At 40.5% G+C, this 144,179-nt stretch overlaps 1 protein-coding gene across 1 annotated transcript; it reads left to right on the top strand.

Moving 5' to 3' along the window:
• Window positions 1–40,446: 40,446 nt before the first annotated feature.
• Window positions 40,447–137,734, top strand: LOC309805976 (putative ATP-dependent RNA helicase DDX5; the record flags this gene model as incomplete). Its single annotated transcript, XM_082624340.1, is given in 3 exon segments — window positions 40,447–40,602; window positions 135,692–137,023; window positions 137,027–137,734. Coding segments are annotated over 3 exon segments (2,049 nt in total). The 3' UTR covers window positions 137,588–137,734.
• Between the last annotated feature and the right edge of the window lie 6,445 nt (window positions 137,735–144,179).

Here is a 144,179-nt window from a genome sequence, read left to right as displayed (position 1 = left end):
ATAGTTCTCGGGAAAATCCACCCCGATGCAACAAGATGGTCACGCCTCCCTCTGATCTCAGTTACTTCAGGACGAGGGACCAAGACATGCACCTCCTCAGGACATCCTCCTGGGCCTCCTGAGACTTGCACACACCTACTGGTCCCGCTGACATCCGTCCACAGGTACCAGCTGACAACCGTCCTTAGTGGGTGCAGAAAATCACACACACAGATCACACAAACACCCCCTCACACACACACACACACACACACACACACACACACACCAGCCATATTTTAACGAATTGCTGGTGTAATTACTCTGATTCCCAACTGTTTCTAAATAAGCTCTCTGTCCTCATGTTAATCCACATGGTGGCAAAAGAACCTTGTTGGCAAAGGAACACATTAAAGATGGTTCTGTGTTTCTGTGTGGGGTTTTTTGGTTGGTTTGTTTGTAACTCTTCTATTCTGTGCAGCACAAATGCACCAAAAATGTTGGGATGGCTGTCCTTGGAAGGCAAAGCTTTCCTTTCAAACCCAGCTGTGTCATCATCCATCATCTAACTAGCTTCATATCCCTCTCCTTCCCCTTCCCCTTCCACATCCCCTTCCCTTTCACCTTCCCATTCTCCTTCTTCTTGGCACACATGCCAGTTGACCAGTGAATGCGAAACTGACTTTGTCTTCTGGACGCCAAGGACAAGCACTGAAAATAACTTCCTTTTCTTGTGAAACCTATACGTGTGGCGTGCCCCTTTCTCTGGTCTCTCCATGGCATATGAGCAAGGGGGTGGGTTTCAGGGTACCTGAAATAGTCCCAAACTGTTGAGGACCATGGGTAGACCCTCGATAAGCACTCAAGCTTAGTATGTGAATTATCGGGAACTCTAAACGCAGCCAAGGAAATACTTCAGGAGTGGGAGGCAATGACGTCCTGGGGGTGATGAGCAAAGTGGGAATCGTACTCGAGGCAAGCTAGGCTCTAGGTTCTCTCTGCATTTGGGAAAGTACAGTGACACACCTATGCATGAGGGACTCAGAGTTGGGGAATTCCACAGAGAGCAAAAGTATGTGTGGGATGTGGAAAGGTGTGAAAACGAGAGAGCACCGGACCCCAAGCTTTCTGTGAAAGGACGACGAGGCCGGCAGCTTCAAAGGGACCTGGGAGTTTCCCAACACACCTTCCATTCCAACACCCACTTGCCTCATGGGATTCCTTCCAGGTTCTCAATTTGCAAGGAAGGGTTCCCCACCATCTGAGGCTATTTACATAAATAGGGGCGGGGCATCCTCCTCCATTATAAATTCTGAGCTTCTGAGTACTGAACAGTTGGCCAGCAGTTTCCGTGCCATCCGTTTGGGTCTCCCACTATGGATTCGTCCAGCTCGTCCGTCACATACAGCACCTCCAGAGGTACGTTGCCCTCAGCATCTGGGCTCTGGGGTTGGATCATCCAAATACACTCATGCACCTCCCCACCCCAACGGTTGGTCACCACGAAGATTGAAGTTTCCCAATGACCACCAATTGGCACAGACAGATATGCTGGGACATGTTTCTGGAATCAGTTGGGCAAAAGGATGCACCTTGGTTTGGGCATTTCACGTACATATTTCTGGTTTGCTGGTTCGTTTGTTTTCCTTCTTGAAATCGACATGGAAGTTGGTAGCCCTGTTGCCTGACAATGGCTTCTCTACCAAAAATCCCAGCCTGTGGTTGCAGTGAACGGAACACGAGTGTTTGAAAAGGTTCCCAACTAAACTGACACTCGTTTCCAGTTGACCGTGTTTGGGATTTTGAGTTGGTTTTGCATGTTCTATTCTTGCTGTTGTTACGGATTTGCTCCCTTTGGTTTCATGTTCCATTTGAAGTGGTTAACTTCTATGGTGTCCATGGAAAGAATCCACATCCAGTATGTATTGGGAATAGAAGAAAACGAGAGTTTTCCTTTGAGCACAACTGAAAGCTAGAGCCTGGGAAAGAGATTCCAGGAGCACTCGAACTGTCTCTAATTGGACTCTAAGGTAGGCACTGCAGGAGTCTCTGGAAAGCCAAAATCCGCAGTGTGACACATCCGTTCCTTGAGTGCTTTCCAAAGATTTTCCTTGGAGCTGGCAGGAAGGAAGGGCGCTTTTAAAGGAAGTCCCCTATAGGGGTCCGAAACCAATGCCTTGCTTTGCCTCCTTCCATGGGGAGGCTTGCTGATGACACTACGTCACCAGCTGCCAGCTGCTAGAGCAGGTAGCCCTTGCAGAAGGGTTGGTGTTGTCCTAGAGTTGGAGAGAGTTCAGGAAACTCAAGATGTCAGGGGTGTGCTGGACGTGCCTGAAACCACACCCACCCTGGCCATCACAGCTGGCTCCCGCCTTAGAAGGCAGGAAAGGAGCACCCATCTATTCCCTTACCACCAGGAAGACGCAACCTCAAATAGGACAGGGGTGGGGGAAGCCCTTCAAGGCTGCCCAACTGAATGAATAGCAGGAGCACACGGCGAGTCAGCAGGACCTCGGTGCCTAGCAAGGGAAACCCATCTTCCGAGGAGTACCGGGCTGTTGTGGGTGAGTGGGTGGGTGGGCACCATCACACGGGTCACCACGCTGGTCCTTATCTCAAAAAGCTAGGTCTTCTAAACAATCTTCTTGTGCGTTCTGTGTCGGGGGTTGGCTTGTGTGTTTGTCTGGCTTCGTTTGGCTTTCGTCTCGTTTCCTTTCAAATAGTGAAAACGCAGGTACTCTGTGCAAATGACAGGCCAGAAGCCTCACTCCTCTCATTAGCATAGAGGTCGAGGTAAATCTGGTAGAAGCCATCAAGCCTTTCCCAGGCCTCCACAAGTGGAAAATCCTTCCACCCATTTTGGTATTGTTAGCCTGTTTTTCTAGGGCTCTCTCCTTCTGTTTGCATGGCGTCCTGTGGATCCTTGGCGAGTAGTGAGGGGATCCCCATAGCCTTGACCCTCAGCTTAGCTTGAGCCCCCATGGTCCCACTCAGCATGGCTTTCGGGGTGTACCCACGGTTGTTCCAAATGCAGAGTCTTCCCCTGGCTTAGAGATTTTTCAAGTGGCACAAGGACCAGCACTGGACTGGTACCATAGGTTGGAACCTCCATGGATTCGCCCCTGACACATTCCCCCTTTTCTCTCCCACAGGCCGACTCTCAAGACCATTGCAAAGGAGGAGGCTTGTTCTGAGGCTGAATCAGAAGGACACCCTGCAAGCACCTTTCAACAGAACCCCTACCACGGGATAACGACCAGAGAACGGCTGTCACGAGAACTGGGCATTGCAGAAAGCAGAATTCAGGTACGTCCGAGTCTCTCGATCCATTCTCCGTCTCGGGGTCCATGTCCAGACGCAAGTCACCCTACGCCCGTTGGAGTCCTTGCTCTTGGGGCTTCCTCTTCGGGGTGTTCCAGACAGAAGGGGCTCGAATCTTGGCAAGGAACGTGGCTCCCTTTGGGAAACGCAGCCAGACTGAGCTGTGTGGCGAGCGGTCCATTCAAATGGGTGGTCAAGAAAAAGGGCGAGGGGCCAAGGAAGCAGGAGGGCCTGGTGGTGCCAAGGAGGTGTTCCCTGAATGGTTGGCCTCCTAGGAACTAGCTGTGCTGAAGACTTCCCTCTCTGGGGAGGTTGGAGAGGAGTCACCAAAGGTAGGAACACCCCTCCTGTGACCATACGAAGCGTCGCCAAAGACTGATTGACATTCCCTATGAACACTTTTGCTCAGGCTGTCAAATTTTCCACACACCACCATCAGAAACGTCTAAAAGCATGCACACACACACGCACACAAGCACAGGCCCTTACTGCAGGTTGGCCTCGGGGAATGAGGTAGCATGCACACTGCTTCACTGCTGAAGACAAGGACACATATTCTGAAGATGGGGAGCAGGTTCATAAGAGCCTCCTGACCTCACAGTGATGGAGGCATGTAGTCCCTGAGAAGTAACTGTCAATGAGTAGTTCCCAGGCAACATGGGAAGACTGGTTTTCGTGAGGGCACTTGCTAATGGATATGATTGTGTGTCATGAGACAGCACTGCCTCTGGGGACATAAGAGAGGCAGGGAAACATGAATCGGGCATGGACCAGACCGAAGGGGAGGCAAAGAGACCAAATGAGGGAAAGCAGATGGAGCCTGAGAGCCTGGGACAGAGACAGAGAGAGGGGAAGGCAGGCAGGCAGTCAGGTGGGCAGGCAGGCGGGTGGCAACAGAGACAGATGTCAACAGGTACATGCAGGGAATCTTAGACAGAGACCAAAAGAGCCACAGAGAAAATGGTAGTTATGATGAGAACGGGTGGGGCGTGGGAGAGCGAGAGAGAGAGAGAGAGGTACCTATCCATCCCATTCTGACTGTGGAAAAGCAAGCATTGTCTCCTCCTGTGTCACAAGTCATTACTCTGGACACCAGTAAGGTGACTCGAAGAGGAAGGATTGTTTTCATGGACACAGATTGTGTATAATGGAATCTGGTGCACTTCTTCACAGGTGAAAGCCGGAGTCTACATTCTACGTGCTAGTGAGAGTTCAGTCCCTGTGCACTGTAAATATTTCCACTGGGGGCAGACGGGCCATACTGGGTCTCCATTAGTCGGCTTGATGCTGGCTGGCTGGCTGGCTGGTGCGTTTGTGCGTTTGTTTTATGGTGCATCCCTGCAATAGATCGTGGAAGTACGTGCATAAGCATTGAAAGACAAGGCTTCCTTTCTTTGTACCCAGGTTTGGTTTCAAAACCAGCGAAGAAGATGCCTAAAGCAGAGCCGATTGCTGTCGGAGAATGGCTTCAAAGGAGGGCAGTCACAGTCGCTGCGGCCGCCACCACCTGAGGCTTTGACTCGAGGTAAGTTCCCAGCATTCGTAAGTCATTTCCCCAGAGCATCTCTATGAGACAGAATCATCTCTGGACGTGGATGACCATGGGAGGCCAAGAACGCTTCAGAGAGGATACCATGATATCTTGGGTTCTTGCCCCATTCCTGTTCCACACAGGATCATCATGCCCCTGTTGGAGGGTGGGGAGATGCATGGCCAGGAAGGCTTGGAATCTTTGGGTCCGGAACCTGCCTGGATGTGCAGAAATCCCTTCTTCCATCACATGGGGCATTTTCACATAGCACTGAATAAGATGTATCGATGTATCGATCTTAATCTATGACATGCCACTTCCTACATACCACACACTGGATCTGCTGTGAACGTGCTGAAATCGGCCTGAATGTCCTCTCTTCTCTGTGTGTCCTTCTTTAGAAAACTTGGGAAGAGAGGCCAGGCGAAAGAGGACTTTCATCTCTCCTTCTCAAACAAGGGTCCTTGTGCAAGCCTTTGAGAGGGATCGATTTCCATCTATTGCTGCCAGGGAAGAATTGGCTCACCAGACAGGAATACCTGAACCTCGAATCCAGGTAAGTTCTCCACCAGTGGGTGGAACTTGGCTTCTCCCAAGAGAAAGGAGTGTTTACCCTTGCGACGGGTTGCTGCTGGCTGTAGGTAGGCTTGGAGAGGGGGGATTGGGAGGACGTTCCCTTCATCCTATGAATACGCCAAGGGGGCTGACCTGAAGGCACCCATTTCCAGAAGAGGAGAGGGCAATGGAAGTCCTGGGCAGCCAGGGAGGGGCCTGAGGTTGTAGCTGGGCAATGACGGCTCTCCTCAAAGCCAGGGGTGGGGAGGGGTGGGGAGGGGTGGGGTGGGTCCTGGGTTGCCCTGACGTCCTCCCGCATTTTCAAGAGCCAAGGCGAAAGCTTTAAGGAAAATGGCCCTTAGATGAGGCCCACCAGTACTTGCCATGGGCCTGACAGACTGGAGGGCGTGGAAGGGCAGGGCGGGGTGGACTGGGGCGGGCCAGGAATGGGGCGGCTGCAAGTTGATCTGGACTGTCACGCTGCTAATGTTCCTGTCGCCCCATATGGTTCCCTAGATATGGTTCCAGAACCGAAGAGCTCGGCACCCAAAGCAGAGCGCTTGTGGGCCTGTGAATGCCCTGGCCAAAGGCCCAGATGCCACATCAGCCGTGACTGCCCCGTCGGACCAAAGTCCCTGGCCCACTGTCCATAGCACCTCTCATCATTATCCTCCCTCTCATGCACCTGAGAGCATGCAATCCTTTGCTGCGGCCACTCCTGTTTTCTCCCCCTCCTTTCCTGTGCCAGGGGCTGCCTTTGGGTGCTGTGTGGGCCAGCCGTTGATGTTCATCGTGGTCCAGTCCAGCCTGGCAGCACTTCAGGGATGCCAGAACCCACAGCCTCTTCCGGCCACAGTTCCGTGGGGTGAAGGGACACATGCTCTCATCGCCAGTGGGCAGCCTGCCCAGGGGGGCATCGGGCTGCCTGCACCGCCAGAGACAGACTTCTGGCAGCAGCAGGCAACCTCAGGTGAAGAGACACCTCCCTAGCTGGAGCAACACTCAGCCCTTCCAGGCTCCTCAAGCCTCCTGGACGAACTCTTGTCAGACGAGGATATTCTGGACAAGGCACGCCCTTTTCTGAATGCGGACTCTGAGGAAGAGGAACTTGCGGCAACCCTCGAAGTCCCCCTCAGCGAGGAAGAATTCCAGGCCCTGCTCGACATGCTGCCAGGCTCCCCAGTGCCACAGGTTTAGGGGGAGTAAGGAAGGCCTTCCCCCGAGCCCCTTTCAAGCCTCCTTTCCTGGGAGGCAGAGCCATGGGGGAGAGAAAGAAGAAGGAATATGCAACGCTCATGATAGTGTCTGGCAGGGAGACCATGGCAAGAAGACTGTCGACAGCAATTGCAGTGTGCCCACGAGCGATGCCATGCTCCACACAGACTGTCACGAAGCATGGGCACCAGAAGGGACACCCTCTCTGAAGCCTCAAGGAATTCCAGCCGTTCAATGATAACGAGGAGGACCCAACGCTGAACTAGATATCCCCGTTGTATGTGACATTCCATTGATCCAATCAATAAATCTTGGCACTCACTTCAAGTTCTCGGTTGTGCTTTGGTCGCTTTGTATTCTCCTGCGTTTCCTTGGGGACGTGAAATCCCTCCCTTGGCCTGGGACAGCATGGGAGGATGGTCCAGATGCCCGTGTCTAGTCCCGTAGCTTGTAGCCACAAACACACCTTAGTGGAATCACGAAAACACTCTCACAGTGACAACCTTCACTTGCTTTCTGGGTGCATGGTGTGGAAGGGTTCCTTGAGGGCATCGCCTTTGCACACAAGGACAGAAGTCTGCAAAAACTTTCATTGCCAGGCTTCATAGTAACCACTGTGCCCGGTATATTATGCAGGCAAATAATCTCTCTCCGTCCCTCTCTCTCTCCTATTGTGTGTCCACAGCCACACACTACACGCACACACCTCTCAAAAGATAAGCCTAGTTACAACTAAAGCGATGCACAAATGAACTGAAAAGCCAAATCCATGTGGCATCGTAACGTCATCGCAGATCATCCCTTCCACTGCTTCTTTCAAAACTATTTCCCAACACATGTGCCTCCTACACTCTGTGTTGAGTGATTCTCGACTGGCTCAATCCATGCGCCCCATGTTCCGCATGGGTGTGTCAGTGGCACGAAACATTAAAATACTCTAAGAGTTGCCACTTGAATGTCTATACAACAATGAATCTGATTCTCTAGCTAAACCTGCATCCCGGTCTCTAGCTCTAATATGTGCATATCTCGGCAGATCCATCTAGTCCTCAACTCCCTCCCAGTCACACCCCAGTCTTAGGCTCCCCTTTCTCCAGAGCTCTAGAGCAATATTACAGCCCTCTCTCTTTCTCTCTCTCTCCCTCTCCGTCTCTCTGTCTCTCTCTCTGTCACTGTCTCTCTCTGTCTCTCTGTCTCTCTCTCTCTCTCTGTCTCTCGGTCTCTCTCTCTCTCCTTCCTTTCATTTTGGAGAAAGGAAACATCAGTTTCAAGAGCGACACGGGGGGCATAGGGCTTCTGGGGAAAGAATCTGGCCACGGTAGCCTCAGGACAAGTAGGACTGAAGATGGGGAAAGAGACAGCTTATGGAAAAGTTGGTGCTTTCAAGAGGGCGGGAGGAACACTGGGTCACAGTGTGCCGGGAAACACTGAGATGCTTGTGGGTGGCAGGACTTGCACAGACTCTAGCTAGAGCTAGGAGCTGGGGCTGTACCATATTGGTTGTCCAATGCTGTCTGCTCCAGAGAAACGTCGGAGCCCAGGAACGGGCAGTGTTACCTCCACAGGGAGGCCACCTGTGTATAAACACACCTGGGGCCACTCAGGATTCCCTGGCTGCCATGCAGATCACAGTTTCTGCTCTCCCAAGCAACCTTTCCCCACCTGGATTGTCCAGGAGGGAGCCGGTCCAGGTCTGGCAGGCAGTGCCTTCTGGGAGGAGCCAGCAAATCCCATGTTTCAGTGATTATCTCACCCAAAACTTCATAGTTTTTGGGAAAAACCACCCTGATCCAACAATATGGTCACGTCTCCCTCTGATCTCAGACACTTCAGGAAGAGGGACCAAGACATGCACCTCCTCAGGACATCCTCCTGGGCCTCCTGAGACTTGCACACACCTACTGGTCCCGCTGACATCCGTCCTTAGTGGGTGCAGAAAATCAAACACAGAGATAACACAAACACCCCCTCACACACACACAAACACACACACACACACACACACACACCAGCCATATTTTAACGAATTGCTGGTGTAATTACACTGATTCCCAACTGTTTCTAAATAAGCTCTCTGTCCTCATGTTAATCCACATGGTGGCAAAAGAACCTTGTTGGCAAAGGAACACATTAAAGATGGTTCTGTGTTTCTGTGTGGGGTTTTTTGGTTGGTTTGTTTGTAACTCTTCTATTCTGTGCAGCACAAATGCACCAAAAATCTTGGGACGGCTGTCCTTGGAAGGCAAAGCTTTCCTTTCAAACCCAGCTGTGTCATCATCCATCACCTACCTAGCTTCATATCCCTCTCCTTCCCCTTCCCCTTCCACATCCCCTTCCCTTTCACCTTCCCATTCTCCTTCTTCTTGGCACACATGCCAGTTGACCAGTGAATGCAAAACTGACTTTGTCTTCGGGACGCCAAGGACAAGCACTGAAAATAACTTCCTTTTCTTGTGAAAACTATACGTGTGGCGTGCCCCTTTCTCTGGTCTCTCCATGGCATATGAGCAAGTGGTTGGGTTTCAGGGTACCTCCGAAATAGTCCCGAACTTTTGAGGACCATGGGTAGACCCTCGATAAGGACTCAAGCTTGGTATGTGAATTATCAGGAACTCAAAACCCAGCCAGGGAAATACTTTAGGAGTGGTAGGCAATGATGTCCTGGTGGTGATGAGCGAGGTGGGAAATGTACTCGAGGCAAGCTAGGCTCTAGGTTCTCTCTTCATTTGGTAAAGTCCAGTGACACACCTACGCATGAGGGACTCAGAGTTGGGGAATTCCACAGAGAGCAAAAGTATGTGTGCAATGTGGAAAGGTGTGAAAACGAGAGAGCACTGGACCCCAAGCTTTCTGTGAAAGGATGACTAGGCCGGCAGCTTCAAAGGGACCTGGGAGTTTCCCAACACGCCTTCCATTCCAACACCCACTTGCCTCATGGGATTCCTTCCAGGTTCTCAATTTGCAAGGAAGGGTTCCCCACCATCTGAGGCTATTTACATAAATAGGGGCGGGGCATCCTCCTCCATTATAAATTCTGAGCTTCTGAGTACTAAACAGTTGGCCAGCAGTTTCCGTGCCATCCGTTTGGGTCTCCCACTATGGATTCGTCCAGCTCGTCCGTCACATACAGCACCTCCAGAGGTACGTTGCCCTCAGCATCTGGGCTCTGGGGTTAGATCATCCAAATACACTCATGCACCTCCCCACCCCAACGGTTGGTCACCACGAAGATTGAAGTTTCCCAATGACCACCAATTGGCACAGACAGATATGCTGGGACATGTTTCTGGAATCAGTTGGGCAAAAGGATGCACCTTGGTTTGGGCATTTCACGTACATATTTCTGGTTTGCTGGTTCGTTTGTTTTCCTTCTTCAGATCGAGATCGAAGTTGGTAGCCCTGTTGCCTGACAATGGCTTCTCTACCAAAAATCCCAGCCTGTGGTTGCAGTGAATGGAACACGAGTGTTTGAAAACGTTCCCAACTAAACTGACACTCGTTTCCAGTTGACCGTGTTTGGGATTTTGAGTTGGTTTTGCATGTTCTATTCTTGCTGTTGTTACGGATTTGCTCCCTTTGGTTTCATGTTCCATTTGAAGTGGTTAACTTCTATGGTGTCCATGGGAAGAATCCACGTCCAGTATGTATTGGGAATAGAAAAAGAAAGAGAGTTTTTCTTTGAGCACAACTGAAAGCTAGAGCCTGGGAAACAGATTCCAGGAGCACTTGAACTGTCTCTAATTGGACTCCAAGGTAGGCACTGCAGGAGTCTTGGGAAAGCCAAAGTCTGCATTGTGACACATCTGTTCCTTGAGTGCTTTCAGAAGATTTTCCTTGGACCTGGCAGTAAGGAAGGGCACCTGTAAAGGAAGTCCCCTATATTGGTCTGAGTCCATTGCCTTGCCTTGCCTCCTTCCACGGGGAGACGTGGAGATGATGCTACATCACAAGCTGCCACCTGCTATAGCGGGTATATATTCAGGAAAAAACGCATATGCCTTTTTTGGCCCACCAAGCATGCGGGCAATGCAAATCCGCACCACAAAGAAGCTTCACTTCCCATCGGTCAAAAGGGATGTCCAAAAAACTTGTAAAAACCACAAAGGTAGGACAGGCCAAGCAGAACAGGGAGAGTTGTAATGCTAATGGGAGGAATGTAAATCCCAACAACCACTCTGGAGAAGTGTGAGGTGTTTCCAAAAACATCTAAAAAACAGAGCTACAGAGGCTAGGGCACTTCCACTCATGGATGTATATTTTGTGAAAATATAAAAGCAACAAACACAGCCAGCCCAAAGTTTAGTGCTTTTCTGTTTACAAGACCCTCAACTTCGGTCCACCTTACATATCCCAGGAAAGAGAAAAGTGGATAAAGAAGTTGTGGTACTTACGTACGATGTAATATCTCTCAGCCATGAAATCAATGTCGTAAGGCCAGAAGCAGCATAATTAGTTTACTTAGGTATGATGATCTTATGTGAAATAAGTCACACAGAAAAAGAAACTTATCCTAAGATATCTCTTATAAAGGAAATGTAAACATGGCTACACATGAACTGAGTTACAAAAGAGAACACAGTCTCACATTTAGAAAACACACTTATGCCTGCTTAAGGGGAAAGTTGAGGTGGGGTGATGCATAAAACCAGAGTCTGAAATTAGTACAGGTACCATTCCATAAAGCAAATATGTAAGAGAAAAGACCTACTCCTTGCTCAGTTAATTGGACTCAACACCCCCTATTCAACACAGAGGAATATATGTGATTAGTAAGAAACTTAAAACCTATGTATTGATATGTCTACATAAGGGAATCAAGTGTGTGTAGAGCGGCATAAGCATGGCAGTGAAAATGAGCTGAACCCCATTAAAAAATAAATTTCAAAAACACAACACAAAAACAGCGAAATTCTTACAAATTTCGTTCAGGGGCTATGATGAAACATGGGTTGATGACATCTACACACACAGTTTGATCACACATAAGGCTTGATCCTTGGGGTGGTAGGACTGGTGAGGTTGGGTGAGCAAATGCCGACCATTTAAAGCAATACTACGTGCAACCCATTCCATGGGTCCACACTCTCCATGTTTAAGGGAATCTTACTACAGCTAAAACATGCGTGAGAAACCCAGAGAATGGTATACCGTGTGATCGGGAATGGTTTCTATAAAGCACCTCATTTTTCCTCTCCTGGGGCTCGGGTTCGCCATTCCAGCCACTTTACTATCAATCTCCCCACTTGGAGAGTTAACATCTTTAACCTCCTGTTTCCCACAGTTTGCAATTTGTGCAGAGGATTAACTGGAAGAGGGGTAACTGCTGACAGACAAGCTGTAGGCATTTGGACGGGCACATGTCACTCAAATTTCCCATCAGGAAGAAAAATTAACCAAAGGCTCAGCCTGCCGCCCCAGAACTGGAGTAGGGCCTTAAGCAATCCAGCGGTTTTGCGGACAGCTCACAAAAAAGCGAGTTGAAAAATGGAGCTCAGGGGCACTGCAATTCACAACCCTGCAGAGTTATAAAGGACAACTACCGTCCAAAAATATATTGAGGTAAGGCAATGAGAAGGACTTGAATGCGAGGCAGAATTTCAGGAAACACATTTCAAGAGGTAGATTGGAGTCACATTTAAAGCACAGGAAAAGTGGCAGAACTTCGACAATGATGCACTAGGCCAAAAAGCGTGTGTGTGTTTTTTCCTGAATATATTCAGGGAAAAATGCATATGCCCTTTTTGGCCAATGAAGTAAGTGAGCAATGCAAATCCCCACTACAAAGAAGTCTCACTTCCTACCGGTCAAAAGGGACATCCAAAAAAAAATGTAAAAACCAGAAAGGCAGGAGAGGCCGTGGAGAGCAGGGAGCATTTTTACGCTGATGAGCGGGATGTAAATTGCGAACAGCCACTCTGGAGAAGTGCATGGTGTTTCCTAAAACTTCTAAAAAACAGAGCTAAAGACCCGAGGGCACTTCCACTCATGGGCGTATACCTTGGGAAAACTGAAAATCAACAAGACAGAGGCACCCCAAAATTTCAGGCTGCTCCACTTACAAGAATGTCGACTTCAGTACACATTAAATGTCCCAGGAAAGAGAAAAATGGATAAAGAAGTTGTGGAGCTTACGTACGATGGAATATCACTCAGCCATGAAATCAATATCTTAAGGCCAGTGGCAATATAATGAGTGGATTTAGGTACAATGATCCTAAGTGAAATAAGTCACAGAGAAAAAGAAACATCATAAGATATCACTTATAGAGGGAATGCATACATGAACTGAATTACAATACAAAACAGAGTCTCACATATAAAAGACACACTTATGCCTCTTTAAGGGGAAAGGTGAGGTTGGGTGAGGAATAACACCAGAGTTTGAAATTAGCACAAGTACCGTTCCATAAACCAAATATGGAATAGACAAGACCTTCTCCTTGCTCAATGAACTGGACCCAACTCACCCTATTCACTGCAGAGGAATATATCTGACTAGAAAGAATCTTAAAACCTATGTATTGATATTTCTCCATAAGGGAATCAAGTGTGAGTAGAGAGGCATAAACACAGCAGTGAAAATCAGCTAAACCCCATTATAAAAATAAATTTCAATAACAAAACACAAAACCAAATATGTAATAGAAAAGACCTACACCTTCCTCAATCACCTGGACTCAACACCCCCTATTCACCACAGAGGAATATATGTGACTAGTAAGAACCTTAAAACCTATGGATTGATATGTCTCCGTAAGGGAATCAAGTGTGTGTAGAGCAGCATAAACACGGCAGTGAAAATCAGCTAAACCCCATTATAAAAATATATTTCAATAACAAAACACAAAACCAGTGAAATTCTTACAAAATTCATTCAGGGGCTCTGAGGCAACCTGGATTGAACACATCTACACCCACAGCTGGATGAAACATAAGGCTGGATACTTGGGGCTGAGAGGATTGGTGAGTTTGGGTGAACAAATACAGACCCTTTAAAGCAATACTGCATGCAACCCATTCCATGGCTCCCAACTCTCCAGGATTAAGGGAATCTTACTACAGCAAAAACATGCATGGGAAACCCAGAGGATGGTACACCATGTGATTGGGAAAGGTTTCTAATAGGCACCTCAGTTTTCTTCTCCTGGTGCTCGTGTATGCCATTCCAGCTGCTTTACTAATGATCTCCCCACTTGGAGAGTCAGAGCCTTTAACCTCCTGTTTTTCAGAGTTTGCAATTTGTGTGGAGGATGCACGGGAAGAGGGGGAACCAATGAGAGATTAGCTGTACGGATTTGGACGGGCACATGTCACGGTAATTTCCCATCAGGAAGAATAATTAACCAAAGACTCAGCCTGCCATCCCAGAACCAGAATAGGGCCTGAAGCAATCCTGTGGTTTTGCGGCCAGCTCACAAAAAAGCAAGTTGAAAAATGGAGCTCAGGGGCACTGCAATTCACAACCCTGCAGAGATATAAAGGACAACTATCGTCCAAATATATATTGAGGTAAGGCAACGAGGAGGACTTGAAGGCTTGGCAGAATTGTAAGAAACACATTTCAAGAGGTAGATTGGAGTCGCCTTTAAAGCACATGAAAAGCGGCAGAACTTCGACAATGATGCACTTGTCCAAACATGGCATATGCGTTTTTTCCTGAATATATTCAGGAAAAAATGCATATGCCATTTTTGGCCCAGCAAGTAAGCGGGCAATGCAAATCCACACTACATGAAGTCTCACTTCCCACCAGTCAAAAGGGACATCCGAAAAAGTGTAAAAATCAGGAAGGCAGGACAGGCCATGGAGAACAGGGAGCCTTGTTACTCTGATGGGCGGGATGTAAATTGCCCACAGCCACCCTAGAGAAGTGCATGGTGTTTCCTAAAACATCTAAAAAACAGAGCTAAAGAGCTTAGGGCACTTCCACTCATGGACATATACTTTGGGAAAACTGAAAATCAACAATACAGAGCCACCCCAAAATTTTGGACTGCTCTGTTTACAAGAACCTTGATTTCGGTACACCTTAAATATCCCAGGAAAGAGAAAAATGGATAAAGAAGCTGTGGTACTTATGTACGATGAAATATCCCTCAGCCATGAAATCAATGTCATAAGGCCAGTAGCAGCATAATGAGTTGATTTAGGCATGATGTTTCTAAGTGCAATAAGTCACATAGAAAAAGAAACTTATCACAAGATATCACTTATAAAGGGAGTGTAAGCATGGATACACATGAACTGAATTACAACACAGCACAGACACTCATATTTAGAAAAAACACTTATGCCTACTTAAGGGGAAAGTTGAGGTGGGGAGATGCATAAAACCAGAGTTTGAAATTAGCACAGGTACCATTCCAGAAACCAAATATGTAATAGACAAGACCTACACCTTGCTCAATGACCTGGATTCAACACCCTCTATTCACCACAGAGGAATATATGTGACTAGTAAGAACCTTAAAACCTATGGATTGATGTCTACGTAAGAGAATCATGTGTATGTAGAGCGGCATAAACACGGCAGTGAAAATCAGCTAAACCCCATTATAAAAATAAATTTCAATAACAAAACACAAAAACAGTGAAATTGTTAAAAAATTCATTCAGGGGCTCTGAGGCAACCTGGATTGAACACATCTACACCCACAGCTGGATGAGACATAAGGCTGGATACTTGGGGCTGAGAGGATTGGTGAGTTTGGGTGAGCAAATGCAGACCCTTTAAAGCAATACTGCGTGCAACCCATTCCATGGCTCCCAACTCTCCAGGGTTAAGGGAATCTTAGTACAGCTAAAACATGCATGGGAAACCCAGAGGATGGTACACCGTGTGATCAGGAAAGGTTTCTAATAGACACCTCAGTTTTCCTCTCCTGGTGCTCATGTACGCCATTCCAGCCACTTTACTATTGATCTCCCCACTTGGAGAGTCAGCGCCTTTAACTTCCTGTTTTGCAGAGTTTGCAATTTGTGCGGAGGATGCACGGGAACAGGGGGAACCAGTTAGAGACTAGCTGTAGGCATTTGGACAGGCACATGTCACGCTACTTTCCCATCAGGAAGAATAATTAACCAAAGACTCAGCCTGCTGCCCCATAACCAGAATAGGGCCTGTAGCAATCCTGCGGTTCTGCGGCCAGCTCACAAACAAGTGAGTTGAAAAATGGAGCTCAGGAGCACTGAAATTCACAACCCTGCAGAGTTAAAAAGGACAACTATCTTCCAAAAATATATTGAGGTAAGGCAATGAGGAGGACTTGAAAGTGAGGCAGAGTTGCAGAAAACACTTTTCAAGAGGTAGGTTGGAGTCACCTTTAAAGCACATGAAAAGCGGCAGAACTTCGACAATCATGCACTTGTCCAAACACGGCATATGCGTTTTTTCCTGAATATATTCAGGAAAAAACGTATACGCACTTTTTTCCTGAATATATTCAGGAAAAACGCATACGCCCTTTGGCCCACCAAGAAAGCAGGCAATGCAAATCCACACTAAAAAGAAGTCTCACTTCCCACCAGTCAAAAGGGACATCCAAAAAAAGTGTAAAAACCAGAAAGGCAGGACAGGCCGTGGAGAACAGGGAGCCTCGTTACGCTGATGGGCAGAAGTAAATTACCCCACAGCCACCCTGGAGAAGTTCATGGTGTTTCCAAAAACATCTAAAAAACAGAGCTAAAGGGACTAGGGCACTTCCACTCATGGGCGTATACCTTGGGAAACTGAAAATCAACAAGACACAGCCACCACAAAATATAAGGCTGCTCAGTTTACAAGCACCTCTACTTCGTTACACCTTAAATATCCCAGGGAAGAGAAAAACGGATAAAGAAGTTGTGGTGCTTATATACGATGAAATATTCCTCAGCCATGAAATCAATGTCATAACGCCAGTAGCAGCATAATGAGTGGATTTAGGTACGATGATTCTAAGTGAAATAAGTCACACAGAAAAAGGTACTTATCATAAGATATCACTTATAAAGGGAATGTAAGCATGGCTTCACGTGAATTGAATTACAACACAGAACAGAGACTCATGTTTAGAAAACACACTTATGCCTGCTTAAGGGGAAAGGTGAGGTAGGGTGATGCATAAAACCAGAGTTTGAAATTAGCACAGGTACCGTTACAGAAACCAAATATGTAATAGAAAAGACCTACACCTTCCTCAATCACCTGGACTCAACACCCCCTATTCACCGCAGAGGAATATATGTGACTAGTAAGAACCTTAAAACCTATGGATTGATATGTCTCCGTAAGGGAATCAAGTGTGTGTAGAGCGGCATAAACACGGCAGTGAAAATCAGCGAAACCCCATTATAAAAATATATTTCAATAACAAAACACAAAACCAGTGAAATTCTTACAAAATTCATTCAGGGGCTCTGAGGCAACCTGGATTGAACACATCTACACCCACAGCTGGATGAAACATAAGGCTGGATACTTGGGGCTGAGAGGATTGGTGAGTTTGGGTGAACAAATACAGACCCTTTAAAGCAATACTGCATGCAACCCATTCCATGGCTCCCAACTCTCCAGGATTAAGGGAATCTTACTACAGCAAAAACATGCATGGGAAACCCAGAGGATGGTACACCATGTGATTGGGAAAGGTTTCTAATAGGCACCTCAGTTTTCCTCTCCTGGTGCTCGTGTATGCCATTCCAGCTGCTTTACTAATGATCTCCCCACTTGGAGAGTCAGAGCCTTTAACCTCCTGTTTTTCAGAGTTTGCAATTTGTGTGGAGGATGCACGGGAAGAGGGGGAACCAATGAGAGACTAGCTGTACGGATTTGGACGGGCACATGTCACGGTAATTTCCCATCAGGAAGAATAATTAACCAAAGACTCAGCCTGCCATTCCAGAACCAGAATAGGGCCTGAAGCAATCCTATGGTTTTGCGGCCAGCTCACAAAAAAGCAAGTTGAAAAATGGAGCTCAGGGGCACTGCAATTCACAACCCTGCAGAGATATAAAGGACAACTATCGTCCAAATATATATTGAGGTAAGGCAACGAGGAGGACTTGAAGGCGTGGCAGAATTGTAGGAAACACATTTCAAGAGGTAGATTGGAGTCGCCTTTAAAACACATGAAAAGAGGCAGAACTTCAACAATGATGCATTTGGCCAAAAACGGCATATGCGTGTTTACCTGAATATACTCAGGAAAAAATGCATACGTGCTTTTTGGACAACCAAGCAAGCGGGCAATTCAAATCTGCACTACAAAGAAGTCTCACTTCCCACCAGTCAAAAGGGACATCTGAAAAATGTGTAAAAACCAGAAAGGCAGGACAGGCCGTGGAGAACAGGGAGCCTTGTTACACCTGATGGCCGGGATGTAAATTGCCAGCAGCCACTCTAGAGAAGTGCATGGTGCTTCCTAAAACATCTTAAAAAAACAGAGATACATAGACTAGGCCACTTCCACTCATGGACGTATACCTTGGGAAAACTGAAAATCAACAAGACACAGCCACCCCAAAGTTTAGGGCTGCTCTGTTTACAAGAACCTCAACTTCAGTACATGATAAATATGCCGTGGAGAACAGGGAGCCTCGTTACGCTGATGGGCAGAAGTAAATTACCCCACAGCCACCCTGGAGAAGTTCATGGTGTTTCCAAAAACATCTAAAAAACAGAGCTAAAGGGACTAGGGCACTTCCACTCATGGGCGTATACCTTGGGAAACTGAAAATCAACAAGACACAGCCACCACAAAATATAAGGCTGCTCAGTTTACAAGCACCTCTACTTCGTTACACCTTAAATATCCCAGGGAAGAGAAAAACGGATAAAGAAGTTGTGGTACTTACGTATGAAGAAATATCCATCAGCCATGAAATCAATGTCATAAGGCCAGTAGCAGCATAATGAGTTGATTTAGGTACGATGATTCTAAGTGAAATGAGTCACAAAGAAAAAGAAGCCTGTCATAATATATCACTTATAGAGGGAATGTGAAAATCGCTATACATGAACTGAATTACAAAACAAATCAGAGTCACACATTTAGAAAACACACTTATGCCTGCTTAAGGAGAAAGGTGATGTGGGGTGATGCATAAAAGTAGAGTTTGAAATTAGCACAGATTCCGTTCCATAAACCAAATATGTAATAGTGAAGAGTTACTCATTGGTCAATGAACTGGACTCAACACACCCTATTCACCACAGAAGAATATATCTGACTAGTAAGAATCTTAAAATGTATTTATTGATATCTCTCTGTAAGTGAATCAAGTGGGTGTAAAGCGGCATAAACACAGCAGTGGAAATCATCTAAACCCCATGATAAACATAAATATATTCAGGAAAAACACATACGCCCTTTTGGCCATCCAAACGAGTGAGAAATGCAAATCAGCACTACAAAGAAGTTTCTCTTCCCATTTAACAAAGAGGCCATCCTGGAAAAGTGTGAAACCAGAAATGCAGCACAGGACATGGAGAAAGTGGAGCCTTGTTATGCTGATGGGGGAGTATGTAAATAGCCAACGGCCACTCTGGAGAAGTGTATGGTGGTTCCAAAAACATCTAAAAGACAGAGCTACAGAGCATATGGCACTTCCACTCTTGGGCGTGTATCTTGGGGAAACCAAAAATCGACAGGACACAGGCACGCCTACGTTTCGTGCTGCTCTGTTTAGAAATGCCTTGACTTGGGTACAACTTACATATCCTTGGAAGTAAAAAATGGATAAAGAAGATGTGGTACTTATGTACAATGGAATATTACTGAGCAATTAAATCAGTGAAATAAGGCCAGTTGCAGCAACTCGTGGAAACTGAGGTACAATCATTCTAAGTGACATAAGTCAGACATAAAAAGAAACTTATCATAAGGTACCACTTATAGATGGTATCTAAAAATGGCTACACATGAACTCAATTACAAAACAGAAAACACATTTAGAAAACACACTTATGGCTGCTAAAGGAGAATGGTGGGGTGGGGTGATGCATAAACCAGGAGGTTGGAATTAGCATAGATACGGTTCCAGAAAGAAAATAGGTAATCGACAGGACCTACTGTTTAGCTCAAAGAGCTGGACCCAGCACACTGTTGTCACCGGAAAAGGATATATGACTGGTAAGAATCTGTAAAATAATTTATTGATGTCTCTCTTTAAGTGAATCAAGTGGATAGATGTAGAGCAGGAAGAAACACAGTATTGAAAATCATCTATACTCCATTATAAAATTAAATAACAAGAACAAAAAAAAAAAGACAGTGAGAGAGAGAGAAATTCTTACAAAATTTGTTCAAGGGCTGTGATGCAACCTGGACTGAATACATCTAGACACGCAGCTGGATGGGACCTAAGGCTCTACACTCGTGGGTCTGAGAGGCTTGGTGAGGATGGGACAGCAAATGCAGCACTTTTAGAGAAATACTGCCTGGCCCCCATTCCATGGGTTCCATATCTCCAGGTGCAGGGGACCCTTCCTAAAACTAAAACATGAATGGGACATCCAGAGGGTGGTACACCATCTGTTCGGGAAGAGTTTGGGAAAGTCACCTCATCTCCACTTCTCCTGGTATTCGAGTTCCCCAGCTCCTTTCCTTAGAGTCTCCCCACTATGGGAAGGCAGCACACTCAACAGCCGGTTTTGCACAGCTTGGAATTTTCCGTGTGAAGAAGGGGAGTGGGGGGATGGACTGAGACACAAGCCCTAGATGTTTGGACAGGCATATGCCACTCTCGTTTCCTAATCTGGAAGAAGAATTTCCCTATCCTTCAGGTGCCCCAGTAACCAGAATGGATCTGTAGAAATCCTACCCCTTTGTGGCTGCTTCCCTAAACAAGTTGAAAACTGGTGCTCAGGGGCACTGCAATTCACAAACATGTAGGGTTGTAATTGACACCTCTAATGGAGTCATTTCTGGAGCCAAGTATCCGTAAAGGCCTTGTAAGCAAGACAGAATTGCAGGAAAGGGATTTCAAGAGGTAGTTTGCACTCGCCATTAAAGCACGCAAAGCTGCTGAACATCACCAATGATGCACTTTGCCAAAAAGGCCGTATGCATTATTCCTTAATATGTTCAGGAAAAACCCTTACTCCATTTTTGGCCAACAAAACAGGTGGGCAATGTAAATTAATACTACAAAGAGGTATCACTTTGCACCAGTCAGAATGGCCAACCTTACAAAGTGTAAGACCTGAAATGCAGGACAGGGCATGGAGAAAAGGGAACCCTGACAAGCTGATGGTGGGAATGTAAATTGCTAACAGCCACTGTGGAGAAGTGGGTGGTGATTCCTTAAAAATCTAAAAAACAGAGCTTCAGAGCATATGGCGCTTCCACTCCTGGGCCTGTATCTTGGAAAAAATGTAAATTGACAGGACCCAGGTGCTCCAAAATTTATGCAGCCCTGTTTACAAGAGCCTCTACTTGGAAGCTACCTAAACGTCCTTGGAAGAAAGACTGGATAAAGAAATTATGGTAGATATGTACAATGGAATATTACTCAGCCATGAAATGAATGGAATTTGGCCATTTGCAGCCACTCAGAAGGACACAGATACATTCATACTAAGTGTCATAAACCAGACAATGATAAATATCATATGATATTACTTATTGGTGGAATCTAACAATTGATACAAAGGTACTATCTTACAACACAGAAACAGAGTCCCAGACTTAGAACACAAACTTATGGTTACCAAAATGGAAAGGTGTGTTGGAGGCATAAATCATGAGGTTGGAGTTAGTATATACATATTTACAGAGAGAAGACTTGTAATCAACATGGACCTGCTGTAGAGAACTTGGAGCTCTTCTCAACACGCTTTAGTTACCTCAATGGGAAAATAATTCCAAAAAGAATATATAGTCATCTCTGTATAAATGAATCATGTTGGTGTATATCAAAAACGAACACAACATGGTAAATCAACTATATTCCATTATAAATTTAAAATTAAATTATAGAAAAGAAAAATGATCACTAAATTCGTTTAGTCGTGGTGAACATGCTAGTGTCACATCCCTGGACACAGACCCAATTTGGACCCAAGGCTGGACTGTTGTGGGCCTGAGGACCTCGGGAGGATATGCCAGCTAATTCAACCCCTTGAACATGAAGTACCTGGTCCCCTCTGCATGGGATCACAATCTCCAGATCTAAGTGTGCCCTCATACTACTAAACCAACCCTCTGACACCCAAAGGATGGTGGACTCTCCAGGCTGGATGACATTTGTAAAATCACCTGGTTTCAACATATCCTGGTGTTTGGGTTCTGACCTCCTGACTCCTTCGTTAGGGTCATCCCACACGACAAGACAGCACCCTCAACAGGTGATTTTGTAGGGGTTTATACTTGTTTGGGGGATGAAGGGTAAGGGGGAAGAAGGAATGGGACAGAAGCCCTTACATGTTTGGTCAGGCACATTCCACTCTAATTTAAAACCCAGGAACAGGACTTTCCCTACATCTAAGGTTGTGTCAGTAACCAGAGAGGGACAGTAGAAAACCTGCAGCCTGCTGTTTCCCATAACAACAATTCTAAAACTGGACCTTGTAGGCATTTCATGTTCACAATGCCTGGGGAGCTGTAAATGACAACAGCCCTCAAAAAAAGTCTTGGGGTAGGTAATCGAAATAGACTTCAAAACAAGGCAACCCTTTTTCAAGGGGTAAATTTTACTCACACTGTTCAAAAAAAAAAAGCACATATTAAGATGCTCAACATTGCTTTATGTTAGACAAATGCAAATCAGATGTACAAAGAAGTATCACCTGGAACCACTCAGAATAGCCATCCTCACAATGTCTAGAAACAAGAAATGCTTTGGAGGGTGTGGAAAAAAGAGAAACCTACTACTTATTATTATGTTTTTTAAATCTGCATTGGGTCTTCGTTGCTGCGTGTGGCTTTTCTATAGTTGTAGCAAGCGGGGGCTACTCATCATTGTGGTACATAACCTTCTGTTTGTGGTGGCTTCTCTTGTTGTGGAGCACAGGCTCTACGCACACAGGCTTCAGAAGTTGTGACACGTGAGCTCAGTTGCTGTGGCTCATGGGCTCTAGAGCGCAGACTCAGTAGTTGTGGTGCACGGGCTTAGTTGCTCTGTGGCGTGTGGGATCTTCCTGGGCCAGGGCTCAAACCTGTGTCCCCTGCACTGGCAGTCAGATTCTTAACCACTGCGCCACCAATACTACGTTACTGGTGACAATGCCAATTGGTAACAGCCACTGTGGAGCACAGAATGGAGGTTACCAGAGTAAGGGGAGGTGGGAGGGAAAAACTGGGAATTGGGATTGACGTATACATACCACTATATATAAAAGAGATAACAAATAACGGCCTACTGTATAGCACAGGGAACTCTACTCAATACTCTGTAATGACCTGTATGGGAAAGGAATCCAAAAAGGATTGGATATATGTACAACTGCTTCACTCTGCTGTGCAGCAGAAAGTAACACAACATTGTAAATCAACTATACTCCAAAAAAATTGAAATTGAAATGAAATGAAATAAAATAAAATAGACCTACCAGATGATCCAGCAAGTTCACTCCTGTGTGCATATCTGGAGGAAAGCATAAATCAAAAAGACACATCTTCCCCAATGTTCACTGCAACACTCTTTACAATAGCAAAGACATGGAAGCAACCAAAATGTCCATCAACATATGAATATAAGTAAAGATTATGTGATACATACATACATACATATATATATATATATATATATATATATATATATAATGGAATACAACTTGGCCATAAAATAGAAGAAAACAATGCCAATTGCAGTAACATGGATAGACCTAGAGATGATTGTACTAAGTGAAGTAAGTCAGACACAGTAAGACAAATATTGTATGATATCACTTCTAGGTGGAACCTAAAAATTGATACAAATGAACTAACTTACAAAACAGAGGCAGACTCACAGACTTGGAAAACAAACTTATGGTTACCAAAGGGGAAAGGTTGGGGGTAGGGATAAATCAAGAACTTGGGGTAAACATACGAATACTACTCTATATAACATAGATAAGTAACAAGGATCTACTGTATAGCACAGGGAACTCTACTCAATATTCTGGGAATACCTTTATCAGAAAAGAATCTGTAAAAGAATGAATATATGCATATGTGTAACTGAATCACTTGCTGTGTAGCTGAAATGAACACAACATTGTAAATCAACTATACTCCAATAAAATTTAAATTACAAAATAAAGAAAATCACCTATATTTCAAAAGAAAAAAAGAATTCCCATATATTTTTATGGCTTGATAGCTTACTTTTTTGTGCTCAATATTATCCCATTCCCAGAATATATTAACACTATATCATTTCATTCACCTATTGGAGGACACCTTAGTTTCATTCACATTTGGGCAATATTGAATTAGGTGCTATAAATATCCATATGCAGGTTTTCTTCTGGAAGTATGTTTTAAACTACTTTCAGTAAATATCCATGAGAACACTTGCCAGATTGTACAGTAACGGAATGTTCAATATTATAGCAAGTGTCAATCAGACTACTAAAGTGGCTGTATTATTTTTCATTTTCACCAATAACAAATGACATTTCGTATTGTTCCACATCCCCTACAGAATTTTTTCTTGTCATTGTTCACATTTTAGCCATTCTAATGGCTAAAATCGTATGTAATTGTATTGTTAATTTGCCTTTTCATGGCAGCATGTAATCTGGATTATTCTTCTGTATACTTATATGCATAGTGTTTATTTTCTTTGGTGAGGTGTCCATAAAGTATATTGGTCCACATTTTATTTAGGCTGCTTTCATTTTTTTCTACCCAATCTGTATTTTTTTTTACTTATTTTTGTGCCTTATTGCATTAGCAAGGACTTGGAGTAAAATATGGAAAAGGAGTCATGAAAGGGGACATCCTTGCTTTTACTTGAACTTAGTGGAAAAGCTTCATGTTTTTGACCATTAATCATGATGTAAGATAAAAGTTTCCTCTAAATCTTTCTTATCAACTTGAGAAAGCTCCATTCTATTTCTTTAACTGAGAGCTTTTATGAAGAATGGGTGTTAGATTTTTTCAAAGGTCTTCTGAATCTATTGATATGCTAATGATTGTCTTTAGGGTGTTGATATGATGGATATAATTATTTGATTTTAGAATGTTGAACCAGCCTTGCATATCTGGGATTATTGCCTTTCATTCATGATATAAAATTCTCTCAAAATATTGTTGGATTCGATTTGTTAATATTTTGTTGAGGATTTTTGCATTGATGTTCCTGAGAGATATTGGTCAGTTTTCTTTACTATTCATATATTCCTCTAAGTTTGGATGTTGTGGATTTAGTGTCAGACATTCATTTGGGGAGATTCTCAGTCATTTTTTAAAAATATTTTCTGTTCTTTGTTATCTTTATTCTCCTCCTGCTATACCCATTATATATAGGTAACAGCATTTTCATTGTTCCACAATTATTGATTACTCTGTTCTGTTGATTTCTTTCCTGCCCATTTTCTCTTTTCTTTTGAGATTTAAAGGTTTCTCTTGATATGTCCTCAAGCTCACAGATATTTCTCCTCAGCCAGCTCTTTGACTGCTAAAACAAAATATGAGAGATTTGGTATTTTATAAACAACAGAATATTTTTGTTTTCTCATAATTGCTGAGGCTGAAAAGTTCAAGAACAAGTTACCAGGGGCTTCCCTGGTGGTGCAGTGGTTAAGAATCTGCCTACCAATAAAGCGGACACGGGTTCGAGCTCGGGTCCGGGAAGATCCCACATGCCATGGAACAACTAAGCTCATGCACCACAAATACTGAGCGTGTACTCTAGAGCCCACAGACCACAACTACTGAGCCCGTGTGCCACAACTACTGAGCCCGTGTGCCACAACTACTGAAACCCGCATGCCTAGAGCCCGTGCTCTGTAACAAGAGAAGGCACCCAATGAGAAGCCTGCACACTGCAACAAAGAGCCAACGAAGCAAAAAAATAATTAATTAATTAATTAATTAGTGAGTTAATTTAAAAACAAAAAAGAACAAGTTGCCAGCTGACTTAGTGTCTTGTGAGGGAACAATATCTGGTTCATAATGTGGGTCTTCTCGCTTGGCAATGAAATCATGTGATGGGCATGATTCTGTGTGCTACATTTTTTAGGTTACTAATCCCATGTTTCAGGTCTCTGGCCTCATGACCTAATCACCTCCCAAAAGCCCCACCTCCTAATACCATCAACATGGGAGCTGGGTTTCAAAATTTTAAAATTAGAGGTACAAAATGTTTACACCATAACAGGGACCACAGAGTTAACTGATTTTCCTTTCATGTTAAAGGTTTGCACATTTATATTTATTTTATAATCCAAAAACCCTTGTTGTTTTTTTAAGATTCTTTTCACATATATGCCAGTACAGACCACTGAATAGAGTTCCCTGTGCTGTAAAGCAGGTCCTTATCAATACTTATCTATTTTATATATACTAGTGTGTATAGGTCAGTCCCAATCTCCCAATTTATCCCTTCCCCACCTATCCCCTGGTAACCATAAGTTTGTTTTCTATATCCATGACTCTATTTCTGTTGTGTAAATTAGTTCATTTTTACCTTTTTTTTTCTTTTATAGATTCCTCATATAAGCAATATCAATTGATACCTGTCTTTCTGTGTCTGGCTTGCTTCATTCAGTATAACAATTTCTAGGTCCATTCATGTTGCTACAAAACCCTTAATTGTTAAGAATAACTCTCAATTTTTTCCAGTATCATCAGCAATTTTTCTGGAAGACATGTGATAACACTTTTTAAACAGGGATATTGAGACCAAGGCTCCTGGCCTGCAAACAAACAAAACATCATTCATATAGTGAAAACTTTGCACATCAAAGGATGAAAGCACTTGATCTAAATCCCTGTGCACCCACTGCTGACAGAGGGCAAAGAAGTTTGACTCACTGATCTTCCTTATGTGCAGTTCTTTCTAATGGGGTAGTCCATCTAAAACTTATAAGAAGCGGAAATGCATCATGGAACACACCAATCTCTACTACAGATTCTGAAGCAGCAAAAAAACAAAAACAAAAACATGATGAATCCATCCAAATGGTTCTGTCCACATTGTTACAATAGTTTCCCTCGCACTGTGAACCCTTTTCAAACCCTATCACTTGAACCAACTTTTATTTTTTCAACAAAAATAATGTTAATCTGCAGTCACACACTCCAGTAATATTACACTATCCCTTGTGCAAGTATGTAGGGATTTGAGGAGCTATGGGAGGCTATCATGAGAGGTTTGCCTAGAGTAATTAGGACATTTCATTTAATGTTGCCTCTTCTCCTTAAGCTGTCTGCTGTCCTCTTCTTTTTGTAGCTACTAGCATTGAGAAAGTGACCAAGATAAGGTCCTTCTCTTTTACTGACCATGAATGCAGCTGTGATTAACCCCACAGACCTTGGTGCTTCCAGAATCCCCTGAACCTACAGACCCTCCATGCATGGCATGACATACATAAGGATGGTGACCTGTATACTTGTATAGAGCATGCTATAAATTTTTCGAGTCTTCCTTTCCTCATAATTCCAAAGAATAGATTTCTTTGGATTTTTGCTTAATGTTGATGGAGTTGGTACATAAGTTGAGGGAGGTATCAGGGCACACCAAAAGAGAGGGTAACTGCACAGAAAATACAAGCAGGTACATTTCTGTGTAGTTTCAAGCAGCTTATTTGCTATATCAATCATGGTGACATGTTGACCCTTCCTCTTTCTACTAGTAGTACAACAAACATAAAGGATATTTAGGTTGCTTGTTTTATACCCACCTCTCTCAACTGATCTGCATTCACATATAGGACAATGAAAGGTCTTTTCTACCATATTAATCAATACTTGAGAACTAGAAAATGTCCATATTTTTCCAGGGATTATTTTCATATTCCCCAATCAGGCCTATGAAGGAATCTTACCTATTGTGTTTAATGAAGTCATATCTCTGATGGCATCCCATCATCAACAAAACTGGAAAGAAATTTGAAGGGTCTTAGATTTTACCATATTTGAAATTCCAATATTTTAGCCTGACATGTTTTTGGACTTTAGAAAAAATATATATTAAATGAGACAAAAAATAATTTTTATGACACAAAAAGACAGCAAGACTTTTATATTTTTATCTGTTCCACTAGCACACAAAAGTCTCATGGGGTTATGAAAAGCAATCCTGTTGGGTGCTGTGCATGGTGCAAGTATGGATTAAAGCTTAGGAATCTTAAGCTTCAGTCACCTGAAACTTTTAAATTTGGATGCAAGCAATCCTGTCCAACATTTGAACAGAGCAAGACACTGTCTTTATTTTATTTGTCAGGTAATTAATCTGGCTTTTGCCCCAAGGAGAGAAAAAACTGGCATCTTCCATCAATGTGTTGTACAAAAATCTTTGAACACAGAGTGCAAGCAGAGGCTGATACAAGATGTGGGGAAAAAAAATGAGAGACCCTTGTGGCATTTTCTCCTAACTTATTGCAATCTCCCATTTAAAATGTGGGAATAATCAATCTTCTGAGGAAAAAGGCCCAAGGAAGGTTTTTGCTTCTGTGGAATAATGGGATTACTAAAGATTTAAGGAGGCAAGATGAATTAGTGAGAATGACCATGAGAAATCAGAGAAAAGTCAGATCCATGGATGAAGTGATGTTTACCTCTGTGAATCAATGAGAAGTAGGAGCAAATGAAAAGAAAGCTGAATACAGCATTTTCTGAATAAATGTAACCTTTCAGCTGTCATAGAAAAATTAATACGCACTATGATACAACATATTTAGTTTAGAAAGTTAACTTAAATTTAAAGCTTAATAATTAGATTTATTGAAGAAATGAAAACATATTTGTGGTTTAGAATAAATAATGTGTTCTGCTACAGATAAGAAGACTACATAAATACATAGAAATAAGACTAAATAAATAAATAAATAGGAAAATAACAAATTAGATATTATTAACATTAAAACTGACACATCGGGCTTCCCTGGTGGCGCAGTGGTTGAGAATCTGCCTGCTAATGCAGGGGACACGGGTTCGATCCCTGGTCTGGGAGGATCCCACATGCCGCGGAGCAACTAGGCCTGTGAGCCACAACTACTGAGCCTGCGCGTCTGGAGCCTGTGCTCTGCAACAAGAGAGGCCACGATAGTGAGAGGCCCGTGCGCCGTGATGAACAGTGGACCCCGCTTGCCACAACTAGAGAAAGCCCTCGCACAGAAACGAAGATGCAACACAGCAAAAATAAAATCAATTAATTAATAAACTCCTACCCCCAGCATCTTCTAAAAAAAAAAAAAACTGACACATCTAAAGAAAGAGAAGGAGAGACAGAAAGAGAGAAGAACTCATAGCAAGCATATATTTAAAACTCCTAAATAAGAAGTCTTTGGATGTTAAAAAAAAGTTTTCAATAAGAAGATAATGTAATAGCAAAAATGGGGGAAAATACCAAAATATATTTCAAAAAAGAGAGTACAGAATGTCAAGTAAACATTTCAAAAGATGCTTGGCTTCTTAGTAGTCAGTTAAATGCAAAAAAAAGTGATACCTGGAATTATCACTCACCAACCAGAAAGTTCAAATGAAAATGACAGGTATCATCAAGTTTGACAAGAATGTGTATAATCCTTGAGTCTCATTCACTGCTGCTGAAATTGAAAAATCATACAAATGTTTTGAAAATATTTAGAAATATCTAAAAAGATAAACACATGAAAGCTATGAATCTAAAATCTTATTACTACATGTATACTAAACAATAATTTATACACACACCACCAAAGCTCAAGTTCTAGAATTTATATACCAGTGCTATTCTCAATAGACACAAACTGAAAATCACTCATATTGTAATATACATTGGAATAAATTAATTAATAGTTAAACATTTACACTATGCAATCCTATGCAACAGTGGCAATGCATGATCACAACAACAGGCAACCATATAGGCATATTCACAAGCAACATAAAATAAAAAAGCCCAATCCAAAAGTGAGTTTACTGTGCCATAACATTTATATAAAATACAAAATACAGGTAACATGATCTTTTTGTTAGATACAAGAACAATATTAAACCTTAAGAAGAATCAATAGAATGGGACCAGGGGTCCTCTGAGTATCTGGCAATTTTCTGTGTCTTTATCTAGAAGCTATGTATAGAGTGTATTCAGATTCTGAATTTTCTGAAATTTGTCATTTCCTTACAAACCATGAATGTTTTTAGTTGTTTTTTATACATAACAAAAAGTAAAAATGATAAACTAGGGAAGGTAATTATATTAGCACTTTAATATCCATGCTTTTCAAGGTGGAAGTGAAAGGTATTAAATACTTGATATTGTGATTACTTCTTAAAAGCAAGGTGAAAATTTGAGATTAATAAATAAGACATACTTCTTCATATATAATCCTCAAACAGGAGGGGTAGAAAGGAGTACTATTTTTTTAATTTAATACAGAATCGTTAAGATAGAAAATAATGAAGACAGACTAGGTTTAAAAAAGAGCACACTGGACTTCCCTGGTGGCACAATGGGTAAGAATTTGCCTGCCAATGCAGGGGACAGGGGTTCAATCCCTGGTTTGGGAAGATCCCACGTGCAGAAGAGCAACTAAGCCCGTGTGCCACAACTACTGAGCCTGCGCTCTAGAGCCAGCAAGCAACAACTATTGAGCCTGCATGGCACAACTACTGAAGCCCATGCACCTAGAGCCCATACTCCACAACAAGAGAAACGACCACAAGGAGAAGCCCGTGCACCACAACAATGAGTAACCCCTGCTCGACACAACTAGAGAAACCTTGTGCAGCAACAAAGACCCAACGCAAGCAAAAATAAATAAAATTAAATCTTTTGACTTCTGAGATGACTCACTCACATGGCTGTAGTTAAGAGGCCTCAGTTCCTTGTCACTGGATCTCTCCTTTGGGCTGCTTGAGTGTCTTCATGACATGGCAGCTGGCTTACCCCAGGATGACTGATCTAGCAGAAACCAAAGCAGAAGCTGCAATGTCTTTTATAACTCTGGAAGCTGCACTTTGTCATTTCTGCAATTTCTTATTAGTTAAACAGTCAGCCCTTTTCAAGTGCAAGGAGCCACACAGGTACATGAAGACTGGGAGATAATTAGGGGATAATTAGGGCCATCTTGGAGGCTGGGTACCAAAGTGGCTGACTAGGCAAAGACTGAATTTTGTTTTCTTCACTTCTGGAGAGAAAATGGTCAGTGAATCTCATTGGTGGTCTCTGAGATGTACCAAAGCTACCTCTTGCTCTCATTCCCAGCTGTGTGGTTGACAGGGTATTGGTGCTCCGGCTGGGTGTCAGGCCTGTGCCTCTGAATTGGGAGAGTGGAGTTCAGTACATTGGTCTATCAGAGACCTCCAGCACCTTCTAACATCAAAACGATGAAAGCCTCCCAGAGATATCCGTCTCAACACTAAGACCCAGCTCCACTCAGAGACCAGCAAGATCCAGTGCTGGACATCCCATGACAAACAACTAGCAAGACAGGAATGCAGGCCCACATATTAGCAGAGAGGCTGCCTAAAATCATAATAAGGCCACAGACACCCCAAAACACACCACCAGATGTGGACCTGTCTACCAGAAAGACAACATCCAGACACACCCACCAGAACACAGGCACCAGTCCCCTCCACCAGAAAGCCTACACAACCCACTGAACCAACCTTAGCCACTGGGGGCACACACCAAAAACAATGGGAACTATGAATCTGCAGCCTGCGAAAAAGAGGCCCCAAACACGGTCCCCAAAGCTAAATGAGAAAACAGAGAAACACACAGAAGATGAAGGAGCAAGGTAAAATCCCACCAGAACAAACAAATGTAGAGGAAATAGGCAGTCTACCGGAAAAAGAATTCAGAGTAATGATAGTAAAGATGATCCCAAACCTTGGAACTGGAATTGAGAATATACAAGAAAGGTTTAACAAGGACCTAGAAGAACTAAAGGGCAAACAAACAATGATGGACAACACAATAAATGGAATTTAAAATTCTTTAGAAGGAAACAATAGCAGAATAACTGAAGCAGAAGAATGGATAAATGACCTGGAAGACAAAATAGTGGAAATAACTACTGCAGAGCAGAATAAAGAAAAAAGAATGAAAAGAATTGAGGACAATCTGAGACACTTCTGGGACAACATTAAGCACACCAACATTCTAATATAGGGGTCCCAGAAGTATAAGAGAAAAAGAAAGAGACTGAGAAAATATTTGAAGAGATAATAGTTGAAAACTTCCCTAATATGGGAAAAGAAATCATTAATCAAGTCCAGGAACTGCAGATACACCCAAGGAGAAACATGCCAAAACATATATTAATCAAACTATCAAAAATTAAATACAAAAAAAATATTAAAAGCAGCAAGGGAAAAACAACAAATAATATACAATGGAATCCCCATAAGGTTAACAGCTGATCTTTCAGCAGAAACTCTGCAAGCCATAAGGGACTGGCAGGACATATTTAAAGTGATGAAAGAGGAAAAGCTACAGCCAAGATTACTCAACACAGCAAAGAATCTCATTCAGATTTGACAGAGAAATTAAAAACTTTACAGACAAGCAAAAGCTAAGAGAATTCAGCACCACCAAACCAGCTTTACAACAAATGCTAAAGGAACTCCTCTAGGCAGGAAACACAGGAGAAGGAAAAGACCTACAATAACAAACCCAAAAAAATTAAGAAAATGGTAATAAGAACATACATATCAATAATTACCTTAAATGTAAATGGATTAAATGTTCCAACCAAAAGACATAGACTGGCTGAATGGATCCCAAAACATGACTGGTAAATATGCGTTCTACAAGAGACCCACTTCAGACCTAGGGACACATACAGACTGAAAGATAGGGGATGGAATAAGACATTCCATCCAAATGGAAGTCAAAAGAAAGCTGGAGTAGCAATTCTCATATCAGACAAAAAAGACTTTAAAATAAAGACTATTACAGGAGACAAAGAAGGACACTACATTGATCAAGGGATCAATCCAAGAAGAAGATATAACAATTGTAAATATTTATGCACCCAACATAGGAGCACCTCAATACACAAGGCAAATGCTAACAGCCAAAAAAGGGGAAATCAACAGTAACACAATCATAGTAGGGGACTTTAGCATCCCTCTTTCACCAATGAAAAGATCATCCAAAATGAAAATAAATCAGACAACAAAGCTTTAAATGATGCATTAAACAAGATGGACTTAATTGATATTTATAGGACATTCCATCCAAAAACAACAGAATACACATTTTTCTCAAGTGCTCGTGGAACATTCTCCAGGATAAATCATATCTTGGGTCACAAATCAAGCCTTGGTAAATTTAAGAAAATTAAAATTGTATCAAGTATCTTTTCCGACCACAATGCTATCAGACTAGATATCAATTACAGGAAAAGATCTGTAAAAAATACAAACACATGGACCCTAAACAATACACTACTTAATAACCAAAACATCATTGAAGAAATCAAAGAGGAAATTAAAAAATACCTAGAAACAAATGACAATGAAAACATGAAGACCCAAAACCTATGGGATGCAGCAAAAGCAGTTCTAAGAGAGAGATTTATAGCAATACAATCCTACCTCAAAAAAACAAGAAACATCTCAAATAAGCAAGCTAACTTTACACCTAAAGAAATTAGAGAAAGAAAGGGAAAAAAAAACCCAAAGTCAGCAGAGGAAAGAAATCATAAAGATCAGATCAGAAATAAATGAAAAAGAAATGAATAAAACAACAGCAAAGATAAAAAAAACTAAAAGTTGGTTCTCTGAGAAGATAAACAAAATTGATAAACCATTAGCCAGACTCCTCAAGAAAAAAAGGGAGAAGACTCAACTCAATAGAATTACAAATGAAAAAGGAGAAGTAAAACTGACACTGCAGAAATACAAAGGATCATGAGAGATTACTGCAAGCAACTATATGCCAATAAAATGGACAACCTGGAAGAAATGGACAAATTCTTAGAAAAGCACAAACTTCCAAGACTGAACCAGGAGGAAACAGAAACCATAAACAAACCAATCCCAAGCACTGAAATTGAGACTGTGATTAAAAATCTTCCAACAACCAAAAGCCCAGGACCAGATGGCTTCACAGGCAAATTCTATCAAGCATTTAGAGAAGAGTTAACACCTATCCTTCTCAAACTCTTCCAAAATGTAGAAGAGGGAGGAACACTCCCAAACTCATTCTTCGAGGCCACCATCACCCTGTTACCAAAATCAGACAAAGTTGTCACAAAGAAAGAAAACTACAGGCCAATATCACTGATGAACATAGATTCAAAAATCCACAGCAAAATACTAGCAAACAGAATCCAACAGCGCATTAAAATGATCATACACCAAGGTCAAGTGGGGTTTATCCCAGGGATGCAAGGATTCTTCAATACATGCAAATCAATGCGATACACCATATTAAAAAACTGAAGGATAAGAACCATATGGTCATCTCAATACACCCAGAAAATGCTTTCGACAATATTAAACACCCATTTATGATAAAAAAAAAAAACCTCCAGAAAGTAGGCATAAACAGAACTTTCCTCGACATAATAAAGGCCATATATGACAAACCCACAGCCAACATTGTTCTCAATGGTGAAAAAGTGAAACCATTTCCACCAAGATCAGGAAGAAGACAAGGTTGCCCACTCTCACCACTATTATTCAACACATTTTTGGAATTTTTCCATACAGCAACCAGAGAAGAAAAAGAAATAAAATGAATCCAAATCAGAAAAGAAGAAGTTAAGCTCTCCCTGTTTGCAGATGACATGATACTATACATAGAGAATCCTAAAGATGCTACCAGAAACCTACTAGAGTTAATCAATAAATATGGTAAGGTTGCAGCATACAAAATTAATGTACAGATATCTCTTTCATTCCTATACACTAAAGATGGAGAATCTGAAAGAGAAATTAAGGAAACACTCCCATTTACCACTGCAACAAAAAGAATAAAATACCTAGGAATAAACATACCTAAGGAGACAAAAGTCGTTTACTCAACAAACTATAAGACACGGATGAAAGAAATCAAAGATGACACAAACAAATAGAGAGATATACCATGTTCTTGGATTGGAAGAATCAACATTGTGAAAATGACTATACTACCCAAAGCAATCTACAGATTCAGTGCAATCCCTACCAAACTACCCAATGATATTTTTCAGAGAACTGGAACAAAAAATTTCAAATTTATGTGGAAACACAAAAGACCCCGAACAGCCAAAGCAATCTTGAGAAGAAAAACAGAGCTGGAGGAATCAGGCTTCCCAACTTCAGACAATACTACAAAGCTACAGTAGTCAAGACATTATGATACTGGCACAAAAACAGAAATATAGATCAATGGAACAGGATAGAAAGCTCAGAGATAAACCCATACACATATGGTCACCTTATTTTGATAAAGGAGGCAAGAATATACAATGGAGAAATCACAGCCTCTTCAATAAGTGGTGCTGGGAAAACTGGACAGCTACAGGTAAAAGAATGAAATCAGAAGACTCCCTAACACCATACACAAAAATAAACTCAAAATGGATTAAAGACCTAAATGTAAGGCCAGACACTATAAAACCCTTAGAGGAAAACATAGGCAGAACACTCTATGACATCAACCACAGCAAGATCCTTTTTGAGCCACCTCCTAGAGAAATTGAAATAAAAACAAAAATAAACAAATGAGACTTAAAAGCTTTTGCACAGCAAAGGAAAATGTAAACAAGACGAAAAGACAACCCTCAGAATGGGAGAAAATATTTGCCAACGAAGCAACTGACAAAGGATTAATCTCCAAACTTTACAAGCAGCCCATGCAGATCAATATCAAAAAAAAACAAACAACGCAATCCATAAATGGGCAGAAGACCTAAATAGACATTTCTCCAAAGAAGATATACAGATTGCCAACAAACACATGAAAGAATGCTCAATATCACTGATCATTAGAGAAATGCAAATCAAAATTACAATGAGGGGGCTTCCCTGGTGGCGCAGTGGTTGAGAGTCTGCCTGCCGATGCAGGGAACACGGGTTCGTGCCCTGGTCCAGGAAGATCCCACATGCCACGGAGCGGCTGGGCCTGTGAGCCATGGCTGCTGAGCCTGTACGTCCGGAGCCTGTGCTCCGCAATGGGAGAGACCACAACAGTGAGAGGCCCGTGTACCGCAAAAAAAAAAAAAAAAAAGAAAGAAAAAAAAATTACAATGAGGTATCACCACACACAGGTAAGAATGGCCATCATCAAAAAAAATCTACAAACAATAAATGCTGCAGAGGTGTCGAGAAAAGGGAACCCTCTTGCACCATTGGTGGGAGTGTAAATTGATACAGCCACTACTGAGAGCAGTATGGAGTTTCCTTAGAAACCTAAAAATAGAACTACCACTACCATATGACACAGCAAACCCACTACTGGGCATATACCGGGAGAAAACCATAATTCAAAAAAAGTCATGTTCCACAATATTTATTGCAGCTCTATTTCCAATAGCCAGGACATGGAAGCAATCTAAGTGTCCAATCAACTGATGAATGGATAAAGAAGATGTTGCACATCTTCAATATAAAATGGAATATTACTAAGCCATAAAAAGAAATGAAATTGAGTTATTTGTAGTGAGGTGGATGGACCTAGAGTCTGTCATACAGAGTGAAGTAAGTCAGAAAGAGAAAAACAAATACTGTATGCTAACACATATATACGGAATCTAAAAAAAAAGAAAAAAATGGTTCGGAAGAACCTAGGGGCAGGACAGGAAAAAAGACGCAGACATAGAGAATTTACTTGAGGACATGGGGAGGGGGACGGGTAAGTTGGGACGAAGTGAGAGAGTGGCATGGACTTATATATACTACCAAATATTAAATAGCTAGTAAGAAACAGCTGCATAGCACAGGGAGATCAGCTCAGTGCTTTGTGACCACTTAGAGGGGTGGGATAGGGACAGTGGGAGGGAGATGCAAGAGGGAGGAGATATGGGGATATATGTACATGTATAGCTTGTTCACTTTGTTATAAAGCAGAAACTAACACACCATTGTAAAGCAATTATAGTCCAATAAGATGATATAAATAAATAAATAAATAATTTATGCCCCCCAAATTAAATCTTTTTTAAAAATAAATAAATAAATAAGAGCACCCAATAACATGGTAACTCTAAACCTAAGTATTTTCAGTACTATAGTAAATGTAACTGGATTAATATCTCCTAATAAAGTGTAATATTTTATATTATGTGCAACTAAATTTTTTCACAATATACAGGTAAAATAAAAGAATTACGTTAAAAAGGAGAAAACTTTCCATGTATTTAAAAACAATAAAACAATAAGCATATAATAGCATGCTTATAATAAGCATATAATAAGCATTTATAATATCATATATATAAACATATATAAGCATATAATATCATGCTTATAATAAGCATATAATAAGCATCTTAGATAAAGTAGTCTTTAAGTTCAGAACAATTTGTCATTATTGTAATTAGTATTATTATACCAATTTCTTAAAAACATTTCAATACTTTTTCTATTTGAAAAAATATTTTAATATTTTTTTCTTCACTCTTTTGTGGCCTAATACATGGTAAGTATTTAGGTGCTAACATAACCTAAAAATATATGTTGTTCTTTTACAGTCGAACAAAGCTGAATCAAGAAGAAATAGATAACTTGAACATACTGATCACTAAAATCAAAATAGAATCTGTAATTTAAAAAAACTCCCTACCAACAGAAGTCCAGGATCAGATGGTTTCACAGGCAAATTCTACCAAATATACAAAGCAAAACTTATACTGATTCTTCTCAAACTCTTCAAAAAGTTTGAAGAGTAAGGAATACTTCCAAAGACATTCTATGAAACCACCATCATCTTGATATCAAAAACAGATGGGGCAGACTTCCCTGGTGGCAGAGTGGTTAAGAATCCATCTGCCAATGCAGGGGACATAGGTTCAAGTCCTGGTTTGGAAAGATCCCACATGCCACGCAGCAACAAAGCCTGTGTGCCACAACTACTGAGCCTGCACTCTACAGCCCACAAGCCACAACTACTGAGCCTGATAGCCACAACTGTTGAAGCCTGCACACCTAGAGCCCATGCTCTGCAACAAAAGAAGCCACCACAATGAACAGCCTGCACACCACAATGAAGAGTAGCCCCCGCTCACCACAACTAGAGAGAGCCTGTGCACAGCAATGGACACCCAATGCATCCAAAAATAAAGAAAGAAAGAAATTTACTAAAACAAGCAAACAAACAAAAAAACAGATGGGGACTTTTCTGGTGGTACAGCAGTTAAGATTTTGCCTTCCAGTGCAGGGGTTGGGGTGGGTTCAATCCCTGATGGTGGAGCTAAGATCCCACATGCCTCACAAACAAGAAACCAAAACATAAACAGAAGCATTATTGGAACAAATTCAATAAAGACTTTAAAAAAAAACACAGAGAAAGATACTACCAAAAAAGAAAATTGCAGGCCAATATCTTTGATAAAAATAGATGCAAAAATTCTCAACTGAATATTAGGAAACCGAATCTGACAACACATAAGAGGATCATACACCGTGACCAAATTTGATTCACCTCAGTGTCACAAAGTTGTTTCAACATATGCAAATCAATCAACATGATACACCCCATCAACAAAGGAAAAACACAAAACAAATGATCATCTCAATAGATGCCGAAAAAGCATTTGAAAAACTTCAACATCCATTCATGATAAAAACACTTACCAGGGCTTCCCTGGTGGTGCAGTGGTTGAGAGTCCGCCTGCCGATACAGGGGACACGGATTTGTGCCCCGGTCCGGGAAGATCCCACATGCCGCGGAGCAGCTAGGCCCGTGAGCCATGGCCACTGAGCCTGTGCGTCCGGAGCCTGTGCTCCGCAACTGGAGAGGTCACAACAGTGAGAGGCCCGTGTATGACAAAAAAAAAAAAAAAAACTTACCAAAGTGGGTATAGAGGAAACATATCTCAACATAATAAAAGCTATTTATGACAAACCCACAGCCAATATAATACTCAGTGTTCATAGGCTGAAAGCCTTCCCCCTAAAATCTGGAACAAGAAAAGGATGCCCACTATCACCTCTTCTCTTCAACATAGTATTGGAAGTCCTAGCCACAACAATCAGACAAGAAAAATAAATAAAATCTAACCACATTGGAAGGGAAGAGGTAAAGTTGTCATTATATGCAGATGACATGATAATATATATGAAGGAAACCCTAAAAGTTCCACACAAAAACTACTAGAACTGATAAACAAATTCACCAAATTAGCAGGATACAAGATTAACGTACATAAATTGGTTGCATTTCTTGGTTTTCTGGGGTTTTTTTTATTTATTTTGGCTGCATTTGGTCTTCATTGCTGTGCATGGGCTTTCTCTAGTTGTGGCCAGTGGAGGCTAGTCTTCGTTGTGGTGCGCAGGCTTCTCATTGCAGTGGCTTCTCTTGTGGCGAAGCACGGGCTCTAGGCACGTGGGCTTAAGTAGTTGTGGCACATAGGCTCAGTAGTTGTGGCTCATGGGCTCTAGTGTGCAGGTTAAGGACTTCTGGCACACAGGTCTAGTTGCTCCACGGCATGTGAGATCTTCCTGCACCAGGGCTCAAACCCATGTCCCCTGTATTGGCAGGCGGATTCTCAACCATGGAGCCACCAGGGAAGTCCTTGGTTGCATTTCTTTACACTAACAATGAAATATCAGAAAGGAAATGTAAACAAGCAATCCTTTTTAAAATGGCATCAAGAAAATAAAATACTTGGGAATAAATCTCACCAAGAAGGTGAAAGACTTATATGCTGAGAACTACAAAACATTAGTAAAGGAAATTGAAGATGATTCAGAGAAATGGAAAGACATCCCACACTCTTGGATGGGAAGAATTAATACTGTTAAAATGGCTATACTACCCAAAGCAATCTACAGATTTAATGTGATCCTTATCAAACTGCCCATGACATTTTCCCCAGAACTAGAACAAATAATCCTAAAATGTATCTGGAACCATAAAAAGTCCGAACTGTCAACACAATCCTGAGGAAAAAGAACAAAGCAGGAGGCCTAACCCTCCTAAACTTCAGACAATACTACAAAGTTACAGTAATCAAAACTGCATAGTATTGGCACAGAAAGAGATACATGGATCAATGTAATGGAATAGAGAGCCCAGAAATAAATGCACACACCTACTGTCAATTAACCTTCGACAAAGGAGGCAAGAACATACAATGGGGAAAAGATAGTCTCTTCAGCAAGTGGTGTTTTGAAAGTTGGACAGCCATATTCAAATCAGTGAAGTCAGAACATACCCTCACACCATACACAAAAATAAACTCAAAACGGCTTACATGCTTAAATATAAGATAGGACACCTTAAAACTCCTAGAAGAGAACATAAGCAAAACATTCTCTGACATAAATCATACCACAGTTTCCCTAGGCAGTATAAATACAGTAAGTCACCTACATACGAACCTTCAAGTTGCAAAATTTCAAAGATGCAAACGTGCATTCGCATGTCCAATCATGTAAGTTAGTTCATGTGTCTGGCATACATTGTCATGTGTGTGCATCCTCTATAAGTGGTTGTGCTTTTGTGTACTTTATAGTACTGTATAGAGTACAGTAGTACAGTATGTTTATTTCAAGCCCAAGATGTCTGGAAGCAAGCGGAAAAGCAGCGGTGATGTAGCTGGTACTGTTAAGAAGGGCCCAGCGATAATGATGGAAACAAAAGTGAAAGTAATTGAGAGAGTGGAGCAAGGCAAAAAGATGTTAGACATCGCTCATTCTTATAACATGAATCATTCAATCATTGGCACGCATCTAAAGAACAAGGACAAGATCATGGAACATGTGAAGTCTGCTGTGCTGACGGTGTTGACAAAATATCAAAGAAGCATGGAAAAGTGATGGAGGAGATGGAGAAACTTCTCAGTTTGCAGGTGCAGGAGCAACATCAGCACTGAGTCCTGCTCAGCTTAATGCTGATTCAAGAGAAAGCTAAAAGCCTTTATGAAGACTTGAAGAAGAAACACGGCAAAGAATCAGAGGGCACATCTTTTAATGCCAACCGTGGCTGGTTTCATTGGTTCAAGGCTAGAGTCAACCTTCACAATGCAAAAGTAAGTGGAGAGGCAGCAAGTGCAGATAGGGTAGCTGTCCGGGAACTTCCGGAAACACTTTGAGAAATTATTGATGATGGTGTGTATTTACCCAACCAGGTTTTTAATGTGGATGAGACACTACTATACTGGAAGAGGATGCCAGACCGAAGTTACATCAGTAAGGAGGAAAAGTTGATGCCGGGCTGTAAAGCAGCAAATGATAGGCTAACTGTTGTTTGGTGGCAATGTTTCCAGTGAATTGAAGCTGAAGCTTCTCTTAGTTTATCATTCAGAGAACCCAAGAACCCTTAAAAACATAGCCAAGGGCTCTCTTCCTGTTGTGTGGAAGCGTAACCCCAAATCCTGTATTACACAGGCCACGTTCCAGGACTGGTTTCCCACCACTTTATCCCAGATGTAGAGAAATATTGCCCGGAGAGGGACATTCAAGCAAAACATTCTTTTGCTGCTCGACAATGCTCTGGGTCACCCCCCATCCATGGATGACTTTCATCCCAACTTCAAAGTAGTGCATCTCTCACCAAATACTACGTTGCTCATCCAACCTACAGACCAGGTAGTTAGAGCGACTTTCAAGAAATATTATTTATGTCACACTTTTTGTCAGGCAGTAAAGGTAAGTGACAAATCAAGAACAACCTAAGGACTACTTTGGAAGGACTATAACATCTACAAGACCATAAAAACATTGACTTTGCATGGTGTGACGGTATGTTGGTCACTGTGAATGGGGTTTGGAAGAACTTTTGCCCACAGTTTGTTCATGATTTTTGTGGATTTGAGAAGGTAGATCAGAAGTCCGAAGAGGTCTTCAGCAACACAGTGGCCCTCAGTGAGAAGCTGGAGATAGATCTGCAAGAGGACGATTTCATTGAACTCCTTGTTGTGCAACATGAGGAGCTTACTGATGGAATTGGAGGCCCAGAGAAAGGATAAAGAGGGACAGGAGGAAGAAGAAGTAACTGAAGAACTGAAGAGATTCACAACACAGAAAATGGCAGGGAAATCTTCTTTATTTGAAGAAGCACTGTTAGTTTTTGAGGCACAGGACCCGAACCTAGAATGGTACCCAAAGGTGGCAGCAGTCATTCAGAATGCAATCCAGTGCTACCTTGTCATCTATGATGAGAAAAAAAGAGCTACTACCCAGACATCAATGGATCATTTTTTCAAGAGGGTAGATAGAATTAAATCCAGGAAGGAGCCAGAACTTGTGCCATCAACGTCAGGTATGAGTGAAATGGCAGCTTGCCCTCTGTCTCCTACTGCTGATAATCCTTCACCTCTACCTTCTCCCACCTCCTCTCCCTCCTCTAATCAGTAACTCTTCTCTCCTGTTCCCTCAATGCCAGCCTGAGTATCCCAGCTGTTGTACTGTATTACTGTACTTTTCAAGTTACTGTACTGTAAGATTAAAAATGTTTTCTTTATCTTTGTGTTTGTTTTTTATGTATTGTTTGTGTGAAGAGTATTATAAACCTATTATGGTACAATACCATATAGTCGACTGTGTAAGTTGGGTACCTAGGCTAACTTTGTCGGACTTACAAACAAATTGGACTTACAAACGCACTCTTGGAACAGAACTTGTTCATATGTAGGGGACTTACTGTAAAAGCTAAAAAGAAACAGGAACTAATCAAACTTACAAGCTGTTGCACAGCAAAGGAAACCATAATCAAAATGAAAATACAACCTATGGACTGGAGAAAATATTAGGAAATTATGCGACTGACAAGGGTTTAATTTCTAAAGTATACAAATAGCTCATACAACTCAATAACAAAATAACAAATAACTCAATGGAAAAATGGGTAGAAGACCTAAATAAACATTTCTCCAAAGAAGACATACAGATAGCCAATAGGCACATGAAAAGATGCTCATCATCATTAATTAGTAGAGAAAGGCAACTCCAAATTACAATGAGGTATCACTACACACTGATCAGAATGGCCATGATTTAAAAAAAAATCTACAATTAACAAATGCTGGATGGGGTATGGAGAAAAGGGAACACTTCTACACTGTTGGTGGCCATGTAAGTTGGTGCAGTCACTATGGAAAACAGTATGGAGTTCCCTCAAAAAATCAATAAAGAGAGTTGCATATGATCTAGCAATCTCATTTGTGGACATATATCTAGACAAAACTATAATTCAAAAAAATACATAAAACCCTATGTTCATAGCAGCACTATTTATAATAGCCAAGACATGGAAACAACCTAAATGTTCATTGAAAATTGAATGTATAAAGAAAGTGTGGTATACGTATACAATAAATATTACTCAGACATAAAAAAGAATGAAATAATGCCATTTGCAGCAACATGGATGGACCTAGAGATAATGATACTAAGTGAAGTAAGTCAGAAAGAGACAGACAAATAGCATATAATATCACTTACATGTGGAATCGAAAACAGGACACAAATGAACATGTCAGCAAAACAGAAACAAACACACAGATATAGAAAATAGAGTTGTGGTTGCCAAGGAGAGAGTGATGGAAAGATTGGGAGTTTTGGAATAGCAGAAGCAAACTATTCTACATAGGATGGATAAACCACAAAGACCTACTGTATAGCAGAGGAAACTATATTCAATATCCTGTGATAAACCATAATGGAAAAGAATATATATATATATATATATATATATATATATATATATAAATGAATCACTTTGCTGCACAGCAGAAATTAATACAACAGTGTATAAAGGCTGCAGAGGGTGTGGAGAAAAGGGAACCCTCCTGCACTGTTGGTGGGAATGTAAACTGATACAGCCACCGTGGAGAATAATATGGAGGTTCCTTAAAAGCTAAAAATAGAACTACCATATGAGCCAGCAATCCCACTACTGGGCATATACCCAGAGAAAACCATAATTTAAAAAGAGTCATGTACCACAATGTTCACTGCAACTCTAATTACAATAGCCAGGACATGGAAGCAACCTAAGTGTCCATTGATAGATGAATGGATAAAGAAGATGTGGCACATATATACAATGGAATATTACTCAGCCATAAAAAGGAACAAAATTGAGTTATTTGTAGTGAAGTGCTTGGACCTAGAGTCTGTCATACAGATTGAAGTACGTCAGAAAGAGAAAAACAAATACTGTACACAAACACATATATATGGAACCTAGAAAAATGGTACTGATGAACCTAGTGACAGGGCAGGAATAAAGACACAGATGTAGAGAACGGACTTAAAGACACAGGGAGGAAGGGGAAACAGGGACATAGTGAGAGAGTAGCACTGACATATATACACTACCAAATGTAAAAGAGCTAGTGGTAAGCTGCCACATAGCACAGGGAGATCAGCTCAGTGCTTTATGTCCCCCACAGGGGTGGGATAGGGAGTGTGGGAAGGAGGCTCAAGACAGGGGGGATATGGGGATATATGTATACATATAGGTGATTCACTTTGTTGTAAAGCAGAAACTAATACAGTGTTATAAAGCAACTATACTCCAATAAACATGTATTTTAAAAAAACCACAACATTGTAAACCAACTACACTAGAAAATATTTCTTAAGTGAAAAAGATTTTTTGAATGTAAGTTTTATTGTGTGTGTGTACCACAGGTTCAATATATATGAATTATGTCAAATTGATTACATTGTTTTTCAAAATAAAGAATTTTTGATATTCTACATCAGCATCATAATATAAATGCAGAAAAACTATATTATTTTTTTCTAAAGTTCAGAAATAGCCATTTTGCTCATTCGGTATACTATAAACCACTAACTGTTAAAAAGGGATTCGTGACCTCTTCCTTCCAAAGAAATATTTCTGCAGTCACACATGTTTAATAGAATGTTCCGCCATGAACTGACTTCGCACCTTAGGGACACGAGATTTGCATCCTGAAATCTCTTTCTTGCAAAAATGTCCAATTAGCACCCTAGCATTACAGAAAAGAAATGCTTTTTTCCAGATCTCAAATTCCATACAAAGTTATCAAGACATCATGTATGTTTTTTTTCCACACACACAGACGGTATTTTATTTTTACAAGAGAAAAATCAACTGACATCAAACATTGTAAATGGATGACCACAACAAAAGGAACAATGTTTGCAATTACCAAACACGAAACACACTCATACTATGTCATAATATTGACATTCAGTCCAGGAATCCTCCACTGTAACAGCTCCTTTACTTTGCAGTGAAAGACATCATGTTTTTTTTTGTTTTTTTTTTTTGCAGTACACGGGCCTCTCACTGTTGTGGGCTCTCCCATTGCGGAGCACAGGCTCCGGACACACAGGCTCAGCAGCCATGGCTCACGGGACCAGCCGCTCCGCGGCATGTGGGATCTTCCCGGACCGGGCCACGAACCCGTGTCCCCTGCATCGGCAGGTGGACTCTCAACCACTGCACCACCAGGGAAGCCCGACATCATGTATATTTAAATTATCAGCACTCACCTGAGATCTTTAAAAATCAACAGAAACATAATTTTGTGTTCTCTTTCATTTATTCTGGTTCTAAGTGGTCATTTCTAAACGAAAGTATTTAAGTATGTTAACATCATCTTATAACATCATATTTCAAATGACTACCGTCTTTCCAAAGATGAAATATGAGGAACTCATAATTAGGCTCTCCAAAGTTTTACTCTTTGAATCTGTATTACCCTTCTGCTGAACTCCACACTGTTCATTAGTCTCTGAGAATATTCTTTTTCTTGTATGGCCATCACGTGCTCTTTCATTTCATGAACTTTTTTCCTACAATTTTATGCCTAGTTTATTTCTGAGAATATGAATTATTTCAGATTGATATTTATAGACACAAAGACTTCTCTATAATCCCCTGAGAGTTTCAAGAACTCCTTCTTCTTTTTTATTAATACCTAGATTCTGAAGCTCTCCACAAAGCATTACTAAAATTGCATTTACATAAGTATCTACATATTAATCACACATTAATGCATTTACAATTGTATTATGCTTTATTGCTAATTTTGGAGCATAAATGTAGCTGTCTTATTTACCACCCTCTTGGAAATCACTTTAATATTTGCACTTAGGACTTGAAAGAGAATGGATAAATAAAAACCTGAAGAATATGCAAATACAATTATATATTTCTCATAAAATTAGTTGATTATCTAACCTTTATCCAGAAAAAAGAAGAGCCCAGATACTCTGCAGGCATGATACTCGAGAATGTGTGGTCTTCCAGCAAGAAAACATGCAGTAATCCATATGGCAGAGTTTACTGTGACCAGCTGGGGTTACTGACCTATGCATTCCTTACACGCAACATATCAGGAGTGGAAAAAGGGAATTTGTCAGTTGTGGCAGTAAGCTTAATGAAGATTTGTAGCAGGTCATGCTCATATATTCAACACAGGTAGAATCAAACCTTTGCTCAATTCTGGTAGATCTAAGTCTGTATCTGTTACCTTGTCTTTAACAAGGAAATGTCAGAACTGACTTACAAAAAAAAAGTGTTTTGTTTGTTTGTTTCTTTTAATTACAGTCACGGTGAGTAAGACATAGCTCAGAACAGTTAATGTGACTTAGTGATTCTCTCATCAGGAAATACAGTTTCTACTTCCCTGTTTATTCTCCACATCCTGTAGTAAGTTAAGTTACAATGAAAGATAAATCTACAGGGCGAAAAGAAAAGAAAACTTACATGTGTTGATAAGATCATTCTGACAGGTTTTACCACGTATGTCAGTGTTTCTGGCAATGGACACAAGCCAGAGCTCCCTACTCTGACATTTTCACTGATGTCATTCCCCTTGATCCTCAATTTGAAAGTGGACAAAAATGTTTTCTATGTTTTCTTCTTTAAGAAATTAAATAAAGAATGATTTCTAGACATGATGCTCTAATGATTTTCAGTCAGTGGTCATCAAGAGAGGAAAAGCACAGAATCTCATCCCCACAGAAGGGTGACATTCAGTCAGGTAAGAAAATTCTCCCCAAAATCAGAGCTTCATCTTTAACATGCAATCAGAGGCTTTCACAGGTTCTTCATCACTCTGCACTCAGCCCTACCATATGGGATTGGCTCTGAGAATCTCACATCAGATGACTGACAAACATGTCATAGTACACTGACCTGGTACCAGATCCTGCCTCTCTTAATGATCTCCCGCAGGGATATTGCAACATTCTAGGATATTTCCTGGAGCCCTCTACTCTATACAGGTACACTTCCAAGTAGAAACAGAAGCTTTGATTCTCACTGGGGCCCCTGCTCTGCCCAACCAACCTCTCTAGAAATATGATGTTCTAATCTCTCCTGATTAGAAGATTTCAAGGTCTCTCCCTGTGCTACTTTAGTAAAGGTAAAAGAGAAACAAGAAAGAGCAAACTATGCAGGGAGCAATATATAAGATTTCTTTACTTAATGTATTTATCTCATATACCCAAATATTGAGAAATATAGATTCATTTCATAATGGTCAAGAAAAGAGGAGGAGGAACCTGCATGCCAACAGTATATATAAAATGAAATCAATATTGCATAAGCTCCAGTTTAAGATTAGCTATGAGGTACTAACTCTTCTCATAAAGAACCAATAATTCTCCATCATTTGAAGCACACTGAGGACTCAGACAGCTGGACACTGAGGGTGTAGTCTCCTCACTCGAATTCTGTACCTGTATCACAGAGCAATGAAATATTCCCAAAGAATTATTAAGGATGAGGTAGGGAGCCAAAATAAAACAGGTGAATCCATAGTCTGCCCTACCATCCGTTCTGCTGGATGTTACCACCATCTTGGCCCAGTATGACCTTCCCACTTTTCTCTGGGCCTCCCTACTTTCCACCTCCATCCTCTCATTATATCTTACCTACACTTGGAAACGACTCTAGCTTTTCCACTGATCTTTATCAACAAGTAATCCAAAGAGCAACTGTGTATGTAACTCCTTAGAAACCTCAGGTCTGACTCAGTAATACATGACCTTCGAAGTCCAAAGTTTTCCTAATTCCCTTTATTATTTTATTTTCTAATTTCCATGTACTTACGCTCTCAGGACCTCCACCGTTCTCATGTTCATCTTCCCTGCAAAATCTGTCAACCTAGACATAGACTTAAGTACCACCCTCTAATTATCTCCTAGGGAATCCAGTTTTTAAAAAAGCCTCAGCAAGCCTTATGGATTTTATTAAAGACTCTTTAAGATAACCCATGGGACATAGCAATACATCCACAGATATCTATTTAATACACCCTCAGAGTAATATTTTTTTCTTTTTTATAAAGTCTCTTCTGTCCAATGAAAACTCTCACCTCTTCTTCTTCAACATACGCAGTGTCTCACCCTTCTGATTACTCTCTGCTCTTTCCCAGGGCTACTCCCTTTCATGATATTACATTCTTTCCCAATTTTGGATGTTAGTAAAATCAAATAACATAAAGTATAACATGTTAATTATTATAAACTGCACCGTTCAGTGATATTACATACATTCATATTATTGGGCGATGAACATCACCATTTATCTTTCTAATTCTTTTCTATGTTTTAAAACTGTAACTCTATATCCTTTAAACATAAGTTTCTATTTTGTTCTATAACCACCTGAAAAGCATCATTACCCTCACAATTTCTATGGTTTTGACTATACTAAGTACCCCATATAATTGAAATAAGTAGTTGTATTGTTAGGCCTCACTAAAAGTCACAAAAATGGCTTTCGGTAGCTAAATTTCCTCAAGATTCATCCATGTTGTAGCATATTCCTACATCTTTTCCTTCTTAACACTGAATAATATTGTATTATATGGGTATACTGCACTTTGCTTATCCAGGAACTAGTGGATGAACACTTAGGTTGCTTTCATATTTTAGCTACTGTGATTATTATTGCTCTGAACACTGGAGTACAAATATTTCTTTAAGACACAGATATCAATTCCTTTGGGTATACCTCATAGTAAAGTTCCTGGATCATGTAGTAATTCTATTTTTCAATATCTGAAAAATTGCCATACTCTTCTGCAAATCAGCTGTATCATTCTACATTCCCACTGACATAGCACAATGCTTCCAACTCCCTCACATCCTCACCAATACTTGTTTTCTGCTTGAGTATGTGTGTATGTGCTTGTGTGTGTATGCATGCACACAAATATATAAACATGCATTTAGTGATATGGAGCATCTATTCAAGTGCTTAGTCATTTGTACATCTTTTTGAAGGACCATCTACTCAAGTCTTTTATCCATTTTTGAATCAGGGTGTTTGCTTTTTGTTGAGTTGTAGGAGTTCTCTGTATATTCTGAATGGAAATCGCTTGTCAGATAGATGGCTTTCAAATATTTTCTCCCATCTTGTGGGTTGCCATTTTATTCTGTTTACATTTCTTTGGTACACATTTTTTTAAATTATGTACTGAAAATTGTTTATTTTTTTGTTAGCTGTACCTTTGTTGTTCCTTCGTTTCATATTGAGGAAAACACTGCCAAATCCAGTGTCATGAAGCTCTTGTCCTGTGTCTTCTTCTAAGACTTTTTATTTTATTAGGTCTTATATTTAGTTTCTTGATACATTTTCATTAATTTTTGCATATGATGTTAGGTAAGGGTACATCTTCCTTCTTTTGCATGTTGACAACAAGACTTCTCAGCACCATTTGTTGAAGATACTATCCTTTCTACTTTGAAAAGTTTTGGCATCTTGTCAAAAATCATTTGGCCATATATCAGGGTTTATTTCTGGGTGCTCTATTCTATTCTATTGGTCTTGAATAAGGGAGAAAATAGTATAACCTATCCAGGTTGATGAAGAACATAAAGAAAGATCAGGACTGAGAATTAGGAGGACAATATAAAATAGCAGGGAGTAAAAGACAGTGTGAGAGAAGATCTTGTACTTGCAAGTTCATGGAAATATGATCATGTTAAATCACTAAACGCCTGACTTTGAACAATATGGTAAATGTGCTAGTAAGAAACATAACACTTACCCATCTCTGGGAAATACAGTATGGGCATAAAGATAAACTACACACAAATATATTGAAAAGGGAAGGGTTTTCATGGTTTGAGAATAGTGTGGGATTTGAAATACAGTTTACTTCTGTTCTACCATTGTCTCTAAAACTTATCAAAGTGTATATACAAGCAATTCCAATTCTGGTAAGGTGCTTGACAGGTTTAATATGAACTTCAGCAGACCAGTAAATGTACATTCATAGTAGGACTGTTCCCTAATCCAAAAAACAAAACACAAAAACTGGAAAGACTTGAGTTCACTTTGTCAACACACATACAGATGCAGTGAGGGTTAACAGTCCAAAAACAGAAGGTGAGCATGGGTGCAAGACATTAATCCCCAGGCTGAGGTGGGGTGCAGAGTTTGAGGGTAACACAGGTAGAAAAGCCTTTTGTCCTAGCCTTGATTTTTGAGGTATGGAAATTCACAGGTCACTACCTTCATTTCAAAATGAATGAATGCACTATTCAATTTTTTTAAAACAGGAGAAGTAAACATGAGTGATAATAAATTTCAAACTGTCGCTAATCAAATAAGATACTAAGAAAGATTAAATATGATTTAAGAATGAAGTGGAGAGATTGTCCAAGATGGTAGCATTCAAAGACCCAGAGCTTGATGCCTCTCATGGGCACACCAAAGTCACAACTGTTTACAGAACAGCAATTGATGAAAAAGGCCGGGACCTACTATAAAAGATGTTTTAGAGCTAAAGATATAATGAAGGCACCTCGGCAAGACAGGAAGGAAGGGCAAAATCTCAATAGAGTCCAGACCCATACCACGAGGTGGGTGGCCCACAAATGGGAGAATAATTACAATTTCTGAGGTGCTCCCAAGTAGCAAGGGGGTATGAACCCAACATCAGGCTCCCAAGCCCAGGGATCCTGTGCTGGAAAGAAGAGTTCCTAGAAAGTTGGGCTTGAAGACCAGTAGTGCTAATTTTCCAGAGAGCCCAGAGGGTTGTGGAAATAGAGATTCCACACTTAAAAGATTCTCACAGGGCTTCCCTGGTGGCGCCGTGGTTGAGAGTCCACCTGCCGATGCAGGGGACACGGGTTCGTGCCCTGGTCCGGGAAGATCCCACGTGCCGCGGAGCAGCTGGTCCCGTGAGCCATGGCCGCTGAGCCTGTGCGTCCGGAGCCTGTGCTCCGCAACGGGAGAGGCTACAACATTGAGAGGCCTGCGTACCGCAAAAAAAAAAAAAAAAAATTGTGACAGAGATGAAAGTCCTTTCCTGTGCCTTAAGTGACAACTCTTTAGCTTCAAACTACAGTTCACTGGATATAAGGTAATCAAGTATGGGTTCAACTGTGAAGGAAAAATGCAATGTTTAAAAACATGTAAAAATTGCTGCAACAACAGCTTCAACAACTGAATGCAATGGTAAGTTAAAAATGTTTATCTTTCTTTTATTTGTCTTCTATAACAAAACTCTTTATAACACATAAATATATTGTTCACCTTTCAGACTTTTGACTTCAAACAGATTTTTCAGAAACTCATTATATAAAAACGTAGAGAACTCTCTGTGTAAAACCTTAAGAACAGAAACATGACTACATTAGACCAGCAGTCCTCAATTAGGGGCAGTTTTACCCTCACGGGGAAATTTAGAATGTCTAGAGACACTTCCGATTGTGATGGCTGGAAGAGGGGGGTTGTTATGGGCACCTAGTGAGTAGAAACCGGGGATGCTATAATGCATAGCTCCCACAACAAAGATTTATCTAGTCCAATAAGTTAATAGCACACGGTAGAGAAACCTTGGCTTAGGGTAAAAAAAAAGCTGTAAAAAAAAACCAACCAAACAAACAAAAGATCTGCTGTCTCTGTGACAATATCAAAGGTTTATTGCCTCTGTCATAATCCAATGTGGATTGGCAGTGGGAGGCTCTTCTCCTTACAGGCATTACCCCTGTAATTACAGCCACTTACCCCTAAGGCTTCAAAATCTTCCATAGATCTTTACTGGAGGCAAAGACAGGAAAAGAGCCTTTACAGAAGTACATGGGAGACTCTTGGGCTCTCCCTAAAAGTGATGTATCAATCTACCCACATTCCACTGGCTAGAACTCCACCACATGACTGAATCTAATGCCAAGGGAGGCCAGGAAATGTAATGTAGCTGTGTATTTAAAAAGTGGAAATAAGTTTGATGAGTGCCTACTCATCTCTGCCATCATGTCTGGTTATCTTTGTGACTAATAAAATATTCTGCTCATGGGTGCTTATTAACAATAAATTAATAATATTAATTAATACAAAGAAACCTGTATTAATACAAAGCGATATTTCCTTTTAAAATATAGGAACTAGAAGAATCTGAAACTAACATTTAATACAAGGGCATTTACAAATTTTATTCTAAATAATGTTATGTCACACTATAACAAGATTTGATGCTTGACTAACCAGATTTTTAAGCACTGTTTCTAAAACAAAATTGTATGTATTACTCAATATTTATTTCATATCTTAGACTTACCATACTCTTATCTATATTAGCTAATGTAATCTATGTTTCTTTTCTAATTCATTTTTTAAGATTTCTTCTTTGTGAATTTTTTAATTGCTTGAATTTTAAAATAAAAAGCATGCAACATTTACACAAAAAGCAAAATTATCATTCTTTTAAAATTAATGTAAAATCAAATATTGCCTTTCTCTATCTACCATTCTTACAAGGAAGAGAGAGAAAACAGCAACAATGATCGACAACATAATGTTTTAATTTGACATTTTGACATCTTTGAAGAGATATTTTTAAAGCAGTTACTTCCATATGCTTCCTTTAAAAGGAAAAGAAAAGGCTAACTTAAAAATTATGAGTCTTGTACCATACCCCAAATATCAGTGATCTGGAATTTTCCAAGCCCAGTTGAATGTTTATTTCTATAAGGGAAAAAAATAAATTTTAGTACCATCATCAGGTAAACTAAATTAGCCAGCAATCATCTTCTCAGCTGCCCATATTGACATTGTTCTGAAATTAACTATTGGATTTAGTTTAGCCATGAATAGTACATTGCTCAAAAATAACCAGTTTCAACAACTTCTATATGATATTTTTCTCTTCATTCCTTTCTGAATGCCAAAGTTCCTCTCACTAATGGATTGCTTATGATATGCTAAGGAGTCCATCACCAGCCTAGAGTAAAGGTAGAGATAGAATGTGATCGTGATGAAATTGCTGTATTCCATTGTGGAAGTGATAAAAATGCAGGGGAACTCATAAATATTTCTGACCCGTTTGCTTACAGGGATGGAAGTATTTATGGTTTGGTAATCTCTGGCTATAAAAATGCATTCTCATTTATTCTATGCTATCAAGTAGCCTTTTGTTAAAGTAGAGTTTTATGGGTAAGTTATTACTGGGAAATCTGCCTTTAGAACATTAGTAATGCAATAAATTCCACCCAGTCCATCCAGGCTATTTTGGGCAGAACTATGTCTAAATGAGCCAACTGCGTTTCACCAAAGATATTATATTCCATTCAGAGGCTTATATGTGATTTTCTTGGTCCTTGTCTTTTTGAGATTAGTAAAAGCAGGAATGGTCATGATAGGAGTTTCTTTTATTTAGAGAATTTCAATCAAAAGATGACATAAAAAATTCACTGAACAAGAATGGGTAGTTAAACCAAGTAGTAACTGAACTGATCTTTATTAGCAACTAAATCATATTGCAGCTCCTAAAAATAGCATGTGAAATCCATGAAGATATTTTTCTATCTTGAATCCCTTGCATATGAAGTTTATAAATGATTCTTTCAAATTTGTACGGGCACTATGAAATCATAGTTCTTTGACTGTATCATATGTGTTTGTTTTGTTTCCAAATTTGAATGAAAAACACATTGATATAAAGGATCACATATTCACAAGAGGCAGTTCAGCTTTGGAGTCAGATGTCCTGGGTTTAAACAATGGCTCTGCCGCTTATTAGCTATGTGGCCTTGGACAAGTTACAAAGCAATCTTGTGCCTCACTGTCCTGCTCTGTGAAGGGAGGATGATAAAAATATCTATTTTGTGAGGATCAGTTAAGTATTTGCTCCTATTATTATTATTCTCCTTCTGTATGTTCTCACCCAGCATCCTGCAGAACAATGGCACCACAGGAGGCCCTCAGTTATATTTATTGAATAAATTGGCCATAGTAGATTTCATATAGTTAGAGAGGCATGTAGTAGCCTAGTACGGGTGAGAAGAGGAGGGAAGGCAGGGATTGTGAGTCTGAGAGAACTGAAAATCCAGTTTATTAGAAATATACCCTTTGCTGAGTAATTAAGTCTTGGTTTTTTTTTCATCTGTAAAATGGTGCCAAGAAAATGATCTTTAAAAATTATTGGAATTGGAAACAGTATATGGTGAGCATTGGCAAAATATCTGGTCCTTCATAAATGATAGCTATTACTAATACCATGATCTGTTTCTGCTCCCAGAACACCTCTGACACCAAATGTGTGAGGGTTTTTCCCGCACCGAAAAATTCTCCAAATCCTGTGCCTTACAATTCAATTCTGACACTCACTACCTGGAGTTTGTGCGGACCCCACAGGTTGAGGGCTCGGTTCCACAGGATTGCCGCCCCCCCCCCACCCCCGCTTCAGATACCAATCGCAAGTCTGGGCTTTCTGTACTCCTGATACACTGGCTGTAAATCAAGGGTTCCCATAACCCTCAGGTTTGCTAATTTTTCAGAACTCAGGAAAACGGTTTACTTACTATCACTGGTTTATCATAAATCTTATAATTCAGGAACAGCTAAATGGAAAAGATGCAAGGGCAGGGATTCCCTGGTGGCGCAGTGGTTAAGAGTCTGCCTGCCGATGCAGGGGACACGGGTTCGTGCCCCGGTCCAGGAAGATCCCACATGCCGCGGAGCGGCTGGGCCCGTGAGCCATGGCTGCTGAGCCTGCGCGTCCGCAGCCTGTGCTCCGCAACGGCAGAGGCCACAACAGTGAGAGGCCCGCGTACCGCAAAAAAAAAAAAAAGAAAAAAAGAAAAGATGCAAGGGCAAAGTATGGCAAGCAGTATGGAGTTTCCATGCCTTCTCTTGGGTGCCCCATCCTCTCAGCACATGATGTATTCACCAGCCCGGAAGTTCTTTGAACTCCATTGTTTAGGGTTTTTATAAAGGTTTCATTACTTCGTTTACATAGGCATGATTGATTAAAGATGATTGAAAGATTAACTCAATCTTCAGCCCCTCTCCCCTCCCTGGACACCTGGGGGTGGAGCTGAAAGTTCCAACCCTCTAATCACATGGTTGGTTTCTCTGGCAACAAGGCCCCATGCTCCAAGAATCACCTCATTAGCATAAACTCAGGTATTAGTTGAAAGAGTCTAGTTATGAATAATAAAAGATGTTCCCCTCTCCCCAGTCAGGAAATTCTAAGGGCCTTAGGACCTCCACCATGCTGGGAACCAGATAAGAGCTCATACACATTTCTTATTGTCACAATGTCACTATACTGTGTGCAGGATTATGCTAAAAAAAATGACAACACTGACCTATAGGCACAGTTTCACCACATTTTAAAAATATCTACAGTGTGCAAGGCATTTTGCTGGTGACATGGATGGAGAGATAGAAAAGATAAGACTTCTGTTGCTCAGTCTGTCGAGAAGTAGGATTTTTAAAAGACCATGAAGTAAATGATTTTATGCAAAAGCATTGTCAAATGGCAAAACAGTTTAGTAACAAGTTTGATGTCCTTTATTCACAGGAAAACAGTCCATGGATTGGGGGAGCACAGTGCCTCCCAAGCAAGTGGCTCACTCTTCCCGGGGATTTTGGGTGAGAGTGAGTTTTATAGGGCATTAGAAGCAGCAATGAGGAAACAGGGCTAATTGGCTGAGGTTGCATATCTGACCTTATCTAGAAAGATCAAGGAACAAGGAAATAACTATAAAGCCCAGAGTTAGCTTGGCATTTGGGGATTGGCTGACTGGATATACTGTGTTTCTGGTCAAGCAAAGCATTTACAGGAGCACAAAAGTGCAGTTTGCTGACATAGTACCGGGGGCAGGAGCTGATCCGTCTTGGACCTAGAAATTTATTTCAACAGCATAAATTTTCAAAAGTGACCCCCAAATAAGTAAAAAGGCACAAATATAGATCAATAATCACAGTGTAGTAAACCATGGCCAGGCCTGTTTCATCAAAATCTTATGTAGGTACAATAGCACAGTAAGAAATTAAAAACTAGGTTATATAAAAAACGCTTGGTAAATATTAGGTACTTCAGTGGTACAAAGTGGTACTCAAAAAAATTTAAATCTGGAACCCAGAAAATGGGCCTAAGTAACATAGTTTAAATAAAATAGAAATGCAATTTTTAGTATAAACTCCTGAGGACCCACCTACACTCCCCCAACACATGAGGTGATATCAGACAGTCAGTCAGCTGCCTGGGGTCCAACCTAACAGACCCCTGCCTCCATGTGGACAGCTGAGGCCATCAGAAGACAGCATCCCTCCGTGGGGAACAAAGGTGGTGCCAGAAAGCCCAGTGTACTCACACCATCATGAATTTTTATTCCCCTTGAAGAATAAAGAGAATAATAATAATAATAATTCTCTTTATTATCCTCTGAATTGTTTGTTTGCCAGTTAGGAAATCAAACAAAAAAAATATGTTGTTTAAGATAGTTTTTTAAAAAAAAAGAAAGAAAAAGAAGAAAAGAATGTTGTGTTGCTCAATAAATAATGCTCATAGATCCTTAAATGTGGAGTGACTTTTGCTGACTGGCCCATCTTACCAGAGAAGAAACTGAAAGAGGTACAAATTATCTGCCTTATTATAGTGACTTTCAAAGCATTGGAGGAAAAAAAATCTAAAGTTTCCAATTCATTCTACAAAGCTAGAAAAGCTTTTAAAAAACTATAATCAAAAACAAAACTTTAGGTCAGCATTTCCAAAACTGATCCACAAATCCCTCTTTCTAATACATATTAATGAATGGTGCACCCACAAAAAAGATTTTGTGATCAAACAACTTAGAAAAGTGCTACATAGATTTTGGAAAATTCAGCCTAAAATACATTTTAAAGGTATGTTGATTTCAGTACTGAAGAGTCATAATTTTGTTTCATAAAAGATATTACAAAATTTTGAATTCCTCTATTAGAGAAATAAAATTTCTGTATGTCATATATATATTTTAAATGTATATCAATCAAAATTTCTAGGCATTGCTTTTATATAAAGTCCACTCTGTTTGCTAATTTCTAAATCTAGCAAGAAATCATAATACTAAAAACCCAATATTTTCTCTAAGAGGCAGATATCAAGAGTCTCAGCTGAATATCTCTTTTGGCTTGGTTAAAAGGTGGACAGAAGTTACTAAGTTCAATTATGACCCCCCAAAAAAATCCCTAAATATTTCAAACAATTGACTTTTCATACAAAGCACAGGGTACAGGCATATGGACTGGTATAATTAGCACCAGTTTAGGCTGTCTCTTTGAAATTTTCATTGTTTTTTATGGCTCTGATTTGAGTCACAACAATGAAAAGATAATTAGTCATAAGAAAAAAAAATCTGGTTATATATGTGGTTCAGCACATTACTTCTTATGAAACCAATATCAGACATTTTTAATTTTCCTTCTAATGAAGATGAAAACGGCTAGTGAATAAATCATATAGAGACACTATAAAAAGAAGGAGTGATTATCACACTGAGCAGTATCTTGCAATTTTTTGAAGACTGCTTCAATGTATCAAAAGAGGGAATGAGGTTTTAAGGATACTTGCAATAAGCAAAAGGAATCATTTTTACTCCAGAATCATAAAATCGCATCATTGTTTTTTTAAAAAACTACTGGACACTAGAGTGAAAACTACAAACACTGAATTTAATGTGTTAAAATTCCAGACAGCCAATAATAACTTTTCCAGAAGAGTTCATCTTACCAGGCTTCAGTGTGGACACTGGGGAAATTCACACCATTAAATGGAAAAAGTTGCCGTCTTTGGTCAGTTCCAGGGAAATAGACTCTGAGTCTGGGATTAGCGTGCAGGAGGCTTGTTGGGGGGCAGAAGCAGGGGGCAGAACACCGGGAGGTAGAAAGGGATGTGGGACTGGGCAGAGGGGAAAGTTGAACTGTGATGTGGCTGTGATCAAAGTCTCAGTCAGCTCCAGTGAATCCTGTAGGAAGCTGTGGAGCTGGGATGGCCCTTTCAGAGATATGCAAACTTGAGGCAAGAGAGCCAGTTCCTTGTATCTCCATACTGAATATGGACTGCCCTAGGGAGGAGATGGAACCTGGGGCAAGATCACCCGCTTTGGCCAAGAGCAATGCCTGGGGAAGGACTCAGCTGTGAACCAGCAGCTGGTGGAATGTAGGGTTCCTGGGCAGTGCAGGAAGCATCTCGGGACTACTGGTCCCAAGAGTGGGGACTGTTACTAATCAGTGATATTGAGCTGCAAGAATTCCTGACATTAGTGAAATGCAATGAGAAATTCATTTCATGCTTATCTACTCAGGTAAAGTTCAAAGAAGAAAAATCAGCAGAACATTAATTAATTAATTAATTAATTAATTAATTGATTAATACATGCTAGAGTAGAAGTTTGGGAAGAACAGAAATAGATGTAATGTAACTCTGAGATAATTGACATCTGCTGAAGTCTGATGTTAAGTATTTATTTAGATTTTCTCCCCCAGGCACATGCACATACCATACACACCATGATCCTTAAGTCAAGAAAATTTAGTCTAAGCAGTAACTCCTGGTCAGAGAAATGTGTCATCACTCTGTTGAACAGATATCTGCATGCTATTACTTAATTCAGACCAAAACTAAAACCACACACTTGTAGGTAGGTAATACCAATGCACAGTGACCTTGGCTTATCAATAACATTTTATTTCCCCCTATTTCCCCCTAGTATTTTGGCTGCTGAGAAAGTCCTGTTTCCAAACACCTAACCCAAATAAAATGTAAAATGTAATCTCCCTATTTCCTATTTCTCTGTCTTCACTGCATCTCAAATCTAAAATATCTCACACCAACCTCCTCACCAAATTCACTCAGATATTTTTTTCAAATTAACAAGATATAAAACAGACAAGATAAGTGCATGATGCTCTCAGTTGAATTCACTAAAATCAACCTGAAAAGCAGGAAATCATTAATTATTTTTAAGTAAAAGGAACAAAATACTAGAAATTCGATCAATTTTCAGTGGCACAATTTTGGGGTGGAGGTGTTGATGAAATACATATCGTGCATTTTTCCTCGACCAGAAACCTACCCTTTTTCAAGACTAGTTTCAGAATCACTTATATACCTAAAATACATTGAACAAGCTATTACATGTGAAGAGTACAGATTCAGAGCAAGAAAGGATCTTAGATCACCTAGTTCAACCCATTTTACAGGTAAGGAAATTGAGGCTAGAAATGGGAAACCACTCATCAAAGAACATGGAGCTAATTAGTAGCCACTGCCACACAAAAACCCAACTCTAAAAGCAGTGTTCTTCCTGCAACAATAGCTCTGTTAACACTTCCGGAAGTTTCAATGTGTTCTTGTTTTCTATGTCATTGCAATTAACATTTAATCTAGTAGGAGACTGTGGTTCCTAATGTGGTGGCTAATGTTTAAATGTTTAAGCTACTTTGGTATTTTGTGAACAATGCAGGACACTAGCCAGATTTTGTTTCATAGATAAACCTGGTTATATGTTTTGTATGGCTCTTAAAGCTGGGTAATGTGGTTACCAAGTCACAAAATTTTAAATGCATCTAACGTTAGTTCTTTACCTAGGCTCCAGGCCTGGTACAAAAGAACTGAGTCCGTGAAACCCATGTGCTAATGGAACCAGTGGCTCTAATAACTGCCAGCAATGTTCTGTCTGGCAAGAGGTTTCCAGCTTAAGAGGGTGAATGGCCCAAAGCCAGCACCAATCTTACAGCATGAAAAATTAAAACCAGAATATAGTTTCAAAATCTGTAAGGCATTTTAAATGTCTGGCTAACCCTGCGCTATAATTTCCATTCTAGTTTTTCCACTGTATTCAGAACGGGATTTTGTGTTAAGATTTTTTTTTTTTTTTTTTTAGTTTCTGCTTTATAACAAAGTGAATCAGTTATACATATACATCTGTTCCCATATCTCTTCCCTCTTGCGTCTTGTGTTAAGATTTTTAAAGAAGATAGAGAGGGGAAGAAAATCCATAACCATACATCCTCCCAACCTCTAAAAGTTCTTTTACTGCTTTTTACTTTTGCTTTTATTATGGTTCTTACAAGGAAAAAAAAGAAAAGAATATATATATATATTCTCATATTTCACATATTTTCTTCTTCATTTCCAGACATGATACACTTTTGCTGAGCACATTTTATATATTATCTATGGCACTTTGGCTCATTCCATGGTTATGAAGCCAAGGTTAAAAGTTCAATTGCAGCAAGAGTCAATGACCTTCACTCTGACCTGTGGCCCTAGACTGTGTTCCAGAACCTAACTATCCTCCAATAAAAGATGTTAGGAAAACCCCATACAGGAGTGAATGGTCTCCTGGAACTACTGGAAAATATCTTCAATGACTTCTCCTTTGTCCAGAGACTAGTAGCACTATCTCCACATACAAAAAGCAGAGGCACTGACATTTTTTTAAAAACCAACTACATTCCAGGCCTTTCCCTGGACCCTAGGGACAGACACATTAATGAGAAAGTTAGGTACAATCCCTGGATTCTAAATTCTGCTTCTTCCAGGAAGCCTGTTGGAAATTTTCAACTAATCCTGATTCCTCTCTTCTTTGAGTTCCTATAGCACTTAGAGTCTGTAACTAGATATTATAGCACCTTCCACTGGTATCTCTTGCTTCATTTTCATTTGTTCTTCACCACAAGAGGGTCTCATTTCCCCAACTAGATTACAAACTCTTTGAAACCAAGAACCATTGCTCTTTATTCTCTGTCCCACACAACGCTTAACACAAGAGTGATCACTCTATTGATACCAACTGTTGCTTTTTAATTGCCCTTAAGCAGCTAAAAAAAAAAAATTAGTTAAGAAGGAAGACTCAGTGATTTCAGATAAAATTTCTATTGAGAATTCATTTCCTTAAAAATTCTCTCCAAAACATTGACAATAACTTTTAATCCACACAAAATGCAAAGTCTAAACATAAACTAGTAAGTAATACATTCATACATGAATGTTAATACACAGTATCTATACAATATTAGGTGAAAAAGCAAATTATTATCACTATATGTATAGAAAAAATAAGGATAGATACCAAAATATTACATTAAGCCATAGGAAATTGTGGGTTTTTTGCTCAAGAATGTTCAACTCCCACCAAGTTCATATGGCTAAACGTGTTATTAATTGTGTTTGGTTCTAGATGTGAACATTATAAGTAAATTGAAATGCTCTTCACATTTTAGGGTATTTCTATTATTTTTCTATTTTTCTACAGTGAGTGTTTATGTTTAAATTAGAAAAACAATTTAAAACATACTCTGATTTATTGACTATACTAGTAAATTTTTTTTTAATTTATGAATAGATGGCTCTGACACAGGAAATCTGGCATCTAGCCTCCCGAAATATTGGTCAGACTTGCTTCATTAGATTCAGCTCAACGCTCCTTGAGAAAGCAGCTCTTTAGTATCTAACCCCCTCTAGTGAGCAGATTGCAAACCCTCAGCTCACTCTTGGAATATCACTTGAAAACAGACCAGCCGTACATTGGACGCTAGCATTGTTTCTAAGAGTTTTTAATTGCAGAATATTCCAAGCTCATTCCTCAATGAGTTGTTTTTATTTTTCTCCAGGCCAAATGAGTCCAACATTTCTTTTATTAATGGGTCCATCCCTTACCTTCAATTCAATTTGAATTGCAAAGACTCAGAGTAGAAAATGGTATCACAATGTTAAGAACATCAGGGTTAGCTGGATCGTCCACCACATTTCTAGGTTCAGTGCAACCCACCTCTGTTAACTAGGGCACATGCCATAGGGATAATACCCACAGAATTGACAGGAAGAACCAAATATGTGATCTAGTACAGGCAGGCTGGAAGGATCATTAAATGCTACACAACAAAGCTGGAGGCTAATACCAAACATGGCTTTCACTGTTGGTTTGTACTTATTCAGAAATTTTATCAATGTCAGTCTTTTATAGAATTTCAATTTAGCCTTCGGTTGAACTTCTCCTGTGGGTTTAGATCTATTGTGAAAATTTTAATTTGATGCATCAAATAAATAAATGAACATCTAGGGACTTCCCTGGCGGTCCAGTGGTTGAGGCTTCACCTTCCAACTTAAGGGGTGTGATTTCAATCTCTGGTTGGGGAGCTAAGATGCCACATGTCTCGCGGCCAAAAAACCAAAACATAAAAACAGAAGCAATATTGTGACAAATTCAATAAAGACTTTAAAAAATGGTCCACATCAAAAAAATCTTTTAAAAAATTAAAAAATAAATAAATGAACATCTAATATATGTACTCATTTGTAATTATAACTCATTTCCTAGATTTATTATCCATTGCTTCCTGAAGCTGAATTACTCCTGAAGGAGTTGCTGTTGGCACATCTACAGGATCAGCCCCCTCTTCCTCCAGGAAGGTCCCACACACAGTCTCTTGTTTCCCTTTACACTGGGAGGAGGGCTCTTTGTGAGATGCAAGCCTCGGGCTGAAAACCATCTCACATTTCCTACTTTTGTTGGTTCAACAAGCATTTACTATGATCCCATTAGACATAAGTCACTGTGATGTGTGGAATATAAAGATGAATTAACTTTTTTTTTTTGGAAAATGGAAAATTCCCCCAGGACAGCTGATCATCTAGAAAAGAAACTCACATCTGTATGTAAGTAACAATAGAGTGAGGCAGAGTGTGACAAGAGGCCTCTGTGAAAGGTGCAAATGAAGCGGGGTTGTGAGGAAGCGGTGGTGTCATCATCACAGATGACCTTAGGGAGAAGGAGGCACTAGGTCTTAAACAACCACCCAGCTCAAAACCTTTCCTCTGCCCATTCCTACCCCAGTCTCCTCTGCACCAACCTCTCCTCTTCCAAATGTTTCCTTTTTTTTTCTTGCCTATCACTCATCAGAACTAAGTTATAGATAGGGGTTGGTCAGATGCCAAGGGGGAGGTGGACCTGGGAAGAAAAAGAAAGTATAAAAGGCCAGGAGATCAAAGAGAAAGAAAAAATGTGTCCCAGGGAGAGAGGCAAAGGGCTCACACTGCAGGACTCAGGCAGGGGCAGCAAAAACCTGCTGTAGGTACCCCTTTCAACGTGTAGCTTGGTGCAGGCCCAGGCACAAGGGTACCATGTAGGTAAAACATACCTACGCCAAGACATGTAAGTGCTTAGGGCTCCAGGTAAGTATGGCCCTTCTTTCAGCCAAGCCACAGCTGCCGTGCAGGGAAGAAGCATTTCTTCCACTCCCGTGATGGCCAAGGTCACCTAGCCCAGTGAGGAGGCAGCGCTCCCAGAATTTGAATGACAAATTCAAATCTTTGTGCTCAGGCTCACTTGGTGTGGATCATCATGTTTCATGTATGTTGAGAAAGCAGGAAAAGACCCATTCTTCTAAAGTAGGAGTAGGATGGACTTTTTCTTCAGTGTCCCTAATAATCTCCTGTTGTAGAGAAATGGATAAAGAAGATGTGGTGCATATATACAATGAAATATTACTCAGCCATAAATAGGAACAAAATAGTGCCATTTGCAGAGATGTGGATGGACCTAGAGACTGTCATACAGACTGAAGTCAGAAAGAGAAAAACAAATATCGTATAATATCGCTTATATGTGGAATCTAGAAAAATGGTACAGATAAACTTATCTGCAAAGCAGAAATAGAGACACAGATGTAGAGAACAAATGTATGGATACCAAGGAGGCGGAAGGGGGGATGAATTGGGAGATTGGGATTGATGCATATACACTATTGATACTATGTATAAAATACATAACTAATGAGAACCTATTGTATAGCACAGGGATCTCTACTCAGTACTCTGTGGTGACCTAAATGGGAAGGAAATCCAAAAAAGGGGGATATATGTATACATATAACTGATTCACTTTGCTGTACAGCAGACACACAACATTGTAAAGTAACTATACTCCAATAAAAATTAATTTAAAAAAATCTCTTGTAAGCAAGCGATAGCGAGGAGTAGACCTAAGGAAACAATCCTTCAAGGACACAGCCCCACCTTGCATCCTTACACAAATGACAGCAGAAACGCAAAAGGACCAAACCAGGCAGGGAACAAGCCAGCAGCCCCTTCTGTCCTCTTATTGACACCCCTTTCTCTTCCCTGGTCCCCTGCCTCTAACCTACATCTGTGTCACCCTGACCCTCCAAGCTTTCAAACTCTGCCCTCCATAAAGACTTGGACTTGATTCCTCTGATAAATATCCAAGAGTCATTTAATCTCAATTCCTCATTTAATCCCAGTTCCTCATTGTCTTACCTGTAGAATGGAAATAATAATGACTACTTTACAGAAATGGGAGGATCACATGAGATGATGTTTATAAGTTAAATGATTTTATGTATGTAAATTTTATGTGCATGATTTATATATATATATACATATATATATACATATATATATATATATATATATATATGATTTTAGGTGAGGCAATCTGCACACATTTAGACAATATTGTCTAGCACACAACAGTTCTTTAGCCCCGTTGCTGCTATCACCTTGGATTTGTTGTCGTTTATGCTATTACGGAAGTTAAGCATTAGTATGTGTGAAAGCGATTTATAAACTGTAAAGATCTATGCAAATGTGATATTGCTAATGATTTACTTACTCTGTACCAAGAGATATTTCCATTTTACTTGGAGACAAAATCTTAAGCTAAAGGTGATGCTATAATGGTGGGAATTCAGACATGGGGGAAGAGAATGTAGATAAGGAAGACAATCCCCTCAAGTTCCCCCAAAAAGATATTAAGTAGGAAAGTAAAGCAGCTTGACACTTTCTCTACATATAAAGGCAAATCTGAGTAAAGTTAGTTAGTGACTGTACACAATGTTGAGGATAACCAGAAATAGATGGTTCCAAAAAGTCTGTCGTAAAGATGGGATGTATTAGTCTTTGAGCATCTAGGGTCTCCTTGTATCTCCACCATCACATAAGGACTTCTGTAAACATGCAAATGCAAACATGCACACACTTTCCATCATGCAATACTGAACTTGCTTCCCTCCCAGCTTTGCTCTCCCGCCAGACAACTGGGGAAGGAGCATTCTCTTTGAGTTTAAGGATCAGAATCATTTACTATGGAAGCTTCCATTTTACACTCGTAAGCGAAGGCCAGAAAGGTCATGCAGCTGAGCGTGAATCACAGTCCAGAGAGGGGCAGACCCACCTGGAATCCAGGCCTCCTCTTCCCCCGCCACCCCATGCCTATACGGCCTCATGCTGGCATCTGGCTTTTAGTCTAGGGTCTAAGGTGAATGCATGTTCCAACATCATTAGCCATATAAGCTATTTTAAGGGAGAAGCTTTGGTAAATTATGCCTGTTTGGATTTAGTACAACACTGATTCCAGCAGATGGCAATGAAGAACTTTATAATTCCCACATATGGGTGAGGAACCCAGTTTATACTCTTAAGTGATTACAACAGCTTTTGTTCTTTTTTTGGGGGGGGTAGGTAAACAACTCAGTTTTTAATAACATTGAAAGATTTATGCAACCATCACCAACATCAAGTTTTAGAATATTTCCATCACCCCCAAAATTTCTCCATGCCTATCTAAGGTGAATTCTTGTGCCTACCTCCAGTCCTGGGCAACCACTGATCTTCTGTCTCTCTCTATAGATTTGCTTTTTTCTGGAAATTTCACACAAGTTGAATCATGCAATAAGAATCTTTTGTGTCTGGCTTCTGTCACTTAGCAAAATATGTTTGAGGATCCTCTCTGTTGTAGCATGGTTCAGTACTTTGTTCCTATTCATTACTGAACAGCATTCTACTATATGGATAAGTCATATTGTGCTGAGGGACACTTGGATTACAACAGTTTTTGTTCTGATCTAACCAATGTTTAGGTACAAGAAGAAAATTGTTTTCTTCTGAATGACATTTATTTTTTCCCTTTTTGTCTGAATACCAAAAAATCTGAAATCTAAGTTTGTTAATCATCTGACCCAAAATATATTACACTATGGCTCTGAACCAGGTACAGTGGAGGCTCTGTGGAAGGATACTGAAATAAACAGACATGATGCCCCATCAGATCAAAACAAATGGGTCTGGTTCATCCACGCAGGGACTTTCACAGACAGTTCAACAACCGGAAGTTAAAGAGAATGAGTTTTAAGGAGACCTACTTACTTCTGACTCTAAATGTGAAGACTTAATAAAATCATGAAGGTAGTTGGACCAGAGCAGCAATTCCCAGATCTGGCTGATGTTTTCTCAAGTCCTTCTTCCATATATTCTGATTTATTTAACTTTCAGATAAGCACTGAAAGTTATGTATTTTGAAGCTCCCCAGGTGAATCTGATAAACCTGATGTCAGGTTTGGGATCTTCTTGTCTCTAGATGACCTTTGCTGTCCCTTCCAAGACCAAGGGCCCTCATTACTGTGGAAGACAGCCAGGAGCAACAGATTCAGCTCCTGCTGGCCCCCTTGTCAGCTGAAGCCAGAGCTGAGAGCCCTGAGAGTTTTGGAAGCAGTCTACTTGGAAATAGGGGTGGATCTTTTATTCTGCATATGGACCTTAAAACATGATTTGTATACACATATGTATGCAAACACTGGTAATATATATATCAACCAAAGGTGGTTATCAATATGAGGGCTAGAAAATGCTATTAATGCCATTTCCCTAAAAGAGCCACTATTTCAGCCTTTTAGAAAGCACCGTATGTGGTGAATACACTTTTGAAGAAACATATCAACACATAATTACCAAACAGAAAGCAATGGGATGCATAATATTGCTAATCTGCTTTACTTGAAAGCAATTAGAACACTGAGCATTGGCTTATATTCCCTTTTCGAGGAACAAATTTAACTGAGAGCCAAATAGCACAAAGCTCTGTAACTTAGACAAAAAGAGTTATTAAAACTGTCAAGGCCAATGCATACTTAAGGATGGAAATAAACTGTGGCTGACACCTTCTTTCCATTAGCTCACATCCATATTTCCCTTGGATGTGTGCTTGGCAATTCAAAATTATTAAGTTCCAAATGAGTCATTTGTTTTGTTTTGTTTTTTTAACATCTTTATTGGAGTATAATTGCTTTACAATTATACAATGTTGTGTTAGTTGCTGCTGTATAACAAAGTGAATCAGCTGTATGTATACATATATCCCCACATCTCCTCCCTCTTGTGTCTCCCTCCCACCCTCCCTATCCCACCCCATTAGGTGGAAACAAAGCACGGAGCTGATCTCTCTGTGCTATGCAGCTGCTTCCCACTAGCTATCTATTACATTTGATAGTGTATATATGTCCATGCCACTCTCTCACTTCATCCCAGCTTACCCTTCCCCCTCCCTGTGTCCTCAAGTCCATTCTCTACATCTGCATCTTTATTCCTGTACTGCCCCAACTGGGCATACACCCTGAGAAAACCATAATTCAAAAAGAGTCATGTACCACAATGTTCATTGCAGCACTCTTTACCATAGCCAGGACATGGAAGCAACCTAAGTGTCCACTGACAGATGAATGGATAAAGAAGATGTGGCACATATATACAATGGAATATTACTCAGCCATAAAAAGAAACAAAATTGAGTTATTTGTAGTGAGGTGGATGGACCTAGAGTCTGTCATACAGAGTGAAGTAAGTCAGAAAGAGAAAAACAAATACTGTATGCTAACACATATATATGGAATTTGTTCTGTTTTGATGGAAATATCTGAGATTCTTTTTGGATGTTATTTCTGAAATAGAAATAATGATGTACCCCTACTGATTATTGGCAGATTTATGTTTACATATGAATCTGTAAAGAATCCACTCGAGGAATACGCTGTCTTGATAGAGACCTTATGATAAAGGTCTTCAGCTCCAATGTTCTCCTTCAGGTTCCTGCACCACCATTGTCAGAGCCATTTGGACATTTGTTATATATTACTAATTTGTTACAGCTTAGGTGTTTTTGTTTTGTTTTGTGTGAAGTGTTTCCTGGTAGACAACTGTTTGCAGGCTGTGTCCTCTGTCCAGGTTAGAAAGAAGGAACTGTTAGACTGTCCGAGTTGACACTGGTGCCCAGATATCTGAAGTGTCACCCTGGCCCTCCTCCTTGGGGGATGGGGTTTTGGTGTGATCGATGGAGTCCACTGGGTCTGTAAACCCACCAAGTGAGTGATTACCTGGTTCCTGAATTTATAGTTGGGAAAAGAGGGCTTAGTCAGTGGGTGTAATGCCCACATTGGATCCTCAGTCTGTGAAATAAGGGATCTCATGGTGGGGAAGATCAAACTGAAATCTCTGAAACTGCCCACCCCCAAATTTAAAAAATTATCACATCCAATGGATAGGGGATGGCAGGAATCAGTGCCAGCTTTAAGTATCTAAAGGATGCAATGGTGGTGGTCCTCATCATATCTTCATTTGATTCTCTAGCCTGGCCCATGGGAAAAAAAACATATGGGTTCTAAAGGGAACCCTCCTATGCTGTGGTGGGAATGTAAATTGGTGCAGCCACTATGGAAAACAGTATGGAGGTTCCTCAGAAAACTAAAAATATGGTTACCATATGATCCAGCAATCCCACTCCTGGGCCTATATCCAGAAAAGAAAAAAACTCTAATTCAAAAAGATACACGTACCCCAATGTTCACAGCAACACTATTTACAACAGCCAAGACATGGAAACAATCTAAATGTCCATCAACAGATGAATGGATAAAGAAGATGTGGTACATGTATACATAAATAAAAGCATAAAAAAGAATGTTTACTGCCATTTGCAGTAAACATGGATGGACCTAGAGATTATCACACTAAGTGAAGTCAGAAAGAAAAAGACAAATACAATAGAATTCACTTATATGTGGAATCTAAAAAAAAACGATACAAATGAACTTATTTACAAAATAGAAACAGACTCACAGACTTCGAAAACAAACTTATGATTGCCAAAGGGGAAGAGGGAGAGAGATAAATTAGGAGCTGGGGATTAACAGATACAAACTACTATATATAAAATAGATAAACAACAAGGAATCTACTGTATGGCACAAGGAACTATATTCAATATCTTGTAATAACCTATAGTGGAAAAGAATCTGAAAAATATATCTATAAATATATATATATAACTGAATCCCTTTGCTGTACACCTGGAACTAATAGAACAATGTAAATCAACTATACTTCAATAAAAAGTTGTTTAGAAAAAAAAAAAAGCAGATGGGTTCTAGAGTAGACCTTTGAAAACTCCACCAGGTAACAGCCCCAACTGCAGCCACTATGCCAGATACGGTATTCTTCTAGAGCAGATTAACACAACTTCAGGTACATGCTATGTGGCCATTGGTTTGGCATATATGTTTTTTTCTATTCTAATCAGAAGAGAGGATGAGAAATAGTTTGCATTCACATGGAACAGGCAGCACCATACATTTACAATTTGCCAGAGGACTATGTTAAATCTCCTTCCTCTGGTCATAGTATATTCCAAAATATCTGGATTATCTGGATATCCAACAGAGAATCACATTGATTGGTTAGACATATAACATTATGCTACTGGGCAAGATAAATGAGAAAGCTAGCATGCTGGAGGCCTTGGTAAGACCCATGCACTCCAGAAGGTGGTAGACAAGCCTTATAAAGATTCAAGGGGCTACATCAGGAAAAATTTTGGAGTCCAGTGGTACTAGGCATGCCAGTAAATCCTCTCCAAAGTAAAACAAAAATTATTGCAGCTTACCTTCTACCCTGAAGTAGGAAGCTCAGGGCATTCAGGCTCTGACGGCAACATACTCGATACCTGGGAACGCTGCTCCAGTCTCTGTACCAGGTGATGCAAAGTACTGCCAGCCTTGAGTGGGGCCCCAGGAAAGAAAGGGCTCTTCAGCAGGTCCAGGCTGTGGTGATACAACAACCCTATCACCTTAGCCTTTTGAGCCAGCAGAACCTATGGTGGTAGAGATATCCGTGGTTGGAAAAGATGCTGTATCGAGTGTATGTAAGCCGCAGTGGAGGATGAAGTCCTACAAGTCCTAGGAATCTGGAGCAAGGCCATGCCATAGGCAGGGAAGAATTAGACACCTTTTGAAAGACAACTTCTCATTTGCTCCTGAGCTCTGGGAGGGATGGAGTGCTTGGCCACAGGGCACCAGACAACCATGCAGCCAGAAATGCTCAACATGAGCTTGGTCCAATCAGACCCACCAAGTGATGACGTCAAGTAGGCCCAGCAGCGCTTCATCACAAGATGGAAAGGGTATATCTGGGATCAAAAGCCCGCCAGATCAGAGTGATGACGTCAAGTAGGCCCAGCAGCGCTTCATCACAAGATGGAAAGGGTATATCTGGGATCAAAAGCCCGCCAGATCAGAGGGCATAAGCAAGCTGCATGCACAAGTAGCTCAGACCCCCTTACCAACCACTTTGTCAATCACTTTGCCATTCCCTCAGCTCAAGCCCACAGCCATTTGGAGAATCACGTCTGATCAACTGACCACCACGCTTTAAGGATGGGTTGGCTCAGCAGGTGGTGCAAACTAGAAATGGATGGCAGCTGTTTCAGCCTCACTTGAAAGAACAGTTTCAACACCTCAGAATGCTTATATCAGGACCAGAAAATAATCTGGCCCATGGAAATTAAAGACCAGCAACATCTGACCAGCGCTGAAATGATTTATTTTTCAGTTGACTGATACCCAGGATACTATTATTGTCGCCAGTGTTCATTATCCAGCAGATGCTAACTTTTTCACATTAACTGACAACCTGAAAGCCAGGCAGCTGAGCTACCCTCAAGTTAACTGCAAATGATGTTATTCAGAGTCCCAGATCCCTTCAGTTTCTAGTATCATCTTTACCTGCTGAGGGGGTGAGGCTTTGATACTGGGTCACCTCACGTCACAATACAAAACAGGTTTTGCCAGAAGCCTACAGCAGCCTAGGATGCAGACACATACCCAGAAATTCACAGGAACAAATGCAAAGCATCTGCCCATGTTAATTACATTAAGATCAGCGGAAAGCTGGCTGCGCCTTAAAACAACAGAGTTAAAATGAAAGGAAGGCTGCTTCTTTGAAAAGTGGTAAACAAACAAATGACTTTATTCCTTCTTGGGAAACTTATTCAGAAAAGGCATATAATTTTACACACAGGAAGACAAATACACAGTCATTTTAATTACAACACACTTAGGAATCCAGCCCAGCACCTACTTCTATACCACCGCAGCAACTTAATTAGCTTTCTCTGGTTATCATTTTATTTTGCTGCCACACTTTTGGAATGACCACCTTTCAAACACAATCGTATTAACATGTAACATGCTGCCCTGTGACATGCTCCCTGCTATGGGGCAGTGCTTTTGCAGAGCCTGACATGTGCTGCTTCCCCTGGCAAAGTTGTTTTACCTGAACCCGGCAGGGACTGTACAAAACCTTTCTGTTTCCTGTCCAGGAGGCAGGGCACACCATGGGGCCAAATCATTCTGCTTTCTTAATCCCGTCTTCATTTAGCATATGGGAAGAGACAGGATAGCTTTTCCCAACCGACCCTGAGCAAACACGTCAATTAGTTCAAGAGGAGCTTCACAGCTGAAAGGAAATGTGGAATTCATCTAGACTAATCCTCACGTTTTGCAAACTGAAAATCCATGTCCTAAATAATGGATCAGACTTCCACCAGTCCACTCAGCTAGAGAGCAGGAAATGTTAGTGGGCATGGGATCATGACAACGCACCCTGCCAAAGAGAAGCCATCAGCTGAGTTAGCGGGATTGCCTTAGCAATCCACCCGCAGTGACTGCCTCCCATACAGCCCCAGACCTTTTCTCTGGTTACCAACCCTCTGCTCCGTCTTTGGCCTCTCTCTTGTTGGTTCCAGCTGTTCCTGTTGGTGTATGGTGTCAGCTGGGGTCCACTCCAGAGGATAGTTATGCCAGTTATTTAAACCCGTGGGGATTTAATTCAGGGACTTGGTTATATGGTTGTTGGAACACTAAAAGAGCAAGAAATAGTGCGCAGAAATAACCCAGAGGTTAGTAATTGCAGGAAGCAGACACCACCACAGGTGGGGGAACAACAGGAAAGAAGTGGGGTCACAGAGGCTCTGCAGTCACAGGAATGCTCCCCAGGATGTAGGTGATCCATCAGCCAAGGCTACAGCCCTCAGCTGGTGCCTCGTGGCTGATACCTGAATCCATGAAGGAATTGCCACGTGATTGTTCCTGGTCAAATCATTCCGATAGGACTTATTCTACCGCTGAAGAAAACAAACTGTTTATGAAAAGAAACTCTTTTATAACAGCTGAAAGCCTTGTTATGCTAATGAAAAATCATTTTATGTAATCATTAAAGCCAGTCGCTTAAGGATATATATACTAGGTAAAACTTTGTAGCCTGGCCCTAATTACTACATGTAGTTAAAAGTAATCAAAACCATTTCTTCAAAATTATTCTGTAATTAAGACGGCTCATCAGTTAGATGTGACTTTTTCCCTATCCCAACTTGTCCAAAATAGTAAAGTTCTTACCAAGAGCAATAAGTCAAAACCATTATAATTACACTGATTGTGTTGTCTCATCCATCATAGGTCTCTAATCACTTGACCTATAATTGCTTTTGTAATTGCTTCAGGCTTTAGTAACAATAATTGCTGCTATTTATTATGAGTTGATTATGTACCAAGTAAGTTATAAAAATTTCATATGGGGGCTTCCCTGGTGGCGCAGTTGTTGAGAATCTGCCTGCTAATGCAGGGGACACGGGTTCGAGCCCTGGTCTGGGAGGATCCCACATGCCGCGGAGCAACTAGGCCCATGAGCCACAACTACTGAGCCTGCGCGTCTGGAGCCTGTGTTCCGCAACAAGAGAGGCCGTGACAGTGAGAGGCCCGCGCACTGCGATGAAGAGTGGCCCCCGCTCGCCACAACTAGAGAAAGCCCTCGCACAGAAACGAAGACCCAACACAGCCAAAAATAAATTAATTAATTAATAAACTCCTACCCCCAACATCTTGTTAAAAATAAAAAAAAATTTCATTTGATTGTTGCACTTTACCTGGGAGGTATTATTCCCATTTTAGAGATGAAGCAGTTCTGAAAATGTCCTTGACTTGCACTCACAGAGATCTTTTAGGAGGTACTTTATGATTTATAGTATTTATCTCTGTTCCTTATGCTACTACAGAGATTAATGGAATTATATAAAAAATAATCCAAAAAAACACATAGCAATAAAACTATCCAAAATAGAACATATGGAGTATTTTTATTAGAGTTGTGGTAGCATCTGTGTCTGCTAATTCCGTCATCTCAACAGCTTCTACTCTGTATCTACTGATTGTTTTTTCTTCTGGTTATAGGCCTTATTTTTCTGCTTCTTTGTATGCCTGGTATTACGGGTTGAATTTTGTCCCCCAATAAGGTATGTTAAGTCCTAACCCCTGGTACCTCGGAATGTGATCTTATTTAGAAATAGGGTTGTTGCAGATGTAATTAGTTGAGACCTGGATGAGGATGGGCCCTTAATCCAATATGACTGGTGTCCTTATAAGAGGAGAGGGCAGAAACTCATGATGAGAGCACCAAGTTACAGAGGCAGAGGCTGGAGTTAATGCAGCTGAAATGCAAGGAGCACCACGGATTGACAGCCAGCACCAGAAGCTAGGAAGCAGCAAGAAAGGACTTTACCCAGAGTCATAGAGGGAGCACAGCCCTGCAGACACATTGATATCATCCATCTAGCCTCTAGAACTGTGAGAGAATCCATTTCTGTTGCTGTAAGCTACCTAGTTTGTGTTCCTTTGTTACGGCAGCCCTAGGAAACTAATAAACTTGCCAATTTGGATTGGATGCTGGATATTGTGAATTTTGCATGTTTGGGTACTGGACTTTGTTGTATCACTTTAAGGAGTATTGGGCTTGGTTCCAGCATTCAGTTAAGTTACTTAGGAACAGTTTCATCTTTGTTAAACTTGCTTTTTTTTTAACTTTATTTTATTTGTTATTATTATTTTTTTGGCCACACCGTGTGGCTTGCGGGATCTTAGTTTCCCAACCAGGGATCGAACCCGGGAGTGGAAGTGCAGAGTCCTAACCCCTGGACCGCCAGGGAATTCCTAAAACTTGCTTTTAAAGTTCATTAGGATGGCTCAGGAGAAACCATTAGTCTAATGCTAACACCCTTCTTCAAACTATACTCAATGCCCACGTTTTACAAGGCCTCCCCACTGTGGCTGATGGGACTAAGAACTATTTCTAGCCCAGTGTGAGCTCCTGGAAATGTTTGACCTATTGCTGTCTGTGGGTCTTTCCCCAGCCCAAGGGAGTTTCTTCTCAGGCTGGTGCAGATCAAGACTCAGCCAAAGACTGGAGAGGACCCATCTGCCCATCTCAGGAATTCTCCGGGTAGCACTCTCTTCTCTGGTGTTCTCTCCCACAAATTCTAGGCATCTATTCTCTCAAAATTCTGATTTCTATCTCTTCAACCCAGCCAGACCTCTGGGTTCCACAACCTGGAAACTGCCTTTGGGCAGTAAGTTGAGTCAATTGTAGAGCTCATCTTATTGATTTGACTGTCCTTTTCTCAAAGATCACAGTCCTGCACTGCCTTAGTCAATTCATGGAAATCTTTGTTTCACGTATTTTATTTGATTTTCCTTTTTTTTTTTTTTTGATGTTGAAGACTGAATCCAGTCCCTATTACAACATCATGGCTTGAAGGAAAGTATGTTATTTATTTTTTTAAGTAAACAAGAATATAGTGTTTTGAAGTTTCTTTCTTTTCCTCCCTTCTTAGTAGCTGGAGGGCACATCTCACGTCACTACTGCACATGAATGTGAAACATATCATGTATCTTTTTTGGCACCAATAGGTTTGCTGTGAAGTCTCCGAGAAAGAGAAATCTAAAAAGTGAATCAGAGCCCTGTCGATCAGACCCAAGGAACCCCAATCTCAATAAACATCTTGAGTTACTGATGACTGTTAGAGGCAAACTGGTAAAAGAAATCGCATTTTGCTTTTCAAGGTGATTTCATGAGCCAAGCAGATGGCAAGCTTCCTCACTAGTCAGCAAGTGCAAACTCTGCGATTGCCATCTTTGAAACACTCTCACCTTGACACCATGTGGGACCAGGCAGGGCTGGAGGAGACAGAAAGCACTAAGATGACAAGTGAAAGCAGATGTCTTGTGTGGTGTGTGGTGTGATCATTAGAAACCAGGAAATGTATGTAAAAGTAAGTTGGGCAAAAAGCAACACTCTATACTAAATACATGCTAAATTACAGAGAGTTCATAAACATGCCAAACGCCATATTTTTATGGCAATTCATAAATTATAAGACATTCCCACGTTTATTTATTTTTTTCAAACCTACTCTATACATGGTCTTCTATTTCTCAGCTGATGGAAATTCCATTTTCCAGACTTTCAGGCCAAACCTCCCAGTCATTGCTGGCTCCTCTCCTCTCACACACCTCCCATCCAATCCAACCCAGCAAATCTGGTAAGTTCTAACTGTAATAGATCAAGATGCAACCATGCCTTAATACCCCCACTGTCTGGGTAACTAACTGTCCTCTCTCCTTGGATTCCTGCAAGAGCCTCCTAACTAGTGAACCTGCCTCAAATCCAGCCTTCCAAGACTATTTTCAATCCAACATCAAAATGGCCCTAATATAAATCAGATTATGTCACTCCCCTGCTCAAAACCCAGTGATGGCTCCCTATTTCTCTCAGAGGAAAAGACAAAGTTCTTACAATAGCCTATAAGACCCCATAGGACCCAACTACCCTGCCTGGTTCTCCTTACCCTGGTCTACCTTTTCCTTTTGCCATAATTTCATCATCTAGCCTGCTATATAATAGGGTTATGCCAAAATGCAACCCATTCTAGCAAACCAGCAGCCTTGGCTGGTAAAATGATACATATGCCCTCAGCTAATACATCTGGTGAGGACCGGTTTCCATACTGTTACTAACTACCTTAGCCAACACGGTCATACACAACTCTCCTTTTTGGTAGATAACAGTTATCTACAGAGCAGTTTGAGGTAGATGAGGGTGAATTGCTGCCACACTCTTGCTATTTAGGTTATAACCAAAGCAAAGCTGACATGCATGCAGGTATGGGTTGAGCAAACAGTCATTAGCAAGCAGCACAAAACATCTCTGCTAAACTGTGTAAGTTCAGAGAGGTTCCAGCTCCCTGGATCCCTTTATTTTTATTTTTTTTATTTTTTTATTTTTTTATTTTTTTATTTTTTGCGGTACGCGGGCCTCTCACCGCTGCGGCCCCGCCCACCGCAGAGCACAGGCCCCGGGACACGCAGGCCCAGCGGCCACGGCCCACGGGCCCAGCCGCCCCGAGGCATGCAGGACCCTCCCTGGACCGGGGCACGAACCCGCGCCCCCCCGCATCGGCAGGCGGACCCCCAACCACCGCGCCACCAGGGAAGCCCCCTGGATCCCTTTAATGTTACCTGACAAGTTCTCTCGAGGCAGACACAACAACATTTCAGAGGCAAGATTCTGTTAGGCTTTTAGACATCATCAAGCAACAAGAATCCTCTGAAACCAATGGACAGAGGATCATTTAGGGAATGAGCCTGGGGTGCCTTCCCTAAGGACATAGACTACAGGCTTTCCCCGGTTTTTATACCTTATTCATGCAAGAGGTATAGCCAATCCTCTTATCTTGACCACCTCAAGTTTCACAAAGGAGAGCCCATTTCTAACATACATTATATAGTCAACAGGTCCCCATTTTTATCAATAACACAGTTCTGACATTCAATTCTAATGGAATATCTAATTACCATACCCTTGGTTTGCTCAAGATACCAATAGTCCTTATGGTAGCCACATCTAGTATGAGACTGCTGTAGTCTAGAAGCTGATTACCCCTTTTGTATAGATTCTCCATGGGGCAAATCTCTGCCCCTAGATTTAAAATTTGTGTTAACTAGCACATACTTAATTTCACATTATCTACAGGGAGTATATTAAAGTAGATTAGAGATCTTACAGCACATGGCAATGAGTTAACTGGTGCCTCCATTGACAAATAGTTCAATGCCTACTATTTTCACTATAACAAGCAGCAAAACAGAGTAGGTTTTATTTTCCTTTTTTTTTTTTTTCACAGCCACAACTGTTGATCAATTCTGGGTATCATATAACATGCCTGTGGCAGAAACTGAAAATCCAATCACAAAGAATTGGAAGACAGGAATGTCACATCAAAATGTCTTAAGTGTGGGTAACTGCCTGCTCTCCACCAAAAATTACTTATGTCTGTGGAAAGAAGTGATGGAAGAAAAATGGGCTTTCTGCAAAATCAGAAAATTCATAACCTAGAACATATAGTAGAATGTAATCAGAGTCCTATATGTCAATCATTTTTATTCTTTTTAAATGCTTTCTTTTATCCTTTGTGACTTGAATGATTCTGTTGTGAGTGTAGAATAATTGGCTTTTCTGTTTGAAAAAGGAATAATGTGTTTCTAGTAAAAGTACTAGGTTAAAAATATTCTTTTCATTGTATGCCAATATTTTTCATTTTTATGTTTGTTAGCATGTCTGACCAAATAGAAACATCAATAATTTAGATGTGAATTTCAATGTAAAAATTATTCATTGAACATGAGTCAACAATATTCCCTACAGAAAGCTCTGCCAAACACTATCAGTCTAAAAAATATTGCTCTATCAAGCCATGCATCATTCAGGGAGAATTGTACAAGAAAATCTTTCTTGGTTTTTTACTGGGTTTTGCCAAATAATATTTCCAATATTTATGACCTTCATATCATAAGTTCTCTAAAATTAATTATTTAAAAAGAGATCTTGAATTGTGTTCTAGAAAGCCAGTCACCTGGTTTTTCCAAATTTTCAGTTATTGATGAACAAAAATAAAACCCGTATTGATTCCAGCAGGGCCAAGGTGGGGTTAAAAGAATATTTCTGTCCTTGGAGGAGAAATGATTTGGCTGGGCCTTAGAGAATTGCTGGCATTCAGCTCATGCTTCATGTTTCCAGGTGAGAGCCAAACACGAGTTTGTCACGGAGACCAGAAGGAGCACTTGTCAGGGTGAGAGTGAGGTCGAGGGTGGAGGAGAAGAGTGAAGAGGGAGGGGTTGAATGAGAAAAATCAGCTTGGCAAACTAAGGCGCATGATCCAAGGAGCAAATTAAGCACTGGCTTAGGGCACGAACACAGCAGAGGTCCCAAGAAAGGAGAAATATTAAATTTTGCCAAGTTGATCTGGAATTTTGCAAGCCAAAATTGTAAAAAAGGGGCTATTTTCATTTCAACATAGATGTGACTTTTACCTTTTATAGATGAGTGATGCTTTATTTTGAATTATGTCAGATGAGAGATGGGGGTGGCAGGAGCTCTGGCACCATCATCTCCTTAGTTCCGGGGCCTCTAAAGGTCTTATTTGGGCTCCAAGTGGAGCTCTAGAGGAGAAAGCTTGGAAACATAACAGGAAAATATACACTGGCACATCAGGGGAAAGAAGGCAGCATCTTGTAAGATGAATCGTGCAGCAATATATGAGGTGGAGGAGAGCACAGTGAGAATTGTCACAGAGGGGTGAGGTGACAGGAACTGCCAGGAAGACTAGCCCAGGGGCATTTTGAGAAATATTTCGTTTATCAGTACAAAGAGGCAGTGTTGAAAGTAGCATAATCCGCTTTCCTTCTATTTTTGTATGGCAAAATTATCCTATTTATGTAGGTTAAATGTAACTAATCTGTTAATACTCTTTATCAAATATTCTTGTAATAACATCAAATCTTGTAACACATACATTCGTATATGTGTATGTATATATGTATATATGCATGCATGTATATATGTATATATACAAATGTACATAGAGAGGAAGAACTGATTCACTTCCTAAGATTACTAATGTCAGTGTATGTTTTTAAAGCAGCTTTGAGATAATAGTTCACAGAGCATACAACTCAGCCATTTAAACTGTAGAACTGAATGTTTTTTAGTATATTTACAGGTACATGTAACCATCACCACCATCAATTTTAGAACACTTTTATCACCTCTAAAAGAAATCTTTTAGCTATCACCCCCTACCTTTCCAGTTCACTCCCAGCCCTGGGCAACCACTAATCTCCTTTCTGTCTCTCTTCTGGATATTTCATATGAATGGAGTCATATAATATGTTGTGTCTTAAAGAGGGTCTTTTTCACTTATAATGTTTTCAACATGCAAACATGCTGTAACATGTATTTGTGCTTCATTCCTTTTTATGGCTGGATAATATTTCACTGTACGCAGGTATGTACCACATTTTTTAAAATCCATTCATCAGTTGATGGACATTTGGACTCTTTCCATCTTTTGGCTATTAAGAATAATGCTGCAGAGCTTCCCTGGTGGCGCAGTGGTTCAGAGTCCGCCTGCCGATGCAGGGGACATGGGTTCGAGCCCTGGTTCAGGAAGATCCCACATGCCACGGAGCGGCTAGGCCCGTGGGCCATGGCCACTGAGACTGCACGTCCGGAGCCAGTGCTCTGCAACGGGAGAGGCCACAAGAGTGAGAGGCCCGCGTACTGCAAAAAAAAAAAAAAAAAAGAATAATGCTGCAATAAACATTTGTGTACAAGTTTTCCTGTAGGCATGTTTTCATTTCTTCTGGGTCTATACCTGGGAGTGGAAGTTCTGGGTCATATGGCAACTTTATGTTCAATCATTAGAGAAACTGTTAGACTGTTTTTCAAGGTGGCTTCACCATTTTACGTTCCTACCAGCTGTGGATGAGGGTTCTGATTGCTCTACAGCCTCATCAACACTGATTTTTTTTTTTTTTTTTTTTTTTTTTTTTTGCGGTATGCGGGCCTCTCACCACTGTGGCCTCTCCCATTGCAGAGCACAGGCTCCGGACGCACAGGCCCAGCGGCCACGGCTCACGGGCCCAGCCGCTCCACGGCATGTGGGATCCTCCCAGACTGGGGCACGAACCCATGTCCCCTGCATCGGCAGGCGGACTCCCAACCACTGCACCACCAGGGAAGCCCAACACTGATTTTTGATTCTAGTCATCCTAGTGGGTATAAAGTGGTATCTCATGGTGGTTTTGATTTGCATTTTCCTAAAGACTAATGATATTGAGCATCTTTTCACGTGCTTATTGGCCATTTATATAACTTTCTTGGAGAAATGTCTATCCAGCTCCTTTGCCCATTTTTAATTAAGTTATTTAGTTTTTAATTGAATAGTATTGAATTTTAAGAGCTCTTTATATATTCTCGATATTAGATTCTTATCAGATAAATGATTTGCAAGTATTTTTTCCCATTCTGGGGAAGTCTTTTTACTTTCAGGATGGTATCCTTTGAAGTAAATTTGTTTTTAATTTTGATGAAGTCCCACTTATCTATTTTTTCCTTTGGTTGTTTGTGTTTTTGGTACCTTATCTAAAGTATCGTATCCTTTGGCAAATCCAAGGCTATGCGAGTTTACCCCTATGTTTTTTTCTAAGAGTTCTGTAGTTTTAGCCCTTACATTTAGGTCTTTGATCAATTTTGAGTTAATTTTTGTGTATGGTATGAGGTAAGGATTCGACTTCATTACTTTACATGTGGCTCTCCAGTTGTCATGGAACCATTTATTGAAAACTTTTCATTCTACTTTGGATGGTCTTGGTGCCTTTCTCAAAACTCAGTTAACCATAGATGTGTGGGTTTATTTCTAGATTCTCAGTTCTATTCCAGTGATCTATACACTTAACCTTGTGCCAGTACTACCTTGTCATGCTTACCATTGTTTTGTAGTAAGTTTGAAATTGGGAAGTGTGAGTTCTCCAACTCTGTTCTTCCTTTTCAAGATTGTTTTGTCCAATCTGGGTCCCTTATAATTCCATATGAATTTTAGATTCATCTTATTAATTTCTACAAAGAAGTCAACTTCTTGCTTGAAAAAAGGTAATTACCTAATAAGATACATTTCATTTTAACACTTGAAAGATATTTTAAAGTCCAGCATACCAATCAGACAGAACACATTATCTTATTTTTTGGCAGGAGCACATAAGAAAATGGAAAATGTTTTCAAAATTTTTCAGCCAAGCAGATTCAGCACTATCACAAAATTCAATCATATCTTCCTGGAGAGAGAATTAACTTTCAGACAATCAAGGAAACATGTTCAGATCCTGGGGTCAAAAGTCAATGGGAATCATTTCTACTACTTTAATGAGTAGATATCCATCACTTCCTCCAATGTCCTAATTCCAATCTTCCACAAGTCTGGTACAGATAGAGCAGATGCATCATTTTAAAATGCTCATTCCCCTTGCTGATGGGCAGAGAAGGGTCTCAGAGAACCTCTGAAGCTTATTGTATTTTGAAATTGGAGGAACTTACATTCCAAGGAGAGAACACTGAGTTTTGAGGAAGCTGATAGTGTTAGAAAATTACTGTTTTCTTGGCTTCTGACTGGGCTGATTTATGTCAATTTTGTATGTATATTTATCAAAGTTGGGTAAAATGTTAACTTGTCCTAAAAGGAAGAGCTCTAAAAAAAAGGAAGAGCTCTAAACACTAAAATAATTTCCCCCAACTCATTCTATTCAGAAATTTCTGGGAATACTAAATTTTAAAATACCTCGATGACACACCTTGGAATTCAGATGCAGTCTCCCACCTCCCTTTTCAAGATATAGTTCCCCAAAAGACATAGCTAATTAATGTACTCATAAACCAGTAAGAATAGGAGAAGTTTGTCACTCACTCAAGCAGAACCACAAACGTAAATGGTTCTGTTCATTATTTCTATTCTTTTCCTCTAAATTCTCATTTTAGGAATGTATTTAGGAAGTAGACTTTACTATTAGAGCTTTAGAATCACTTTTAGGGTTGTTTTTTCCAGGAAAATAAAACCGCATGATCTTTGCTTTTCATGAGAGTATTTTTCTGGCAATAAGTATAAAACTCATTTGACTTTTTCCCATAGGAAAAGTGTTCTAGTGGAAATATAGGCTCCTCCAGGGACTGGGCATTTGTAACCAAATAGTGTGGCAGTTGAGTTACTCTGTAGCCTTTTAAATTAGCAGATTCATGTAACAAGACAGATGGCCAAAAAAGAGTTAGACAGCCTTGGGTTGAGCTTTGGTGTGTCATTTGGGGTCAGGCTAATCTGGTTCAATTTCTTCATCTCCACAAATAGGGGGGGAAAATGTCCATCTTATAGCTTTGCTACGATTATATAAGAAAAGAAAAAGAAAAGTGTGTAGATGTTAACCCTCAACAAAACTATAAAATATTTCCACAAGATTCATGCATTTTTAATGCAAGCTGCCTCATATGCTCTGAATTATACAGATAATGAAAAAAAAACCCTCAATTCTGCCTTGTCTGACTTAAAATTAATATTTTAACTTTACCTGTCTTTTAAAACCTACATATGATTTTGGGAAATGATTTGAATGATCCATGTCACTACAAAAGATATTTAGGGAAGATTCTACTGCAGAATTTTCTGTGTGATACTCTTCAGGGAGCAGAGACTACTCAAATCATACCTTCAGCCATTTCCAAAAATAACATGCATTTCTAACTTCTTGACACTAGATGGCGCACCTCTGAAATAAAACAAGGAATTTGTATAAGGGAGGAAATGAATCTGGGTTAAAATAAGCCTCCTCAAACCAACATATCATGACATTTGAAATGGAGAAAGATGAGAGTGCCTGGAAAACCATTTATCTTTTCGACAATTAGGAAATGACATGGGAAATTGACCATTCAGCCATTGTATTATTTTCCTAGGGAGGTTGTAACAAAGTACCACAAACCAGGTGGCTTAAAACAACAAAAATTTATGACCTCACAGTTGTGGAGGCTAGGTGTCGGAAACCAAGGTGTCGGCAGGGTTGGTTCCTCCTTGAGACTCTGAGGGAGAATCTGTTCCAAGATCCCCTCCTAGCTTCCGGTGGTTGTCAGCAATCCCTGGCATTCCTTGGCTTGGAGATGCATCCCTCCCATCTCTGTCTCAGTCTTCACATGCCTTCTCTGTGTGTCCCTGTGTCATCCCATGGCCTTCTACAAGGACACCAGTCATTGGATTTAGGGCCCACCCTAATCCAGTATGACCTCATCTTAGCGAATTACATCTGCAAAGACCCTATTTGCAAATAAGTCACAGTCTGAGGTTCCAGGTAGACATGGATTGCGGGGGACACTCTTCAGCCCAGTACACACAACAACACCCAAACTGGGCAGCCAGGTTTGGAGCTGAGCTGTGAGATGCACTGACAAGCCATGTAACCTGCCTAAGCACACGTCTTCATCTTGTGAAAAAGGAATATTAACATATGTGCCTCATAGTGTTGTTGTGAGGGTTAAATGAAGTCATACACACAATGTACTTAATGACTAGCACATAGTAAGTACTCAATAAATATTAGCTGCTACTGATGTTATTGTTATTACTGGAATTCAAAAACGGGTCCTCCCACCTTACGTTTCCTCCAGAGCCTGACATAAAGGGTTCTCTGGTCTGAGTTTGACAAAATGATGAAGAGGGCAAAATGCATCTCTTAAAAGACCCAGACTTGCTTCTGTACTTCTCCTCTGCGGGAAAGGGTCCACCTGTGTCTTGATATTTTTTATCATGTATTTATCAATCTTACTGAGTCTACTTTCCGAAAAGGATTTGTGATGACAATGTCCTTGTGTTCTCTTCCTGCTTCCTCAGGTTCTAAATGTGCCCAGGAATGGTCCAGACCTAGAAGAGTGGAGGACTTTGCAGCATTTGAGTAAAGGGGTAATACGGAGTGACAAGACGTAGTGACTGTACAACCTCAAGCAGAACCAGTTCAGGACAAGCGAACAGAGCCGCACCTGAACACACAGAAAGGGAGGGCCAGGCTGGGTCTGGGTGGGACTGCAGAGGTTGTAACAAAATAATCACACTTGGGGCCCAAAGCCAGCAGTGGATCTGGTGGGTAAAAGTGATGCTCTAGGGGAGGAGCCCCCCAGGGCACTCAGGAGGGAAGGAGCTTAGGGATGGCCTGAATACCTGCTAGTCGGAAGGAGAAAGGCTTTCAGACAGAAAGTGGTACCAAAGTAGCAGAGGGTGAGGAGGAAATGTCTCTTTACAAGGTAGCCAGGATCAGTGGACTCTGAAACCCTTACCTAGTTCCCTGGGTCCCTCAACTTTCATGCTCTAAGCAGACCATCACCCCTACCAGAGGCCTGCTCTGGCTTCCACATTCCCTTTCTCAGAGAAGGCCCTTCAGAATCACCAGCCAGAAGCAGGGGTCATTCTGGAACCCTCCCTCTCCCTCATGGTCCACAGCCTGTGGGTTCTACAACTCCAGAGTCACATGACTCCATCCCTTCTCTCCCTGCCCCTCCCCAGTACCTAAAGAACAAAGTCTTCAGCATGAACACAAGGCCTGTAGATTCTGAGCCCTTGTCTACCTTTTCAAGCCTCATCTGCTTGGTCCTCCATCGGTACCCTAACCTCCCTCCAAGACAAACTGTGACAAGGTTATTGCTGAATGAATACAGGAATGAATAAACGCACAAACAGGAGGAGGTTTAGAGCTTCCAAATATTTTTCTGTCAAATTCTACCTTTTAATAAAACAAACATTCTGGGGTTCTCTTATTAGATTGGTAAGATTGAATCCGTTGTGGATTTAAAAGGACCCTATCCAAAAAAAAAAAAAAAAAAAAAGACCCTATCTGTTATGAGAGTAGAGATTGCATGTTTCTCAGTCATAGCATGGTACCTCACACAGTTATATTTGTTGAATGGCAAGATCTAAATTCTCAGCCCTGGGGAGTTCAAGTTTGAGTTTTCTTCCAAGGTTGGGTCTTCCAATCTGCGTTGTATATGGAAGGAGCAGAAATGAGTGTGACCTGGATGAATGCACCTGCTTCTGCAGCAAGAAGCCCTTGGCAGACACCTCTGACACAAAGGGCAGGAACTTTGAGGGAGAACTGAGGCCAAAGAGGAAGCAATGTGTGCAAGTAGGAGATAGGTGAGGGGCTAATGATGATCTGTGGATGGAGTCAGTTGTGAAAGTCTTGGAGGTGAATCCCAGGATGGATTGTCAGGTGAGATACAAAGACAAGAGTACTGGAGCCTACAAGGCAGGGTCAGACATCAGTTCACATGGGTGCTCCTCTCCCTGGGTCTTTGTCAAACTGAACTCTTTACCCCCAAAATTCATATGTTGAAGCCTTAACCCCCAGTGTGATGGTATTTGGAGACGGGACCCGTAGGGAGGTAATTAAGGCTAAATAAGGCCATAAGGGTGGAGCCCTAATCCGATAAGACTAGTGCCCTGACAAGAAGAGGAAGAGACACCAGAGCATTCTCTCCCTCTCCCTCTCCTTGTGCACACAGAGGATGGGCCTTGTGAGACACAGTAAGAAGGCGTCTTGTCTGCAAGCCAGAAGAAGATCTGTCACCAGGAACCAAATTTGCTGGCACGCTGATCTCAGACTTTAGTCAGTTTGGGCTGTTTTAACAAAGTACCATAGATGGGATGGTCTATAAACAACAGAAATTTATCTCTGGAGACTGGAAGGCTGAGATCAGGATGCCAGCAAGGTCAGGTGAGGGCCCTTTTCCGGGTTGGTTTCAGACTTCTCATTGTAACCTCACAGGGTGGAGAGAGAGCTAGTTAGCTCTGTGGCCTCTTCTTACAAAGGAACTCCACTCTCATGACCTAATTACCTCCAGAAGGCTCCATCTCCAAATACCATCATATTGCGATTAGGGTTTCATCCTATGAATTTTGGAGGTGACCCAAACATTCAGTCAACTGCAGACTTCTAGCCTCCAGAACTGTAAGAATATAAATGTCTGTTGTTTAAGCCACCAAGTCTGTGGGGTTTTGTTATGGCAGCCCTAGCCACTAAGACAGGTCTCTCTGGAAGGATCAGGCCCTGCCCTGCCCTGGTATAAGAAGCATTCTAGTCTTCCTATAGAAGCCAAACACTGTGATGGCTGCAGAAGACAGCCCCTGGCAAACACACACACACACAAAGATAAAAGAATGAATCTATAACCGTGGAGTACTGAGTATCAACCAAACAAGGCAAAGGAAGATATCCTGAAAGTAAGACTATGCAAGCTGTCCATAAGACCAGATCTCTCTCCAAAGAAGTTATTTAGGGACCCCACAAAACAGGGCATTAAAGCAGTGACTCGTGCAGTTTGGGGACTCACAAACATCAAAATAGTCAGTCACACTGTCCCTAAATGATTGGCTTCCAAGTGTCTGTCTAGGTTCTTACTTGTTCCTCACCCACCTGCTGGCTGACCTTCACTGGGCTGCTTCTACTTCAAGATCAACAGTCTTATCTCCATGACCGTGAGCCTTCCTGATTCCATTTATCCTTCACTTTGGAGATTTGGGAAATTAGAGCCACCATGAAACCAGACATCTATCTTTTTATTTTTGCAGAAAAAGTCCTTTAACAAAATTATTGCTTATACTCCATGAAGATGCGATTAAGAAAGTTGCTTCCTCCAATCAATCTTTTTTGACTACTTCCCCTGTAATCCAAAAAGAATTTATTTATATGTCTGCAAAAATTGAATGAAGCCAGATATAAAGACATTTTTGAAAATGCTTTGGTCATGAAATATACAAGTTGCTGTCTGGTCCAACAGGTTTCCCAACACTGGAAAATATAAAGTGATCCTGTAGTTAAACCCCATGTGTTTAGAAGATGTGAAACATCCTCCCCTCTGTCTGTGAGTAGTGATGGTGCTTCAGTTTTTAACTACTACTAAAAGCAAGTTTGTTTTCTGTTGAAATCCACCAGATCAATCATTTCTATATTCCTGCATCATTGCAGGACTTTTGCATCATTGCTAAAAGGGTATCTTGACAATTGGCTTCTATGTTCCAGGTGGACCCTTGCACCAAAATAATGAACCTACCATTACATGAACTTTAAAGAATGTCATCCAGTGCTTTGCATGTAACAAGGGGGTCTATTACTCTCAAGCACAGTTTGGGGTACACTTACTATGCAGTTAGACCACAAAATTAGGGGTTTGGGGATCAGAATGATTTGTGCAGGCTTTAGGATATACAATAGAGGATTCACGAACACTAGTGTGACACAAAGCCCCCCGCATCAGGAGCCTAGCTACAGAGTTTTTGAACAAGTAATTAATAATTAATAATTAATTAAAATTGAAATAATCAAACAAATGTTGAGTTACCAGTTTACTGTTTAAAACAAGCTAGTTAAACATGCTGAAAATCTTATTTTCCGGAAATTTTTCTTCAGTATTAAAAACACAAAAATATTTTCTTTCTTAATAAAGAAAAATTTAGCTCCTTATGCAGTGATAGAAGGCTTAGAGAAAAACTGGACATGTTTGCTAGTTAAAACTAAAACCTATGCCTCTGAACTATATGATGGCATGGCAGTAGAATTCTGGACTGAACTTCTCTCCTTAAACCACCAGGGGTCATGATTTGCACTCTTTAGCAGAGAACAAAGCGAGCTGGCTGTGAAACAAGGTCAAGAGGGACTTTTTTCCTGGTAGTTTGAGCAAAGGCCCCAAACCAGGAACAAAGGCACTAAAGGCCCCTTTTTAGCTCACAGAGCTGCCAAAACCCGCCTGCAGCTGGAGCCGGTTGCAGGGCCTGCAGGCTGGCAGAGGGTTCCTAAAACCAACCTGAGCTCCAAGAGCATCCTACCTGTTACTCAGACTAGACAAGAGGAGGGAGGGAGTCTGTCACTTGCGGGACTGCAGCATCCATGGAGAGAGACAAAGTCTTCCTTATGGGGAGAGACACAGGGCTTACTCTCCCCAAAGGCTAGTGCAGGAAGGAGCCCCTAAGAAACTCTCTTGTTAAGATGGGGTGTCTGCAAGAAAGAGAGGAGGGCAGTCCATTCCCTCCACCATGTCTGCTCAGTCCCTGACTTGCTGATCTGCCTCCAGCAGAGGACAAGAGAGGTTAGGTCAGGGCTGGGGAAGGGGCAACAGTGGAGCAGCTCAAACCCCTCTGATGGCCGCGGGAAGGGTGCCAGGTTTCCCCAGTAATGGGGTGGTCACCTCAGATAGTAGCTGAGCTCATACTGCCTCACCAATCTTCACCCTAACGTGCACCAGCGGGGGAGAGAACCCAGCACAGGGGCCGGGATGGGCTGAAGGGTGAGGTGGAGGAGGCCCAGCAGGAGCTGGCTGTCCCAGGCAGGGCAGGGAGCTCAGCATGGGAAGGCCTGTGGCAGCAGTGCCCACAGGAGGGGACACTGGGCCCCAGCCCCACAGGGACTCTGCCAGAAAGGGCAGCCTGGATGAGCCAGAGAATCAGCAACGAGAAGGGACACCACAGCCTGCCCAGGGAGGGAGAGACACCTCTGCTCTTTGCCTCTCCCTCCCTCTGTTCCAATGACTGGAGGGCTTGGCTGGGGGCAGGGGGAGCTTATAAAGAATAGATTGTGCTCCTCCCTGTACACACACACACACACACAAACACACACACACACACACACACACACACACACACACACACACGGCCATGAAAACCATAGACAGTTGTGACCTCCAGGGGCAGGAAGAGAGCTTCAAAAGGAGTTGGAACTTGAAATTTAAAAATGAATGAGGGACTTCCCTGGCAGTCCAGTGGTTAGGACTCAGTGCTTCCACAGCAGGGGACACAGGTTCGATCCCTAGTCAGGGAATTAGGATCCCGCATGCCACGCGGCGTGGCCAAAAAAGCCCAAAAAGAATGAAACTTAGCCAAATACTAAAATAAGATTGGGATAAATCAAAGTGACTACAAACTTAATGGTTACCCTCATGGTTGCACTCAGTTACTAGTCTTCTACTGTCCTTTTAGAGAGTGTCAGCTCTCTTTCCTCTAAACTGGGATTTGCAGTGAACCAGATCACCCAACACAGCAGGGAAAACAAAACGCGTGCACACACGCACACACGCGCACACACACACACACACACATAAATCAAGGGTTCATGGAACTAGCACAACAAACCTTAAATATTATGAGAAAACTCATAATCCTGTTTGATAAAAAGATATAAATTCAACTTTATGGATAAAATACACCCTAATTATAGACTATTTAGGCAGTCAGAGTGGGTGTGGAGAAAAGGTGAAATCATGTCAATCGCCCATAGGGTAGGTCAGATGGAGGATCATTGCCAACCTGCGTCTCTACCAACAAAGTGTGGAACTTGGATTAGGTGGTCTGTAGCATCCCTTGTCACTCTCTGATTTTATAATCTTATATATACATCTTTATTAAAGCACATTCTCAATTTCTCACATCCTTTTTTAAAAGGCATGTCAAAGTGCACCACACTGAAACTTTCAACTCTGGAAAGAAGGCAAGGTGGACTCCTGGGTGGGGGGCTTCCAGGGTCTAGAGAGGAAGGCAGCCGGCTTCCTACTCCAGACAGATGGCACCCTTCTACCTCCCGCTTCCAACTTGCCAACTGCCAGAGCTCCAGACTTTGTTTCCCGGCCAATTGTTTGGAACTTGGAGCCCCAGAGAAGTGCAATGACTTACCAGCGTTGCGTGGCTAGTTAATGAACTTGGACAACAGACTGGTTCTCCTAGTGCCTATCCAGAGCTGAAAGTTAATCATATTACTCACATGTTACACAGAGTAGTGAGGACAGTGCCTCCCCAGAGAGGCTCCCTCTGCCACAATCTCATCCAGTCGCTAAGAGATCAAGAGCTGCCATTTCCATGGCCGCTGCCCATCCCTGGGTCATCTCACTTCTTATATTTGTCTCCGCTTCAATCTTTGTCTCCCCATACCTGCCATGTCTCCCCTCCCTTTCCAACTCTCCCAACTCCTCCTGAACATAATAGTAATAATATTCTCTGTAGCACTTTACAGTGGACAAAATGCTTTTGCCAGAGAGCACATTGTCTAAATTCCACCACAGTTCTATCTTGTGATTAGGGACCAAAACGATTTTACAAACAAGGGTACTGGGGGCTGGGGGGAAAGGGACCTTCTCAAGGTGACAAGGCTAGTGTTAAAAACAAGACAACAGGTGAAAAAATTGAGTCATTTTGTTACTGAACCAAACTTCGGTCCCCTAGCGCACAGTAAAGCCAATCTACTGACACCAGGTTGTGGTGAAGGAAAACACAGCATTTATTGCAAGGTAGCTGATGTGGGACTGAGCAAGGAGAACGAGCAGGGCAGCTCGTACTCAAAAGACCTGAACTCTCCAATGGCTTTCAGGGAAATGTTTTTAAGGGCAAGGTGAGGAGAGGGTGGCAGGGTGCCTGATCAGCTCGTGAGCATTCTTCTGATTGGTCAGTGGTGAGGTAATCAGGAATCAATATCATCAGCTTTGTGGTTCCAACTATCTGGTGTCTAAGTACTTTGATCAGCATGCAGTTAACTTCTTCTACATGGTGGGGGTCTTATTATCTGCAAAACAACTCAAGGCCATGACTCAGGGTATTATCTATAGCCCTTGAGGAGGAATTAAAAGCCCTTGACTTTGTTTTATGGCTAAACTATTATTATTTTGTCTTGCTTGACTGTTTCCCTTTGCTTCTGCATTTTCTCACTTCTCTGATTGAATTTGTTCTTTGGGACTCAGGAAAGGTCTAGAAGACTAAAGCTTTTCTACAAACAACAGGCAGCTGAGGGACACGGGGTGGGGGGGTCTGTCCCCAGGAAGGCCCGACAGTGTCCTGCTCAATTTCAGTTTATGCTAAGCCCCACATCACCAAATCAAGCCTTAATTACGGCTTCCTTCAGGCTCTCCCAGAAATGGAAGCTTAAACCAGGCAATCAGGAATCACCTGATCAGTACTAGTTAGGCAATCTGCCTGATAGACCCTACTGTCCCCTAAAGGAAAGTAAACTTGAAATAATTACTCTGCTTTTTGTGAGTCCCTTGTTCCTGCTTCCTGTTCCTGTTAAAAGTCTTTAACTTTATACAGCTTTTCAGAGCTCCTTTATTTCTGCTGGATTGGATGCTGCCTGATTCAAGTTGATTTTTGCCAAATAAACTCTTAAAATGTTTAATATGACTCAGTTTATCTTTTAATACTAGTATTAGTAGACTTGAGGATTTGCTCTCGTTCTCTGAGGCCCCCATCTTTGTTCTTCCCATTCTTTAAGATTGTGATTTTTTTTTAAATAAGGAACTATGGTTCAGGAACCCTCTTGCACTCTTGGCTGGAATGTAAATTGATACAGCCACTATGGAGAACAGTATGGAGGTTCCTTAAAAAACTAAAAATAGAACTACCATATGACCCAGAAATCCCACTACTGGGCATGAACCCTGAGAAAACCAGAATTCAAAAAGAGTCATGTACCACAATATTCACTGCAGCACTATTTACAATAGCCAGGACATGGAAGCAACCTAAGTGTCCATCGACAGATGAATGGATAAAGAAGATGTGGCACACATATACAATGGAATATTATTCAGCCATAAAAAGAAATGAAATTGAGTTATTTGTAATGAGGTGGGTGGACCTAGAGTCTGTCATACAGAGTGAAGTAAGTCAGAAAGAGGAAAACAAATACCATTTGCCAACACATATATATGGAATCTAAAAAAAAAAAAAAAAGGTTCTGACGAACCTAGGGGCAGGACAGGAATAAAGACACAGACATAGGAATGGACTTGAGGACATGGGGAGGGGGAAGGGTAAGCTGGGATGAAGAGAAAGAGTAGCATGGACATATATACACTACCAAATGTAAAACAGATAGCTAGTGGGAAGCAGCCGCATAGCACAGGGAGATCAGCTTGGTGCTTTGTGACCACCTAGAGGGGTGGGATAGGGAGGGTGGGAGGGAGACGCAAGAGGGAGGAGATATGGGGATATATGTATATGTATAACTGATTCACTTTGTTATATAGCAGAAACAAACACAACATTGTAAAGCAATTATACTCCAATAAAGATGTTAAAAAAAAAGAAACTATGCTTCATTATGGAAAACAGTGTTTGTGCACTTAAAATGCAAATCATGTTAGTCACAAGTGTTTGACCTTACCACCCACCTACTGATAATTTGCCCTCTGATGACAACCTCACTGCTTTTATTCTAATTCGCTTACATCCACCAGAGAGGTGGGTGTTTAGGGTATTTTCCTGTCGTTCTGTTCCCACTGACTTGAACTGTGCCTGACACTTAGAAGAGTTTCAAGAAATATTAAATGAATGAGTGAACAAGACAACCAGTATTTTTTTAAAAGCCAGTGTAGACTCTTCTAGAGCTAGAAACATTGCCAAAGGCATTCCTCCTTGTGAAAAGTTATTTTTAAGTAAAACAGAATGATTCTAAAAGATTAACTTTAAACCTGATGAGAATTGTCATTTTTGTTAAGATTTTGTATCCTTTCTTTTTTTTCCCCTCTTTCACATGCCATTACTAACATTGCCCAAGAAGACCCTTTCCCAGTACCAGTCTGGAGGTGAAGTGAGAACCTAAGAGTTTGTGTATGCATGTGTGTGTGTATGCGTGTGTGTGTGTGTGTGTGTGCCTGCATGCACACACAAGCATGAGTTATAGAGGGAAGAGACAGCAGCAGGTGATAGACAAGTAGGACTGGGAAGGGGAGGAGAAAACTCCAGGAGGCAGTCTCCTACCTCTTTGCCACATAAAGAAGCTGATATAAAAGCATATACATTCAGGAAAACGTTGCTTCCACCACCAATGGGACAGATTCCAGGATGATGAGGAGGGGCCTCAGCAGATAGAACTACTAGAAGCCACTGGTGGACATTCTGAATCTTGCATTTTACAAAAAGCTCTCATCTGGAACCACTGCCTCACGTGTCTTTCTCTGCATATCACATAAGCAAGTTTTCTAATGTTGTCACATAAATGGATTTGGAGGGCAAAACTTCTCAGAGCATTTCATTGCTGATTCTTCATGAAGCCTAAACAAAAGCCTCTTGGCCTGAGAGATGTTTACAAAAATCATTTCCATTGTATGTGGTTCACTGAACTGAAAATGAATGAATCGGACTGAATTTTAAAATCATTTGATAAAAATAAATGGATTTGAGTATAACCATGACTGTTCTACCCTAGTCATTCATTTGTTAGGTAAGATTCTATTTGCAACCAGGTTATTTATCTCCCATCCTTTTCCCAAACCCATCCCACCTCCTCAGTTGAAGGACAGTGATATGCAAGTGAGGAGAACCACCCAGCTCCTCCACCCTCTAAAGAAGGGCATGCTGGCTTGTTGCTCCACAGACCACTGCTCTAAGAATTAAATGCCACTGCTTAATCCTTGCAGAGTCTGCCTTCCTGCAAAGGCCACCTTGGAGAGGTTAGTTGAGCTTCAGGAGAATGGGATGAGATTGCCATTTTTTTAGATTACTGAAATGCACAGTTACTATTTTAGAGTATTGTTTACAAAATGTTGATAGAGCATTCATCACCTCCTTTACATAGCACTTTCTCAGAGATGGTAAATTATGGGTCCAAATACCAAGTTTGGCTAGTTGCCAGGCTTTTATTGGGCCCATTCAGTATACTGTTTTTTGATTTAATCAGTTGTCATCATTTAAAATTTGGGAAGCTTTACATTTAAAAAATGGATTTCCACCTTCTCTTAAGAAATAACAAATCTCCTAAGTTTAGGTCCATGTTTTTTCATGAAACAAAATCTCTGGAGTTGAGTGGTAGCTGACCTTTTTAGTAGACAGGACACAGTCCCACTGCTTTCTACTGCCTTACACACAACCCATTACAGCTCGTATTATCTGCCTGAACCATTTGAATTTGCAACTTCTGCTTTTCACTCAACAAAATAGTTCTGAAAGTGTTCTTTTTATTGTTAATCAGAAATCCATGTGTACTTTTTAGTAGTTTATGAAACACTGTGCATCTATAATTTGTCAGTTTAAAATATTTTCACAATGAGAGGCTTTAGTGTGTACATTTAGTCTTGAGACATATAATAGGACATTGAATAGTATTTTTCTTCTTGCCTCAGAACTTTTAAGTCCTAGTGCTGAGGGTAATTAGTGATAATGTCCTCAAATCCTAAAGAGAAGCTGCTGGACATATTTTGTGAGAATCACTGAAAAATATAGAAGGTCATCCCCCAGGCCTTCATTCACCTACATGTCCAGAGGGAAGGCATCAAAGTAAAGAGCCCTAGGGAGAGAGCTTTGGTTCTCCTCACTCTGGAACCAAGGAAAGGGTCATTCAAAGAGCATCTCTTGGGAGGTTAGAAGTGCCTGCAGGGAGGGGATCCTGACAGCAATCTCCTTATCTGGATGAGGCCAAGCAGATGAATCTCACAGGCTCACCTTTCCAAGGAGGAGCACACGGAGGGAGCACCTAGGAGAACGTGTCATGCATCCTCTTAAGTTGGGGACATGAATGAGCAGAGACTGTGGCTCACTTTTTACCTAGAGATGCTTTCAGGCAAGAGTCAAAGGAGGCTGAGCAGAGAGGGTAGCAGTGGGGTCACCTGCACCCTCCCCAAGGATGCTTGAGTGTCTCAGGGAGTTCTGAAGTTGGAAAATTTCAAGACTGTTTTAATCTGATGTCTTGTTAGTCACTAAGGACTTGGATTCTTTCCCCTTAATGACACTTTCTGAAAAATCAAGGCCCCCCAAGGTGCCTACATTCTGGTTTCAAGATGTCATTTCCTAGGGCTGCATCTGCCTCAGTTCCATCCTGAAGGAAAGTGTGTCAAGGTTCCAGCATTTCAAGAAAGGGTCCCGAGATGTACTCCTGTTGCCCCAGCTAAGGGTACACTCCAGGCTTGAGCCAATGACTGTGGACAGGAGAGCTGTTGAGAGGGTAGAGGTGGTGATGGGCTTAAGCTGGTCAGCCTCCATCTCTGGAGCAGGATTTGAGCTTTGAGGGTAGGGGTATCCAACTGAATGAAAATCATTTAGAAGCAGGGAGTGAATTGGGTAGGCAACCAATATTCGTTTTCTGCAGAGGCAATTAAAGATATTTAAGTAGGGAGTGACACAACCAATCATAGAGTTGAAGTCATTTTGGCTACAGTGTGAAATTTGAAATGCAGCAAGGCAAGACTGGAATGGGTATCTTTCCTATAAATAAAGACTTGGCTATATTTGAAAGTAAAATCTTGGCCTTTAATATGTGCCTTGGTGCTTATATCAAAACTGGGAGCAGTGAAGAAATGAAGGTGAATATTTCCTGAAATTGCCAAACATCCTGACATTGCCACATCATCTCTGTTGATGTGTCTTCAACCTATCAAAACCACTCTTCTGAAAACCGTACTGTCAACATGGATACAATTTCCTATCTAAAGAGCACCAAAAATAGATGTGTCATAGATCTACAGAAGTTTGACTTGTTTTCAAAAGAAATAAATATCTCAGTTCCTATTTGCACCTAAATGCATACACATGCATACATACACTCACACACTCACACACATATTCATTCAGTCACATGTACTTACATACACTCACACAGACACTCATAATCACACACACAAACACATTCACACGCACACTCATGCACTCACATATGCTGTCACACACACACACTTTCTCACTTACACTCTTAAATATGCAAGAGCCAATGCAAAGAGAACCATGTATTGATATGACTCCGTAGGACCCAAAATGGAAGAAGCAAAATGATGAATATTTATTTGGGTCCAACTTTTAATATCTTGCTGGTTTACTTTTATATTTCAAGGAGAGAGGGGAGATCAGGGGATTCAGATCTTGGAAATTTCCATCTTCATTATGTATTCTAACTGGGGAAAAGCATTTTTCTCATTTCAGCTTTAGCCTGCTCAGTTTGCAACAGCTAGCATCTCTAAAAGAAAGTGCATCAGCAGCTTTCTTGGAATCCAAACTGGAAAAAAATTTCAAACATATTTATGCCACTATCTTAAAAGAGAAAAGGATGAGGTTAATATCTTGTTACTAATAGAAATAATGGAACAACAGTGAAGTAAGCTGTGGCAGCATCTCAAGTACAGTCTAGAGAGACTTGGGGAACTGAGTTTTAGCCCCAGGTCTGCCCCTGACCAACGAGGAGACTTTGGTTAAGTCCCTTGAACTTTTTGAGTCCAGTCTTTATTCGTTCAATTCTGATAACCAAAGGGTTTTTTTTTTCCAAATTTTGGCAAATTTAATTGGGTAATAGTGAGGTAGGTAATTTTCTTTGCAGAGTCTGACCTTAACCAGAGTCTGAGTCCTGGCAATAATGTGCTCTGTGTAGCTACACACTCATCCCCGGGAAACTCATTGCTGGGGTATCTGAAGCCCCTGACATGCTCCTTAAACCCTCAGCACAAATTCAGACCCCTCTCTCTGCTATGCCACGAGACTTTGCTCATGCCCACAGGCTGAGGACAGAGGGTGGAAGTGAGGAAATGTGGTGGGTCATTTCCACAGTGCTGCTCTCCATGGGGTGGAAGTGAGAAAGCGCTGTAGCAGCATCTCTCCTCCGAGACCCACTGCATGCAGCCGGGCCTTAGGTCATAAAAGGATTTGTGTAAACAAAGGAGACACACCCTTATCTATGTCAGAATTTGTCATCCTTGATTTTCTTTTTTTTTTTTTTTTTTTTTGGCACTGGCTTGAAAAACATCTTAGCAAGTTAAACATACTGATGTCAGTACATAACAGTATGACTCTATTACAGTTTTCATTCCAACCCTAGAAAAACCCAAGAAGTAGGTGACCTGTGTGTGAGCTTAGGGTCCCTCCAACTTTACTTCGTGGGCTTTTAACCCCAACACTGAAGGTCTCGCCACTGAGCCTCAGATTCCCAGGATATTCCATGAAAGCCTCCATAACAGCAAGAAGCATCTCAAGCCCTTTGCCCTTTTTTTCTCTTCAAAACCTAGAAGTCCTAAGTCCCTATTCACTAATACACAACTCTTTGCCAGAAAAGCCATTAGAGCATGATGTATGCCTATTTAACTTGTGCAAATTGAATTATACACAGGTAGGGAGACAAAATAGAAAGATATATATTTATATAAACACGAGCCAAGTACCTCTCCTAGTGTTCAATAGAAGCAGCAGTCATTTATTCCAACTCTGGAGGAAAGAATTGCTGTCTGGGCCTTAACAAGAGGCAATAGAATCCAGAGAAAACCAGGCCCACAGTCTTTATAGACCTTAGCACTGTGCAACTCCACTATAACTCAAGGCAAAGAAATAAAACATGTAATAAAAGCTTAATATTTTACCCCTTATGAGTCATTTTTCTCTCTTAACAGGGCTCACTGGTATTCAGTGCCAAATGGAAGTTACTGTAATTTCCTGTTACCTACAGGATAAGTAAGTGACCACGGCAGCATGGCCCACCTGCCTCATCTCCCTCCCTCAGTCTTTCTTTTTTTTTTAAATAACTTTTATTGGAGTATAGGCCATTACAGAGCATTGAGTAGAGTTCCCTGTGCTATGCAGGAGGTTCTCATTAGTTATCTATTTTACACATAGTAGTGTATATATGTCAATCCCAATCTCCCAGTTTATCCCTCCCCCCCGCCCACCTAGTGACCATAAGTTAGTTTTCTACATCTATGACTCTACTGTGTTTTGTGAATAAGTTCATTTGTACCATTTTCTTAGATTCCACATATAAGTATATCATATGATATTGAATATTTGTTTTTCTCTGTCTGACCTACTTCACTCAGTATGACAACCATCCGTGTTACTGCAAATGGCATTATTTCATTCTCTCCCTCAGTCTTCATTCTGGAACCTACCCTACACTTTCTTTAATTTTCTGACTTCATAGTTTTCAATTAAAACAATATAAACTCATAAAAAGCTGAGTTCAAAAAATATAATGTAGCAAAAAGCAACATGTATATTTTTCTTCTAGACTTTTATATATAAAAAAAAGATGAGCTCATTCCATGTAGACAATTATATTCCCTTATTTTTCTCTTAACTCTATAGCCTAAGAACCTCCCCACAATGTTAAAATCTCTCGGTAAACATCATGTAAAATGGTTACGTACTAGTCCATGGTGTGACTATTTAGCAATGCACTTAGGCCTTCCTCTGTGGTGTCGAGCATTTAAGTTGCTTCCGTTTTTCACTATGATAACGTGTACTGATCAGGCACACTTTATGCTTCTGTGCTGTCATTATGTTGTCACCTGCCTGTCAGATCTTTCCCTCTGCTCTCTGCCTGGTAAACTCCCACATACGCTTCAAGTCCCAGCTCAAGTGTCACCAGTTCTGCCTGCTAACCTGTTCTATAACTAACTCCTCTGGGCTAGTTACTTTCTATTCTGGGTTTCTACATCACTCTGTGTATCTCTATTACAATACCATCCACATTGTATAATATTAAGATGTTTGAGCAACTCTTCCACCAAAATGTGAGCTTCCTGAGTGTACAGTCATGTGTTTTTCATCTTTCTAACCATATCACCTAGTACAATGCCCAGCACATAGTACGTGCTCAACAGATATTTGCTGAATAAAAGGATTTCAGTCATTTTAGCAGAGTGTCTGAGGCCCAGGTCTGTTCTTTTTTTTTCCAGAACTCTTCAGTTATAGCATTCAGAAATTATGTCCATTCATTCTTTTTTCCATCTGTGCTAGTGGTCTGGTTGGTACAAATAATTTCTATGGCTAAAGAGTGTATTAAAAAATTTTTTTAACTTATTACCAAGTATGTGCCCAGAACTTTGCAAGATCCAATATGGGACTCAGTGGGAGAAGCTGAAGTACTTTTTTTTTTTTTTTTTTTTTTTGTGGTATGCGGGCCTCTCACTGTTGTGGCCTCTCCCGTTGTGGAGCACAGGCTCCGGATGCGCAGGCTCAGCGGCCATGGCTCACGGGCCCAGCCGCTCCGCGGCATGTGGGACCTTCCCGAACCGGGGCACGAACCCGTGTCCCCTGCATCGGCAGGTGGATTCTCAACCACTGCGCCACCAGGGAAGCCCTGAAGTACTTTTAAAAGGGAGGTTAAAATGAGTGGGAAGACAGAGATAACTTTTTAAAAAATGTGAAAGTCAAAAGGATAGTTTATAACAATTTGCAAAGATGAATATCGGTTGCAATTTTCAAGGCAGATTTTGTGGAAGAGGTAGATTTTTAGCAAGAATACAGATAATATTCTGTCTCCCCTCACCCACCCCGCCTTTCTTTCTCAAGTTCTACCAATTCCATACCTATGTCTACATCTTTTCATGACTTAATTAGAACAAAAAGTCTAGGATATGGTGGTTCTTGTCTCTCCACTAAAGTGGGAGGAAGGTTTGGGTCTCCATTGCCTTCCTCAATCTCCTCTGCTTATTACTTACATCATCCTTATCTGCTCTTACTATAGAAGAAATAGTACAATACCCACTACCAGAAAATTCTTGTACTTAGTATTATATACATTAATCTCTCTTAGTGAAATTGAATGTTACCTGCATATCCAAAATTTATATAAAGAAGTAGTGTGTTGGATTTAAGTAAAAATGATTATTTTTCCTTGTGTGAGAAGTCCCAGATGGAATACCTAACAAATGAATTTAGGAATCAATTAAAAAGGCCATTCGCACTAGGCTTTGTGTGAGAACATGCAGAATATGAAGAGGAACACAATCCAGAGCCTTCAGTGAGCACAAGCAAAGCTGAAAATGGACATTAGGGTGTCAGCAGACTTTTCTTGATCTCACAAAAATGCCATTTTTGTAGTTTCCAGGGTCTAAGAAAAGCTTTACAGGTCTGCCCTTCCTAGTGACAAAACCTGAGTTGCATTTACCCAGGAAGCAGTTATCAGTACTAATTCTGATTACTGGTTTGGTGCTTTTCACACAAACTAGATTTTTTCCCCCTGAAATACAATAATTTTCCTCTCCACTATCTCCAGTAAAATTTGCCGAGTTTTAGAATGTTCCCCCAAAATCTTATGAAGAAATGAGGTGGACTGAATTCCATCCCCTGAAAAGTCATACTAACAAAAATCATACTAACCCCAATACCTCAAAATGTGACTGTATTTGGAGATAGGGTCTTTAAAGAGGTAATTAAAGTTAAATAAGGTCATTAAGGTGGGTTCTAATCCAATCTGACTGATGTCCTTATCAGAGGAGATTAGGACACAGATACACACACACACACACACACACACACACACACACACACGAAACACCATGTGAAGACACCGAGTGAAGACAACCATCTACAAGCTGAGAAGAGAGCCCTCAGAAGGCACCAACCTTGATCTTTGATCTTTAACTTTCAGCCTCCAGGATTGTGAGAAAATAAATTTCTGCTATTGAGCCCACCCCAGTCTGCAGTACTTTGTTGTGGCAGCCCTAGCAGACTAATACAGGAGGCTTTCACTGCCATGAATTTGACAGATACACAGCTAGAGAATTTGCAATTTGTGATTAACAAGATAAACTAACAAGGTGTGAAGTCTCATTTGTTTGCTTTGTTTTTAATTCCTCGTGTAAAGAAAACGTTTTTAAATTCAAATTTCTTACCTCTGAATCAGTTTACCTATAATGTTTTATTTGAATACTTATTGTAAATATAATCTGTTAACCAGCTTTCCCATGGCTTTAGCTTTCATTATACTCATTTTATTTCTAAAAGCCAGAGGATGAGCGAAGTGCCGGTGTGGGGGGAAGGCGGGGGAGAGGCCGAAGGTGAATCCTTTGTATGTAGAGCACCTCCTAAATGAGGCCGCCTTTTTTTTTTTTTTTTTTTTTTTTTTTGTGCGGTACGCGGGCCTCTCACTGCTGTGACCTCTCCCGTTGCGGAGCACAGGCTCCGGACGCGCAGGCTCAGCAGCCATGGCTCACGGGCCCAGCCTCTCCGCAGCATGTGGGATCCTCCCGGACCGGGGCACGAACCCGTGTCCCCTGCATCGGCAGGCGGACTCCCAACCACTGCGCCACCAGGGAAGCCCGAGGCTGCCTTTTACTCGGGGCTGTCTGATGACCCACCTCCCTCCAGGTGGAACAAAAGGGAGTGTCTAAGTCTGCTGCCACATCGTCCCCAGGGTTCGCTGTGGCTCTGTTACAGAGGTGTGTGGCTTCCCGGCAGTGGCTTCCCAGCTCTGCTGTCACTTCTCCTCTGAGCTTTCTCCGCACTTCTGTTCTCATCTAAGGAGCTCCGGCTGCTCCCACCACCTTCCACTGCTCACAGGACCTGGCGTCACAAGCTGAGCTCACAATGTGGCCACCCAGGGAATCAACAAGCTTTCTCTACCCAGGCTTTGCCCAGTTAATTGGACGCGATATTCAAGCAAATGACTTCACTCAGTACTATGTCTAGAGGGAAAGCAGATATGTTCTCCCAAATTTCTTTAAAACAACAACAGCACAGGCAGAAAGGTAGTCCAGCCAATCCACAGAGACTATAGTAAGTGTCACACATAAAGACTCAAAGGTGCCAAAATGAATCACAGGCTGCCTTATTTTTCAGTCACACTGTACTTTCCATGCTCACCTCTGTTTTCACAGAATCTCAATGAAAAGCTGCACAAAGAAGACCCACATCAGGGGCGGTCACCTCTCTGGCTTGACACACACACCCATCAACATGGGAAACGGTGCTCCCTACCCCACAAAATGGAAATATATTAAGAGACCCACAATGACAGTCTGTCCCAGTTCAGTAAGACACAGATACGTCCAAGTGACACGCATCTTGGTAAAAGCCAAAATATTTAAGTTCCTTGATTCATGACCTGACTCCTGGGATTTAACCTTAAGAATTAAGGTTAAGGAAAATAATCCAAAAGAAAGAACAGTAGATTACAAATGTTTATTTCAGCATTATTGGGGGTGGTACAACAATCCCCAACAGGAAAATGGTTAAACAAAGCAAGGTATTTGTACTTTAGTCTGTTATAGACTGATTTCTGGAGCCATATATATCAATAGAATGGAAATTGCCTGAGAATAAATCAAATTATAGAAAGATGTGATAGAATTTCCCACTCACGTGCTAGGAAAAAGGAGTCACTACACCCCACACCTCACTCACCCAGAAAAAAAACGTTACCTTTGGTATGTGAGTGAACAGCCTTGTCAGGTGGAAGCAGGGCCCGGAAAAGGCTGGAGCTGGTAGGTTGCCAGTCTCCCACAAGATACGGAAAGAGGGGACCACATGGCAGCCACAAGCATTTGGCCTCTGGGAAGAGCCCTGGGAATGTCAGGCATATAATAAATGGTGTTGGAAGGTGCGTGGTGACAGTGCAATGCCAGATGTGCCACATGTGATCCAAATGACCAGCTGAGCCAATCAGGAGCTGTCCTTGGATGTACATATATGGAAAAGAGCTGGAAAAGAACACAGTAAATAAAAACAACTGGTTTGTTACTGTACTAAGATTACTGACTCATTTCCCTTTAGAATTTTTATTGATATCATTGAACAGGAAATATTTCAAACCTGTATTTCAATAGACTTTTAAAGAGTGGCACATGCTGGTTGAAGGAAACACCATGCATCCTATTTATTATATGGATCAGAAAGGGACTCCCAGATGTGGAGGAAAGGGAACCCTCCTACACTGTTGGTGGGAATGTAAATTAGTGCAGCCACTATGGAGAAAAGTATGGAGGTTCCTTAAAAAAACTAAAAACAGAGTTGCCATGCGATCCAGCAATCCCACTCCTGGGCATATATCCAGAAAAAAAAAAAACAACTATAATTCAAAAAGATACATGCACCCCTATGTTCATAGCAGCACCATTCACAATAGCCAAGACACAGAAACAACCTAAATGTCCATTGACAGATGAACGGATAAAGATGTGGTACATATATACAATGGAAAACTACTCAGCCATAAAAAGAATGAAATAATGCCATTTTCAGCAACGTGGATGGACCCAGAGATTATAATACTAAGTAAGTGAGAAAGAGAAAGACAAATACCATATGATGTCACTTATATGTGGAATCTAAAATATGACACAAATGAACTTATCTACAAAACAGAAACAGACATAGAGAACAGATTTGTGGTTATCAAGGGGAAGGGGGGCTGGGGGAGGGAAGGATTGGGAGTTTGGGGTTGGTAGATACAAACAATTATATATAGAATGGATAAACAACTAGGTTCTACTGTATAGCACAGGGAACTATATTCAGTATCCTGTGACAAACCATAATGGAAAAGAACATGAAAAAGTTGTATGTATATATAAAACTGAATCACTTTGCTGTACAGCAGAAATTAACACAACATTGTAAGTCAACTATACTTCAATAAAATAAATTTAAAAAAAAAGAAAGGGACTCCCAGCAACAGGGGCTTTCAGGATGTTCAGTGGCCAGGAAAGTCTTGTTTTCATTTTATCAACAGTTTTAATACCTCCTGCCTCCTTCTCTTTCAGGAAAAATGACACCCTGACAGACATCTTGTCCTCTTCCACTGCCACTTTTGTGGCTCCTTTGCCATTCACCAGCCACACTACAACTCAGATTTAACGTGACCCTTTGTCAAATCCAAACAGCTGCCTTTGCCTCTGCATTCAGGACAAACTGTGTGCAGGCACGTTCCCTCCGTACCCTTCCTCTGGTGCAGCTCCTTTGGCAAAGTCCAGGGCATACCTAATGGTCATGAGTGTCGAGTGTTGGTTCCTACTAACTTAAATAGCCCCCTTCCCTTTAAAAACATCTGACACAGAAATGAAGAAGAATAATTCAATTAAGTTTCTCTTGGGATTTATGCTAATACCCTGAACTCTGGGAGAATGATTATACTGCCAGGACCATCACTGCCTTAAGAGTATTTGTTAATATTAATATTAATAAAATGCAAGCAAATTATTCATTCAATATATATTCATTGAGACCCACCATGGGTACTGAGTAGTAACAGAGCTGGGGCAAAGATCCATTTCCATTCTCAATAGATTGAGTCCTTACTCCTAGGTGCCCCAGGTAGGTGCTTACTCTGGGCAATGCTCTCTTCTCAAACTAGAAGGATAGCAATGTTTGCACTCTGCACACTTACAGTCAATTTGATTGCCTAAAGTTCTCTGTTTTTTTTAACCCTCCCTGGAGGCTGTACTTCCTACAGCCATCACCTGGCAACCCCCATACATGCACCTACCATTCCATTTGCTTTTTATTTCCATATGTTTAGCTACACCTAAAAAGCTTTCCTTTGGAGGAAATGTCTTCAGCAATTGTGTTGCCTACTTTGAACTTCTTTCTCTTAAGCCATCGGCCTTTCTCTGTTCCCCACTGTGAAATTGACTAAAAACAGCATGAAGCTGACAGGTTTTTGTATAGAGACCAGACATAGCATAAAAAAAGTCAGATTTTTGTTCCCTCTTTTAACGCATGGCATCTTCCAGTGGATCTCTTTCTTCATGTTGTTATTATCATTATTCACCAAAAGTTTTTGTTATCCAAAAAGATAATTCAGAACTAGAAACTGTATTCAAACAATCGTTCTCAAGTGGAGTTCTCCTGGAAAATGACCTATACCCTAAATGCAATATTAAAATGCTTTGCTGAAGAATAAAGTAAGTAAAAATGGATTTTTCATATTTTCTTTGCTCATTTGAGTTTATTCAACCCATAGCACATTTTTCAGTAAGAAATGGCAGATATTCACCCTGCTCTGCTCAGAGAGAAAAAAATACAGGAGGGGACACAGAGCTTTAAAAATAACATCTGTGGGGCTTCCCTGGTGGCACAGTGGTTGTGAGTCCGCCTGACGATGCAGAGGACACGGGTTCGTGCCCCGGTCCGGGAAGATCCCACATGCCGTGGAGCAGCTGGGCCCGTGAGCCATGGCCGCTGAGCCTGCGCGTCCAGAGCCTGTGCTCTGCAACGGGAGAGGTCACAACAGTGAGAGGCCCGCGTACCGCAAAATAAAATAAAATAAAATAACATCCGTGGCAGAAGTAGACAGACATCCGGGTGTGTGTCTTACTCAACCTCATGTCCACTAAACCAAGCCCAAGGCCTGGCTCAGAGCAGATGCTCAATAAGTGTTTGCCAAATAAACCCATGAGTGAGTGGAATCTGTGCCCTGGCACCAACTCTTTGTTGGAAGAAGGGCTGGTAGATAGAGGTGCTCAGTCAATAGCCTCACCACATTCATGGTCCTGGCCAGCTGAAGATAGGAAGAGGCATCTCACCCTACAACCTGCACCCACAACAGAGCCAACCTCAAGAGGACTCTGTCTGGACATGAGAGTCCTCTAAAAGCTATGTCCAAAGAAGGTTCTGGGGTCCCCTCCAGAAACTTTAGAGGCCTCAGGTCCCCAGGGCTACCTCTGGAGTCCAAGCTGGAGTGTAGGTCCACCCAGCAGTTTTCACAGCAGCACCCAGAGGTTGCTGCTCAGATGCCCGGCATCTTAACTGTATGCTTTGGTTCCCAAAATTATGCCTCCAGTCAGACAGTTTTCCTGGATCTCAAACCATGTCACATTTTCTCTTGAACATCACTCTGGGGGCATCTTATAGAAATGTCCAACTCAACCCATCGACTTTCCTCTGAAATATGCACTACCTCTTGCGTGCCCCAAATACCAGACTCACTGTTTGTGCCTCCAGTGACACCCTATCCTCCCTCAACGCTAAACTCCCCACGTTTCCTGAACACCTCCACATTTTTGTGAGTGGCATTTCTGGTGGCTGAAATCTCCTTGCACCAATAGCTTTCTTGGAAAACTACTCATCCCTCAAGAACTTACTCCACGTCACTTTGCTCTCCTTACCTTTCCTCACTCCTCCTGAATGGAGTGAGCTTTCAGAGAACTTTGTTCAGGGGTTCATAATTTATCTGTGAGCTTATTTGTCACCTCCTGACTATGACTGCCTCCCCCCAAGAGATTCTCAAACCCAACTGAACATCAAAATCATCTGGGGAATTTTTGAAACAGAAGTTCCCGGGCCTTCACCTGGAGATTCAGACTCTCCATTGCTGGGTGGAACCAGCAATGCTGAATCTCTAAAATCTCCTAAGAGGATTCTGGAGCTCAACCATGTGTGGGAGCCTCTTCCTAGATAATAGGTCCTGTGGTGTTTTTTTCCCCCTAAAGTGTTTGTCCATTCAATGTATTTGTTATTCTAAACATTGCAAGGCAGGATGGGAATTTTAAAGATGGGGGATAGAGGACTCAAGCACAGACAGCACACTCCACAATCATACTGATGGAATACCGTAAAGGAATAGCTCCAAAATCACAGCCCCCACTGCCCTGATGTACAATTTACAAGACAGGGTGTGTCAGGAGGAAAATAACGCGACCAAGGAGAAGCCTTTGTGAAAAGAGTACTTCCGGACGTTCCCCATCAGACAAGCACAGCCCTGATCCTGTATGCTCTCTCATGCAGCAGGTGGCATAACATCAGTGTGTAGTAGAAGATTCATCTTTGGTGGGAGCATGGATGAGTAGACAGAAAGAAGTTTGGTGGATAACAAAGGACAGTGAGACATTCTGAACCACTACAAAACTGAGAGGATCCTGAAAGAGACTCGCAAGTTAGTTCAGAGCCTCTGGAAATAGGTGGCAGAATTGAGCCTCATTTCCAGCTCCAGAAAGCCTTGGCTACTCTGGGGAGCAAATTGAATTTAATTTCTGGTAAATTCTCTCTTTTCCCTTTGTGCATTTCTTCCCCATCTCCCCACTTCCTCAAAGGCTTTTATAGACCAGTAGCTAGCTTCTCTAGTCTTCCCTAAACCCCAGATCAGGTGTTTCCAAAGCCCAAGGGGATAATCTGGCTGAATACCAGGGGCCTGGTTTGTGTCCCATAAATGGGTCCAGCTGTCCAAAAGGATCTCTGAATCAACCCTGGGCAGGGAATCCGACCGAACACAATTTCAGAAAGATGAGAAAAACCTTGCGTTGGAGATGTGTGTGGCTGGTTCCCTGCTGTATAAGAAGGAGGAAGTTCCCTCCCAGGGTGTTATTTCTGCAAGAGAGAACCGGTGCGGGCTCCCCTGCCGTCTGGCAGCATTTGAAGCCCCTTGGGGACTCTGTTTAAGAGCCATTTAAATCCGTAATTCAAACTCAAGAGCATTTTTGATGTAAAAAAGAGTAATGTTTGATTTAATTTTATTGCCTTGGGCTTACGGGGAAAAGGGAAGTGGAGAGGGGAGGAGAGGCTGCACTTCTTCCGCATGAGCAGTGACATTTGCTGCTGGTGGGAAAATGCCCAGGGCATAGCCTTTCTGTGTAATTATTCCTGGGCAGGAAAATAAAAACAATCCACATTTTCTCCCCAACCTACAGCCTCTTTACATCTCAGGAAATAAGCTCTCTGCTACTGGAAACTTGACAGGCTGCCCTGCAACAAACATCAGCTGTCACAGGCATAGTGCAAGGAGAAGGGAAGCCTCCGGGGCCAAGCAGAAGCCGTCAGGAAAGCTCAAATGTGTCCACCAAAGGGACCCTCCAGATAAGCATCAGAGAGCATCAGGGTAGGTTAGGGTCCAGCAGATGGCTCTCCAGGGTCTGCTTGTGTTTCAATGTCTGTTTTCACATGGAGAATTCATGGGCTATTTCTACACACAAATCTCACCTCCTTGGAAAAACAACGGAAAGATTAGAGCAAAAAGAGATGCATCTAAACCAATATCATTGAACTCTTTATCAACATAAAGTCATAGCAATCCTAGCACCCTCCAAATCTTCCCAGCTAGTATACTCCTCACGCTCAGGTTGAGATGAGAGGAGGATGCAGCTCTCCTGTAAGTGGAGAGCGTGCTGGCTTCTCCTGCTCCCTTGCCACCTACAGATGCTAATGTGGTCTGGCCAGGGCCACATGGCTCCCTGGAGCCATAGTCTGTGAAGACCAGTGTCCCTGGAAAAGTTGGCAACATGAGTTAGTTTGGACTTTGCTGAATGTATCACATTTCACAGTGAAGGAATTAATCATGGGATAGCATATGGCAGTAAGAAAGTCCTCCAGTGGTTTGTATAGTATATGTATGAACAGCCATGCAATCTGTCTGTCAGGCCCATCCCTCGCTCTGGGATTCCAGCCACACCCACCCAGTTAGCTATTTGGTACCATATAGTCCTGCAACCCTGGTTACAGCTGGTTGGACCACAGAGGTATGCGTGACTAAAGAGCAGCCTGGCTCAGGGACCCTGCCCAACAGGCACAATTGTGACCTAATTAAGCTGATCAGATCTCATTGCTTAGACCTTGTGAGAGCCACATTAGGAAAAAAAAAAAAGAATTAGCCATTGGTAGAGGGAATAAAAACATTCTGCTTACCAAGTATGCAGACAAAGTTCATATCTAATCACCAGAATACAAAAAAAAAACTTATTTTGGAAATAACTGATATCTGTTTTATTTTATTAAAAAAATCATCACAGAGGAAAAAATCAGAACTTTTTCTAGACTTATTTATATCTATCTTAAAACTCTGTACGGCATTTACTTTGAAATTCAGGATCGGGAGTGGAGAGCAGTCTACACATTTTCTGGTCTAAATGTCTTAATGTGAACCTGAAAAACTACAAGGAGAAGCAGCAGGATGAAGCCCTGAAGCAGTAGGAGTCAGGAGTAGGAGGGAAGAAAATATCAAGTAGCCAGAAGGCAGGAGCAAGAGGCGCAAATCAGAGACTTGCTGAGTCACCATAGTGACCGGGCAGCAGAGAGAGGATGCAGGCGCCCCTTTCTGGAGGAAACCTCTGAAATTCCTGCAGCGCTCAGAGCTGCTCTCTGGCCTCAATGCAGCCTAAGGCTCCCTCTTTCCTTATGTAGCCTTATTGCAAATACTTACCTCCTGAGCTTGAGGTTTGTCTTTGCTTCTTGAAACCTAAAAGAACCTAACTAAGGCATCATATTAGCAAATAAAAGAAATATATTCAGATACTATAATCAAAGCCAAAGGTAAGAAACATTAAAGGGAGTGGACAGGATACTATGATTTGTGTGTCTCAATTGAGAGGCTTAATTCAAGAAGAGCTTTGAGTTGAAAGACAACATTACAGAATATAGAATACCTTCAGGAAGATGGAGTCCAGGATAAATACATGTAAAACCATGTCTTAAATGGGCAACAATCAGGAAGCTAGGGGTATACCACCAGAAGAAGAGAAGACTCAGGGGGCTCATGATAGATGGTGCCCTGTGTCAGAGGACTATCAGGTGGAGGAAGGATTGACATTTTTTCATGTGCCAAAGGGAAAGAAATAGGAACAGGGAGAGTAAAGGTTTCATTTTAATAATTAGAAAAGCTTTTCAAAAATCTGAATTTTTCAGAAGAGGGGGTGGTCTGCTTTAAAATGTAGTGAGTTTTTGTCATTGAAAATGTTCAAAGAAAGAGAAAATTTAAGAATCATCTCAATTCTGAAACTGTTTGAGAGAAAGACTCCTTCTATCCATGACATTTCCTACATAGGGAGCACAAATTCTGGAGACTTACTACTCAGGCTTGTATCTTGGATGACCCTAAGCAAGTTACTTGGCTCCTCTAAGCAAATTTCCCAATCTGGAAATTGAGAAAATAGTAGTACCTATATCATAGAGATGTTGTGAAGATTAAATGAGATCATTCAAATAAAGAGTTTAGAACAATGTCTGGCACCTAAGAAGCACTAGATATATATATTGGTTTTTGTTGAGATTTGGTCCCCAGGACTTTTTCAAAGTGCTCAGAGTTAAATTAATTATAACTGTGAAGGGAATATCTGCTCATCATTGAAGGAAATAAATATTATAACTGCTTTATTAAGTGTCATTAAATTAGTAAATTAATGCTAAAAATGACCTTAGGTTTTGGGATATTCCCTTCTCCTTAATTATAAACCCATGTATGCCTTTTAAAAGAACAAAAAAAGGCAGGCCCAGGGGCTGTAATTGAATTCCACCACTGGTTCAGTAAATATTTGGGGGTACCTTCCATGTTCCTGGTACTGTACTACACAAAACTAACACAACCAAAGAAATAACTTGCTCCAAAGGAGCTTACTTAAGTCAGGGAAATAAACCATCAAGATGAAAACAAACAGGTGGCCAAGATGGTGGAGTGGAAACACCCTGAGCTCACCTCCTTCCACAGGCACACCAAAATTACAACTGTTTGCAGAGCAACTATTTATGAGAAAGACCTGAAGAGTAGCAGAAAAGATTTTCCACAACTAAAGATATAAGAAGGAACCACGATGAGATGGGTAGGATGGCCACAGATATGATATAGTCAAGACCCACACTCCCAGGTAGGCAACTCACAGGTGTAGCCAGCTTCCCTGAGACTCAGCCCCTCATACCAGCAGGTCAGCCCCAGCCCAGGTCTCCCCAGACTCCACAGCCAGCTGCATCAAGACCCAGCCTTCCCCACAAGTGGCCAGAAACCACCATTAGAGGCAGGACATGGCAGCCAACTGGGCTGGGAGCCAGTCCCACCTGCCAGTGCGCACACAGTAGTCAGTCCCACTGCAACAGGAGGGCCTACTCAGTCCATATAGGGGCTACCCCTAGAGCATATAGCTCTGGTGACCAGAGGGGAGTGTGCTACTGGGCCCCATAGGACATCTTCTACATAAGGCCACTTCTCCAAGATCAGAAGCATAACTGAATTACCTAATACATAGAAATAAACACAGAGAATTAGGCAGAGTGAGGAGACAGAGGAATATGTTCTAAACAAAGGAACAAGACAAAACTCCAGAAGAAGAACTAAGCAAAGTGAAGATAAGCAATCTATCTGATAAAGAGTTCAAGGTAATGATCATAAAGATGCTCAACAAACTTGGGAGAAGAAAGGATAGACATAGTGAGAAGGTTAACAAACAGTTAGAAAATAAAAAGAAGAACCAAACAGAGCTGAAGAACACAATAGCTAAAATGAAAAATACACTAGGAGGAATTGACAGTAGATTAGATGACGAAAAAGAGCGGCTTAGCAAACTAGAAGACAGAGTAGTGGTAATTATTCAAGCTAAACATAGAAAAGAAAAAAGAATTTTTAAAAATGAGGAAAACTTAGGAGGCCTCTGGGACAACATCAAGTATACTAACATTTGCATTATAGGTGTCCCAAAAGGAGAAGAAAGAGAGAAAGAGGCAGAGAACTTATTTGAAGAGATAATAGCTGAAAACTTCCCTAACCTGGGAAAAGAAACAGACATCTAGGTCTAGGAAGCACAGAACGTTCCAAACAAGATGAAACCAAAGAAATCCACACCATGTAATTATAATTAAAATGGAAAAAATTGAAAATAAAGAGAGAACCTAAAAGCAGCAAGGTAAAAACAACTAGTTTTGTACAAAGGAACCCTGATTAGACTATCAGGGTTAGACTATCAGCTGACTTTTCAGAAGAAACTTTGCAGGCCACTTATATTCAAAGTGATGAAAAGAAAAAAATCTTACAACTAGAAATACTCTACCCAGCAAGATTATCATTCATATTTGAAGGAGAGATAGAGCTTTACAGACAAGCAAAAACTAAACGATTTCAGCACCACTAAACCAGTTTTACAAGAAATGTTAAAGGGACTTCTCTAAGCAGAAAAGAAAAGACCACAACTAGAAATGTGAAAATTACAAAAGGAAAAATCTCATTGGTCAAGGCAAATACACAGTAAAGGTAGTAGGTCAACCACTTATAAAGCTACTAGGAAGGTTAAAAAACAGAAGTAGTAAAATCATCTATATTCACAATAAATAGTTAAGGGATATACACACACAAAAAAATGTAAAATACGATGTGAAAAACATTAAACATAGGTGGGGAGTAAAAATGCATGTTGTTAGAAAGCATTCGAACTTAAGAGATCAGCAACTTAAAATAATCATGTGTATATATATATATACATACACACACACACATAGAGAGAGAGAGAGAGATATAGATTGCTTTATATAAACCTCATGGTAACCACAAATCAAAAATCTATAACAGATACACACAAAAAAGAGGAAGTAATCCAAACATAACACTAAAGAGATTCATTAAATCACAAGAGAGAAAAAATGAAGAAAGGAACAACAACAAAGAAAACTATGAAAACAACCCCAAAACAATTAACAAAATGGCAACAAGTACATACATATCAAGAATTACTTTAAATGTAAATGAACTAAATGGCCCAATCAAAAGACACAGAGTGATTGAATAGATTAAAAAAACCAAGACTCCCATATATGCTGCCTACAAGAGACTCATTTCAGATCTAAAGACACACACAGACTGGAAAGTAAGGGGACAGAAAAAGGTATTCTATGTAAATGGCAATGAAAAGAAAGCCAGAGGAGTAATACTTATATCAGTCAAAATAGACTTTAAAACAAACACCAGGGCCTCCCTGGTGGCTCAGTGGTTGAGAGTCCGCCTGCTGATGCGGAGGACATGGGTTCGTGCCCCGGTCCAGGAAGATCCCACATGCCGTGGAGCGGCTGGGCCCATGAGCCATGGCCACTGAGCCTGCACATCCGGAGCCTGTGCTCCACAACAGGAGAGGCCACAACAGTGAGAGGCCCATGTACCGCAAAAAAAAAAAAAAAAAAAAAAAAACCCACCATAGTAAGAGACAAAGAAGGACACTACATAATGACAAAGGGATCAATCCAACAAGAAGATATAACAATTGTAAATACATATACACCCAACATAGGAGCACCTAAATATATAAAGCAAATATTAACAAACATAAAGGGAGAAATTGATAGTAACACAATAATAGTAGGGAACTTTAACACCCAGACAGAAAATCAAAAAGAAAACACTGGCCTTGAAACACACATTAGACCAGATGGACTTAATAGATATAGAATACTCCATCCAAAAAGCAGAAGAATACACATTCTTTCCACATGTACATGGAATATTCTCCACCTAGATAACATACTAGGCCACAAAATAAGTCTCAATAAAGTTAAGGAGAAATCATATCAAACAACTTTTCTGACTGCAACAGTGTAAGACTGGAAATCAACCATAAGATAAAAACTGCAAAAAAGCACAAACATGTGGAGGCTAAACAATATGCTACTAAACAATCAATGGATTGCTGAAGAAGTCAAAGAGGAAATCAAAAAATACCAGGAGACCCATGAAAATAAACACAACAATCCAAAATCTATGTGATTCAGCAAAAACAATTCTAAGAGGGAAGCTTATAGTGAAACAAGACTACATCAGGAAGCAAGAAAAATCTCAAAAAAACAATCTAACCTTATACCTAAATGAACTAGAAAAAGAAGAAATAAAACCCAAAATTAGTAAAAGGAAAGAAATAAAAATCAGAGCAGCAATAAATGAAATAGAGGCTAAGTTATTTTTTTAAAAACAGCAATGAAACTAAGAGCTGGTTCTGTGAAAAGGTAAACAAAACTGATAAACCTTTAGCCAGGCTCATCAAGCAAAAAAGAGAACAGGCCCAAATAAGTAAAATCAGAAATGAAGTAGAGAAGTTACAACCAACACCACAGAAATACAAAACGTCACAAGAGATTTCTACAAACAATTATACAGCAACAAAATGGACAACCTAGAAGAAATGGATAAATTCCTAGAAATGTGAAATCTCCCAAGACTGAATCAGGAAGAAATAGAAAATATGAACAGACTAATTACCAGTAAGGAATTTGAATCAGTAATGAAAATTCTCCCAGCAAACAAAAGTCCAGTATCAGATGGCTTCACAGGTAAATTCTACCAAACATTTAAAGAAGAGTTAATACCTATCTGTCTCAAACTATTCCAAACAATTGAAGAGGAAGGTTTGATTCCAAACTCATTCTACAAGGCCAGCATCAACCTGATACTAAAAGCAGACAAAAATGCCCACTCCCCAAAAAAGAAGAAAATTACAGGTCAATATCATTGATGAACATAGATGCAAAAATCCTCAACAAAATATTAGCAAACTGAATTCAACAACACATTAAAAGAATCATACATCATGATCAAGTGAGATTTAACCCAGGAATGCAAGAATGGTTCCACAATATCCACAAATCAAGCAATATGATACACCACATTAACAAACTGAAGAATAAAAATTATATTATCTTATCATAGACACAGAAAAAAGCTTTTGACCAAATTCAAGATCCATTTATGATAAAAACGCTCAAAAAAGTGGATATAGAGGAAATATATTTCAACATAATAAAGGCCATATATGACAAACCTACAGCTAACATTATACTCAATGGTGAAAAAGCTGAAAGCGTTCCTTCTAAAATCAAGAATAAGACAAGGATGCCCGCTCTCACCACTTTTATTCAACAGCAATCAGATAATAAAAGGAAATAAAAAGAATCCAAAATGGAAAGAAAAAGTAAAACTGTCATGGTTTGCAGATGACACTGCATATATAAAATCCTAAAGACACCACCAAAAATCTATTAGAACTAATAAACAGATTCAGTAAAGTTGCAGGATATGAAATTAATATACAGAAATCTGTTGCAATTCTATACACTAACAACAAACTAAGAAAAAGAAATTAAGAAAAAAATTTTCATTTACAATTGCATCAAAAAGAATAAAATACCTAGGAATAAATGTAAGGAGGTAAAAAACCTGCACTCAGAAAACTATAAGACACTGATGAAGGTAATTGAAGATGACACAAACAAATGGAAAGATATACCATGCTCATGAATTGGAATAATTAATATTGTTAAAATAATCATACTCCCCAAGGCAATCTACATATTCAATGAAACCCCTATCAAAATACCAGTGGCATTTTTAACAGAACTAGAACCAATAATTCTAAAATTGGTGTGGGAACACAAAAGACTCTGAATACTCAAAACAATCTTGAGAAAGAAGAATAAAACTGGAGGTATCACACTCCCTAATTTCAAACTATACTACAAAGCTACAATCATCAAAACAGTATGGTTCTGGCACAAAAACAGACACATAGATCAATGGAACAGAATAATGAACCCAGAAATAAACTCACGTGTATATATGCAATTAATCTATGACAAAGGAGGTAAGACTGTACAATGGGGAAAAAGTCTCTTCAATAAGTGATGTTGGGAAAACTGGACAGATACATGCAAAAGAAACAAACTGGATTGTTTTCTCACACCATATACAAATATAAACTCAAAATGGATTAAAAATTAAATATAAGCCCTGAAACCATAAGACTTTTAGAAGAAACATAGGTCTTTGACATCAGTCTTAGCAATTTTTTTTATATATCTCCTCAAGCAAGGAAAACCAAAGCAAAAATAAACAAATGGGACTACTTCAGACTAAAAAGCTTTTGTATAGTGAAGGAAACTGTCAACAAAATGAAAAGGCAGCCTACTGAATGGGAGAAGATACTTGCAAATGACATATCTGATAAGGGGTTAATATCCAAAATCTACAAAGAACTTATACAACTCAACATCAAAAAAACAAAAAACCCGATCAAAAAAATGGGCAGAGGACCTGAATAAACATTTTTCCATACAGGTGGCCAAACGGCACATGAAAAGATGATCAACATCACTAATCATCAGGGAAATGCAAATCAAAACTACAGTGGGATATCACCTCATATCTGTAAGAATGACTGTTATCAAAAAAGACAACAAATAACAATTGTTGGCGAGGATGTGAGAAAAGGGAACCCTCGTGGACTGTTTGTGGGATTGTAAATTAGTGCAGCCACTATGGAAAACAGTATGGCGATTCCCCCAAAAAAATTAAAAATAAAATTATCACACAATCCAGCAGTTCCACTTCTAGGTATTTTTTTCAGCAAAAAACAGAAACACTAATTTGATAAGATACAAGCACCCCAGTGTTCATTGTAACATTATATACAATAGCCAATATATGGAAGCAATGTGTCTATCAATAAATGAATGGATAAAGAAAATGTGGTATGTACTATATATATATACACACACACATATATATATACACATACATATGTATACACATGCATATATATATACACACATACATATATATATGCAATGGAATGTTACTAACCATAAAAAATTATGAAATATTGCCATTTGTGACAACATGGATGGGCCTAAAGGGTAACATACTAAGTAAAATAAATCAGACAGAGAAGGACAAATACTGTATGGTTTCACTTATATGTAGAATCTAAAAAACAAAACAACTGAACCAACAAAACAGAAACAAACAGATAGATGCAGAGAACGACCTGGTGGTTGCCAGTGGAAAGAGGGTGGGTGGTTCAGTGGAATAGCTGAAGGGAGATTAAGAGGTACAAACTTCCAGTTACAAAATGAATAAGTCATGGGGATATAATGTAGAGCATAGGAAATATAATCAATAATATTGTAAAGACTTGGTAAGTGACAGGTGGTAGCTAGACTCATCGTGGTGACCATTTTGTAATGTATAAAAATATCCAATCTCTATGTTGTACACCTGAAACTAACATAATATTGTAAGTCAATTACACTTCAATTTTTAAAAAGTGAAAGAAAGGTAACAGATGAACGCAGGGAATAAACAGAGTACTGTGATGGGTGTTAGAGTGGACAGTGAAGTGAGGGTGAAATGCTTGCCTGTGGCCTGAATCTTCAGGAAAAGACAGGGTCTTTATTCCCCTGGGGGAAAAAGCAAACGACTAATGCAAATCCTTGTTACCACAAAGAGGAAGAGAATTGAGGATAGGTAAGAATCTCTGTTTAACATCTCAGGTTTTTTACCAAAAATAAAAAGATTGGCCATTTTTACAGACAAAAGAAGTCTCTGCAATGTTTTTTTTAGTCATGCAGCCTCCATATAATTATATATTCCATTTCTCTGCAACCACCTCAAATATTAAATTTCTCACTTTTCTCATAGTTCATTCTGCTTCAGAGTAGTAAGATCACACCGATAACTGAAACTAATATGTAAGCCAAAATTTTCATTTTAGTAAAAAATATCCAATTTCCTCAGCAAATCTTTAGTAGCCAGCATATCTTCTGATGGGCTAGACTAAAAGGAAACCAGAGATTAAAAGTGACATAAAGAGGCATACTCCTCCTGCTCTATCGGCTCCCATGTAAGAGTCATCTAGCTGGGCAGTTTATTAATCAGGTTAAGCTGGACTATTCTAACAAAGTATTACAAACCTCCAAATCTCAGTGGCTTAACATGACAGCAATTTATTCCTTCAGTCATTTAAAGTCCATTGCAGACAAGCAATTCCCCAAGGTAACTTATCCTCCATATGGTGACTTAGAGATACAGGCTCCCTCCATCATGATTTCAGGATGTGTGTAGCAAAGCAAGAGAAAGTGCAAAGAGCTCACACCTCCTCTTAATTGTCTCTGATTAAAAGGAACACATATCTCTTCTATTCACAATCTGTTAGTCAAAACCAGATACATGGTTTTGACCTCCCTGCAAGGAGGCTCAGAAAAGTAGGGGAACACATGAAATATTGAGGGAGTATTACTGCCTCTTTTGGTATATGCAATTCTCACCAAAATCAAACTCAGGCGAGGGATATTCAGATGTCTTGGAAATTCAACTCCAGGCAGGTGCTGGTATCCCAGCCTCAACATTCCACAGTATAAGAATTTCTACTTGTCTATGTTTTTTTTTTAATTAATTAATTTTTGGCTGCATTGGGTCTTCATTGCTGCATGCATGCTTCCTCTAGTTGTGGCAAGCGGGGGCTATTCTTCGTTGTGGTGCATGGGTTTCTCATAGTGGTGGCTTCTCTTGTTGTGGAGCACGGGCTCTAGGTGCATGGGCTTCAGTTGTTGTGGCACTCGGGCTCAGTAGTTGTGGCTTGCGAGCTCTAGAGCGCAGGTTCAGTAGTTGTGGCGCACGGGCTTAGTTGCTCTGCAGCATGTGGGATCTTCCCAGACCGGGGCTCGAACCCGTGTCCCCTGCATTGGCAGGCAGACTCCCAACCGCTGCGCCACCAGGGAAGTCCCACTTGTCTATGTTTAAAACACATGTAAGTTTTCCTCATAAGGAGAGAGCACCCTGGCACTTGAATAAAGTGTTACAGAAAGCAAACTGAGCCCCAGTTTTGCAAAAGATGGAACTTTAAAGATGGCAGCAAAACCAGCACTGCTGTTGTCAGACTTGGTCCAAGATTTGGAGAATATCATACACCATAGACTGGACACCATGCACATAAGCCCATCATTGGGCATAGTTCAGGTAATTAATGAACCTTTTTTTCAAATTATATCCACAGCAAAACATAGAGCCTTTCTATTGTTCCATGATTTTTTTTTCTGAAATGGTGTAGTCTTCAAAAAATTTTTATTATTTTTTTTGTGAAACTAAGATAAGTCTATCTCTCTGTAGGAGAGAAATACCTCTCTTATCTCTCTGGTTTTGTTTTGTTTTTGTTTTTTTTGGTTTTCCTTTTCTTGGAGCTATGTGTATAAAACTTCCAAGTGGATCAACCCACACTGTGCAACACTTTTGCTGCCAAGTCTATGTGGAAATTTACATCATGACGTTTTTCTAGTAGTGGTTGTTCTTGGAAAAGTCTTCAGTTCTTAGTGTACATATAGGAGAATGACACTCAGGAAAGAAACTCACAGTAATAAATCTGATTTAGGAAAGATATGTGACTGAGAAATATGAAATCATCCTAATAGCACCTGGAGTGGTAACTGCAGATTTTTTTCCTCTCTTTTTTTAATGGCAATTAGTGACCACCAGGTTTCTTTCCAATATGCACTGACTCTTTGACACCTTTCTACACAGCTATCTCTGCCATCATCTTGGACAACAGGAATCCACTTATCCAACAGAAAGTCTCCTGGGCACTTCCCTCGTGGTCCAGTGGTAAAGAATCTGCCTTCCAATGCAGGGGACATGTGTTTGATCCCTGGTTGGGAAACTAAGATCCCGCATGCCACGGGGCAACTAACCCCGTGTGCTGCAACTACTGAGCTTGTGTGCCTCAACTAGAGATCCTGTGTGCCGCAAACTACAGAGTCTACACACCACAACTACAGAGCCCACGCACCCTGGAGTCTGTGCACCACAACTAGAGAAGAGAAAAAAACCCGTACACCACAACTAGAGAGAGAAGCCTGTGTGCCGCAAGGAAAAGATCCCACATGCCTCAACAAAGATCCCACGTGCTGCAGCTAAGACCCGACACAGCCAAAAATAAATAAATAAGTAATCTTAAAAAAAAGAAGAAAGAAAGAAACGCTCCTGTCTCCACAACTTCCTTAACTTCAGTTACCTTATTAGGCTCTATCCACATCAATCACCCATACAGGTGTGACCCAAATCCTGTGACTATCTCCAATAATTCAACTGCTCAAATTTAAACTCTAAAATTCCAGTCTTTAAGTATGATTTTCTTTTCTTAGAGTACACTCATTCTGTCAATCTGTATACCCACTTTTCGCATATTTACAGCATCCAGTCCCTAATGCCTGCCCTGGGAGGCAGTGAGCTTCTTATCTCTGTGGATGTTCAGGAAGAGGAAGGATGATCATCTGTCAGGGATACAACACAGGCCTACCCTGACCTTTTGAGAAAGTCATGTGCCCTAGAAGGTGCAGGGATACAGAATTCATGGACATATTGCAACTGTGATTTAAATGCTTGATTCTAGTAGCTGCAGGGACCTGACCTTCCAGTAAGTTTTCCATATTTAAATGACCAAGGTTCTAAATCAAGCACTAGATAATGACAAAATAATTAAAGTGATAAATACTGAAAAACTTTAGCAGGATTAGGAAAACATGTGTTAATTTAAATAAATTGAGTAATAGAGGTAGGGGATTAAGAGGTACAAACTATTATGTATGAAATAAATAAGCTCTGAGGATGTATTGTACAACATAGGGAATATAGCCAATATTTGAAAATAATATAAATGGAGAATAACCTTTAAAAATTGTGAATCACTGTGTTGTACACCTATAAATTTATAATATTGCATATCAACTATACTTTAATAAAATAAGTATAGATAGATAGATAGATAAAGCTGAGTAATGTTATAGCCAGTACCTTGAAAATGCAAGAAACAAGAGACTGTAATTAATGTAATACTTGGAAGGAAAATGGTGTTGCTCAAGAATCATATACAGTGTATAGGGTAACACTTACTAGGGCCATAACATCAGCCTCAAATCCAGTATGCTGAGGTAAATTAAAACTTGCCTCAGTTTTTAAACTCCAATTTAGATTGGACTCAACTGGAAGAAATTTATTTGTTGTAATAAGAAAAGATAATACAAGAAAAAGAATCCTAAACTTACAAACTAAGTGAAAGCAACACAGCAAGTCAAATATACACAAACTTGTGATCAATTGGAAGTACTTAAATGGTAATCTCCAGACTGCTGGGATGGAAATACTCCTTCATAGAAATCTTAAGCATTTATTGGACTTGAGATTATTGTTTTAGTATTCTTACACTGTCATCAAGGCAGATAATCATTAACTATCCATATTTTTTAGCTTAAGTGATCAAATAAGAGGATATTTTATGCATCAAAGAATAATGTCTCAGACATTGGTTACCAATTGATAAAATCAAAGGGTAGAATATTAGAAGAGACCCTCAAAAATCCTAGGACAATCTAATGTGACTATGGAATTATTTTTCTCTTCCTTGAGGAACAAAAGGAAGTTAATAGAGCATAACCATTGTTTGTAAGCTATTTACAAGAAGATCTATGTGCCTCCTTTCCAGAAGATAAATACACTGAGGGAGGAGAAAATACAACTCCTGCCACAAACTTTGCTCAAAGCTCTTTGTTAAATGATGTGCTGACTTACTTCCTATGGTTCTTAGAGAGGAGAGAAAGAATCTCATCTCCCATTGTCCTGAATGAATTAAGAGAATTATTGTTGACAGACACAATGGACCCAAAATTTCTGCTCTGAATAAAGTCTAAAGAAAAGAATCAGACCACCTTCCCATTACTACTGTTCTCTCCTGAAACAGCCATTGCATTTCTGCCTAAGATGTGAGAACTAGGAGTAAAACCTTTTTACTATATCCCATTACCAAACAAGCTCTGCAACCTTGAGTTCCAGGGTTATTCAGATCTTTAAATCTCAGTTTTGTTGGAAAACTGGAAGCAAGGTAGACAAAATAAGATTATTTCTTAGCACTGTATTTGATAGCAAAGATAGGGCCAACAAAATGCTTTGACTTAAGAGTCCTAAATTGTCTATCTCATTGCAAGGAAAACAATATCAATAATTTCTAACCCTGGCTTCAAGAGACATCCTCTAATTTTGGGAAAGTTCTATGATACTTTATTCAGTGGTCGACTGGGCAAATAACTTCTAAGCTTCCTTGCAACTCCAGAGCATTACACAAGTGCTTATTATGTAGCTGGCCCCTTATATAGCACTGAAATAATATCTCATGCAAATGTTCAAAGGAAAGGAAAGGAGATACAATGAGAATACCTTTAGCATTCCCACAAAGGAAAAGCTGATCTTTCTCATCTGATGTGCAGACACTGAACAGATTTAGTCCACTTGTTAACTTTTCAGCAAGAATCCTAATGATGTTTAAGAGCTGCCACTGTTGTTGGTGGTAGTTTTGACCCCCCTTTAAAAATATGAATAGAACTTTGATAGGTAATTCAAACCTGAAAACAATTTGTAAAATACGTCAGTTGTTTTATACTGTGGAATGTTAAGCAGATATCAAGCTGCTCAAATGAAGTAAAAAGGGGAAAATATATCTAGCTTATTAGCTTTTCTCAGCCATCCCCATTATGGCCAAAAATTCTTCAGGAAAATAATAGAAGACAAAAGCTAGTTTGAAACTAATTTCACAGGGAAAAAAATGGTCCTAAACTCTAAATAAGTTGAGCTCTAAAAGAAAAATAATGAAGCCACTAGCTTAAAAGCAATATCAATTTTAAAAGGTAGAAATGTAGTGGGGACTACTCTGCATTTAAAATGACTAAACTCTTTCATTTAATGCAAGCCAGGTATGATGTTTACATAAACCGTTAGAAGTTGCTGGAATATATGAAATCCTAAGGAGTCCAATAACACACACTGTGTGATGAATCACACAATGCTTCTGAACATAAAACAGCAGAGACAACAAAAATTTGAGACTTGAAATCTTAAAAAATGAGATCTGACATCTTTGATAGAAGTGCTTGTATTAATAATGGCACTTTAAAGTTTATATTAAAGAGAAAATAAGCAAATCCATGTTCTTTTGGAATGCATATGCCCATTAAGAGAAGCTAACAAGCTGACTGCAGCAAATCGTACATAAATGGCGTCTATCCCAAAGTCAGGCTGAGGAGTGTTTATGGCTTCCTGTCTCCCAGTCACATGAAGTTGCCTTGGTGACTATCTGTCTCGTACTGGTTTGCTCTCCAAAAATACAACAAGCCAGATGCCTGTGGGTTCGGGTGTGTCTAAATGAGCTACACTGAGCACCAAATGACCTGGAAATGTTTAATCCAGCTTTTGTCAGAACAAATTACTGGGATGTTCTCATGCCCTTTAGGGACAAATTTATGATTTGATCCCAAGTCCTGTGCAACACTATGGGCCAAGGCTGATGTCCTCATTCCCCCCTGCATGCAGAGTCTCTGGGTATGGTGCTCTGATATGAAGAAGATCCACCCTAAAATGGTAGGACTAATAAGAGGATGGCCACATGAAATACTGTGAGGGTCCTGGAGAGAGGTGTGCATTTTGTGTTTTTTGCTCCTCAGAGAGCTCTTTTCTGGAAAGAGAGCCTCGGTATGCTCTCTACAAATTGCCCTGTGACGTACTGCCAAAGAGACGATATAACATGTATTATGGACTGAATGTTCATGCCCCCCCCAAAAAAAATTCAGGTCTTGAAACCCTACCCCACAATGGGATGGTATTAGGAAGTGGAGTCTTTGGAGGAGTCACTAGAATTAGGTGAGGCCATGAGAGTGCAGCCCTCATGAATGGGATTAGTGCCGTTATAGAGTCAGGAGAGAGCTTGCCCCTCCCTCTGCTCTCTGCTGTGTAAGGCTATAACAAGAAGACAGCAGTCTGCAATCAACCTGAAAAAGGGCCTCACCAGAGCCTGACATGCTGGCCCCTGATCTTGGACTTCCAGCCTCCTGAACTGTGAGAAATAAATTTCTGTAGTTTATAAGCCACCCAGTCTATGGTACTCTGCCATAGCAGCTGGAACTAAGACAGCATGCCCTGGCAGTGAGCACTAACCTAGCAACTCTAATATTTTCAGTATCAAATTATTCCCATTTCATAAACACTTCATTAGGGTGCAGGACTTGCAGAAAGAAACTCGAAGATCAGGTCTGAGCTCGGTATATACTGATGTCAGGTGGGAGAGGCTCGGCCCTGCTGAGCTCCCTCTCGACTGCCCGCCCTGCCACAGGGCCCTGAAGGGGCACAGGCTGCAGGGTATAAGCGGCTCAGTGGGTGTCTCCAGATGACACCTTCGCTGCACTCAACTTCTCACTCGGTCTCATGGACTCACCCGTGTTGCACACTCCTTACTTTGTTATCGCTCTCCTTTTGGATTCTGGACGCAGAGTGTTTAGTATGATATTCTTCAGTTTCAGGGTCTTCTATCATCATCAATCCATGCAAAGTCCTTCTCTTGTTTTATTTCTGTATTTTTCCCCATCATAACCTATCCACACACTTTTCTTCCCCCTGCCCCATAGGCATTAATTCTAATGTGTTTAATATATATCCTTGAATTTTTTGGGGTCTTGGAAAGATATGTGACTGTGATTTCAATTTATATGAATAGTATTGAATTACATGTCATTCGGTTTCCTCCTCTTCATCTACATAGGTACAGTGTTTTTACCTCTGACTGCTATGGAGTATTCCACTATTTGCATCCACTGCTTATTACTAAGTACAGTCATATTGCTCTGCAGAGATTGCTCCTTTACATTCCCAGGAGAGATGCATGAGAATTCCTATTTGCCCACACTTGGTTTTATCCAACTTTCTAACTTTTGCCAATCTGATGGTTGTAAAATGGGTCTTATTACTGTTTCCATATGCATTTCTTTGATTGCTACTAAAACTGGACATTTTTTCACATACTTGATACCCATTTACATTTCTCTTTCTGTGGGTTTCCTACTCATTTCTTTTGACCCTTTTTTGTTTATTGATTTGTTCATTGTATGTCTTAGATATTAATCCCTTGCTAATATGCAGCATATATCTTCCTCAGGATGGTAGCAGAGTTCCGAGAGAGCACAGAAGTATAAAAGGCTTCCTGAAGCTTTAGCTCAGAACTGGTACAGTATCAATTTTTGCTACATTCTAATGGCCAAAGTAAGTCCCAAAGCCAATGCAGACTCAAGGGATGGGGAAATAGACTTCGCCTCTTGATTAAATGAGCTACAAATTCACATTGCAAAGGGCACAGACACAGGGAGGAAAGGATAATCAGGATCATTATTGCAATCAATCTACCACTGGTTTCAGTTATCTATTGGTTTATAACAAAGCACCCCCAAAATTTCGTTGCTTACAATGACAATTCATTATTATCTCTTCTGGTTCTGTATGGTGGCCAGATTTATATGAAAAGTTCTCAGTTGGGGTCTCTAATGCAGTTACTGGAGTTGGATGATGGATGGCTGAGACTGAAGTGGTCTGAAGGCTCAGCTGGGCTAGACATCCAAGGCGGTTCCTTTTCTCCCATGTCTGGTGCCTCAGCTGAGATGACTGAAATAGCTGGGGACTTCCTCCCACGTGGCTACTCCATGTTGCTAGCTTGGACAGTCTCAGCATGCCTTCTCAAGTTATTCAAACTTCTTACACGGCTGCTCATTTTCACCAGAGAAAGCATTCCAAGAGATCAGAGCAGAAGCTTCAAGGCTTCTTCTGACCTAGCTTCAAAAGTCACACAGTGTCTCTTCCAGAAAATTCTATTGGTTACACAGGGCCAGCCCAGGTTCAGTAGAGAAGGGGGCTGCACAAAGTTGTGAATACTGGGCATTTGTGATCACTTATATGTGTAAGTGTGTGCAGTGACGTATATGCATGCAATGCAATATCCTCTTCACCTTTAGTCCTGAATCTGTAGATTTTTTCTCCGTGTAAATAAATATATGTGTACATGACACCACTTTTTTAGACAATACATTTTATTTATTTATCTATTTCCTGGAGTATTGGGTTTATTTTTATTCTTCCAGAATGTATAATTCTTTCAACTGTGTTGTCAAAGTGGACACTTTTGAGGCCTCGCATGAAATGACCTGGAAAGAATATCTTTATTGCATACTCACTTTTAACTTTTTGACATTTCCTCCCTTCAATACTTTGTGTCTAGTGTTGCTATTAAAACACTTCTTCTCTAGGGTCATTAGACAAGTTTCCTTTGTCTTCACTTTTTTTTTTTCTAATTTTGCTCTCCTTTTTGTCAGTCTAGGCTCAGTTATTACCCACTTCATCCACCCCCTCCCAATGTACTCATCAAGTGATGCTGTCTCTAAAGGAACTTCCAGGCATTGCTCTTTCTCAGTGGCTGCATCAGTGAAAATCGAGTTCTTGAAGTGGAGAGCAAGGAAAGCAGGGAACATTCAGGGTCCAGTTCAAGGCTGCACTTGCTTTCATCCATGCCTCCTGTCAGACCACAGTGCTTGATACTGTCTTGCAGCCTCGAGCTAAGGAGCTGGCCCTGCCATTGCCCCTCTTCACAGTGGCTTTGGGAAAGGCAATGTCACTAAGGTAGATGTGGGGCACAACAAAAAAACTCCCCCAGGCTACTCTATTCATACTACCTACATCTCCTCCATTCCAAGTTGCCCCTTCCACCCAACCTCCGTTATTTCCACCCCTACCTCTGGCATAAAGAGACTCAACCATCTTCCACCTCATCAGGCCGTTCTCACATTCTTTGTGTTCTGAGATATGGCATTGCCCCTGTGGGATCCGTGTCATCCTCTGAGCAGAGATCACATTGTTTACCCATCTGTTCAGGATCCACATGTCCAATGTCCCAGACCCTTCACTTCATTTTTAGATAACACATTATTATATTAAAATGCAGTATTGAAATTAGAATATGCTAAACTTCAGAACATAATCTTTGAAATAAGTTTCCTCAAACAACTCTACAATTCTGTTGGATATCACACCTTATAGAATTACCTTGTTTTTTAAAAATTAAAGGTTAAAATGAATAAATTAGCACACATGATACATGTTTGTTTTCTAAGTTTGATTAATCAATAAGGAATAAAAATGAAAAATTATAAATATATTCATCTTGGTAAAATAAAGGACACTAGTGTTTCCTTACAAATTAATGGATATATTCCATTGTTTCCCTTTTTCCAGAACATTTGACATTCTTTATCAACTAGTACATAAAAGAATAGAAAAACAAAGGTTTCTCATGTTGTCCTTTGTACTTCTATATGAATAAATCAGAAGGATAGTCCACTAGAAATTAGTAAATGACTTCAATTATAGAAAGGAAAGGATCTGCCTTACCATTTTGGTAGGGCCAAAAGCAAATGTTTCTTATTTTGGCTCCACCTGTTTCAAACATTGAAGTCACACACTTGTGAACATTTTAATTGCTTTTTTCCTTTGGTATGTATAAATATAATTATTTTCAGTATGGAATCTTTTTCTTACTCAACTCATGCCAATCACAACCCTCTTATCATTCAGGGTTTGTTTTGGGGGTTTTTGTTTGTTTGTTTTGTTTGTTTGTTTTGCATTTAATACATGGCTTGTCAGGGGCATTATTTTTGCCTCTACTTTGAAGTCTTTTTTACAGATGAAGATACATACCTTTTCCTGATACAGAATTGGGACCAGGTAAACCAAGCACCACATTCTAGTCTTTTTCTCCATATTCTTTTACATATATATATATATATTACATACATGTTATGTATATTATTACATATATAATATGATTATATATTATATCTATAATATATATGTTATATGTTAAATATTGTATTAATTTATCATATATAATTTTATATTAATATAATATTATATATAATATATATATTTACTTCTTTAGATTCTAAGAGTTTTGAATGTATAGCAGTACCTTTGCATCTGTTTCTTTTGGATGTTTATTGATGTGAATCAACAATAAAAATCTCACAATCTATTCTATTAGTACATTTTCAACTGTAACCTCACAGGTATAACTGAAAACATTCTTGAAACATCACTTTGGAAATACTTTCTTTCTCACTTAGCTGAGCTTTTGGAAGAACTTCTTAAGTATAAGTTTTGAAGGGAATATTCAAAAATAATAAAGTAGTTAATTACTATTTATATTCTTTGAATTATTTTCTTTGAAAAATTTAGGTGGATGAAGAGATATTTTCCAAAGCCCATTTTTACTCTTAGCTCCCTGCTTGCTACTCTCCTGGCCTCAGCCAAGCCCATGCCATTCCCATACTTCATCTTAGTGCCTGGAAAACCAGCTGTGTTCTATGCCCTAGGTCTGTGCCCTGGGAGGGAAGTGAGACACTTAAAGCCTGTAACTGACCAATGTGAAGTGTAGCCATGATGCTCTCATGAACCTTTCTTGATAGCTGAGTATCAACATGCTTATTATTTGGGAGAAGATTGGAGAGAGGCAAGTTCATTCTTGCAAAGAATACAGCAAGGCAAATTCAGTTAAATGAGAGGTTGAGAGCAACCATCTACTTACTGTGCAAAGCAAAAAGCAGACATCTGGGGAGACAGGTGATGGAGTGGAAACAGAGTTGAACTGAAAATCAGGAGGCTTGTGTGATAGCCCCAGCTTTGCCTGTCCTGGCAGCATTGTGACCTTGTGGGAGGTCAATTAACCTCTGAGGACCTCCGTTTTCTCAGCAGCACATCAAGAGTATGGGACTAGATGACACCAAAGTATTTACAAACTCAAAGGATTTTTTCTTGACCCCAATTGACCTCTCCTGCTAATGCAGACACACATCAAACACAACTGTTTGTTCCTAATAGGGATTCAATATGCTAAACGGAATGTCCAGGGGCAACCTAATTAGGCAGGCAGTGGGGCTGTGGCTTTATCTGATGTGACTCCAATGCCCTTGAAAATCATCCTTTGGTCTGCCCGGCCTTGACCCTAGCTGTCAGAGTGTTAGTGTTCTTTGCTGACTTACGGAGAACAGTAGCTACACCCATGTTGAAACTTGTTATCACCTATGCAGAATAACATTCTTACTGAGTAGTTAATATGCTTTATTCCATGTGCAGAAAGCTTTGGGTTTCAGTTGGTTAGTCTGTAAGCTAAGATAGAGTCATTTTTCCCAAAATTAGTTCCTATAAATATTGGGAATGAACTGAGGCAGTGGCAGAGGGACAAAGGGGAAAGGTCATATCTCAAAGATGAACGGTGACAGGCATCTCCATTCTCACCTCAGATTGCAAGATCAAGAGGTCACTCCTAATACTTCCTGGGGTCCTTTCATTAACTTGAATATTTTCATAAGTAAGAGTTACTTTCTTCTGAACAGGAAGGCGTATTAAGTACCATAAGTTCCTGTGTCTTTTTCAGAAATTATTCACTGAGGATGAACATACCAAATAGGAAAACTGCTATTAACAAATAGGGCAAGAAATATTACTATGACCCAAGTCATAGGTTCAGAAATTGTATACACATTGCAAAGAAGTAAAATATTGAATTGCAATAACAGGCTCGTCTCATTTTTTTTTATTGCCCGAATGGTTGGTGCCACGGAAACAGTGTGATTTCTATACTATATCCATAATTCAATAGTCTGAAGTGGCATTAAGGATAAAAACATTCATTTTGTTAAATTGTTTTACCGCAAAATCCATGAACAAAATCAAAGCAAAAGGAGAACATCCTATGAGGGTCAGTTTGCTAGAATGAGACTATTGTTTATTAATATAAATAATCTGTTAAAATAAATCCCTATTCAAATGCGTGCTGCATCCCTTTCTCTCATTCTTCCTACATTTGACTCTGAAACTGAAATTAAGTGGTAACTTGGTTCTATTTTAGAATGATCTAAAGATACACAATATTTTTAATAGTGTTTATTTTTACTTGTTGACAGTTTGCTTTATTTATTTATTTATTTTTGGCTGTGTTGGGTCTTCGTTTCTGTGCGAGGGCTTTCTCTAGTTGTGGAGAGCGGGGGCCACTCTTCATCGCGCACAATATTTTTAGATACATTATAAAACCTTTCTTCTAGTTATTAATGGTATGTTTAATTCAAGTAAGAGCTTTTCTATCAAGTATATTTTAAAAATCTACTGTCTATACTTTATTGTCTTTTTTTCAAACTCTTATCAGAACTCTTTTGCTTCATCAGTAGTTATTTATTGAAACTACTATGTGCTAGGATGATTTAGTTTTCTTCATTCTAATGGAGGCCTAGGTGTCATATAATTAAGGGTCCTTCATTAGTAGTATTGCTTCTTCCTAACTCTTTTCATTGCCTTCTCCCTGATTACTTGAATCTTCAGGTTAATTGAGATTTCTCTGTACTGATGAATTGGCATCAGTCCATGGGCTATTCTAAATAGACCAGAAAAGAGAATCCTGCCTTTTCAACTCTACACTAGTTGAAGCCAAAGGATGGGGAATGTTTCTTTAAGGACTCCTCAAGCAGCTACAGTGGAAATGACAGGATGGCCGTTTCTATCCGAAGCCCTCCAAAAATTCCCATGCCATCAGTGTTAGTCAGGAGAAGGCAGGTAACACTGCAATAACTAACAACCACAATGCCACATACATTTATTTCTTGCTCATGTCACATGAGAAAGACTGGTCAGTGAGGGGCTCTGCAGCACACCATAGCAGGGAGACTCAGACTGAAAGAGGCCTCTCTATTCCCGGGACTATTCTATTGGAAATATGTGACCTTCTCAGTCTCTGCAACAGAAAAAGAGAGTACTGGCATGACTTGCACTTGGCAGTTAAATGCTTTGACCCAGAAGGAACATGCCACTTCCATTCACAGCAACTGGCCAGAACTAATTACTTCCCCCTGCCTATCTGCCTAACTGTAATCCTCCTGTGTACCTGGAGGGAAAATAAGCAGGATATGAGTAAGCACTCAGGGTCTTTATGACACCACTCATGGATCAATGAATGCAGGATAAAGGCTTTGGGCTGGGGTGGCCAAATGAACACTTTGCCCATGCCCTCACCTGGTGCCATTTTTTTCCCCATATGACACTTATGTAACACAGAAGAGGGAGGCCCACAAGAGTCTCATATCCATATAAGGAGCACAGCCACTAGTATTGATGGGAAGCCATTTGAGAAATTTGGCTCTTTTATCAGATGCCTGAAGATAAATGATGATTAGAAAAAAGATGGTTTACATAAACAATAGATGCCAGCTAAGGATACAACGTCCCATTTTCACCCATACAGTGGCCCACATAAGCCACCTCACCATCCACACACATAGAATTTAGATGAGATTTGAGGGAGAAAGGGAGAGATCCTAAATTTATTTGAGGATATCCCAGAAGTCACTAGCTCTGCATTAATCCAAGATTATGTTTTGGCTACAAATGGACTGAAGGTTCAAGATCGATGTTACATCATTCTGGGTAAAATCATACCCTCAACCATGGTTTGCAAGTATCATGACTGGTACATGATAATGAGTTAGTAAAATAACTAAGGAGTTATAGAAAGACATATCTGTCAGGTGTGGAACATCTTGGATGGGAAAAGTGAAAAAAAATGGGAACCCTGACACACAGGCAGAAAACAGGTGTCCTGGACTAAGTAAGTAAAAAGTAGGTAAGAAAGATTTGACCAAGCAGGGAATTATATTTAGTCTCCTCCAATTTTAATTTAATTTGTTTTGCCTCAGTGCTTTTTTAGGATAAGAATCGGGGCTTGATGGAAAGGAAGAGGTCAAATTATCTCTGTTTGAAGATGATACGATCATATATAGAGAGAATCCTGAAGACTCCACCAAAAAACTATTAGGACTAATAAACAAATTCAGTATTGTTTTGGGATCCAGAATCAACATACAAAAATCAGTTGTGTCCCTGTACACTAACAGTAAATTAATTATCTGAGAAGTAAATTAAGAAAACAGTCCCATTTAAAATAGTATCAAAAATAATAAAGTACTTAGAAAGAAATTTAACCAAGTAGTGAAAGATCTGTGCACTGGAAACTATAAAACATTAATAAAAGAAATTGAAGATGACACAATTAAATGGAAAGTTATCCTGTGTTCACAGATTGGAAGAATTAATATTGTTAAAATGTCCATACTACCAAAAGTGACCTACAGATCCAATGCAATACTTATCAAAATTTCAATGGCACTTTTCACAGAAACAGAACCAAAAGTCCTAAAATTCATATGGAAAAACAAAAGACCCAAATAGCTCAAGCAATCTTGAGAAAGAAGAACAAAGCTAGAAGCATCACAGTTCCTGATTTCAAATTTTATTACAAAGCTATCAAAACAGTATGGTACTGGCATTAAAACAGGCACATAGATCAGTGGAACAGAATAGCGGGCCTAGAAATAAACCCATACGTATATGGTCAACTAATCTTTGACCGGGTGACAAGAATACATAATGGGGAAAGGACAGTCTCTTCAATAAATGCAATGACCACATGCAAAAGAATGAAATTGCACATCATTCTCAAAAATTAACTAAAATGGATTAAAGACTTAAACCTAAGACCTGAAACTGTAAAACTCCTAGAAGAAAACATAGAGGGTAAGCTCCTTGACATTAGTCTTGACAATAATTTTTTGATTTGACACCAAAAGCACAGACACCAAAAACAAAAATAAACAAGTGAGACTACATCAAACTAAAAAGCTTCTGCCTAGTAAAGGAAATCATCAACAAAATTAAAAGAATAGGAGAAAATATTTACAAACCATGTATATGAGAAGACATTAATTTCCAAAATATATAAGGAACTGTGACAACTCAATAACAACAGCAACATTAAAACAAATAACCCAGCTGAAAAAAATGGGCAAAGAACTTGAACTGACATTTCTCCAAAGAAGACATACCAATAGCCAACGGGTACATGAAAAGGCACTCAATGTCACTAATCATCAGGGAAATGCAAATCATAACCATGAGCAGCTATTTCATCACCCCTGTTAGGATGGCTATTATTGAAAAAAAAAAAAAGATAAGTGTTGGCAAGGATGTGGAGAAAAGGGAACTCTTGTACACTGTTGATGGGAGTGTAAATTGGTGCAGCCACTGTGGAAAACAGAATGAAGGCTCCTCAAAAATTAAAAAATGAACTACCATATAATCCAGCAACCCCATTTCTGGGTATATATCCAAAAGAATTGAAATCAGGGTCTTGAAGAGATACCTGCACTCTCGTGTTCATTGCAGCATTATTCACAATAACCGAGATATGGAAACAACCTAAATATCCAGAAACAGATGAATAGATAAAGAAGATGTGGTACATACACACAATGGAATATTACTGAGCCTTAAAAAGAGGAAATTCTATCATTAGAGAAATGCAAATCAAAACCACAATGAGGGCCTCCCTGGTGGCGCAGTGGTTGAGAGTCCGCCTGCCGATGCAGGGGATACGGGTTCGTGCCCCGGTCTGGGAGGATCCCATATGCCGCGGAGCGGCTGGGCCCGTGAGCCATGGCCGCTGAGCCTGCGCGTCCGGAGCCTGTGCTCCGCAACGGGAGAGGCCACAACAGTGAGAGGCCCGCGTACCGACAAAAAAAAAAAAAAAAAAAAACAAAAACAAACAAAAAAAAAAAACCACAATGAGGTATCACCTCACACCGGTCAGAATGGCCATCATCAAAAAATCTACAAACAATAAATGCTGGAGACGGTATGGAGAAAAGGGAACGCTCCTGCACTATTGGTGGGAATGTAAATTGATACAGCCACTGTGGAGAACAGTATGGAGGTTCCTTATAAAATTAAAAATAGAATTACCATATGACCCAGCAATCCCACTACTGGGCATATACCATGAGAAACCATAATTCAAAAAGAGTCATGTACCACAATGTTCATTGCAGCTCTATTTACAATAGCCAGGACATGGAAGCAACCTAAATGTCCATTGACAGATGAATGGATAAAGAAGATGTGGCACATATATACAATGGAATATTACTCAGCCATAAAAAGAAATGAAATTGAGTTATTTGTAATGAGGTGGGTGGACCTAGAGTCTGTAATACAGAGTGAAGTAAGTCAGAAAGAGAAAAACAAATACCTTATGCTAACACATATATATGGAATCTAAAAAAAAAAAGGTTATGAAGAACTTAGGGACAGGACAGGAATAAAGACGCAGACATAGAGAATGGACTTGAGGACATGGGGAGGGGGAAGGGTAAGCTGGGATGAAGTGAGAAAGTGGCTTGGACATATATACACTACCAAGTGTAAAATAGATAGCTAGTGGGAAGCAGCCACATACCACAGGGAGATCAGCTCGGTGATCACCTAGAGGGATGGGATAGGGAGGGTGGGAGGGAGACGCAAGAGGGAGGAGATATGGGGATATATGTATATGTACAGCTGATTCACTTTGTTGTACAGCAGAAACTAACACCATTGTAAAGCAATTATACTCCAATAAAGATGTATACATATAAAAAGAGGAAATTCTGCTATTTGCAACAACACAGGCAAACTGGAGGACATTATGCTAAGTGAAATAAGTCAGGCACAGAAGGACAAGTACTACATGATAATACTTATACATGGAATATAAAACAGTCAGACTTATAGAAACAGAGAGAATAATAGTAGCTGCCAGAGGTTGGAGGGAAGGAAGAAATGGGGAGATGAGGGTAAAGCAGTACAAAGTTTCAGTTATTTAAGATAAATTAAGTTTTGGAGATCTGCTATACAGCATAGTGCCTACAGCTAACAATACTGTATACATAAAATAATCTAAAAGGTTAAATATTGTGTTCTTATGATAATAATAATAATAAAGGAAGTGGGAGGAAACTCTGGAAGGTGATGGATATGCCTGTGGCTTTGATGATGGTGATGACTTCAGGAGCATATACTTATCCCCTAACTCATCTAGTTGTAAACACTAAATATGCACAGCTTTTTACAGGTCAGTCATACCTCAATAAAATGGTTTTAAAAACAAAGAAAAAGAATTGGGGTCTGAGACAGGTCAGAATTGAGATGAAATTGCCCTAGGACTAATTAAAGCATTGTTTTGACTGCATCCTATTAGCCCGTTGTTGCCAGAATGACCTTTCTAACCCAAATCCCATCCTTGCATCTACTACATAAAACTTTCATTAGATCACTTTATCCTTGTAGCACAAAGTGCACACTTCTTAGTAGAGTGTACTGTTCCCACCTTCCTCTTTATCTTCATGTTCTCCAAAGAATCATGCTCTAGTTATGCTGAAAAAGCTATAGTTCTCTGTCACACTCTTTTACTTCATACGTCCACATGTTCTGTCCACATGTTCATAAAATGAATACAAGCATCACACCCCCAGCACTAATGCTACTAGCACCACCACTACAAGCTCTACCATCACCTTTAATCCATCAACACAGTCACCACCACCACTGCCAGCATCATGTCCACTGGTACCATCACCACCACCACCACCAGGATCACTTCCACTGCCACCACCAGCACCCATCTGGCAAAGACCCTCTTCATCTTTAAGAACTGGTTGTAAGTGTTAGCTATTCTACAATATTATCCTCTGTGCCATCAATGAACCCTTGTGTCATCAATGTCCTTTCCTAAAATGTGATCATGGAAGCTTTTGCCTCCAGATATTAATATTTCTTCCACACAATTACCTTTATTAAGAGCTGCTTTATGTCATTTGAACTAGGCCTTTAATATGATTTAAAATAATGTTTTTAGAGGAGGAACCAAGATGGCGGAGTAGAAGGACGTGCTCTCACTCCCTCTTGCGAGAACACCAGAATCACAACTAGCTGCTGGACAATCATCGACAGGAAGACACTGGAACTCACCAAAAAAGATACCCCACATCCACAGACAAAGGGGAAGCCACAATGAGATGATAGGAGGGGCGCAATCACAGTAAAATCAAATCCCATAACTGGTGGGTGGGTGACTCACAGACTGGCGAACACTTACACCACAGAAGTCCACCCACTGGAGTGAAGGTTCTGAGCCCCATGTCATGCTTCCCAACCTGGGGGTCCGGCAACGGGAGGAGGAATTCCTAGAGAATCAGATGTTGAAGCCTAGTGGGAATTGATTGCAGGACTTTGACAGGACTGGGGGAAACAGAGACTCCAAACTTGGAGGGCACACACAAAGTAGTGTGCGCATCGGGAACCAGAGGAAGGAGCAGTGACCCCAGGGGAGACTGAATCAGACCTACCTGCCAGTGTTGGAGGGTCTCGTGCAGAGGAGGGGGGGAGTGGCTCACCGTGGGGACAAGGACACTGGCAGCAGAAGTTCTGGGAAGTACTCCTTGGTATGAGCCCTCCCAGAGTCTGCTATTAGCCCCAGCAAAGAGCCCAGGTAGGCTCCAGTGTTGGGTTGCCTCAGGCAAAACAACCAACAGGGAGGGAACCCAGACCCACCCATAAGTAGTCAACTGGATTAAAATTTTACTGAGCTCTGACCATCAGAGCAACAGTCAGCTCTACCCACGACCAGTCCCTCCCATCAAGCTTCTCAATAGCCTCCTCCACCAGAGGGCAGACAGCAGAAGCAAGAAGAACTACAATTCTGCATCCTGTGGGAAAAAAACCACATTCACAGACCTCATTCATTTCCACCGGTCTTTTGTCGGCAGCAACGGTTCTTGTCATCGCCGTCCGTCCGCCGCTGCCGCCCCCGCAAGGCTTCGCCGTCGCCACTTCTAGCGACTCGCCGCGCTCGATTCTCTCCACTTCGCTTCCCGCCAACCGCTACCATTGACGCCATGTCGGGTTATTCGAGACCGCGGCCAGGATCGAGGGTTTGGTGCCCCTCGATTTGGAGGAAGTAGGGCAGGGCCCTTATCTGGAAATAAGTTTGGAAACCCTGGGGAGAAACTGGTTAAAAAGAAGTGGAATCTTGATGAGCTGCCCAAATTTGAGAAGAATTTTTATCAGGAACACCCTGATTTGGCTAGGCGTACAGCACAAGAGGTAGAGACGTACAGAAGAAGCAAGGAAATTACAGTCAGAGGTCACAACTGTCCAAAGCCAGTCCTGAATTTTTATGAAGCAAACTTCCCTGCAAACATCATGGATGTGATTGCAAGGCAGAACTTTACTGAACCCACAGCTATTCAAGCTCAGGGATGGCCAGTTGCTCTAAGTGGATTGGATATGGTTGGGGTAGCACAAACTGGATCTGGGAATACGTTGTCTTATTTGCTGCCTGCCATTGTCCACATCAATCATCAGCCATTTCTAGAGAGAGGTGATGGGCCTATTTGCTTGGTGCTGGCACCAACTTGGGAACTGGCCCAACAGGTACAGCAAGTAGCTGCTGAATACTGTAGAGCATGTCACCTGAAGTCCACTTGTATTTATGGTGGTGCTCCCAAGGGACCACAGATACGTGATTTGGAGAGAGGTGTGGAAATCTGTATTGCAACACCTGGAAGACTGATTGACTTTTTAGAATGTGGGAAAAGCAATCTAAGAAGAACCACTTACCTTGTCCTTGATGAAGCAGATAGAATGCTTGATATGGGATTCGAACCCCAAATAAGGAAGACTGTGGATCAGATAAGACCTGATAGGCAAACCCTAATGTGGAGTGCTACTTGGCCAAAAGAAGTAAGACAGCTTGCTGAAGATTTCTTGAAAGACTATATTCATATAAACATTGGTGCACTAGAACTGAGTGCAAATCACAACATTCTTCAGATTGTGGATGTGTGTCATGACGTAGAAAAGGATGAAAAGCTTATTCGTTTAATGGAAGAGATCATGAGTGAGAAGGAGAATAAAACCATTGTTTTCGTTGAAACCAAAAGAAGATGTGATGAACTCACTAGAAAAATGAGGAGAGATGGGTGGCCTGCCATGGGTATCCATGGTGACAAGAGTCAACAGGAACGTGACTGGGTTCTAAATGAATTCAAACATGGAAAGGCTCCTATTCTGATTGCTACAGATGTGGCCTCCAGAGGGCTAGATGTGGAAGATGTGAAATTTGTCATCAATTATGACTACCCTAACTCCTCAGAGGATTATATTCATTGAATTGGAAGAACTGCTCACAGTACCAAAACAGGCACAGCATACAATTTCTTTACACCTAATAACATAAAGCAAGTGAGCGACCTTATGTCTGCGCTTCGTGAAGCTAATCAAGCAATTAATCCCAAATTGCTTCAGTTGGTGGAAGACAGAGTTTCAGGTCGTTCCAGGGGTAGACGAGGCATGAAGGATGACCATCGGGACAGATACTCTGCGGGCAAATGGGGTGGATTTAATACATTTAGAGACAGGGAAAATTATGACCGAGGTTACTCTAGTCTGTTTAAGAGAGATTTGGGGGCAAAAACTCAAAATGGTGTTTACAGTGCTGCAAATTACACCAATGGGAGCTTTGGAAGTAATTTTGTGTCTGCTGGTATACAGACCAGTTTTAGGACTGGTAATCCAACAGGGACTTACCAGAATGGTTATGATAGCACTCAGCAATATGGAAGTAATGTTGCAAATATGCACAATGGTATGAACCAACAGGCATATGCATATCCTGCTACTGCAGCTGCGCCTATGATTGGTTATCCAATGCCAACAGAATATTCTCAATAAGACTTTAGAAGTATATGTAAATGTCTGTTTTCAATAATTGCTCTTTATATCATGTGTTATCAGGCAAGACAGTTATTTAAGAAACATGGGAAATGCAGAAATGACTGCAGTGCAGCAGTAATTATGGTGCACTTTTTCTCTATTTAAGTTGGATATTTCTCTACATTCCTGAAACAATTTTTAGTTTTTTTTTGTACTAGAAAATGCAGGCAGTGTTCTCACAAAAGTAAATGTACAGTGATTTGAAATACAATAAATGAAGGCAGTGCATGGCCTTCCAAAAAAACCAAACAAACAAGCCACATTCACAGAAAGACAGACAAGATGAAAAGGCAGAGGGCTATGTACCAGATGAAGGAACAAGATTAAACCCCAGAAAAACAACTAAAGGAAGTGGAGATAGGCAACCTTCCAGAAAAAGAATCCAGAATAATGATAGTGAAGATGATCCAGGACCTCAGAAAAAGAATGGAGGCAAAGATCGAAAACATGCAAGAAATGTTTAACAAAGACCTAGAAGAATTAAAGAACAAACAAATAGAGATGAACAATACAATAACTGAAATAAAACTACATGAGAAGGAATCAATAGCAGAATAACTGAGGCAGAAGAACGGGTAAGTGACCTGGAAGACAGAATGGTGGAATTCACTGCTGTGGAACAGAATAAAGAAAAAAGAATGAAAAGAAATGAAGACAGCCTAAGAGATCACTGGGAAAACATTAAATGCAGCAACATTTGCATTATAGGGGTCCCAGAAGGAGAAGAAGGAGAGAAAGGGCCCGAGAAAATATTTGAAGAGATTATAGTGGAAAACTCCCCTAACACGGGAAAGGACATAGACACCAAACTCCAGGAAGTGCAGTGAGTCCCATACAGGATTAACCAAGGAGAAACACGCCAAGACACAAAGTAATCAAATTGGCAAATATTAAAGACAAATTATTGAAAGCAGCAAGGGAAAATCAAAAAATAACATACAAGGGAACTCCCATAAGGTTAACAGCTGATTTCTCAGCAGAAACTCTACAAGCCAGAAGGAAGTGGCATGATATACTTAAAGTGATGAAAGGGAAGAATCTACAACCAAGATTACTCTGCCAGACAAGGATCTCATTCAGATTCATGGAGAAATCAAAAGCTTTACAGAAAAGCAAAGGCTAAGAGAATTCAGCACCACCAAACCAGCTCTACAACAAATGCTAAAGGAGCTTCTTCAAGTGGGAAACACAAGAGAAGAAACGTATCTACAAAACAAGCCCAAAACAATTAAGAAAATGGTCACAAGAACATACATATTGATAATCACCTTAAACGTGAATGGATTAAATTCTCCAACCAAAAGACAGGCTTGCTGAATGGATACAAAAACAAGACCCATATATATGCTGTCTACAAGATACCCACTTCAGACCTAAGGACACATACAGACTGAAAGTGAGGGGATGGAATAATATAATCCAAACAAATGGAAATCAAAAAAGAAACTGGAGTAGCAATACTCATATCAGATAAAATAGACTTTATTTATTTATTTATTTATTTATTTATTTATTTATTTATTTTTTGCGGTACGCGGGCCTCTCACTGTTGTGGCCTCTCCCATTGTGGAGCACAGGCTCCAGACGTGCAGGCTCAGCGGCCATGGCACATGGGCCCAGCTGCTCCGCGGCATGTAGAATCTTCCCGGACCGGGGCACGAACCTGTGTCCCCTGCATCGGCAGGTGGACTCTCAACCACTGCGCCACCAGGGAAGCCCAAAATAAACTTTAAAATAAGGAATATTACAAGAGACAAGGAAGGCCACAACATAATGATTGAGGGATCAATCCACAAAGAAGATATAACAATTATAAACATACATGCTCCCAAAATAGGAGCACCTTAAAACATAAGGCAACTGCTAACAGCTATAAAAGAGGAAATCGACAGTAACACAATAAGAGTGGGGGACTTTAACACGTCACTTACACCAATGGACAGATCATCCAAAATGAAAATAAATAAGGAAACAGAAGCTTTAAATGACACAATAGACCAGATGGATTCAATTGATATTTATAGGACATTCCATCCAAAAAGAGCAGATTACACTTTCTTCTCAAGTGTGCATGGAACATTCTCTAGGACAGAGCACATCTTGGGTCACAAATCAAGCCTCAGTAAGTTTAAGAAAATTGAAATCATATCAGGCATCTTTTCTAACCACAACACTATGAGATTACAAATGAATTACAGGTAAAAAAAAAAAAGTAAAAACACAAACACATGGAGGCTAAACACTATGTTACTAAATAACCAAGAGATCACTGAAGAAATCAAAGAGGAAATCAAAAAATACCTAGAGAAAAATGACAATGAAAACACGACGATCCAAAACCTATGGGATGCAGCAAAAGCAGTTCTAAGAGGGAAGTTTATAGCTATACAAGCCTACCTCAAGAAACAAGAAAAATCTCAAGTAAACAATCTAACCTTACACCTAAAGGAACTAGAGAAAGAAGAACAAACAAAACCCAAAGTTGGCAGAAGCAAAGAAATCATAAAGATCGGAGCAGAAATAAATGAAATAGAAACAAAGAAAACAATAGCAAAGATCAATAAAATGAAAAGCTGCTTCTTTGAGAAGATAAACAAAATTGATAAACCATTAGCTAGACTCATCAAGAAAAAGAGGGAGAGGACTCAAATCAATAAAATTAGAAATGAAAATGGAGAAGTTACAACAGACACCACAGACATACAAAGCACCCTAAGAGACTACCACAAGCAACTCTATGCCAATAAAATGGACAACCTGGAAGAAATGGACAAATTCTTAGAAAGGTATAACCTTCTAAGACTGAACCAGGAAGAAACAGAAAATATGAACAGACCAATCACACATAATGAAATTGAAACTGTGGTTAAAAATCTTCCAACAAACAAAAGCCCAAGACCAGATGGCTTCACAGGTGAATTCTATCAAACATTTAGAGAAAAGCTAACACCCATCCTTCTCAAACTCTTCCAAAAAATTGCAGAGGAAGGAACACTCCCAAACTCATTCTATGAGGCCACCATCACCCTGATGCCAAAACCAGACAAAGACACTACAAATGAAGAAAATTATAGACCAAAATCACTGATGAATATAGATGCAAAAGTCCTCAACAAAATACTAGCAAACAGAATCCAACAACACACTAAAAGGATCATACACCATGATCAAGTGGGATTTATCCCAGGGATGCAAGGATTCTTCAATATACACAAATCATTCAATGTGATACACCATCTTAACAAATTGAAGAATAAAAACCATATGTTCATCTCAATAGATGCAGAAAAACCTTTTGACAAAATTCCACACCCATTTATGATAAAAACTCTCCAGAAAGTGGGCATAAAGGGAACCTACATCAACATAATAAAGGTCATATACAACAAACCCACAGCAAACATCATTCTCAATGGTGAAAAACTGAAAGCATTTCCTCTAAGATCAGGAGCGAGACAAGGATGTCGACTTTCACCACTATTATTCAACATAGTTTTGAAAGTCCTAGCCATGGCAATCAGAGAATAAACAGAAATAAAAGGAATACAAATTGGAAAAGAAGAAGTAAACCTGTTACTCTTTGCAGATGACATGATACTATACATAGAGAATAATAAAAATGCCACCAGAAAACTACTAGAGCTAATCAATGAATCTGGTAAAGTTGCAGGATACAAAATTAATGCACAGAAATCTCTTGCATTCCTATACACTAATGATGAAAAATCTCAAAGAGGTAATATGGAAACACTCCCATTTACCACTGCAACAAAAAGAATAAAATACCTAGGAATAAACCTACCTAGCGAGACAAAAGACCTGTATGCAGAAAACTATAACATACTAATGAAAGAAATTAAAGATGATACCAACAGATGGAGAGACATCCCATGTTGTTGGATTGGAAGAATCAATACTGTGAAAATGACTATACTATCCAAAGCAATCTACAGATTCAATGCATTCCCTATCAAATTACCAATGGCATTTTTTACAGAACTAGTGCAAATCAGCTTAAAATTTGTATGGAGACACAAATGACCCCGAATAGCCAAAGCAGTCTTGAAGCAAAAAAATGGAGCTGGAGGAATCAGACTCCCTGACTTCAGACTATACTACAAAGCTACAGTAATCAAGACAATATGGTACTGGCACAAAAACAGAAACATAGATCAATGGAACAAGATAGAAAGCTCAGAGATAAACCCATGCACCTATGGTCAACTAATCTATGACAAAGGAGGCAAAGATATACAATGGAGAAAAGACAGTATCTTCAATAAGTGGTGCTGGGAAAACTGAAAAGCTACATGTAAAAGAATGAAAATAGAACACTCCCTAACACCATACCCAAAAATAAACTCAAAATGGATTCAAGACCTAAATGTAAGACCAGACACTATAAAACTCTTAGAGGAAAACTTTGGAAGAACACTCTTTGACATAAATCACAGCAAGATCTTTTTTGACCCACCTCCTAGAGTAATGGAAATAAAAACAAAAATAAACAAATGGGACCTAATGAAACTTCAAAGCTTTTGCACAGCAAAGGAAACCATAAACAAGATGAAAAGACAACCCTCAGAATGGGAGAAAATATTTGCAAATAAATCAACGGACAAAGGATTAATCTCCAAAATATATAAACAGCTCAGGCAGCTCAATATTAGAGAAACAAGCAACCCAATCCAAAACCTGACAGAAGACCTAAATAGACATTTCTCCAAAGAAGACATACAGATGTCCAAGAAGCACATGAAAAACTGCTCAACACCACTAATTATTAGATAAGTGAAAATCAAAACTACCATGAGGCATCACCTCACGCCGGTCAGAATGGCCATCATCAAAAAATCTACAAACAATAAATGCTGGAGACGGTGTGGAGAAAAGGAAACCCTCTTGCACTGTTGGTGGGAATGTAAATTGATACAGCCACTATGGAGAACAGTATGGAGGTTCCTTAAAAAACTAAAAATAGAATTACCATACCACCCAGCAATCCCACTTCTGGGCATATACCCTGAGGAAACCATAATTCAAAAAATGTCATGTACCAAAATGTCCATTGCAGCTCTATTTACAATAGCCAGGACATGGAAGCAACCTAAGTGTCTATCAACAGATGAATGGATAAAGAAGATGTGGCACATATATACAATGGAATATTATACAGCCATAAAAAGAAATGAAATTGAGTTATTTGTAGTGAGGTGGATGGACCTAGAGTCTGTCATACAGAGTGAAGTAAGTCAGAAAGAGAAAAACAAATACTGCATGCTAACACATATATATGGAATCTAAGAAAAAAAAAAGGTCATGAAGAAGCTACGGGTAAGACAGGAATAAAGACACAGACCTACTAGAGAATGGACTTGAGGGTATGGAGAGGGGGAAGGTTAAGCTGTGACAAAGTGAGAGAGTGGCATGGACATATATACACTACCAAACATAAAATAGATAGCAAGTGGGAAGCAGCCACATAGAACAGGGAGATCAGCTTGGTGGTTTGTGACCACCTAGAGGGGTGGGATAGGGAGGGTGGGAGGAAGGGAGGTGCAAGAGGGAAGAGTTATGGGAACATATGTATATGTATAACTGATTCACTTTGTTATAAAGTAGAAACTAACACACCATTGTAAAGCAATTATACTCCAATAAAGATATTTTAAAAAAGACACATGCATCCCAATGTTCATTGCAGCACTATTTACAATAGCTAGGTCATGGAAACAACCTAAATGCCCATTGACAGACGAATGGATAAAGAAGATGTGGTACATATATACAATGGAATATTACTCAGCCATAAAAAGGAACAAAATTGAGTCATTTGTTGAGATGTGGATGGATCTAGAGACTGTCATACAGAGTGAAGTAAGTCAGAAAGAGAAAAACCAATATCGTATATCAACACATGTATGTGGAACCTAGAAAAATGGTACAGATGAACCAGTTTGCAGAGCAGAAGTTGAGACACAGATGTAGAGAACAAACGTATGGACACCAAGGTGAGAAAACCGCGGTGGGGTGAGGATGGTGGTGTGCTAATTGGGGGATTGGGATTGACATGTATACACTGATGTGTATAAAATTGATGACTAATAAGAACCTGCAGTATAAACGAACAAACAAAAATAAACAACTAATATTAAACTTTCTTTGGGTTATTTCTATGGAAATATGTTAATATAAATGTTTCATATATTACATGAAATTTCTAAAAATCTTATATGTTCTTGTATAATGTTATAAGTCATAATTCTAGTTATTACTTTAAAATATATATCTCAGAAGTAACTAAATTTCCTTGTCAATTGCTTTATTATGAACTTTCATCAAATCTTTAACCGTGTTCATTTTTAAGTCTTTTGTCATTATAGACAGTTCTGGGTGTACTGTGATGCTTTTGCAAAAATGTTCCTGTAAAAGGGTTTCATCTTCAAGGAATTCATGGAAAAGACTCTGACAAGTACAGGTTTCTGGTAACTGACTATACTGCTGAACCGAATGAATAAGCATTTTCAGAACTCTAATGCAAAACTGATGA

The sequence above is a fragment of the Mesoplodon mirus genome (assembly GCF_964341445.2).
Source record: "Mesoplodon mirus genome assembly, chromosome: 6".
Classification (NCBI taxonomy): Eukaryota; Metazoa; Chordata; class Mammalia; order Artiodactyla; family Ziphiidae; genus Mesoplodon; species Mesoplodon mirus.
The sequence above is the reverse complement of the archived record's forward strand: the minus strand, read 5'-3'. Positions and strand labels throughout refer to the sequence as shown.